The sequence below is a fragment of the Sorex araneus genome, chromosome 9 (genome assembly GCF_027595985.1).
Source record: "Sorex araneus isolate mSorAra2 chromosome 9, mSorAra2.pri, whole genome shotgun sequence".
Lineage (NCBI taxonomy): Eukaryota > Metazoa > Chordata > Mammalia > Eulipotyphla > Soricidae > Sorex > Sorex araneus.
The window spans coordinates 63,097,863-63,219,758 of NC_073310.1; the positions used below are offsets into that span (position 1 = coordinate 63,097,863).

General features: G+C 41.6%; 1 protein-coding gene across 1 annotated transcript; it reads left to right on the plus strand.

Annotated features, from left to right (window-relative positions):
* The first annotated feature begins 56,448 nt into the window (after positions 1-56,448).
* On the plus strand, positions 56,449-117,562 carry MINDY3 (MINDY lysine 48 deubiquitinase 3). Its single transcript, XM_004605337.2, has 15 exons — positions 56,449-56,788; positions 66,033-66,112; positions 68,308-68,368; positions 70,763-70,936; positions 74,007-74,058; positions 75,286-75,400; positions 78,889-78,962; positions 80,290-80,369; positions 87,044-87,114; positions 90,504-90,584; positions 104,271-104,343; positions 110,456-110,528; positions 113,112-113,199; positions 114,244-114,315; positions 116,641-117,562. Exons 1-15 carry the CDS (start codon positions 56,695-56,697, stop codon positions 116,788-116,790), a joined length of 1,338 nt encoding a protein of 445 aa, XP_004605394.1. The 5' UTR covers positions 56,449-56,694; the 3' UTR covers positions 116,791-117,562.
* The last annotated feature ends 4,334 nt before the right edge of the window (positions 117,563-121,896 follow it).

Sequence of the window (121,896 nt, forward strand, 5' to 3'; positions counted from 1 at the left end):
CTCCTGGCCCTCAAAAGTACCTGGCTTTATTTTTTTTTTAATAAATCAAACACAATTACAAAGTCAAGATTATACAGTGATGTTAAAAACCTAAGCTCTGCCTTCAACTCTCAAGCCTCTTATTAATACCCATGGCATGGCTTTCTCTGAGAGAAAGGGTTAGTGCACAGTCCTCAATCAGTGTTCTTTCATTCCCTTTCATTAGGCGCCATGTTTTCCTGACAAAGGATAACAAATGGACACTGTTGGTCCCTAATGTGCTTTTGACTACAGATCCTGCACCATTTCTCTGGGAAGCAATTGCAATTATTTGTCATTTTAATATGACTTGGCAAGGAGGTCTGAAAAACATGGCTATTATTCATCAATATGTATATTTGGTACTTATATTAATATTAGAATATCATTATTACTCGTCTCACATTGTAAGAGCAAGATAAAATTACACCATGTAAAAAATGCATTAAATTCTGTTCAGCTGCACTCATATAGCAAAAGTAAAGGTAATTTAAGAGCTTCAACCATTTATATGCTAAATGCTATCATTTATTACTATTAGTGGAGAAATCTCTTCACCTTTGCACTAATGGAAAATATATCAATATGTTTCCACTGTTAATTGGAAATAATATAGCTAATACTAAAATGCAAATCTTTTTAAATGCATCTTTCCATTCTTTTATGTCCTGAAATGTTCTAGTACCTAATCTTTCTATCATGTTGGCATAAGATAAATGTAATTGTGATGTCAGAGTATAAATCTTTAAATCTTGAATTCCTTCATAGAACTTTGCATTTATGGTTAGTTTTGTAACCTTTGAAATCTAAGCACTAGCTTTGTAAATAATGACTAATAATTCATCAGCCAACCTTCTCTCCGTGGGTATAGCTCAGATTCTGTCATAATTGTGATGAAGCAAGTTAAACTTCCATCCAGTTCTGGGCAGTTTTAAATTATTTGTGTGATTTTATTAAGCCTTCTTACTCATTCCAAACTAGAATTAAATAAAATTCAAGTGTGTTGCAAATAAATACAAACATGGTTTTTTAATTGCAGTAACATTAGTCTACATTGGTTTATAATATTTAAACAGTGTCTCACCTGAGCAACTGTACATATCACACCACATCTAACCACCAAAGGTTCTGTCTTTATTCTATTCTCACCAACCAATCAACCCCAATTATCTGTTCCGCCTCCCCTTTCTCATGCATAAACACCCTTCTGTGATGAAGGTCTCAGGACTTTTGTTCCATTTCTTCCTTAGATTGTCTTTCCTATAAGAGTTAAATCATATGGGCATGTTTTTTTTCTCTTCCTGATTCACTTCCTTTATTAGTCCCCTCAGATTCTATCCCTGTTGTTGCATATTGCAAGATTTCGCCTCTGTGTGACTGAGGGCAGCTTTTCCACTCCTGTATCACCAAGTTCTTGGGTCACTTCCTTATCTCACTTTGTGAATAGTGCTACAACATGCATGGGGGTGAACCCACCTCTTTGGATTTCATGTTTCCATTGTCTTTGGGTAAATACCCGAGTAGAATTACTGGCTTATGTGATATTTTTAATTTTGTTGAGAAACTTCCATACTGTTTTCCACAGAGGCCAACTTTTTAAAAATATATAACTATTTTCATTACCACCAATAATACGCAAGGGTTTCTTTCTCTCCACGTCCTGACCACCACTTATTAAACATTTATTTTCATTGCAATATAGCAAGCAAACAAAAAGAAGAGGCTAATTCACTAGAATCTGGGTCTCTGAATAATCACACATGCATGTATGTGCGCATTCACACACCCACACCCACCCCCCCACACACACACACCATTAAGAATGAGAAAAAGGCCAATCAAGCAGTTTTCACCCTTTTAACATGAATCAGAATTGCTTCCTAATAGCTGACAGTAAAATTAAACTTCTACGTGTTCAAAATTACTTACTAAGTGTCTTGTAAGAGAACAGGTACCTTTTTTGAATCATCTAAATCACTGATGTGCAAGAGAGTATACAAAGTTCTGGCTTCAACTCATAAAACTTAGAAAACTAGGGAGCTATACAATAGCCTTTTAGCTAAGAACAAAGCACAGGGCAATAATCAAGATAAAACACACTTGATTTTGTGAGTACGGTGGGATGGGCAGAATTAAAATGGGAAGAAGACAGAAGCTGATCAGGAAGCATGATCAAACTTTTACTTACAAGACAACTGAAATAAAACAAGGTGAGCCTCAGAGAAATACGTGGTTCAAGGTTATTCATTTCATTGCTGTCTATTAAAAGAAAGAATAGGTTAAACAAAATATAGATTACAAATGAATTATCCAAACTTATCTTTAAAAACTATAGATATGAAAGCATTTAAGTAATATCTTAAGAGTTTAATTTTTAATGTGGATATGTAAAATGCAATAAATAAAATTAAATTTTGAAAGAATGCATATGCATTAAAACATACACATACATGAAATAATATGCTACAAAATATTTACTAAGTGACAAGATTATGGGTGATTTTAATTTTCTTCTTTGTATACTTTTGTGTTATACTGGTTTCCTGCAATGAATGTATTGCTTTGTCAGAAAAAAGTCACTTAAGAGGCATACTAAAATATTAATTATAATATTACTTTTTAATGTGTAGAATTTAAAACTTTCATCTTTACAAGTCAGTACTGGATGAAATTATGGGTTTCTGTTGAATTTATTAGAGGGTTTAAATCTGTGCTAAGTAAACTTTTGGTCCTTCTTAATGTCATTTTAAATATTGACACTTTATATTTTACAAAATATCTATATGAAAGCCTAAGCATTGCAGGAGGTATATTAAAAACTTGCACTGATCCTAAAGAAATCACAGAATATCTAGGAAACAAAAACAATAATTATTTTTAAGGAAATCATTAAAAATGTAATCCGGATTTTAAGAAACTGGGCTACTCAATGACAGTTTTATTTGACTGCCAATTGGAAACACGGATTTTTGAAAATCATAAAAAATAATGGTTTTGCCTGAATACATCTTGAAAAGTCAATGAAACACAAATTACATTTTAAAAATGCATCAAGAAGTCCCCCGCGCCCAGTGTTGTTAGAACATCCGTCCTCTCTCGGCAGCCTATACTTTCAGCTTCTCTGCAGTGTGTCTGCCCAACCTCTTCCAATAATCTCCTTCTCTCAGCTCTTTCTCTATCACCCACAGGAATCCTCCCTTCCATCAATATACAGATAACTTGTGGCTTCGCCTGTATTGACCCAGTTCTCTTCCCCGTTCTCCATCCGCTCACTCGCCACCTGAGTTACTCATAAACTGTGAATGTTAATATCCACCTCAGAGTGGGTGCTGTGGAAAGCCTCCCTTGTTGTTCCAGAATCTCTGATGAATTTACAGGCTGTAACATCAATGTCTTTCTTTAAGGTCTTTCAACGTAGTAGTTGTCTGTATGTGCTTAAAATACCAATATGTGGGGCTGGAGCGATAGCACAGTGGGTAGGGCATTTGCCTTGCACGGGGTCGACCCAGGTTCGATTCCCAGCATCCCATATGGTCTCCTGAGCACCATCAGGAGTAATTCCTGAGTTCATGAGCCAGGTGTAACCACTGTGCATTTTCGGGTGTGACGCAAAGAAAGCCGAAAAAACACCAATATGTATGTATATAGCAGTTAACTACTGAAACAGGTCATATAAAACCAATGTTATAGATTAAGAATCTGGAAATAAAATTTGAAAGAGAGAAAAGGAGAACTAAATGTGTACAGATTTCTTTTTGCTTAACAATACCTAGGAAGCATGTGATAATTAGGAATATTTTTAATTATTAAAAGGAAATAAATGGGGAGGTTGTTTATAATAACCCAAGGATATGATCAATGAAATAACATATTAAGTTTAGAATGGAAATAAAGGGAACTCTAATAGGTTTGTCATCTTGAGCATTTCTTTTAAGGCTGAGTTCAAGGCAACAAAGGCATGAGACTGGTAAATGTATACTTAGTATTCCAAAGGAAGGCATCTTATGAATAATTATTGAAATGCTAGGTATTAGTAAATACATTAGTAAATGTATTGAAGTTTGTATATTTCATCTCAAGGGGATGGGGGAGCCAAAAATCTTATTGTCTTTCTCCTGACCAAACAGAATTAAGTTTTGCCTCTAATTTCTTATAAAAACATGTTTCTATCCAACAAGATAAACAACTAGCAAATCACAACAGAAGTGACAGAATACAAACAACAAAATAATTGAATGACAGTCATTGTAATCACTCATCAAAGAGCTCATTTGCTGCTATTAGAGGTCTCTTGAGAAACACAAACTTCAGTTTCATAAGGACAATGGCTAATTGAGGCAAACGTAAGAAAACTGTGACCATCATCTGTCTCTTAGAAGCTTCTAAATGTCACGTTACCAAATGCTAGATCTTCCCACTGAGGAGTTCTTTTAGAGTGAGTTTAAAGTTAAAGAGTTTCACTCTTTAACTAAGAGTGTCTGGCAACAGACTCCAATTAGCCTTATCCATGGTCTCTGCCTCTTGATGTTTTCACCAGGTATAAATTCCCCTCCTCTAGGGGCCAGGACGTATGACTTGCTTCTTATAGACAATTTGACAAAGGTGGTGAGTTACCACTCTTATGCTTGTGATCCACTTCATCAGTGTTCTAAAGCAGATTCACTCAAAAGACTCTTTTCATAGCTCATTTGAAGGAGATAATGTACCAATTTGGAAAGTCCTGGTTACAAGAGGTAGGAAACCTCTGAATGCTGAAGGGGACAAACAGACACAGCCCCACAGAAACAAGACCCTCAGTGATACAACCTGAAGGCAATGATTTCTGCCAGTAACCCTGGTGATCTTGAAAGGGCTCTTCCTCAGTCAAGTCTCCAGCTGGGAACACAGTCCTCCACCGTCTGTGTGAGACACTCAGGGGGTTTCCCGTTAAGTCACACCCAGGCTACTATCCCAAGAAACTGAGCTCTTATTTACATGTTTTTTGAAGTAGCTTCATCTGTAGTAATATTGTCATGCAGCTATCAAAAATGAACACCCTGTTTTCTTTGTGGGAAAAAATGTAGCTAATTGAAGCTCTTTAGATATCTTCTGTTCCCTGGGCTCCCCAATTTATTGAGGATGCTTCTGCTCCGGTCACAGTCCCGGGGCTCTAGAGTCGGTGTCTCTGCCAAGCATGTTGATGTTGGCACATAATTCGACTCTAGACAAGACCAAACATATTTACCCAATTCCTCGATGAAATTATGGTTCCATCTCCAGCCAAGAAAATAATTTGTTCGTCGTAAAGGCTGTTGGGTAGAGTCAACTAAATGATGTTAGAAAAGAACTCAGGCTAAATAAACTTAATAAAATAAATACGTAATATGGGAGCTTTGTCAAGCCTGAAATTTTGCATTGTACGTATTTGCCTTTTTCTTGTTTAAGTGACTTAGCAACTTTTACAAATAAATCTTGCTATCAGAAATTCCATCAAAGTAACTCTTCACTTGGTCACGTGACTCCCATTTCAGACTGCTCATTTTGAGCAGGTCAAAGGAGCAGAGCGACCAAAGAATTTTTATTTTCAGTTTTACTTATTTTGCTTAATTTTCTAAAGTTCAATACCATAAAAAGAATTTTACTACCTGAATGTCCTTTTCTCCTCTTTAATGAAATATGCAATTATCTTTTCTTAGTTTTACTGAAATTGTCTGTAATCTTATTGAAGTTCTTCAAGTCCCAAGTATCTTTTAGTTTAAAGAGTTCTTTTTTTTTTTTTTTTGCTTTTTGGGTCACACCCAGCGATGCTCAGGGGTTACTCCTGGCTCTGCACTCAGGAATTACTCCTGGCAGTGCTTGGGGGACCATATGGGATGCCGGGGATCGAACCCAGGTCGGCCACGTGCAAGGCAAACGCCCTACCCGCTGTGCTATCGCTCCGGCCCCTAAAGAGTTCTTCAATAAAAACATAACACTAATTCTGCACGTACTCTTTTGTCTCCCACTAATACTTCAAAAGTAAGTATTAAAGTTAGTATTTTATGTGTTTGGTAGGACAATGTGCATACTAATTTATTTGTTGTGCATGCATCTTTGGAGATCATATTAGATTAGAACAATTAGAGCCAAATATAAGTTCTGCCATTACAATGTAATGGTAAACCAATCAATCAGCAGGCATCAGATTTGGACGGGGTACATAGCATACTATAGCACACTGTATCTAAGAATACAAGTGTATTTGCATGTATCTCATTACAGAGAACAAAAATCTTAGCCTCAATTTGTTAGTAACAACGCAAATATAGAAGAAGTGTATAGGACCAATGTGATTAAAAGGTACTCTTATTTTTATATATTCGTATTACTTCATAAGCTCTTTCCTTCTTTTCATAGACCTTAAAACTAAATCAAACACTGCATCACTAAAGTGAACAATCATTTTAAAACAAAAGATGTAGTCAGTAAGCTCAAGAGGGAGATGCTATTCTTCGTTGGTATAGAAAATAGTATCCAGAGCCTGACTAAATTATTTTTCTCCCATCATCTTCTTCATGACCAGAGAGTACTAAGGGGTCTGGAGCATTTAAATATGGAGTGCTGTTTTTCCAGAACTTCTCTGAAGAACACTGATCAAGAATGATAGATTTCTGTGGTCGAATGAGGTAGGGAATTACCACCTGGTATTTCACAAGGTGTCAGTTCATGTTCTAAGATGTTGAAACAATCTGTAATGGACAACCTACCTTAATACTATTTTGGTTTTTCCTAAATAGTAAACAGTGTTTTTCCTAAATAGTGTGTTGAAACAATCTGTATTGGACAACCTACCTTAATACTATTTAGGTTTTTCCCGAATAGTAAACAGAGTTTTTCCTAAATAGTAAACAGTGTTTCCTAAACAGTGTTTCCAATTCCTGTTGAATATAGAACAATTGTGAAGATCCATGTAATAACATGCTTAAGAGCATTTCTATAGCGGGGCCAGAGGGATAGTATAGGGGGTAGGGTGCTTTCCTTACACTCAGCCAGTCCAGATTTAATTCCAAGAATCCCATATGATCCCCTGAGCAGCACCAGGAGTAATTCTTGAGTGGAGTTAGGAGTGAGTTCTGGGTATCACCAGGTGTGACCCCACAATAACAACTAAAAATGATTTTTGTAGAATAGTGCTCCATGAGACAGGTATCTATCATACACTACAGTGCTCTGACCAAGATTTAGGTTAAAATTAGTCAAATTAACTTCTCACTGCATAACCAGAATATTAGAAAGAAGAATGAGAAGGGGAAAGGAGGAGAAGCTGGATGAAGAGGAAGAAGGAGAAAGAAGAGGAAGTGGAAGAGGATAGAGCAAAAGAAAAATGAGAAGGGAAGAGTAGAAAATGAGTAAGGTGGAACAAAGTAGAAAATGAATAAGGTGACAGAAGATATAGAAAGAAGAAGAGGGAAAGTTAAAAAAAGAAGGTAAAAGAGGAACAAGAGAGAGGAATGAAGAGGTGGGGGAGGAAAGAAAGACAAAGAATGAAGAAGAGAAAGGAAGAAGAGGTTGAAGAAAAAGTAGGGAAAGAAGAGAGGAGGGGAGAAAGAGGAGAAAAGAGGGGGAGGAAGAAGGTAACAAAAAACCAAAAGAATTCAAAGAATGAAAACATTAAAAATGACTTTTAGGGTCTGGTGAGAACTGATAACTATATCATCAAGTCAAGGCATTTCCCAGCCTTAAATCCTGATATGGTCTATCTGGAAATTGGTACAATATGTCTTACCCTTTCCCACTATTTCCCACAGTTTAGACACTTAGAGACAAATCCACAGTGAAATCTAGCCACTGAGCCCTTTAATCCACAGTATCGTGCCTTGCAAGAGATTCTTTCTTCACTCTCATCCTCACTCTCATAGCCTCTTCCCCCCCCCCATTTTGGGTCACACCCAGTGATGCTCAGGGGCTACTCCTGGCTCTGCACTCAGGAATGAGTCCTGGCAGTGCTCAGGGGACCATATGGGATGCCAAGGATTGAACCTAGGTCGGCTGTGTTCAAGGGGAACGCCCCACTCTCATAACCTCTTGGTAGTAAAATCCACCTTCAAATCATATAGCCAAAGCAACATCCTGAAGGCAGTAAAGAAATCCGTCCTCAGCAATCCTGAAACCAAGGGAGCTATCCAGTGCTGCATCTAACAAATGGAAGAAAAATCTGACTGGAAGCTAAATAGATCAGGGCCGACAAGTTTCAACCCACTCTGCAATTGCAGGCATAAGAGAGATGAAATTGCCAAGCAATCTAGCAAAGAACAAGATGAAAAGGAATTCACCCAGGAGATCCATTTGCAAATGCTGACTTAGGAGAGATTCCTTCATCTAAGCATGAGATGGAGTTGAAGTAACATGGATGGGAGAGGTAATTGTTGGTTAAATGCTGCATAACAAAATAAAAAGAAGCTCTGTGTGCTTTTAAAATGAACTCAATATGGGATCCACAAGAGAACACTGCCTTGAAGTACAAAATTACTTGGTAACCCTCTATAATGCAGAGAGATAAATCCATTAAGAACCGGAAATTGAGACATCAGATTTGTCTGGGTATAAATCATAAAAAGATGCATAGGAAGGTGGAAACTGGCTTAAGTAAAATAAAAAGACAAATTAATACACGTAGAAAATAAAAGTAAAACCCAGGTTGCAGAAACTCAAAATAGTAATGTAGAAGACATTTACCCTAAATGTTAGGAGGTATGGAGAGTGACTATAATGAGTTTAAGAATGAAAATAGCAAAAATATTCATCCATAAATATTAGTAATTTGACTACACATAGAATTTAACTGGGGCCAGAGAGGTGGTATAGTGGGCAAGGTTGCATTCAGTCAACCCAGTTTGATATCCAGAATCATATATGGTCCCCCTGCAAAAGTACCAGAAGTGATCCCGAGCACAGAGCCAAGAGTAAGCCCAGAGCATGGCTAGGTGTGGCCCCAAAACAAAAATAAAATAAAAAGCAAAAACACTAATATGTGAAATTACAAAAATGAAACTTTACATATTTACAATATAGATTATGTACAAGGGGATGATTTCTTTAATATACTAGGCACTCAATAGTAAATAAGAAAAATAAGTAGAAAAACAGGCACATATTAGAGAACAAATATACAATTTTCTACAATAGAAATTTATTATACCATGAAGTAAATATATACTGAAGATTTGCATCACAGTAAGGCAAGAAATTTTAATTAGGATAGCAGTAAAAAATTTTCCACTGTATTATACTAGCATGGACATAAAGAATGATAATACCTCTGTTAGCAAGGAGGCTAGGAATTAACCATACTTAGACACATTGTGAACACAAAATTCAAGGTTTTCATGGTTATCATTGTAATCACTCTGTGTATAAGAACAATTCTTATCTCTGGTTTTAATTAGTTAAAATCAATGACTACGCCAAGCTCCAAAACTAATTTTATACCCAATTTTTTTCTTAAAACACAGCACATAATTTTAGTATAATAGTCTTATGTATCATGAAGTAGGTAATTAACTTATATTAGCCCTCAAACTTTGGTGTTTTTTTAACTCCTATTTAAATCACATAGTAATTTTTTTTCATGCTTTTTGGGTCACACCTGGTGATACACAGGGGTTACTCCTGGCTTTGCACTCAGGAACTTCTCCTAGCGGTGCTCGGGGGACCATATAGGATGCTAGGAATTGAACCCGCTAACGCTCTACCCGCTGTACTATCGCTCCAGCCCCAGTCACATAGTATTTTCAAGTAAAGATGAAATCATATTGCTTAACATTTTTATAACCTCAGAATATATTGAGACAAGTACTTATGCACAGGTGAGTCTACAAATGGTACTATTGGAAAACAACTTCACAATTGTGAGAAACTAGAATTCATAAATAACATTGTTCTATTATAATTTATTATAAACTTTAATATTTCAAATATTCAGTGTCTCTTAAACAAGAGAAACAAAATATCAAATATAAATACCACATCTCTATTCATTCATATTTTGTTGGACATGGAGTGTTTCCAAATCTTGGTATCATAAGTAGTAAATATAAGCATATATTTTTTTGAATTCATGACTTGTATTCTTAGGATTGATACCAAAGAGTGTAATTGCTGGATTTATTTTTAAAACTTTAAGAAACTTGGGGCTGGAGCAATAGCACAGAGGATAGGGCATTTGCCTTGCACGCGGCCAACCCAGGTTCGATTCCCAGCATCCCATATGGTTCCCTGAGTACCACAGGGGTAATTCCTGAGTGCAGAGCCAGGAGTAACCCCTGTGCATCACTGGGTGTGACCCAAAAAGCAAAAAAAAAAAACTTTAAGAAACTGCCATCCTGTTTTCCACTGAAGCTGGACCAGCTTATATTTCATCAACAGAACGAGTGAGGGATCCTTTTTCTCAAAAAATCTCACCATCATTTGTTGCTGGCCATTTTTATTGTACGTCATTCTCAAAGATAAAAGGTTTCACTGTTGTTCATTGCTTATGGTTTTCTAAAACCTCTCAATGATCCAAAGATAGTTTAAAGGATTTTCATGCTAGTAATATAGGTAAGAGAAAATTATAGAAATTAAGGCAGGAAAATACCTGTCTTTTAACACAAAAAGTGTCCAATTCTTACCATCTATTTATAAAAATGTGTTTTTAAAAAGAAGTTTTTATAAAAAAAGAAGCCTACCAAGATATATGTTTATATAGTCATATACATTTATATAAATATAAATATTTTTATATATGTAATTTAGTGTTTTGCCATTTGTTATCAATCACTTGCCAGAATAATAGAAGTGCCTGAAACTTAAATATTGTATAGATAGATCGAAGGTTGATACATGAAAGAAATAATGGATATAACCATGGTGAATGGAAGATGGATGGGTGGGTGGGTGAATGGATGGATGGATGGATTGGTGGTCAATGTAAAGAATGTATCTTAAAAACCACTACATCTTCATTCACACTAATCTTCTAATTGTGGCATCATAATCATTAAGCTACAGATCATTCTAAATGTCAACCCCCAAAAATGTAAGAAAAGGCAGAACATGATCATGTTCATATTGCTATAAAAATGAGTTTTACGGTTCCATATTCTGAAACAAAATAAAAATCATATCCTTGGGGGCTTGAGAGATAATACAAGGGCCAAGATGTGTGTTGTTGTTGTATGTAGCAAACCCCGGTTTGATCCCCAGCATCCCACTTGCTCTCTGAGTACCACTAGGAGCACTACCTGAGCACAGAGCCAGGAGCACAGAGCCAGGAGCACAGAGCCAGGAGTAACCCCTGACCACTGCCAGGTTTAGCTCTCCCCACCAAAAAAATGATTAATGATATCCGTAGGGCCAGAGAGCTAGCTCATGAATCAGTGTTTGATCCCGGGAACTGCTTCGCCCTCTGAAGACACCTGGTACGGCCCTGGTACATATCCCACTGCGGCTGAGCCCAAGCATAACCGTACTTGTGTCTCCAGAGTGATGCAAGGTTTGTCGTCCAGACCCTTGAGCTCTGCTAGAATGATCCCTTTAAAAATAGGTCCTCGAAATAGAAACTACTATGCTTTTCATTACCACATTGATGCCATTTGTGTTCATTAAAATACATTCAGCTGTGAGCCACCAGTGGTACATGCCCGTGTCAACGTGTTTAAACACACACACACACACACACACACACCATTTTTCTTACTTATAGAAAAACGCAAATAATTTTAAGCGTGAAAGCTTTAAAATTACCTAAGTGGAGTTCCAAATAGATTTACATAAATCTCTAAATCAATCTACATCTCACTTTGTAATGGATCTAAACGTAACATGACAGATTTCAACTATTTTGAAGACAGTTCCATATATCAAGGGAATATAAAGTTTGCTGTAGAAGAGTCAGTACTTTCTAAAATAAGCCATAAAAATAACACGGGTATTCCTTTGATCCTCACGAGTATACTTTATTTGTCCTTGAAAAAAATATATCCAATGTACCTTTCAGAATGATTTATTAGCTGTTATTGTTATGGTGTTCAATATTGTTCAATACTGAACTACTATACTGATTACCACTCTCCACTCTGCTTTCGTTCTATCATGTGCTTTTATTTACCTCCTGAGGCAAAAACATTTTAATTGGTTTAGAGAAGCTTGAACTCTCTTTTGTCAATGACAGATTTCATCAGAATAGAAGTAATCCAGAGCTGAACTCCCAGAGCAGAAAAACCATGATCCACTTTGGGTTTCCTAAGGCTTAAGACTTCAAAACCCAGCAGTTAAAATTTTTAAAAAAGAGGGAAAACAAAGCTCCTTTGTTATTTAAGAAACTTTATAATGAAATGCACCTATGTAAATATTTTCTACAAATACACAACGTAAATATACATACAAATGTATGCAACAGATATATATGGCACTGATTACTTTACATAAATGTCAGTAGGTAAGTCATATATTGAAATCCCTATGAAATTCTTAACATTGGCAGAGTCAGAGAAATAGTACAGCAAGTTAGGCACTTGCTTAGCACACTACCAACTCAGCTTCCATCCCCGACACCAGGTGAGCATTGCCAAGACTGATCCTTGAGCACAGAATCAAGATTGATCCCTGAGTATATCCAGGGATGTGTGCCCTCTCATTCCCCCCCCAAAAAAAGTTTTTAATATGGCAAAGCTAAATTGTTTCTAATTCAGAAAAAGTCGTTGTTTGGAGAAAAACTTAGCACTTCTATTTTGTTAATGGGCTTCTATCCAAATTATCCACACATTAAATTTATGGAACATTGCAGTGAGTTTTGAAGTAATTTACAGTTATACTAAATCTTGTTAAGTGCATTAACTTAGCAAATGGTGCATTATTTTAATAGGTCTATATTTCTTTAAGTATTCATTTCACGATGGTCTGTTATGTACGAACAATAGTATATGAAATAATTTGCTTGTTGCACAGAAATGGTATGTATTTAATAGGCTTTCGTTTCATACAGATTTCACTACTTGAAAAGCTAAAGCTCTGTGATTTATGCAGAGCCAAACATTAATTGTAATACAGAGGCAAAACAAATCCTAACCACAGCCAGAGATACCCACTTTTAGCTGTCACTTTCTTTAATTGTGATACAAGTACTTAACAGAAGATCCACCTTCTTAATAAATTTAAAGTGTACAGCACAGTTACAAAAAATAATAATAGCAAATGCTCTCATGATGATATGAAGAAATTGTTCACTGTTGGTCAAAAAACAAAATGGTATAGCCACAATAAAAAATGGAATGGAATTTATTCAACAAAATAAAAATAGAACAGCCATTATATGATTCTGCAGCCCTACTTCTGAGTATTCATATTAACCAGTAAAACTTAGGATCTCAAAGATGAAATAATACTTGTATTACTCACAGGAACCAAGACATATAAACAGCCTCAATGGTGGTTAATGGATTCTTTTGTTTTGTCTAGCAAGATGGTAACTGTCATTGGTCATAGGCATAGAATTGGTCGCTAGAGTTAAATTCACATTCTTTCAACATTTTCAGTGAAAATATGCACAGCCTTGGGGCCAGACAATAGTACAGTAGGTAATGCGGTTGCCTTGCATATGGCCAACCCGGATCCAATATGCCATATGGTCCCCTAAGCACTGCTAGGAGTAATTCCTGAGTGCAGAGCCAGGAGTAACCTCTGTGCATTGCTGGGTGTGACCAAAAAACCTAAAGAATAAAAAATGCACAGTCTTTCCTTTCATTAAGTTCTAGTTAAGTTGTTCATCTATAAATCCAGCAAGTAGTCTATCCATGGAGAGGAAAGTGGGTTATTTAAAATATTGATGGTATCTACAGTTCTTTGAGTAAATTCTCAATCCTGAGAATGAAATTGTTCATTAATTTTTATTGCTGAGTTAAATTGTGCATTAATTTTCATTGCTGTTTCCAATAAAGATGTGTCTTCTTAAATCTCTCATTCTATGTCAAGATGAGTAAAGGCCCTTGAGATCCATAGGGACTGACCTAAATGAACCTTCGCAAAATTAGAGACTTTTCCAGCGCAGAAAATTCATCCTCACAAGTAAATTCAATTCCTATCATCAGGTTGTGTTACACATAACACTGAATTGTTCCAGTGTGGTGGTGAAATTGTTCTCTTATAAAAGGCAAACTTGAGGAATCAGTAGAAATATAGAATCATCGCTGTAAGGCAATACAAAGGGTACAGAAAATCTATCTCAATCACAAAACATATTTCCAGTTTATTCATGAGTTATTTCAGTGCAGTGAATAAATGCATGTATCTAGACACTTCATTATTTGGATTAATAGTCATTGTTTTAAACTAACCAACAGATTCTCCTGTGAAGGTTACTTTTGGTAAACAGACCAATGAATTATTTATTACAGGGTGCTTGCCCTGCGGTCAGCTCCGTGCCTAGGCATCAGGAAGGATACAGACAAACGTTATATACCACTGATGTTTTTATGCAGTGGCTGATAATTTGGTTTGAAAAAAATAAGCTGATCCCATGAAACATCAAACAGAACCCCAAAAAGTCATTTTACCTCAACTTTTAAACTTTACCATCCCAACCAGTCATCAGAAATCTTTTTAGCAAGAGGGCAGCTAGGAAATATTTTAGACTTAGGGGAATATAGGGTCTCTATCAAGGTTACTCGGTTTTTTCTATTCTGGCAGAAAAGCAGTTACAATTGTAAGAAAATGAATGTCTGTATTCTAATAAATCTTTATTTATAACATAAGGGATGACTTAGCACTTATTTGCCATAGTTGTTTTTCTGACCTTATAGGTCCATTTAATCAATGTGCTTCCATTTCTGTGATGTGAATGAGATCTTATAATGATAGGATTTTTTTTCTCTATCCTCAACTTTGTTTATTTTTTATTTATTTATTTATTTATTTTTATTTTATTGAATCACCATGTGGAAAGTTACAAAGGATTTTTAATAAAACTATTTTATAAAAATCCTGATTTTCAGGTGTACAGCAAAATTATTTGAGACATATGTATATTATAATATCACAATAAGTTTAATTAACCTCCCTGATCACATGATTAAAAATAATTTTTCCTATGATGAGCACTTGTAGTACCTATTCTCTTAGCAAGTGCTTGCTAATTCTCTTAGCTATTAAAAATATGCCCGCACGACAGAGCCTGGCAAGCAACCCGTGGCGTACTCGATATGTAAAAACAGTAACAACAACAGTCCTCATTCCCCTGATCCTGAAAGAGCCCCCAATACGCCATCAGGCTATACTATAGCACACAACAGGGATGAATGGAGATGTTACTGGTGCCCACTCGAGCAAATCAATGAACAACGGGATGACAGTGATACAGTAATATAGTAATTAAAAATATACAGTACAGGGGCTGGAGCGATAGCACAGCGGGTAGGGCATTTGCCTTGCACGCGGCCGACCCGGGTTCAAATCCCAGCATCCCATATGGTCCCCTGAGCACCGCCAGGAGTAATTTCTGAGTGCAGAGCCAGGAGTAACCCCTGTGCATCGCCAGGTGTGACCCAAAAAAAAAAAAGCAAAAAAATATATATATACAGTACAGTTTTGTGAGCTAGAGCCACGTGGCAATACAGTTTCTCCAGGATTCTTTTTGTTTGAACTGGAGTGCTACCTTCTGGCAAACTGTACCTGTTGTGTACCTTTCATCAAAGCCTCCATTTACTCAGTTCTTTCTTATTAAAATTTATTTATGAAGACAGCATGATTTACAAAGGTATTCATAGTTGGGTTTTAGGCATATTATATTCCACCACCAGCCCCACTACCAATGCCAATATCCCTGCACCAATGTTCCCAAGTTCCCTCCCACTCCCGCCTACCCCCAACCTGCCTCCTTGACAGGCACATTTTTAAGTCTGGTTGGTGTAGTTTGGATATCATGCTTTTAAATTAAAATCTGCTCTATGTATCTATTAGTTTGGGTATACATATGTATATTATTTATAATTGTTACACATGAATTAGATCATGCAGTGTCTGTATGATTTCATTTAGCACAGTTCATTCAGATCCATCATTAGTTTCACAAATGGAATTTCCCCCCTCTCTTTTCATGGGTGCATAATATTTCAATGTCTGTACACACATATAAAGAAGGGATATAATAATATACAACATGTAAAGGGGCCGGAGCGATAGCACATCGGGGAGGGCGTTTGCCTTGCACGCGGCCGACCTGGGTTCGATCCCCGGCATCCCATATGGTCCCCCAAGCACTGCCAGGAGCAATTCCTGAGTGCAGAATCAGGAGTATCCCCTGAGCATCGCTGGGTGTGACCCAAAAAGCAAAAAAAAAAAAATACATGTAAAAAACATGCAATCTTATTTTCCTTTATCCATTGACGACTTCTTACTTTGTCTGTATTCCTAAGCTATTGGAAATAATGCTGCAGTGAACTAGGGTATAGATAGTAAGTTACTATTTTTATTTTCATTGGATAAATACCAAGAAGTAGAATTGCATTTCCTATGGTAATCTTATATTTCAGTTTTAGGATCTTGCATGCCTTTTTATAGAAGCTGAACTAGTTGTTGTCTCCACCAACAGTGCATCAAACCCAAGGATTATCTTTTCACCACATTCTCCTGACAGGTGTTACTGCTAGCTTTGTGGCAGCAGCCATTCTAAGATCTAAGGAGACATCTCATCATGATTTTTTTGTTCACATTTCCCTTTTTGTTTGCTTCCTTTATGTCTGATGATATTGAGCAAATTTTGTGTTCATATTGGCCATCTGGATGTTTTCTTAGGGAAACATCTATTGAGATCTTCTCCCTGTGTTCAGGCCACTGTACATGACACTGTAGTCAGCAGATGGTGCAAATGTCCTTCGAAATCAGGGTTTTCATGTCTTCCAGATCAATGCTTAAACGTAGGGTCAGTGGAACATGTGGAATCATTCTATCCAAAAAAATGTTTATCTAATCACTGAGAATGCATCTCAAGTTCAATGATACCCTGGGGAATAAATGAGGCATTATTCAAAAGTAGATTGTTCCACAAAACACAGTTGGTTGAGTATTTAACCAATTTAAGTTCTCTCCGAATTTAAGTTCTAGAAGATGTGGGATCTTGCCTATCAGATCATTGTACTTTTAGACCCGAAAGAATACATGCCACATAGCACACGCTCAGAAAACAGTATTAATATAAAGAGAGAGCACACTTGACCTGCCACAATTACCATGTAATTTGTGAAAATTTTCTTTTGAATATTTCCTTTGCTTAGCTTGGCATAGGTTTCCTGTTAAAATAGATTGATAAAAGTGGGTAGAGGTGCTTTTTTTATTTAACACATGGATGAAGCTTACATTGTGTACTGCCAGTTAACCAAAAAAAAAAGTGGAGAGGAGAGCTGGAAAGATGTGGGGTTTTAATTCAGTGTTATTTGAAATCACATGTTATTTGAAAAACAGTTTGCTGTGCACTGTTGGAAGACAGCCCTATGAAGTTCAAAGAGCTGAGTGTTCTAGCACCTGTTTCGGAGCTATATAACCTGTTTACACTTTTCATAATAAGATGAAACTCAATGTTTTCAGAAATCCAGTCCATGAGAGTTCTAAACATATCCCAAATTAAATCTTCAGTCCTAAAAATAAAGCTTGCAGTGCTTAGATGAAAGAAAATTAAAACATTTTATTTAAAAAATATGACACTGAAAATCATAATCCAAAGTAAGGATACCAGTGTGAATAAGAACATATTTTTCTATCTACAGGAGGCAAGATCAGATTTAAATTTATAGACTACAGAGATTCTTTGGCTCAAAAAATACTAGGAACAGATTTTTGTCATATATAAAAAAGACCAGATTCCAGGGGAGAAATCTAATAATAAGACCATATGGCTATCGTTTTATGGCTTGACATTGAGAAATCAGTCTTAAATAATGAAGACCACCTGAAGAAGTCTATTGGGTGAGAAACGGAAAGTCTATTCTCTGTGTACTCCAATGTAGAAACTAGGAATAAACCTCACTAATACTCCGATTGAAACAGAAAAGCACTGCTCTGAGATCACAGTTTTGTCACATTGGTACAATTTTTTGTACTGCCATAACCCTCTCCTGTTCTGGCTTTAGTTGTCCTTGAAAGGCAAGTTCATCAAGAGGGATGAAAACACTTAGGATAAGATCCAGAGAGTGGTGAGCAGTAAAAACCTATCTCTTCCCCAAAGCCATATTAGCCTCATGAATTCAAGGATTACTGAATTTTACTACTAACCACACATATGCTAATATCTGATCATACAAATAATAGGACTATGGACCTTGTACTCAAAAGGCGTATTTTGTAGTGACAGTAGCCTTGTTTTCAGGGCATTCAGCATAGGAGAATGGGATATTAAAACTTTGCAGAACTCAAGTTTTTAGTATCCATCTCTTTCTTAAGAGACACTTGAAAATAATCTGTTGATGCACAATTATTTGAATGTCAGTGTCCTCCCGAAATTCATATACTGAAACCCAGTCCCTATAAGGAGGAAGTGTTAGGAGCAGGGGGCTTGGGAAGTAGACAGTTTTGAGAGGGTGGGTAGCTCTTACAAGTCACCCTCATGAATGTGATAGTGCTCTTAGTAAAGTGAGCTTGAAAACTCTTGAGTTTCTTCCACCAGGGGGATATACAAAGAGAAGACAGCCACCCAGAGAAGAATCCCTAGTAAAGTGGGATCATATTGACATCTCGATCCAGGATTTCCCAGCCTCCCAGATATCAGCCTGGGATATTCTGGGATACCAGCTAAATAGATTAAGAACATTAATATGTTCAATGTGGGGATCATCTGGAGATTATGAAACAGTGTCAAAGAAAATGTCTATCAAGCCTCTTAGGAAGAGTCAGCCTCCATCTCATCCACTGACATCAGTATAATTCTGATCAAAAGTCACTGTCACTGTCACTCCGTTGCTCGAACGGGCACCAGAAATGTCTCCATTGTGACACTTGTTACTGTTTTTGGCATATTGAATACACCATTGGTAGCTTGCCAGGCTACTCTCGGTAGCTTGTCGGGCTCTCCAAGAGGGAAGGAGGAATCAATCCGGGTCATTCAAGGCAAATGCCCTACCCACTGTACTATCACTTTACCATTTTTATTTCATGAGCCATACCAACTTGGGTCATAGATCAGGTTTATACCATTGGTCATGGTTTGCTAACATCTAGTCTAGAACTCTATTATCAACAAACATATTCATTAAAATTAGGGTCAATAAAAGACATTTTCAGACAAGCAAGTATCGATAATGGAGTAAAAACACACCCAAATATTTTCTGATCACAATGGCAACTAAAGTAAAAGTAAATATAGAATAAAAGCAGAGAGAGACAATGGATTGGCATTATTAAAAATATAAAATAGAAAAGTATATATATAAAGTAGTACAATGTTCATCTGAAACATGGATCAGCAAATAAAACAAAATTTAGAAATATTTTAGGATTTGCAGGGCAGAAGATAATATCAAGCAGCTGTTCTCACCTAAGGATTTAAATAAGACAAAAAGCAAATTTAACATAAGAAATCAAACAAATGTGAGAGTTAAAAATCAATGAAGAAAATAATGAACTAAAAATAGGAAATATCAGCAAAGTAAAAACAATGTTCTTGGAAAAGATTTTTAAAAATTGATAAACTACCAACAAAATTGACTGGGGAGCGGGGGCGGAAATACAGAAAGCATAAATTGCTAACATCAGAAATAAAAAGAAAGAAACATACCAGATTATGCAAATATTTTAAAGAATTTACAGGTAAAGAAATAAGGGAAGATGATTGTAATGTGTTACAAATTAACCTGAACTCTAAATAGTATTAAAAACAAATTTCTTGGAATTAACTTAATGTAACTTGTGACAGATCTTGAATCACAAAATTTAAATTATTGCTGATAGCAATGAATTCAAATATAAACAGATCAAATTCATTATTTATCTTATTAAGATAGCTATAACCCTACTTGATCATTGAATTTAGCATAACTAAGCAAAATTAAGAGATTCTTTTTGAAGAAATTAGCAAACTGATGCTATAATTTAAACGAGATGTAAGGGACATAGACTAGTAAAAAAAATTTGAAAGTAGAAAAATTGAGGTGGAGGCTTTGCACTGCTTAATCTTAAAAGTTATTAATATAAATTGTTCTTTGTATTAATTAAGTAATATCACATATTGCCACAGAGTAGATAAGTAGATTCTTCAACCAGAATAAAGAACACAAATTATCTCATTGAGGGTTGCTGATTTCCTACAAAATTACCCATCATTTCAATGGGAAAATGACTTCACCAGAAGTGGTGCTATAACTGTCCCTCCATTCACAAAAATTAACTTAAAAATAAATCATAGACATTAAAATGTACTAGGACAAAGTATTAAATATGTTCAAAAGCAAGTATAGTCATATTTTTAGAAACACTAAGAAATTAAATAGATAGTCTGGGAATGTGGGAATGTAACTCAACAATAAAGCATTTGCTTTGTCTGGAAAAATGCATTCACAGTGTATTGTTTAATAGAAAACAACCCATATATGTATGTAAATATCTGGAATATAACTCACATTCAGAATATCTAAAAATTTTCTACAAGATCAACAATAAAATTAGAAACAAACTCAAAAATTTTAAAGGGCAAAAGATTCCAAGAGACATTTCATATACAAAAATAACATGCCAATGACCGAAAAGCACATGAAAAGATTCTCCAATCTTTAGTAATAAGGAGAATTCAAATGAAAAGACAATGAGCTACCATTACACACTCAGAATGACTCAGATTTCAAATACTGACAATACCCTCTGTTTGCAAGACTAGAAACAATTGCATCCTTGATGCATTGCCAGTGGGAGTGTAAATGGAACACCAAGTTGGTAATTTCCTATAAAGTTCAGCATTTAGTTATCCTGTATCCCAACAATTTTACTCCTACATATTTACGTCAAAAATATAAGAATCTGGGCAGTCTTATTCATAGTAGCCAAAATCCGGAAACCATTTTTCAAAAGAGAAAAGGAAAACATTGTGTTATAAAATAGTACTAGATTACTAATAATTAGCATAAAGAGCACTTATAACTAATCATTAGTACTAAGTCAGTAAAAAAATAAAATAAAATAAGCTATGGAAACTGATGTCAATAGGGGTGAATCTCAAAAATGAACGATGACAAAAGAAAAATATAAAAGAACAGATTTTTTTCTTTTTGGGTCACATCCAGCGATACACAGGGGTTATTCCTGGCTCATGCACTCAGGGGACTATACGGGATGCTGGGAATCGAACCCAGGTCAGCCGAGTGCAAGGCAAACGCCTGCTGTGCTATTGCTCCAGCCCCAAAAGAGCAGATTCTTATTGATTCCTTCATATGAAGCTCTGGACCAGTTAAAATTAACCTTCAGTGGTAGGAATAAGAACAAGATTTACTTTGGAGGTATATGGAGCTTTAGAGCTTATAATAATATTCTAGGTTCTGTTTTGGATTTACACTGTGTGACGTCATTGAAGTAAATGCCGAAAGTCTGTACCTTGACTAAGTTCATCTCAGATTACTTGGCCTCTGAGGAGGCTGGCAAAAGCATGCATAAAACCCTCTCTGGAGAAGAGAACCTCATCCAAGACCTCAAATTACCTCTATAAACAATTCCACCACTGCAGTATTGGGCGCAAAGTCAACAGTAGCTGAACACCAAAGGAGGCATGAACACAGGAAGGAAAATGCGTGTGGATGGTGCGCAGTGTAAGCGGTTCCTAGGGGCTCCAAGTATCATTGGTGAAACAAGCAGATTTTTTAATATCTACGAATCCGTGGATCCAACAGATGGTATTTCTGTTCATAAATAATCACTGGTGTAGAAAGAGACAAATGAGCAATGAGGCAAGACTCTGGAAATGCTTGCTCTGTTCCCAGAAGCTCATGGAGGCCTCCCCGCAAAGCCATGATGGGGACGGTCATGGAAAAGTGGCAAGGTCAAAGGTTGCTGGTGAAGATGGAGAAGGGATAGTTGTGGTCTACGCTCACTGATGAGTCTCATGAGATAGCCCACTCCTTGTGCTGTTTTCTGGAATCCAGAATCATTGACCCTCTTCAAATCTTGCAAGACCTCCAGGGCTTGAGAAGGAAGATTGAGAACTTCCTTGACCATTCAGAGAGAAACAAGACTAATGAGATGGCCTGACACCTCAAGCCGCTCAGGTGATAATATTTTGAGCATCCTGGGACATTCAGACCAAACCCAGCCCCATAGCTTCATTTATTAGAATTTCATAGCAATCTGTTTGACTCTTTCTAGAACTGTCCAATACCATGTTTCCCGATATTGATCACAGGCCAGTCTCAATAAATGTTTATTGCATAAATGCATGATCACAAGTGCTTTAAGCTTTTGGTGTATTGCTCACTAGCCTATTCTATGGTAATTCACTCGACTTTATTGGCATCAAGTAAATGTCAAAGACACTGGTCCCAAAACACTCTAATTAGGGAACAAAGTGAAACTCAGTTCAATGCAACAATCAATAATGATAGCTAATATTTCTGTAGCTCTATTCCCGAATTTTACATGGTTTAACTTTCAGGACACATTATTCTTACATTTAGTAGGTATTTGGAGAACCTCAGTTTTATACAAAACTAAAAGGCAAGAAGGAAGAAAAGGAGAGTGGGAGAGGAAGGAGGGGAGAGAGAGAAAGAGGAAGAAGAAAAAGGAGGAGGGAAAAGAAGGAAGAAACAAAGGGAAGAAGAAGCAAACTGAAACCTAGAAAGACTAATTTCCCCAGCTCCCTTGACTTAAGGAAGGGCCCAAGCTTAGAATCAAATGTAAAACATGTGCCAGTGCCCATTCTACTGCCCCTTCCTCTATTAATACAGGGGGAGGCTACTAAGGATTCATTCAGTCTTTCTGATGGGGATCCTTTCTAGTCCTCTGTCTCAAGTGTTGTCTGCCAGTGGCAAACTTCAAGTAATATATATATATCCATGTTGAGTTTTCTTGATGCACACCTGGAACTTATAAAATGTTTTAAAGCAATTGACTTCAAAATAAAATACACAGGTCTGACAATTCTGCTTTTAAAATATATGGTCGATGGGTGTGGCCCAAAACCAATAAAACAAAAATTTTTAAAACATGGATCAAGGTATAATTAATTCTTAATGAAGTCGGTCTTTAAAATTACAACTTAAAAAACCAGTTAACTTGGCCCAATTATCTTGCCCATAGTCATATTCTATTGGAAAAATGCTCATAAAGAAACTTTCATTTTCATCACAATTTTTTGGAACATACAGAAGAATTGATGTGTCGCTGCCTGAGTTAGTTGTTTCATAGTGAGCACTAATGTTTTCATTTTACCCAAAAGTGGGAGCTCAACCAAACTGACAATACTTTGTCTCTGTCTCAAGTCTTACTGAAAATTAGTGTGAATAACTTCTAGCCATGATTCATGAATTTTTCCAACAGGCAGATAACTTTCACATTGAAATACATTATGTTTTTGCAATTTTAGGACACAATATCTGCATAATATACACCTTACACACTCTCAGGTTCACAAAAGACCAAACAACTTTCTTTTCCTTTTTTTTTTATTTTATTGAATCACCGTGAGATAGTTATAAGCTTTCATGTTTGGGTTACAATCACACAATGATCAAACACCCATCCCTCCACCAGTGCACATTCCCCACCACCAATATTCCCAGTATAACCCCCCTTTCCCACCCTCCCCCTGCCTCCATGGCAGACAATATTCCCCATACTTTTGGGCATTATGGCTTGCAACACAAGACCAAACAACTTTCAACCACACATTCTTTTTGAGTCTTAGTGCTTCAACTAGGTGCTTTTCTCCTTTCAAAGCCATTGACATTTTTATCAGAATACCAAACTGTGTTTTCTATACATGCATATTTTTATAGACATCTATTTGCTGTATCAGCATGCCAATTTCAGATATCAAATATGTGCTTCATGTTTGTGGTTTGAGGAAATCAATATATATAAAATCGTCTCTTCTCACATTTATTTAAACATCAATATTTTTTGCCAGGTAGAAGAAAATTATTATCCACTTAAACCCAATACAAAGCAGAGAGAATTTTACAGTACTAAAGTACCATTTACTCAAATGTAAATTGAAGGACAGAGACTAATATGACAGAGTTTGACAAAATAGTTAAATGTTGCAGGCACTACAGTGAGCCTATTAGAGAAATCCTACTCTACATTATTATGACTTGGGCGAGGGTTAGGTTGCAGCTCAGTGGTACAACCCTTGCATTGCTTGCGTGTGTGTGAGGTGCTGGGTTCAACTGCAGAGTGTAAATGTGCATCAGTTTTTATATTTGTAAATTCATTTATGGGAGGATAAAAAAAGAATCTAAAAGTATTTAGTGACTGTTTTTCTCTTGATTCTATAAAGCCTCGAGAAATATATTTTATAACATATTTATTTGAAAGTTACAGACTACATATAAGCAGGTAGGATATAACAAAATCACCTCATTGCATTTGCAAGTGTTTTAATTCTTTAAACCTAATTTTTAGAGAAGATGAGAACTTATGAATTCTTTATTTTAATTGATTTTTAAAAGACTTATACCTTGAGAACTCTTTCCCCTTATGGTGGATACAAATCTAATCCTGACCAGAGGAAAATAGAACTGAGGTCAAAAGCTCTCCAATCCAGGAAGCTCATTTTCCCACATTCTGACTGTGAACTGCACAACTGAAGTCTCTTCGGAGTTCATCACCCGGATCAGTTGCTGAAATTCGGGATTGACTGCCTCGCACTTAAATAAAACCAAGCACGTGGACAACACTACAAAACTGGGCAATAATTTGTTCACTTTATGGTTTTCTCTCTGCTGTCTGCATGTTCCAGAAAGGAAGTCATTTCATTCTACTAAATAGTGATTCTCACGCCCCCTCTTTCCTTTCCCCCTCATCTTTTCCTGTGGGTACCATGGCATGTTAAGGCAATAGGGACCACAGCGAGACACTGTTCCCTGCTTTGCCTGGGTGTTAGCTGGTGAGTATCCCCGCAGGAGGTCAAAGGAGCAAGAGGGTGCAGTACTTAAAGACTACTCCTGGTCATGTGCATGCCCAGAAGGTCACACATGACCTCAAAATGATTTTCTTCTTTCAAATTTCAAGTCTGCCATTTCCTTTGGCTTCTAGGAGTCAGTTCCTCCCTGCTATGTTTAGCCAGAAGATAGTTCACAATATCTTGGGATGTCTCCAAATTCTAATCAACCCCCACTCTGTAGTCCCTTTAATGAAGCCATCCCCCATGAATTATCCTAATTCAGGAACACCATGGGATTCTTCTTGGAGCCCTCATAAAATTGACCACACAAGAAAATCCATTTGAGGCTTTGAAATGTCACACAATAGCATCTGGAAATTTCATTAAGTTCTTCTGTGAATCTGGGATATATAACCTCCGAAGAATTTACTAAGCCCCTTCCTTTCATCTTTTACTGGAAAATAAATATAAATACAAATCTCTAACTTCAAAGACTACCCTACATTATTTCTTGAGCACCTTTTAACATACCAGGTACTCATCAAAACCAAGCAGAGCCAACAGTTGATAAGAAACAGTTCCTACCTTTAATGAAGTCACAGGTATAAGGCAATTATTATCATTCCGTGTGACATATATGATGATGAATAAGGAAGGGGAATTTTAAAAAACTCAGCTTAGGAATACATGTAAAAGTTGCCTTCTCAAAAAAAAACCTTTTTTAACAGATGGAAGATATTAAATCCTTTCATGGCCGTAGAAAAGGAGCAGGTTCTTGGAAGAAATGTCAGAGTATTAAAATAGGATTATGAACAAAATTAAGCTATCATCTTGCATATCTCTTTAAATATGTATGTATATACATATATGTACTTAAATAGGAAATACCTTTGCTTGGATGATGCAAAGTAGAATATTTTGAATTCTTAAAAGCAGCTCCAGTGCCAGACTCCAGAAGGATGCCATCTCAACCTGTGGATTTATTACCATTCAGCCATCTGTGACCAATGGTCCCTACAGAATTGTTCCAAATTTATTCTCCAATGTTAAATTTATGATAAGAAAAAAACTGGCACCTTTCAGTAGGTGAACATCTGGATTCATTTTGAACAGGTAAGAACCAGATACCTGATATTTAAAATTTGTAATGACCATAATGAGTAATGTGGAAATATATTATTCCACTCTAATATAGTAGGGAGAACTAATTCAATAAATGGGAAGCTTACTTAAAGTAGTTGAAGTGGCAAGATGACTGCAAAAGTTGCAGAATGCAATTTTGAAGACTTTTTAAAAAATGAAACAGCATGTTGGGATGGGGGGAGAATGCTGGACTAAATATTTACAGTTCCCAATTTTATTCAAATGGAAAGAATAGTAAGTTTAAATTTTGCTTTGTATATAAATCAAGGCAGCATTGGTTTAATTGGTTACCAAGTTTTCAGATTGTAATTCCATTCCCTTCTAAACATGATACCACCACAAACTTAACAATATCCCTCAACGTGCGTCAGTGAGGCTACTCCCTACTGTGGTTTCCCTCTACCTTTCCTCTCGGCTACCTTCTGTGGTCTGAGTCCAAGAATTTGAATTCCTTTGATTGTATGGCCCTCCTGTGCTTTGCTTCTCCATACTCCACACATGGCTAAAAGCATCCAGTGTTTGTCTTTCTCTTTAAGTTGCTTGTTCCTCTATGGAAAATAGTCTGGGAATTTTTCAAAGTATTAAAAATAGATTTCCATATGATCCAGCAATTCTTCTCTTTGGTGTCTATGCAAAGAAGACAAATACACTCATTTGAAGAGAAACACGCACCTAAATTCAGTGCAGTGCCACATAGAACAGCCAAGGTTTGTAAACAACCCAAGTGGCCAACAACAGATGAATGGGTAAAGAAAATGTCCTCTGTGTGTCTGGGCATAATATGCAAACGTATTTTGTGAATATATACATATATATTCATGTATACATATTCATATATATACATACTCACAAACTTACACACACATATATAAGGATACAACAATTTTCAGATAAAACCCTGCCTTTGCAACAGCTTGGAAATGCAGGAGGTCATGCCAACAACAGTCGTTTTCAAAATGCTCTAAATGCATTTCAAACTCGAGTGTCTGCAAGTTAGATAACATGCATATGATAGGGCTGGCAAAGAGGTGGAGTGGACCTCATTCTCAGAGAGCAAAATCCAATTATAGAAAAGCCTTTAAATACAGCCTCCCTCGGATCAGGGAATTTGGAAAGTAAAAAGTTGTCAGATCACTGGGGTAAATCTCTAGCCAGTGCTCCAGGACACGGAGAATCTGCCCCACTCCCCACCTCTCCCGAGACTGCTCCCTGAAGTGGGGTCACGGCAGGAGGATTTCGAGTTGCGGATCATTCCACCTCCCTTCTGTCTCAGCACTGCCTGGGAAGGGGAGGGAGCTGAAGGTCCATCTGTCAGGTCCCAAGAATGACCTCTGAGGCGTGAGTGAGAGACTGAACACGTGTGTCCCTCCAAACGCCCGTGCTGAAAGGTGAGGCTTGTGGTGGGTAGAGTTGGGGCCCTTCTCAAGGGCAGCCCAGCTGCCGTCCCTGTGCCGAGGTGCCAACCAGATTTGGGACATCTAGGGACTTGGGGCTTCAGCAGAAATCTTGCTCAAAACTCCTGGCCTCCCGAACAGAGAGAAGTCCACGACTCTTGGCCCTAGTCCGCCTGGTTTCTGATGGTCTTCAAACAGGATGCTATAATCCCCCGGGGGTTCTTCTCATGGGAAAGCAGAGCGTTGAGGTTTAAAAAGGGGGCGTGGGTCCCCAAAAGAAGAAGCAATAGCATGACTAAAGACAACATCCCTTCTAAGTAAGTCAACGCCCATTGGCAGGAACCGCCCAGCAGGAGGGGCTGTGTAGGCACGTGCGCACATGTATTACCAGCACACCCGTCTAAAGCATTTCTGTTCGTTTCCTTAGTGAGAATTTGCCAAAGGTTCTTATTACGCAGAGGGTAGGAGTTTGTAAGATCTGCAGTAGACAGCACCATAATCTAGACCCTTCCAAGAGCCAGTGACCACAATTTTCAGCAATGCCTAGGATAGCTTTTATAATTTGCAACTAATGGATCAAGGATCTCTCTTACTTCTATTATAAATGATTTTAAAGGTCTAATCTCTGTAAATTGTGAGTGTTAATTGTTCAAGATGACTGGTTTCAAAGTTTTCACAGACGTATCAGTTTCTAATAAACTTTTTCAAATTGATTGTGCTTCTGTGATTGACAGTAATGTTAATGATGCTTTCCTGCGCACATAATTCCAATACCATGCCCATCAGCCATGCACCCACCTCTCTCCCCCAAGGGCCCCAATGCCCCTTTCTTTCCAACCCTGGCCCCCACCATCTCAGTTGTGTGGACCTGTTCTCCCTTCAACCCTTTGTTGCTCCTTTGCTGTGTTTCTTTAAGTCCCACATATGAGAGATTATGTCCATTTAATTTCATGTTTCTCAATGAGTATCACTTGAATTTCATCATAGGGTTGTCCAACATACAATTTTAATCAATTCAAGGGATGTTTTAGATAGTGCACATTGTCTGCATTTTGATAGAGAAAAATTATGAATATTCTATCTTTTCTAAGTGAGTAAATAAAAAAGCTTAAGACATTTGTAGAGAAATGTCTTGAGTTTGATTAAAAATAACCAGTGATATAGATGTTTTAGATAAAGTACACAAAATGTATTCACACGAAGTATATTACCGGTATTGAACTCTTTCTCTCCATTTTAAGGTTGTAGGAAAGAATACACCTGGTATTCTACACAATGGGTACTGTTGGAATTTTCTTTTCATAGCGTACATCTTGATTCAACTCATCATGCATCTTTTGAAATAATAATTGTTTTTTTTTCCGTTATGGGACCTACAATCTTTTTTCTGGATTTCTTAAGCACATAATGTTCCTTAACTTAAGAAGATATTTTAAGGCACTGAAATATCTTTCAAATGTTCCCTCCAATTTTTATTGTTAAATCCTAAAGTTTATCATTAGCATAAAATTCCTCCGTACAGTTGTTTTCTTTCTTAAAGTGAATAAAAAATTAACTGTCAACACCTAGTGATCTATTGCTCTTGATAATTTTGAGGAATTGCTTCATTCAGAATCAATAGTCTTTCATCCTATAGTAACTTAACTGCTACTGCAGCTTGACCTTTTGACTTATTGTACAACCTCTATGAAATGACAATTTAATTATGGACATCAAGACAAAAACTCTGCAACATGCTTAGGGTTAGGGTTATCACATTTATTCAATTTTTAGCAGTCCCGTTAAAATATACAGACTGGAGCAATAGCACAAAGGGTAGGGCATTTGCCTTGCACGTGGCCGACCTGGGTTCGATTCCTCCATCCCTCTCAGAGAGCCTGGCAAGCTACCAATAGTAACATGCCCACACAGCAGAGCCTGGCAAGCTACCCGTGGTGTATTCGATATGCCAAAAACAGTAACAACTCTCACAAGGGAGACATTACTGGTGCCCGCTTGAGCAAATCGATGAACAATGGGACTACAGTGCTACAGTTAAAATATGCATTCCAGATACAGTCATTTGATTTAAGTAGGTCCCAAATATTTCATGAGACATACTTACACTAAAAAAAAAACTTCATTGTTTATCTAAAATTCACATTTAAAATGGGCATCTTGCTTTTTATCTGGCAAGGCAATTATGATCCAATAGCATAAGAAAAAGAAAATCATCTTAAACATCAATAATGGTAAGTGCTTGCTATAAAGCAGGAGTTTAAGCATGCGCCTCAAAATGAGAGTTGGAGGAATAGGAAGGAGTCATTAAAGATATGTTTGTGAACTAAATGGCAGTGAAGTCATTTATGTTTAGACAATGATAACCAATGGCATCTTAGAAGAAGGTGAGCATAAACAAAGGTGAATGGGAGAAGAAGGAATACAAATATCCAAATACAGTCCAATGTGAACCGCAAAGAAGTTTGTATGGGAGATGTGTGGGAAAGATCACATAAGGAACGCATGGAGAAACTCTCCCCGGTTACAAATTATAAGTTAAAGCTATATAATGTTACATTTCTAGGATATTATCAATTCTAGGACATAATAGTTTAATAATACAATAAGTAGGTGTTGGTTATTTCTGCCTGGGGAAAAATGTTGCTCTTTATTTCCAGAGTTATAGCTCCTTCTGCTGGTCAGAAGCAGAAAAACCCTCTGTACGTACAATAAATAAAGCTAAACAAAGACTGGATGTTTCCTTATAATCAGCAATAAATTGGAATGGGAATATCTTCTTGTAGGCTAAAGCGGGAATTATATACTTTTTGGTTCCATAATCCTAACAGTTATCATGAGAGAAAATGCTCCAAAAGTTGGTGGTTAGTTTAAAGACTCCATGAAAATATCAGCTGGCTTAAATCAAGCTCATGAGCAATCAATTAAGTTCTTTCTCCCTTCCTCAGTTTCCTCTTTGTTCCTAATCTGGCCCCAAAACAAAAATAAACCACACACTTAATCTGTTGATAAAAACGTTTCCCCAGATAGCTAGCGAAGGGCTGTGTGTCATGAAGCCTCTCGGAGCTTTTAGAACTAGTCTTTCTTTCTCACGTCCTCTAAAACAGAACACCTCTCCCATTCCCCTCACCCCAACCCCAAGACTGGGCACCAGACGGCCCAGAGTGGTTCTTAATGCAACATTTTGGGGGACCCCATTCAGATGCAAACTTTCCGTCCTCACTCAGAATCCGAACTTTCCTGTCTCTGGCTTATGCTCATTAATTAGCGTCCCCAGTTCCACTGAGCCACTGGCTCATGGTCGTCAATTCAAACAATCCTCAAAGTGTTCTGGCTTGCAGGATTTCAAGTTCTCCGTGGGCTGGTCTGGGCTCGGGGCTCCCTCCCACCCCCATAACCCACGGGGTCCCTGGCTTCCCCATCCCGGACCCCATCCGTGCTTGTGGGAGGTGGGACCCTGCAAGCTTGGGAACAATTATTCAAATCTGTCCCATCACACCACGACATCAGCCCCGAGCTCGCCTTTCCTTCTCCTCTTCCTCTTCCTCCGGAAGCTACAGGGAAATAACCTCTGCAAGTCCATGCAGTGCACTCCCTTGCAGAAGGTTGGTGATGGGATCTTGCTCTTACTAGTTTTCTCCAGAAATAGTGTGACTGTGGGGCTGCCACCCCAGTCAGGTGTGTGTGTGTTAGAGGTGGGTCTTGGCTACCAAGCAAAAATGTCCAGAAACTTTATTCCCACCTTCCTCCTATCTGCATTGTGCAACCTACAATTTCTTATGCACCGAGGCTCTGAGTCAACACTGGATTTTTATCACCTTCATGAGCCATGAGCCCCATATGGCTGCTGAATGGTTCCAGTCCAAAGGCATCATGCACTTAACATTTTGATAATATTAAGTGAATGTTTGCAAGATGCGAAATGCAATTGTTTCTCAAAATACCTATTGCTCTGCCAAAGTACACGCGTAGTGCAGAGAATTGGAATTGGAGAGCACAGACATAGTAAAGGCGTTGATTTGCACATGGCCGATTGAGGTTCCAATTCCAGGCGCCACCAGTGGTCCTTGCCAGCACTACCAGGGACCACTCCTGATCACAGAGGCAAGAATAGCCCCAGAGCACTGCCCAGGGATCACTCCTGAGCACAGAGCCAGGAATAGCCCCAGTGCACTGCCCAGGTCTGACCCAAAGTCAAAGCCAGCAGCAACAGAAGTATCTATTGCTTCAATGAAAGCATGTCTGATTGACCGTAAAGTCACTACAGCAAGTCTCTCCCTGAATAATTCTTGATGCTTCTAAACCCACATACCCAGCTGACTGGGCTCATCTGGAAATCCCAACACGAACACATCTGAAACGCCAGATAAGAAGGAGCAGATATCTGCTTTGATACAGCAAATAGGATGTTGTCGAATTGTTTTAAAACAAAATTCAAAATGCCAGGCTTGTCTGACCCAGGACTGAACAGGGCTTCGGTGATTAGAAAACCAACATGCTCGCCTCAGCTGAGGCCCCCAAGAGACTCCGAGCTTCAGGCTATTCTGCTCCCTTCTTGGAACATAAAATTTTTTTGTCTGCAATTATGTCTCTGCTATTGTGAGCTAGCCTATCAAGCTGTTTCATGACGTGTGTTATACTCGGGACTGACTCTCAGCCAGAGCCTCACATCTTTCATGCAGTGAGGAGTACATCCAGTAACAGATTGTGACTCGATTTGAAATAACCAAACTTCCTTGGACTAAGCACTCTTAGTCCATGCTCATAATCCACACTCACATCTCCATTTCACACCATGACAAAGCACGTGGACGCCACGTGGTGGCCTTTACTCCCCTGCCACTCACCCTCACGCCGAGGGGAAGCTTAGAAGTCGAGGGCGGCATGATTGGTCTCACTGCTTCAGGCCTTCCAAGGCTGAGAGGAGTGCATCTCCCGGCCAGACTGTTCTCGGAAGCATCTGGAAGCACGCACTTCCAGAATCCATCAGGTTGTTGGCAGAATTCAGTTCCTTCGTGGCGGTGGAGCTGAGTTGTTTCTGTGCTGACTGTGGCTGGCAGCCGCTCGCAGCCTCCCGCCAGTTACGCACATTCCCTGGCATCTCCACTCCACCCCGGCAACTGAGCCTCCAAGTGTCCCCACGCCTTGGATCTCTCGTCCCCCTTTCCTCCTCGAGCCTGTGCAAATATTGAGAGATGAGTTGATGCCCACCTGGGTGGCTTCCCTGCCACTGCTGTAACGTCTCTGTGGGATGCGTCTCGGACTATTCAGAGGCTTTCCCACACTCACAGGAAGTGAGCCCTAGGGGGACTTATGCAGAAAGCAACAGTCATTGGGTCATTTTAGAACTGACCCAATACATATGGCAACTCTATTTTTTTAGTAGATATGTTTTTTGGGGGAAAAAAATATAAATGCTTGAGCTGGCCCTGGCCTGTAACTCGGAGGCCAGGCTGGACGCTTCTCGAATGGGGCTGAGGGTCCACCCTGGGCATCACCCCACATCACTGCCAAATAGAATCCCCGACTCCACCACCAAGTGTGTGTGCTGGCCCTACCTGTCCACCACCAGCACGACAAAGGAAGGGGCGGCAAGAGGGAGACTGAGCCTGCGTCTATAAATTTCACAGCCATGTATGCCACTCCCTGGGCCCCAGGCACTGTTCATGCCCGTGTCCTCAACAAGACCGACAGATGAATAAACCTCTCCTGTCATGAGCACCGTCAGAGAGAGTGGAGACATTTCTGGGGTATCCAGAAGAGGGGGGAGGAGGAGTGGTTTTTGCTACAAGATCTAAGGGGCGGGTAGCAAACCTCAGTCTGAGATCTGAGATGCCCAACAGACCACAGCAGGTCTGGGGCCTGCCCACCTGAGGAATTTTGGCTGGATTCTGTAATCATGGCAGAGCCCCTCCACCCTCCAGAGTTACTCAGCAAAAGAACATCATCCCCATTCTCCCAGGCTCAGACACAGAGAAGGCAGAAATCACAGCAATAAATGGGACAATAGCAGTGACAGCGTGGGCAGACTGACTCGCTATGATTGTTACTGCATTTACAAAGAAGTGAGCTTTAACAACCTAATGACCAAAAAAAAAAAAAAGTTAGTACAATTTTCCAAGGAACCTTTTTATCATGGAGGCACCAGGAACTTGTGACTCAGCTCTGCTGCTCCCCCATGCCTGTGCAGTGACACATTTCTGATTTCCCGTCAGCATCATGTCAGACTTCCAAATTTTCATCATCTGCCCACCCATCCTCTGCCAAGCTTTTTAACTACCCACAAAAAAAGAAAGAAAGAAAGAAAGAAAGAAAGAAAGAAAGAAAGAAAGAAAGAAAGAAAGAAAGAAAGAGAGAGAGAGAAGGAAAGAAAGAGAGAAAGAAAGAAGAGAGAAAAGAAAAAAGAAAGGTTTTTTATATATATAGACTGGAATTTAAGTTTTGCGCACACATTAAAAATAAATCTACACATTTTATACCTGCAGTTGCTTCTGAGAAAAGGTTACAGGGATCTCAAATTTTAATTAGTCAGATTCTTAAGTCTCTGAACTGATTTATGGGGGGAAAGCATTGGAGAATTTGTAGTTAGTACATGGCGGACATGAGTTATCACGAAGGTGTACACCAACCCCACATAGATTGTCCTGGTACTTGAAAAAGTAGCCAAGTTATGGAAACAGAATCATTTTTAAATGTCACCACTGGATCTCGGGTGCTGCTAAAGAACTGAGTCTGTAGAAAATCAAACTCCTGCCTCCTCGGATGACTCATCATTAAGATGATCCTTCTTGGTGAAATACGCTGCTTGCAAAATTAAAAGTGCAGCAAAGACTATCCCTTGCATATGGGATAAATAAAGGGAAATTGAGCAGATTTCTTCTTCCCTTGGCAGCTTCCCTCCCCGAAACTCGCTGACCACCCGGCTTGCGCTGGGGGTTCTCACTGAGGCCTCAGCTCAGCTGGTTGCCCCCATTCCCACCAGAGTGGAGTTTTGGTTTTGTGTTTGCTTTTTGGGTCACACCTGGTAGTGCTCAGGGGTTACTCCTGGCTCTGCACCCAGAAATTACCTCTGGAGGTGCTCAGGGGACCATATGGGACGCCAGGGATCAAACCCAAGTTGGAGTGTGCAAGGCTGTCCTATTGCTCAGGCACCAGAGGGGAGATTTTCCCGTCAATATCTCAGAAGTGGAAGAGCTAGAGAAGTCTGTGCATTCCCAGTGTTTGCCAGTCAACATGTGGACAGAGGGAGGTTGCAAAGATCCTTCCGCAGGTAACCATTTCAGAGGCCACGTGATGGACTCCCTGCAGGTATTAAGGCAGAAACTCTCTTTTATCTGAGCTAATGAGAAATTTAGGGGCTTCAAAATAATAGCTTCCAGAATTCTAAATTTCCCCCAAATATGTTCATTTCACCCCACTACAATGTATTTTCTAGTAACCTATGGTGTGTTGTGATTTTTCCAGGCATGAGAAATAGGATAGTGAATAAGCCACCTCATCTGACTCTATTTAAGAATGAAATATTGGGAAGTCCTGTCTATCAAATACCAGCCTGCCTCAGGGACATTTTCTGATATTTTTTTCCTCTCTATTTCCTTTCAGCTGTATTGAGATATGACTGACACAGACGCTGTGTAAGTTGAAGGTATATGACATTTTAGTTTAATATTTACATGCTGCAGAATGAGTTTTTTGCAGAGGATTAGCTAATACCTCTAACACATCATGTCACAAGATTCCCTTTTTGTGCTGAAACATTTACAAGCTATCTCTAAGGGACAGGGTGATGGCTCCCAGAACTGGCTCATGAGGAGCCCCAGGATTGGTCCCCAGCATCCTGCGGTCCCCCAAGCATCATAACAACATAACACTGTCATCCTGTTGCTCATCGATTTGCTCGAGTGGGCACCAGTAACGTCTCCATTGTGAGACTTGTTACTGTTTTTGGCATATCGAATACGCCACAGGGAGCTTGCCAGGCTCTGCCATGAGGGACGGAGGACACAAAAACCGGGTCGGCCTCCTGCAAGGTAAACGCCCTACCACTGTGCTATCGCTCCAGCCCTTATCCATAGCGTTAGCATTAGCCCCAGAGCATCACCAAAAGGGACTCCCTACAAAAGCAAAGAGAGAGTTCGCTGGGCTAGAGAGACTGTAGAGAGGTTAAGGCACTTCCTTGCTTGTGACCAACCACAGTTCAATCCCCAGCACCACTTATGGTCCCTGAAGTCCTGCCTGGAGTGATCCCTGAGCACAAAATCAGGAGTCCTGAACATCACCAGGTGTCACAACCAAATAAAAAAAAAAGGAGACCTATCTCTGTCTTAGATACCTTCAAGTAGCTAATACACCATCATAATTTGCTGCAAGCTCTTCACTATCCATTAGATTCCACTTCTGTGGTTTGAAAAACATCATTGAACACTTGGAAAGGTGTTGAGAGAGAAGCCACAAACGACCCAGATGGTCAAAAACAATCTTGAAAAAGACTAAACTTGAAGAAAGACATGTCATGTCAAGATTTCAAAACATACTACAGAGCCAAGTAGTTAGAATGATGTAGTAGTGCTTGAATGAAATACTGGCCTGTCAGTCAACGGGACGGGATGCATATTGATTCGAGCATCTGCTTTGTCCACGAGGAAGGCAGTCTTTGGCAGCTTGCTCCTGCTGGGAATGGTTAAGTCGAGGCTTATGTTTGCTAACAGTACTCTGGTCAGATTTCTCTATATATAGGAATTGTAGGGGAATAAAGTTAAAACAGGACTTTGTTAAGTAACTCGCTAATGGAAAAAAGTGTAGGTCTGATGATTATCATGAGGTAATAACAGAATAATACAGTGTGATTTAGAGTGAGAATAAAATTGTTATTTTTGATTTGTCTGTACCTCGTACAAAATGTCAACTTCATTACTACCACCAAGTGAAAAACGTAATCGCTCAGAAACTTTCTCTTACAGCTTGTGGTGGTAAATGCAGAAACTATTTACTGGAGCTAGAGTTTTACTCAATAGATAGGTTACTGTAGTTTGTACCTGACTAGAAAATAGCACTGTAGCACTGTCATCCCATTGTTCATCGATTTGCTCAAGCGGGCACCAGTAACATCTCCATTGTTAAACTTGTTACTGTTTTTGGCATATCAAATATGCCACGGGTAGCTTGCCAGGCTTTGCCATGCGGGCGGGATACTCTTGGTAGTTTGCCAGGCTCTCTGAGAGAGACAGAGGAATTGAACCTGGGTCAGCAGTGTGCAAGGCAAACACCCTTCCTGCTGTGCTATTGCTCCAGTCCAATAATGTAGCACTGTAGCACTACATACACACTGATACACACTGTAGCACTGTCTCACTGTCATCCCGTTGCTCATTGATTTGCTCAGGCAGGCACCAGGAACATCTCCATTGTAAGACTTGTTACTGTTTTTGGCTTATCTCATATGCCACAGGTAGCTTGCCAGGCTCTGGCGTGTGGGCAGGATACTATCTGTAGCTTGCCAGGCTCTGTGAGAGGGACGGAGGAATAAAACCTGGGTGGGCTGCATGCAAGGCAAATGCCCTACCAACTGTGCTACCACTCCAGTCCAGAAAACAACTTTTTTAATTTAAAAATAAAATTTTATTTTATTCTTAAAGGCTATTACTGGTTATCTCCAAATTCTAGTACTTGTTAACTTTCTGAATTCCAAAATAGACACCACTTCAATAATAAAATGAACCTTTGAATACACATATATGTTGAGAAAACCTATCCAATTACTTTTGACTTTCCAACCTAGAGTGGCAGAGGGGTCCTATATATCAGAAAAATTTCTGTCCTGCTTTGTGGATGCCAACTGACTCTAAGCTAATGGAACAAAGTGTAGCTTAGAATGACATGGTGGCGCTCTGAAATGAGACAGGTATTCCTGAAGTTGAAGAAAATACCATTTTTAATAGTTGGTCATAAAAATATTGTACCATATCTTACAGTACTCAACAGACTTTGGTGGGGGCAGCTTTGCTTACCCTGGGAAAGATAGAACAATAGACTCTTCCACAATTTTACAAGAGTACAGTAACAGGTGAACACAAGACAAAAGGCTCCTTCCAAATCCCCCATTTTCTCATATCATACAGATGGAATTTTCTTTAAAAAATTTTTAATTGAATCACAGTATGATACACAGTAACAAAGTTGTCCATGATTGGGTTTCAGTTATACGATGTTCCAACACCCCTCCCTTCACCAGTGTACATTTCCCACTATCAATGTCCCCAATTTAACCTCCTTCCACCAGCAACACACAGTCTGCCTCTACTCTATGGCAGACACTTTCTTCTCTATCTCTGTCTGTCTGTCTATCTCTCTCTCTCTATCTCTCTCACTCTTTCCTTTTGGTCATTATGGTTTTCATTGCAGGTATTATAGTGTAATCATGCATATCTCTTTAATACAGGCAGACTTTTCATAAAGTCATTAAATCTAGATAAGTGTAATGAATGGAAACATTTTGTTTCAAGTGCTATTTCCTTCACCCCAGCACTGAGGATATCAGGAAAAAGAAGGAGATTCTTTGAATGTATTTTCGAATTATGGAGCAAAAGTAAAAAAATCATAATGAGCGTGTTTAGGTAATCTAGAGAGAAGAAGGAGAAAGCATTTAGTATTAGGGATGTGGAAGAGAGACCAGAGATACAAAGAGAGACAGGGAGAGAGAACAGAGAAACTTTAAGGAATACAAGCCAAGTGTGCCACTATAAAAATGCAAGTTGCTTTTTGAATTTTGGGGGGGAGACTGTCACACTGCTGTTTATTTGAATGCAGAACAAGTAGGTAATTCATCTTTTATGAATATGTTTACGTATTTCTATAGATCAGTGAAACTTCTGTCCTGCCATGGTCACTTCCCTTTCCCAGTGATCACCTTTCCACGCCCTCTGGAGGTGATTTGCCTGACATAGAGTTCTCTTCCTGCTCATCTTTACTATCCTAAGGAGTGACATCAGATATTCTCAGCCCAAAGTGTCTCTAGAAACTTGGAACGAGATTACAGAATGGTAAGCAGTTTCTAGATAAGATGGACTATATAATATATGAAGTTGGGGTTTTCAGATAAACATAATTCACCAATGGATTATAGAATAAACATATCAGAAGAAAGAAACAGATGAGAAATAAAGAATGCTTATAGGGTTCTCCTAACGAACCACCCTTTATTTTTCTACTAGGAACTAGCAGTAGAGAGGCTGGAGCAATAGCACAGTAGGTAGGGCACTTGCCTTGCACGAGGCTGACCCGAGTTCGATTCCAGCATCCCATGTGGTCTCCCCTTAGCATTGCCAGGAGTAACTCCTGAGTGCAAAGCCAAAGAGTAACCCCTGTGCATCACCAGGTGTGACCCTCAAAAAAAGCAAAAAAAAAAAAAGGAATTAGCGGTAGAATTTTAGAGACACTTGTTAATTTTTATAATGATTTTTATAATGATTTTTTCATTATAAAAATTAATTCCCTTTTTTTTGCTTTGACTAGCTCCAGTGGATTTCTTTGCAATCAAATGTGCTTGTAATCTGCTTTTTTTTTCCCACTCGGTAATATGTCAAGAATATATTTGAATATTAATGAATGTTTATATCACCTAAATTAGTTGTTGCATAGTTTTGAATTAATAATGCCCACAATTCATTTCATTAACCATTCCTAATTTTACACTTCTTTTGCTGTTAAAAACAGTCCTGTCACATGTATCTTTGCATATGTATTGGATCATTTCCTTGTGGTTGTTTGTACTAACACATATGCTACACCAAGAGAGGGTGATTTTGAGACCTGTTGACAAATCATGGTCATAAAGTATGTAACAATTCATTGAAAATTACTGCATTTAAAATGACTGTTCACAGGCAAGAAGGTAAGTACCCTGTTTCAAGGGTACGTGAAACACCTTTGATCATCCAAAAAGAAGAATATTTATTTACATAATTTTATTTCTTTCTTCATTCTTTTTTAAATTTGTTTTACTCAGTTGTATAAGATTTTTTCCCATTTATTTGTAAGATCTATTAAATAAAAAAAATAGTGACACTTTGCTTTAGCATATGTGCTTCATACCTTTGTCTCTCTTTATATTTGAGGTTCAATTTTCTGCTGTAGATTTGTGGCCATTTTGTTTTAAGTTTTGATTTTATTATAGAGTGATCTTTATCATCAACGTTTTTACCTTTAAGCATGTTTATAAATCCCTCCCACACACCCTAAGCACTGACAGGCTTTTTGCCCAAAAGCAAAAAAACAAAACAATGAAATATAGAACAAAACAAAACAAAATTCTCCAGAGCCAGGAATTCAGCTCAGTGGTATAGCACATGCCTTATATGAATTCATTGATTCTCCATAGTCTCAAGTTTCTTACATTATGTAAATGTTTATTATTTATAATATGCTGCGTAGTATGTCTGTATGTAAAAATAATTTTCATAAAATATGTGCAAAAAAAGTTAAAAGACTTATTTTCAATGACATAAAGCATATTTTCTGAGATTAAGGAGCCTCAGAGAAAATTAAAGGGCACCTTCACTTAAAAATCATCTGAGGAGATAAAGAGCTAGTGTATATGCTTCACATAGAGAAGGCCCGGGTTCCATCCTGGCACCACAGGGTCCCCCCAAATGCTGCCAGGAAAGCCCCCAAGCAACACCAGGAATAGCCTCTGAGCACCACCAGATGCTTCCCCAAGTCCAAGGAGAAAAATAATTATTTGTTTTATACCATAATGGAGAATGACAAATGTCAAGTGTAGAATGGTAACTGCAAACAAATTGTGAAAGTTCGTGATGGCATGAGATGAGAATTGATTCCTAACAAAGTAAGGCTGAGATATGCCCTTTTGCTCCTTTCTGCCAAGCCGTAGGTCCCACTTCTGCTTGATCACCTCCACGGCAAAAGTAAGCACCAGATCTGAGCATAGGGAGAGTCTGTCCTGCCCGATTCTAACCCCAATATAGACAAAATCACATTTGTGCAACTCACAGAGAAGGTAAGATACATATCACCAATCATCACAATTTCATAAGAATGACATACTATCCCATACACTAAAAAATATCATTTATACTATCCCATACACTATCTTTGGCATCTACACATCACTTCCTGTCCTGTGCAAAAACTATAATCGAGGTTAAAATTTAATCCATTCAGATGCTATGTTGTAATTCCTTTTTAATTTTTTTAATTTTTTAAGGTTTTTTTTTATTGAATCACTGTTAAATAGACCTTTACAAAGCTGTTCATGATCAGGTTTCAGTCATGCAGTGGTCCTACACCCATCCCTGCACAGTGCATGGTTCCCAGCACCAGTGTCCCCAGGTTCCCTCCCATCACGCCCCCTGCCCAGGCTGCCTCTATGGCAGGCATCTCTCTCTCTATCTGTCTCCAGCTCTTGCTCTCGATCTCACTCTCTCTTTCTCCTCTCCCCCCTTTCTCCCTCTCCTTCTCCCTCTCCCTCTCCTTCCCTCCTTTTGGGCATTGTGGTTTGCAATACAGATACTGAAAGGTTATCACATATATCCCTTTACCTACTTTTAACACTCAGTTCCTGTCCAGTTGATCATTTCCAACTATTATTGTCTTACTGGTCCCTTCTCTATCTTACTTCTAACACACACACACACACACACACACACACACACACACACACTTGTGGTGGTAGATTTCAACCATTGACCAGTCCTCCCTACCTAGCCTCTGTTTTCCCCCCCCCGGCCTTGAATATTAGTGTGTATATGTATGTGTGTATGTGTATATATACATACACACATATAGACATATATACATACTTACGCTAATGTATATACATACATTAGCATATATGTATATATATGGGCTGGAGCAATAGCACAGCGGTAGGACTGTTCGCCTTTCACACGGCCGACCCGTGTTCGATTCCTTCACCCCTCTCAGAGAACCTGGCAAGCTACTGAGAGTATGGAACCCACACCGCAGAGCCTGGCAAGCTACCCATGGCATATTGGATATGCCAAAAATAGTAACAATAAGTCTCTCAATGAGAGATGTTACTGGTGCCCACTCGAACAAATCGATGAGCAACAGGGATGACGGTGACAGTGATGTATATACATATCATAAATGAATTCAGTCGTTCTATATCCCTCTCCTTCGGGCTCATTTCATTCAGCATGATGCTCTTCATGTCCATCCACGTATAAGCAATGTTCATGACTTCATTCTTACTCACAGCTGCATAGTATTCTATTCTGTAGATGTGCCATAGTTTCTTTATCCATTCATCTGTTTTCAGGCACTCGGGTTGCTTCCAGATTCTGGCTAGTTGTAATTCCATCATCAGGTCAGCAAGCACCCAGTGGACAGTCTACCATAGGCTACTTTCTATTCTGTCTTGCCACCTTGGCAGAGTCAGCCTGGATTTCTAATCAATCCCTGGATTTCTAATCAGTGACTTCTGAGAGTTGTGGGTTTGGGGTCTTATTTCTATATCTTCCTGTGGGCCTCACCATGTCACCTTCTGTGAATGCACAAGTGCCTGGTGACATTTGTGAGGACTCTTACTCTCTATGGCCCACACATTCTCTCTTTCCTTTCTTCATTCACTCAGAGCGCCACAACCATACTTGCATGCCTGTAAATATTCCAAACTGGTTCTCCTTAGGGCCTATTTGCTGTTGTTGTTTTTGTCCCTCGGCCTAATATTTCTCATACCTTTTTATGTGAGTGGTTGATTTTATTCAGTACATCATCGTTTTCTATGTCCAAAGAATAAAACCTAAGAAATATGATTCTAAGAATCTCCATTTATTGATAAAATGTGCCCCTTGAATTGATAATTGCATCATTTAACAGAGAGTCTCTGGCTTGTGGTTTTGCTCTCATGGGAATTAGATGTTGCCTGTTTGGAACTGAATTTTCCATCTGCTGACCTGCTTATCTAATTGATGTGATGACTCCCAGGCTGTTTGTTTCACTTCTTGCTGTTTGTGTTGCCCCTGTTTTCAGTATTGCCAAAGAACTGTATCGTTTGCAATTATCTTTTTTTCATCCAAATCAACAATGCAGAACTAATTAGCTTTGAAGAGCTAGCGGTTCCTGAAGTCACTGAAGAGAATCACAAGAAGCTGCAAACCAATCTCTCTGTCAGTGACTTCTTCCAACGTCTCATCACCACCTTCTGTGCTCTCGTGCTGCGACTTTGACAACCACTCTTGAGGAAGGAGTTTGGCCAGTTTATACAGTAAATGGAAGACAGAAATGGGAACAGGATGGAGCCCAGGGTGATCCCATGTCCCTGCTCTGTGTCCAGAACTTGCAAGATTACCCACCCCTGACCCGGCATGACCAGCGGCACCATGAAAGGGAGCCTGGGGTGTTTTTTCTGGGAACACTTAACTACAAAGAGCTCTCCTGGCAGGGCTATGACTGAGGCTATATTTAATAGCACTTGTAAGAGGAAAAAAAACCCTACAGACTTTGGGTGTGTCTTGCTTTTCTTGGTATAAAAGCAGGAGTGGGTCACTTTTGGTCTGGGGTTTTGTGTTTGCTGATACAGAGCAGAATTTTTTTAATTGTAGAGATTAAGATGAGAAAGTATAGTGGTCTAAATCAAAACAAGTATTGATCCTGCAGATATCGAAATGTATCATTTCCTATCATAAGCACTATTTTTGGGTAGGGATTGCTTTGTAGACAAAATTGTATCACTGTATCACTCTCATCCCATTGTTCATCGATTTACTTGAGCGGGTACCAGTAACGTCTCAATTACACTCAACCCTGAGATTTTAGCAGCCTCTCCTTACTCATCTTTCCCAACAAGTGGAGGCTCTTTCAGGGTCTGGAGAATGAGACTTATCGTTACTGTTTTTGGCATATCGAATACGCCACGGATAGCTTGCCAGGCTATGTTGTGCGGGCGAGATACTCTAGGTAGACAAAACAGACATGTAAATATGAGTGGCAGTTTCTTAATGTTTAATATTCCTTGGAAGATTCCAATCTATTTTCTGTGCTTAACATGAATTTAGCCCTTTAATTTTTTAAAAGAATTCCTAGAACCATTGTTACTTGGGCTATGAAAACAGCAACAGAAGAAGCCTCTTAGAGAGGAAAGATGTTTAAAGGAGCAATTACTCCAAAATGAATTTCCTGGGTCACAAAATTCAAACTCTAATACAATGGCACCACCTGGTGATGGAATGGCAGAATGAAAATCCCAGAACAGCATTATATTAAATATTCACTGGAACTTTAAATCCAGATACAACACATGGATCAATAATCACAGATTAGATGATGTTTATTAGTGAAATGGTTAGATTGCAATTGATACATTAATGGGGTCTTTGACTTTGGGAAATTATGTGGAATGACACAATATGTCTTTAAGGCCTAAGCATTGCCAAAATTTAAAAAAAATCTATAAAAGTTATTTGTCTTACATTTACTTAAAAGTAAATTGTAGGCGCTCTCCACCCAGATGAGACCCGGAACGGCCGCACACGAACGGCTCCTCTGCTCCTAAGTGACCATGATCCCGAGGCCTGCTGACTACTTTCGGCACCCAGCGGCTTCTTACAGAAATGCCTCTAGACTGAGCTGAGCTGTGACCCCGTGCCGCCCCGGGAGGGGAAAGGTTTTTCTCTCTTGGCCTTTTCTTTCCACTGTGGCCGCGTGGCGACCACCATCTTACAGAGCCCACTAACCGGAGGAATGAGCTTGCAGTGACACAACTTGTGGCAGAAATTTCTCTGGACTTAATTACTAAAATACCAGAAATCCAAAACCACACTGCTGCTGTTGCGGCCACGCGACCTCATATACTCTTCATTCTCGGCAATGGAAAACAAATTATCAAATGGTGCCTTTTCAGCAGGTTTGATTGTTGGGGGAAAATTCAAAATAATAATAGTGAGTTTTCTGTTGAAATCTTGAATGTAATCAAAGTATAGAGAGAGTAAAGTGAAGATCATTCGCCACACAGGTGAGGGGGCGGGTGGGATGGGAGGTATACTGGGGTTCTTGGTGGTGGAACATGTGCACTGGTGAAGGGATGGGGGTTTGATCATTGTATGACTGAAACTTAAACCTGAAAGCTTTGTAACTTTTTTCATGGTGATTCAATAAAAAAAAAAGAAAAGTAAGTTGTAGAACAAAAGTATATTTTTCATGTGCAATATTTGCATTAGGTGAGCAAGAGGGAACTAGTGGAACATTTGTTGGAGAAGGGGGTTTGTAGACCTCATTTTCTGCAATTGTGTTCAATTCAGTAAGCACATTTAAAAACAGCTTTTGCACATAAGGCTTGAACAGCTCCAAATCATTGTTCCTAGCACCAAACTACTGGTTCATCTGTCAAATATCATTGGGAGTGGCTCCTAGACCTCTGAACACTGCTTGGAAGACCCCCACCCCCGCCAAATAAATGAAAACTTATTACAAGGCAAACACTCTTAGATGCATACCGATTCTTGCAAGAAAGTAAAATAACCCCCATAGGTTAACTAGGTAAAGAACAAAAAAATCATGGACCTCTCTCTCCAGATAGTGCAATATTTAATGCACTTGCCTCACATGCTGCAGACCCTTTTTCAATCTTCAGCACCATATATGATCTCCTGAGCACTGCTCGGAGTCACTCCTGAACACAGAGCCAGGAGTATCTCCTGAGTACTACTGGGTATGGCCTAGCATCATCCCTAAGCTAAAAATGAACTCATATCCCCAAGCTGTCCTGGAGGAAGTGGATTATGTTGGAGATAGGTGTTGCTTTCAGGGTTCTTGGGTTTTAAGAGAGCTAACCAAGTGACACCCCAAACCTGTGTTGTGCCACGCATTGAAAGAGCTATTTGCATGATTGTACCATTATTGGGAAAATGTGGAATGGCACAAAAGTATTCCCATGGACTCAGAAAAAAAAAAGGAAACGGAAGCTTGACTACCTTGATCTGTCATTTAGATGGATGAATATCAAACATGAGAATCACTGAGAATGGAGTTTTTCTCGCAAAGGCTGAAAGTCTGTTTTCTCTAACCTATCTGGCTCAGAAATGTTTTGGTAAAGAACTGGAATACCTCAAATGGAGCAAATTCAAAATCTCTTTGGAGGATAATTATTCGATCTAGCTGGTAGAGCCATTCAAGTTTCCTACCTAGAGCCTATCAAGCTTCCCTGAAAATGAACTCATGATCACTGTCACTGTCATCCCATTGTTCATCGGATTTGCTCGAGCAAGCACCAGTAACGTCTCCATTGTGAGACTTGTTGTTACTGTCTTTGGCATATCGAATATGCCACGGGTAGCTCACCAGGTTCCACCATACAGGGGAGATACTCTCAGTAGCTTGCTGGGGTCTCTGAGAGGGACAGAGGAATCGAACCCAGGTGGCCGCATGCAAGGCAAATGCACTACCTGTTGTGCAATCGCTTTGACCATATATATATATATATATATATATATGTGTGTGTGCATATATATATGTATACATATATATATATATATATATAGTACTAACATGTTTTAGAGGGTGAGCCTTGTGTGCTTATAAAGCTCAACCTCTAAAACATGTTAGTAATCTCATATAGAAGGACTCAATGGCCCCTGGGTGAAATACAACAATCTTCACACACTTTCCTCTAAGGAATCTTTTTGGAGCATTTTCAGCGGTTTATTCATAACAAACAATACAAAATAAATTGTTTCAGTTCTGCTTTGGATCAGGGTTGGGGTTCAGGATGGAAACATCCCAAATATGGTAGTAGGAAGGTGTGTGATCAGAAATCATAAGATGGCCAGAGAAGTAGTTCAGCAATAAAGCCCAGGACTTGCTTGCATGAGATCTGTGTTCAATCTCCAGCGTTTATGAAAGGTAAATCACAAAACTAACAAGGAGACATTTTATTGTGGTTTGAGAACACAACCCTGAAAAACAATAAATTATTTTATAAATTTAAAAAATGCGAAAACTGAGAACAGGGGATGTGGCTCAGGGGTAGATCACTTGCCTTATGTAAGGTTCCGGGTTTGATATCTAGCACTGTGAGAAAAGGGGAAATGCACAATAATTGACATTTAAATTCTAATGCTTTGCTTAAAAGAAGGGAAATCAGAAGTAATCAGAGAACTAGATTGGTTCTAAATATTCTAGATAAAATAATTTCTAAATAAAATAGAATGTTTTATTTCACATATATAATGCAACAAAAAGTAGAAAATAACAAAGGCAAGTTTAGATAAGGAAAGTGGAGTAACTAGGTTCACCATATGCCTATTTGATTTTTCCGGTGAAGGACGATAAAGGAGATGATTGAAATAAATGATCAGAAAGGTGGACACTGACCATATTTTTCCATTGAGAAAACACTCAGTCCGAAAACACACAACATCAAATGGGATACACGGATGAGCTGTACCTGGATAACCCAGTGAAATAACAGAAGAGCAAAGGCAAAGGAGTGCTCAGAGATGCAAAGTGACAGACCCGTTTTCCTAAAATGAAAGGGCAGTTAGGTAAGACTTTCCCAAAGTAATAACGAATGGCAGTCTAAGGTTGAATGTCATTTTTAAGGAGCAAGAGAAATGGCCCTTGTTTTATTCAAGAGTTTTATTTTATTTAACAAATGTTTACATGGCACTTGGGAAGAGCCAGCTTGGGTTAAGGGTCTAATGTTAACTCATTAAATTGGATAATCGAATCCTTAGAACTCTAAAGAGATAGAAACCAACTATGGACTCTGGCTGCTTTGCTTTGGAAGGTGCTAATGTGAACCAGATCTCTGCCACTGAGGATCCTATTTCAGGTAAGATTGCTCTGGCTGTTAAGGAGGCAGCACTGAAAGACTGGGGGCAAAGGTCACTCATCCTTCAGCATTCTACCCGACAGAAGCCTGCTGGTGACCAGACACTAATTGATCCAAGATGGTGAAACTTCTACATCTGCCTCTGTTTCTCCATGCAACATGTGACTCTGAGTCAAGCAGTTTGAGATAGTTACTACGGGAGAAAATCACGTCAATTTTCTGGGACAAAATTCAAAGCAGAAAATTTCAGCCCATGAAAACAATTTTCGTCTCTGTTTTGCCCCTGCTGACTGCAGAAGATTCTTTCCGGGCTGTCTCACCCCATCCATTTTCTGAGCTTTACCCAAAAGAGTTCACCATTCTAGTACTACAGAATTAAGCAGATCCACTCCATGTTCGCTTATGAGAGCCTCAACTTGTCAAAGGGGCTCCAATTTGTGCCTCGGAATACAGCACAAGAAACAGTGGAGAGAACGTCTGAAATTTTTATTGATTGATTGATTGATTGATTGATTGGCTTTTGGGGCCATACCTGGCAATGCTCAGGGGATACTCCTGGCCATGCACTCAGGAATCACTCTGGCAGCACTCAGGGGACCATATAGGATGCTGAGGATCAAACCCAGGTCAGCTGCATGCAAGACAAATGTCCTCTCTGCTGTCCTATCTCTCCGGCCCCCATCTGAAACTATTATGGCAAACAAAAATGCAAAAGGAATCCACTAAGTCATCTGAACAACAAAGCATGGGATCGTCTATGAATAATGATAATTTCCCTCTGCAATATTCATCCTTTTAGTTTCTTCTCTTACCTTATTGCATAGGAGCACATTTATTACATTGGATGAAAATGATGGTAGTGGGCATCCTAATGTCGTTGTCAATTTAAAAGGGAAAATTCTCTACATTCTTTACTAAGTACCGATGTTATCAAAGTCCTGTTTTTTTAATGTTGAGGTACCTATAATGAAAGTTGTTTCACTCAGATTCCCTTCACCAAATTAGCCTATGTTCACATTCCCAACCAGCAGATATTTTGGACAGTTAAAGTGTACAGCTGCCCCTTTCTACAAAAAGTTATCCTGACGAAAATGAAGTCAAGGGAGACCATGACTGTCTGTTACCAGCTCAAATGGAGTTACAAATGTTGATCACTTTATAAACACCATCAAAGATAAAAAAAAAAAGACCCAATAAATCATACTGACTGATCAACTATCTAAGGCAACGGATGATGTTTAGAAATTGTCCTTTATGACAGTGCTGGAGGGTCACTTGCTCCCGGTGGTACTTGGAGGACTATGTGGTGCCAGAGAGCAAACCTAGTTTGCAACATGAAATGCTATGTGCCCGGTCCGTTGAGTTATCTCTCATTTTTATCTGGCATTTTTTTAAAGCATCCATTTCCTGCAGTGAGAAAACAAATAATATTGACAGCCAGAGACACACTATTTTTATGAGTGACATAGCTTCTAAGAAAGCTGAATTCTTGCCTTGGACAGAGCTTTGATAATTATGAATTGGGGCCCAAATATCTGGGGTAGAGATTCCTATTTCTTGGTTTTCTTAATGTACCCATCCATATGTAGCTGGAGTGTCCTGGGATGGTAGCTGGATTCCCACAGCTTCGCATACCCAAGAGACTAAGCAGAAACTGTGATCGTTTCAGTAACCTAGTGTTGACATTTCTATGCCATCACTCCTACTGTGCTATCACTTCAGGTCAGTAGCGATTACTCGAGGGCATGACTGTCCAGAGTGAAGGACCATTCATTGTCATTTTTATCATCTGGCTCCCAGAGCCCACTTTTGTCCTCAAATTGTTTCTCCTGCATGTAAAACATATTGATCTCCAACATGTAAGAGACCGACATGTAGGTCTCATACCAGACCAAGTATCACCTTTTATTTCATCTTATCCAAATTGGGCAAAATTCTGGAGGAGCTTTCTGTACCATGGTTTCTCAAGTCTCATGAAGCATGAGGCTAGTTATCTGGTCCAGGTCATGTCATCATGGCCAGCAGCATGAACAGACTCTTCCTTCCAGAAATGTTTCGACAGGTTTGTAGAAGTCCCAGGCCAATGGCGTTTCTAACCGTGACAATGGACACTTGAGCTATATGCCAATAGTTCCCTGATGATGGCTTAAGTCTTGGGACCGATTCATTTCCATTTTGGCTTCGCCCTCAAGGTCCTGGTTTTGCCTTCTTACTTATCCTTCCTTTACCACAAAAAGATATTTTTCTCTTCTTCATATATAAGTTTAAGGGTTTTGAGTCCCATCATTTGAAGGAGGGGTGCTCGTAAGCATTGCTCAGGGGGGCTGAGGACCAACCCCATGACCCTTTGCCTGGCTGTGCAGGCCTGATGGTTCAGTGCTCAGCCTCTCCACTCAGCAGTGCCACTCCCAGGGCTGTCAGGGACCAAAGCTGAGGTGCAGCACGTGCCAGCCATGTGCTCCAGCCCTTTCAATCATTTTCCTGGCCCCCTTTATTGTCTATTTCTTGCCGTTCACATTGGTGCTGCTTCTTTAGTGATTTTTTAAACTTCATGGCTCTTCTTTGAATTCTATTTGCATTGACTCCACTAGACAATAACCATAGTGCATATCTCTTCAAGATACAGTTTTCTGGTTGGACTTAGTATGAGGATGCAGAAGTGTAGCGCACCTTAGGAGCCCTAATGTTTCTGGTCGGGGAACAATGATGTCACTCATATCTTTAGAGAGTTATTTGGTTGGCTTTTTGGGGAAAGGTCTTTATAGTCTTGTTTTTCATTTCATCTTTAAACCATTTTCTCCTGACTTTCTCTTGTACTTAATTTCTGCCTGGAATCCTTCTCTTTTTATGCATAATTTTTATTATAACTAGGTAACATGGTCACAATAATGGTAACATTTGTGATATTGACATACAAAGTTACTGCACCTTCACCACCATGCAAATGTCCCAGACCTTCCGCCACTGTCCCTGCCTGTGTCACTTCTAGTCCCAATATTCCATCCTTCCCCAACTACCCACCGCTTGCTGATCTGAGTTTTGAAATCCAGGGTCAAAGGATTGTCCTCATTTGATACTATCTATTCCCTGGTTTTGTCTCTCTTTGTCCCACAGGTAAGTGATACTATGTTGTATTTGTCCACTGCCTTCTGACTTATTTTGCATGACAGGATTCCGTCCAGTTCCATCCATGTTGTATCGGACTGCAAGATACCCTTTTCTCTGACATTTTCACAGTACTCCATTGTATGTGCATATCACAAGTCTTTATCCACTCATTGGGCCTATCATCTGTTACTGGGCCTTTGCGTGGTTTCCACATCCTGGCTCTTGTACTAACTGCTGCAGTGAACACATTCGTGTCTGTATCTTCTGGAATTTATACTTTATGTCTTAAGGATAAATGTCAAAAAGTGAAACCACTGGGCACCCTATTTTCACTTTTTTAAATGATTAATTTTTCTTCATGTTAACATAATTTGTCCTGTGAAATTCTCCAACTAGTAAATCCCAGATCTCTGATGATTAAGAATTATTTCCTAAATATACTCCTCTCCTGGACTGGAGCAATAGCACAGCGAGTAGGGCGTTTGCCTTGCACACAGCCAAACCAGGTTCGATTCCTCCGCTCCTCTCGGAGAGCCCGGCAAGCTACCCAGAGTGACTCGCCCGCACAGCAGAGCCTGGCAAGCTACTCGTGGAGTATTCGATATGCCAAAAACAGTAACAAGAAGTCTCACAATGGAGATGTTACTGGTGCCTGTTTGAGCAAATCAAAGAGCAACGGGATGACAGTGACAGTGACAGTGACTCCTCTCCTCCTTTTGCTTTTGACTACAGTAGATAGGAGCCAGCCAGCACATTGAACACTGAGCCTGGAACCCTGCTAAGCAAATTTACTACTTCCCAGGAAAACAGTCTGTTTCCTACTGCTGTAGTGGATGGTCATCAGGGGGCTGCCCTCCTCTCTTGACTGCAGGAGTGCTTTTCCCTCACGCTCCAGTTTCTGGGAACTCTGTGGCTTCCACAACCAGTCTCTGCTGCTAGTTAAACGTGTGTTAACATTTCTCATAGGTCCTTCCACATCCACCACTTCTTGGTCTCAAAGCAAGTTCCAGATCTGTACAACCAATTATTCCAACTTGTAGCAGTTTAGAATAGCACTTCTCAGGGGACTCATCATGCACAAGTGCTTGGACTGTGAACTTCATTCTGGAGAGAGGAAGATGTGGAATCACAACAAATGTGGAGTTTGAGCAAGGTTTCTAGAAGCCCAGTGTCCTAGGTAATTCCAGGCATCTTTCCCGAACAAAGGTCAGTTACTGTTCCTTTTGCCCACTACCACCAGAAAAGAAGCAGATGTCTGAGCAGTCTATTTCATGCCTCCGACATGGCAAATCCCATCCTCACATCTAATGTCATTTCTGCTCATGCGACATGCAAGTGTCCAGTGGAGAATAGCCCAGAATATTCCTGGTGCAAATCTAGGCTTTGATGAAAATAATGCTGTCCTTTCCTCCACATAATCTTCAGATCCTGTGGATCCCACAATATTTACTTCTGGGGTTATTGGGGAGAGAAAGATGTTGGTGGGCCTCTAAGCAGCCAATATAGTAAAATTATAGCACAGAACAAAGGCCACATACATATCCCCAGCCTCAAGGTCAACCATGAAATGCCACCAATTATCTCAGCAATCTTTGAATTTGTCCTTGAGCTCTTTCATCCACCTGCATTTATCTTTCATCGTCTATCTTGGTTCTCCTTTCATGTGTTGGCTTGAAATCTTCTTATGACTCATGGAGGGACCCTTTTTGAAGTGGGAATCCTTTTCTTGACTACCCAGAGCAGCACCCTTCTCTCTAACTCTCCTCCAGGGCATCCAATGTAACCTGCCGTATAGTTTACTGCATCTTGTATGTGATCTACATCTTGATTATCCTTTTTTTTAACTTCTAGATGCCCATTCACAAAATAATAATGTCTTCACACAGCAGAAATTCCAAAACATTATTAGTGGGTGACTGAATGTATGTATGAGAAACTCCAGATATTAATTACTCGAGGAATATCTTTAACTCCTTTGTGCTCAAAACATAATTTTGCCCTTACCCCCTTTCCTATGAGACATAATATCCTCCTCCAAAATATGTATGTTCTAACTTGTAGAAATCATGAATAGAATCTGGGTGGACTATGGGAAAAGTGGAATCAAGGCTGCACGGTGAAATGAAGGGGCCTTGGCAGCTGATCTGAAAATAGCAATAGCCCAGGCTAGCTGGGAGGGATCAGGATAATGATAAAAAGTCCTTAAAGTTAGAAAAGGGAGACAGGGAAGAGGGCAGGGTCGTGTTATGGTAGAAGGATTCAACTAACTCTAGCAGATATAAAGACAAAAGAAGGGGGTGAGAAGCCAAATAAAAGCAGCCAGCCTGTAGCAGCTATCAAAGGCAGGGAAAACAATCATTCTCAAAACCTTAACAGTGCTTTCACTTAGTCTTGTGTGACCTATGTCAGAATTCTGCCCAAAGACATGTTAAGACAGTTATTTTGTGATGCTGGAGTGATAGTACATGAGAGAACGTGCTTGCTTTGCATGTGACTGACACCCAGCATTCCATATGGTCCCCGACTCATCTCCCCCACCCCCACCGCCCAGCCATCATCATCATCCCGTTGATCGTCGATTTTCTTGCGCAGTCTCAGTAACGTCTCCATTCGTCCTAGCCCTGAGATTTTAAAAAGCCTCTCTCTTTACTCGTCCTTCGCAACAGTGCCACGTTGGAGATTCTTTCAGGGTCAATGAGACCTATCATTGTTACTGGTTTTGGCATATGAATATGTCACGAGGAGCGGCAAAGATACATATATCTTATGTAAATCCTATTTTTTATTTCCCTTGGGTTTATATTCATAAGTAGGATTGCTTGATCATGTAGCAATCTAGTTTTATGTGTTGAATTCTTTATTTCGGAGCTACAACACACTGGTGCTCAGGGGCGACTCCAGGCTCTGTTCAGGTGGTTTGCTCTGGAGCATTCCTGGGAGACCACGCAGCTCTGGGGTTAAACTTGGGCCTCCTGCAGCAACCCTATGCTCAACCTATTAAGCTATCTCTCCAGTCCCTGGATCTAATATTTTTTAAGAATATTAGGAATATTTTAAGAATATTTTTTAGAATTTTTTAAGAATATTTTTTTAGAATTTTTAAAGAATATTAAGAATATTTTAAGAATATTTTTTTAAGAATCAACCTATTAAGCTATCTCTCCAGTCCCTGGATCTAATATTTTTTTAAGAATCTTTTTTAATCTTGGGATATAAAGTTAGAAAAGTGAAAGAAATTAGTGGAAGTTAGAAATTAGTGGAAGCACTAATTTACGTTCCTACCAACGGTGCACAGAAGAGTTCTCCTTTTTACCACCTCTTCACCAACACATCCTATTTCTTGTCTTCCTGGCAATAGATACTCTAGCAGGTGTGATGATAGGCAACGATATTGCACCACACAATATGAAAAATATCACTGCAATGGCAGAAAATATTATAGGTAAGCTACAATATGCAAACATATCAAAGTAACACTTTGCACTTCTTTAATTTACACAATGTTGCATGCAAATCTATTCAGTTAAAATTACATAGTTTCAAGAATTGATTATGTAGAGTCTCAGCCTAGTTTTATGAAAGTACCTTTATTTTAACTTAAAAGAGGTATTACTAATACAACTTACATCTGGCAGAAATTATTTGATGTTGTAGAGCTCTCTTTTAGGACTGAAAACCAATTATGCAACCTATGCACATCTTAATACACAGTATTTTAATTAAAACTAAAGAGGTACCTAAGGGGAAAATATGTAAAACATGAAACAATATAAACACTTCATAGAATCTTCATAATTTTCAAGTCATTAAAATAATCAGACATTATTATTCTGTGTTGGATAGGGATGCAACAAACCTGAATGCTTTCAATATTTATTATTTTTATAGATAATTACTGAGTAAGAACAATTTAAACGAACATTAAAATGAACATTAATTCTCTTATAGCGTAATTTCAAAATTCAAGTTAATTAATTAAGCAATAACACTAATTTAACAGTAATAAATTATTACTTGTTAAGATATTGTCTGCTAATTAACAAAATTTAAACACTGCAAATAAGGAATAAAACTTTGGTGGGTAAAGGACATACATGTCAACATCTACCCAAGACGTTGCCAGTTAATTGTAGTTAGAAACAAAGGGAACCATAGATCAAGAAGCAGTTCATTAAAAAAATAAATTTGAGAGTTGGAGTGATAATACAGCAGATAGGGTGTTTACTTTGCATATAGTCAACCGGGTTCAATCCCTGGCACTACATATGGTTCCCCGAGCCCCACCAGGGGTGATCCCTGGGCACAAAGCCAGGAGTAAGTCCTGATCACCATCAGGTGTGGCCCCAACACACACATACATTACACACACACACACAAACACACACACACACACCTCACAAAAACGAAAACTTTTGAAAGCATAGTTTTTTCTTCATAGATTTTTTTCTTCATAGCATATCTAATTTATAACTCATTTGTATATGTTAATGGAAAGAAAACAAATATGGCAAACTTATATAACTGTCATCAGGTTCTCTATGAACACAGACGCTTTCAGGAAGTGGAGAAATTATGTAAATTACCATTAAATTGCAAAATATTCTTAGCCCATAATTAGGGACCACTCAGTTCTATTTCGCTTGGTTCCATGCTTGCGGCCTGATAGAGAATTCTTAGATTCTAGTCAAAGCAAGTTTTATTTCCTTAAGTATTATTTATTTAGTTGTAACAACATCCAGGTTCCGTAGTAGATGTTAAGATAGATCCTTGGTTTTATCAAGACTATATTTCAAGAGAAGAGCAAATTCTTGCTAAAACAATAATTACAATAGTTGTCATAAACAAGTTACAAACAAGGTACTCTGAAATTTGAGACATTCCACTTATTTAGATTGCCATAACTGGAACAAGGTTTTACTACAAAGTGACATTTATGCTATACCTTAGCAAATGGGATTGCAAAAATAGGACCAAGGTTACTCCAAAGGGAATAAAAATCAGGGGGAAGGCTATAAATATCATTCAGGCAATTGTGAGCAATTCCATTGAAGTATATAACAAAACTTTCTTTGGTCGGAAACAAAGCACAATTTACTTTGCAATTTATTGCAACCTGGAGAAAAACATCAGATTTTGTCTCTTTGTCTGAAAACTCAAAAGTTTAGACAGAGTACGTTCGTTTGTTCGTTTGTTTGTTTTTAAAGCACAAATAGGAGCTTTCACGCAAATGATCTTTACCGAAATGCTAGTGTATGACTGACACCTGGACGTTGGAGAAGGGCCTGTCCTGGACACACGGGCGGCTTGGGTTATCCCCGAGTCAGCACCCTGACCGTGTGCTGCGCCCGGCAGGCCGCATTGCTAAGGCACCGTACAACACGCCCAGGGGCGTTGGGGGTGGTGTGCCCCGCATTTCTAAGGCACCGTACAACACGCCCAGGGGCGCTGGGGGTGGTGTGCCCCGCATTTCTAAGGCACCGTACAACACGCCCAGGGGCGTTGGGGTGGTGTGCCCGGACGTGGCTGCAAGGTGCAGAGGCTGCAGCTCTCCAGCTCCTGGAGCATCCCTGCGGCCCCGGCCGGCCCCCCGGCGAGACCCGGCCCGTTGTAGGCTGCAGTGTAGCCCTGAGAAACTAAGCAACAGGCGATTCAGTTCCTCCGGGGCTCTGGCCTCAGCACCCTGGGTGAGACCAGGCCAGCTGCGAGAGGAGCGGGCGCTCTAGGAGGGAAAAGCGTGCCACGCCCGTCTGGGGGGCGCAGGCTGGGCCCACCACAGCCACCGCCGCAGGTACGGGGCGGGAGGTACAGGCCGGCCAAGCCGGAGCCTCCAGCCCCTCGTCCAGGAGCTGCCCGCCCTTCACTTCCGCTTCCGGGGCGGGGTCTCCGCGCTCCTCCGGCGGCGGCGGCGGGGGCGGGAGCGCAGGAGGAGCCGGAAGTGGCCCAGGACTTCCGGGACGGGAAAGTCGGAGCTGCCGCCGGCCGTGGGCTTGACAGGCGCGGTCCCTGCAAGTAGCCGCCGTCCTCCCGGGGTGCTGCTTGCGTCTCCCCCGCAGCCCCCTCCGCCGCCGGCGCCCCGCAGGTCCTGCCTCCCGTCGCCGCCCCTTCCCCATGTTCCGGGGCCGGAGCCGCGGACGCCGAGACCCGCTCGCCGGTGCCCCATCATGTCCGAACTGACCAGAGAGCTGATGGAGCTGGTGTGGGGCACCCAGAGCAGCCCCGGCCTCTCGGACACCATCTTCTGCCGCTGGACGCAAGGTACCCGGCGGGGCCGCTGCTCCCCGACCCCGCGCGAGCCCGCGCTGACCCCCCGCTGGGCGGACACGCCCTGCCCGGCCCCTGGGGAGCGCGGGCGCGCCGGGCCCCGAGACCCCGAGACCCCGAGCGCCCCTGCCGCGCCGGGCGGGGGGGGGCGAGGGCGGGGCTGGGGCTGGGGCCCCCCCGCAGGTGTCCTCCCGGCCCCGCCCTGGGGACCCCTCTCCCCCAGGGCCCTCGCGCCCTCCGGCCTTTCCTTCCGCAAAGTAGTTTTCGGCTGTTTTGAAACGTCGCGGCGTGGGCCAGGCGTCGGCAGGCAGAGCCCCCCGGGGGCCGCGGCACCCCGCCCTGCAGACGGTAGGCAGGGGCCGGGGGCCCAGGCCCGGCGTCCCCGGCGTCGGACGGAAGTCCCGGGCCGCACCTGGTGGTACCCGGAGCGGTGATGCCCAGGGAACTTCGTGCGCGGGATCAGAACGCCGCCGCCGAGGCTCGCATTTCAGCGTTATGCGTGCGCGGTGGGGGAGCCGCGCCGGGCGCCTCCCACCCGTGCGAGGGGCAGTGGGCGCCCGTTCTGGGCTTGGATGTCACAGAAGCAACAGACACCTTGAGTTGGCGGTGAGTGACGGATTAGGGTGCGACTCAGTGACCTGAACTGCAGCCTTCCGAGTCGGGAGGCTAACTAGTGTCCGTGCGAAGCCCTGCAGGCCAGTCAGTATCAGCTATTACCAAGAAAATATCTTCTTTTCAAAGGATGGAGATGGGAGGTTTAGCAGAGGAATTCCAGTTCCCGACATATATATTTGTTTTGGAGCAAAAATTTCAGAGTGTAAGTAAATGCCTCCCCCCTGCCAGTTTTGTTTCTCTTTAGGAGCTGATGAAATTAGAACCATGATGTATTCTTACAGGCAGTTAGGTTATTTAGGCCATCACTTTTGTTTTGCTCATGAGAAAAATTAGTGGTGAAGGTTAAGTGACCCCACCGAAGTTACACACATGGATAGATGAATTCGAGTTCTCCCAACTCCTAATTTGGCTGTTTTTGTTATTCTCCTTTGTGTTTTCAAACTCAATGTGTGATTAACTCAGCTTTTTACAGATTCAGTTGTCAGATATAACTCATATCCCCCTGAAATCTTGGAACACCTGCATTTATGGATTTTAAAACTTAGCACCTTATTTATCCTAATAGTGAGCAGCCCTGAAATATACAAGTTTGTGATGACTTTGAAAGATTTTACTTCCCATGATATTACTTGACATTAACTATTTACAGTGAGAAATAAGGTAATATTGAACTTCAGTTACATTAATAGTGTGATGAAAATTCAAGGACCTTCAGTTCAGAGTAGATTTTGGACTAGGTACTTGGGTTCTTTTTTTTTTCTTTTTTAAAGTAAAACCATTTTATTTGGAGGTCTTTAGGAAGGGGAAAGAGGGAGAGAAAGTGAGAGAGAGCAGTGCGCTCAAGAGAGAACGCAGACTTCTCCACAGGAGAGAACTCGTTACGCAGACACCAGCATTAGATATGGACGCATGAAAGTCCACATCTCAAGGGGGGAGATTCGGGAGATACTTGTTTGAGTGACACATGTGCTCAGTCATGTGGCCACAAGCAGCACCTGGGCTCAGGCAGATTATATGCCAGTACTTGGGTTCTAAGTTCAGGTTGTGTAGCTTAATTAAAACTTCAGTTTTCTTCTACGTAAATACAGATGACGTTGGTGTCAACCATATATTTTGTTGCTGTGAGGAATAAAGGCATGGAAAGACATTTAGGCACTTGGAACAATAGCTGACACATTGCAAACACTCAGAAAATGGTAGCTTGCTTTAATGAGTGTTTCATTGCCAGCCAAGCCAAAGATGGTTCTCTGGGCCCTGCCAACTGCAAGAAATTATCATTTATTGAATGGATAATTATTCAGAGTAGAACTTAATAATGACATTGGCATGCCCTGCCACCTTTTCTTCGTACCGAAGGTCATCTGCAAGATTCGTTCCATAAGTACTATTTCAAGATAAAGAATCTTTCTTCTTGCCCTGCTCTTCAGAAAGTGCAGTTAAGAGTGTGGATATGGGATTCCTCAGGGCCTCACACTGATGATGTTTTTAAGAGGGAGCCCGATCTGTGTTTCTGAGCTCTCTGTGATGGGTTGTGCTGTAATAATTGCTGTCTGTGTTCCCGGGTACATTCTCAAAGGCAGAGTCATGGCCACGGATTGTCGAGGCAGCCTCTGGAGCGGGTGGGGAGAGGCACCGGCGCGGCCTTGCTGCACTCGCCCGACTGCCTCAGTGATGTGATGTCACCGTTGGCTGGAGTTCAGTCCCTTCACTGGGCTCTGAATGGACAGCTGGGATCTCTTTGGTCTTTTGAAAGCAAATTAGACCTACGGGATATTTGGGGTCGTTGTTTATAAAATGATGTTTAGGGATATTTCATTCATGAAGTTGTATTGATTGGTCATGTCAGATGGTTTTGATGTGTGAAAGCAGCATGTCACGTGAGACACGTCATTTAATTTCATCTTTCTGAATTTGGAAACTTTAGGTAGTATGCTCAAGCAGTTATCTCATTGGAATGGAGCATGACCCTTTTTGGGGGTCTGTTTTAAGATGACTCTTCTACAGTTTTTTTTTAAATGTACAAATGTAGGGTTTTTTTTGGGGGGGAAGGTGGGAGCATCCGCAAACAGCGCTCAGGGGGATCCGACTCATCCCTGCCACCTAGGCTGTCAGTTCCTTGTGGGGTTGTGCCCAATTGTGTTATGTCCGGGATGGCTTGGGCCACTCAATGGTGCCAGAGGCCTCCTTTTTTTATACACAGTGACACAGGGGATTATCTGGTGCCGGGAATAGAATCACGGTGGGCTACAGCCAAATACCTCAACTCTTGGTACTGACTTTCCTACCACTTTTGGTCAGTGTTTAACAATAAGTTAAGTAATTTAAAGGTTTGCAATTCCTTTTTCTATTTTTGCTTTCCGGGCTTCCTTCACCTGGCTGTGCTCAGGACTTGCTCCTGGCTTTGCACTCAGGGATGACTCTTGTTGGGGCTGTGGGGAGGAGGTGGGGGGGTGGCTTGTGAGGTACCAGGGATTGAATTCAGTTTGGCCACATACACGGCAAGTGCCGTACAAGCTGCAGTGACACTGCCCCTCCAAAGTTCTTTAGTTTTAAATTGAAAATTTATGTTTAACTCCTACCTCATTGTACTATGTGAAGAAAAGCGTGAGATAGGTACTTCCTGAGTTCATGAGCATGATTTAGCCTCCCTCCCTCCTTCCCACCAACTCGAACAGTCAGTGACCCAGAACTCTGCAGTTTACACTTGGTAAAATGGGAAGGAAGACAAAAAAATGAACTGAATGTAGCACTGGCATACATGGCACTAAGGAAACAGGGAGTCTTGTGAGGGGTGACCAGGGTAGGCCGCATTTTAAGATAAGTTTTGAGTTGATGCTTGACATTGCTGGGTTGTGCACAACATAGGGTTGTGCAGCCCTAGAAGATTTGGACCTGGCAGAGGGAATGGCCATCGTAAAGCATGTGGTGCAGAGTATGCCTGGAATGGAAAGGTTGGTTTAGCAGCAGAGGAAGCGATGGATGGGGATAAGGAGAGGACTAACAGAGAGGGAACGCTTTCTCCCCAGTCACGTCAGACCTCGTAGACCATTATGCAGATGGTTCTGGCTCTGAATGAAATATGTAGTCATCAGAAGGTTTGGAACATAAGAGCAATATGATATCACAAGGTTTTATTTCTTTTTGTTGTTGTGGGGGCCACTCCCAGTGGTGGGACTCAGGATCAAAAGGTGCCTCACACATGGAAGACGTGTGCTTACTACCCCTTGTGATATCACTGGTCCTGCATCACAAGTTTTTGTGGTGTGTTTTTGCTTGGTTTGGGGAACAGGAGATTGGGCCACACTCGGCAGTGCTCCAGGCCTACTCCTGGCTCTGTGCTAAGGGATCACACCCGGTGGTATTTGGGGAACCATACTTGGGTGTCAGGTATCAAACCAGGGTTGGCCGTTTACAAGGCAAACTCTCAGTCCCCATCCCAGTATCACACAGTTTTACACTGACTGCTGTGTTTGAGAATAAACTAGTGGATGTGTGAGGCAGGAAGATCCAAGTAGACCATTGCAATAATTCGAAGGAGAAATGATGGTGGTCTGGGCCAAGAGAGTGGTAATGAAGGTTGTAAGAAATGCTCAGGTCAACCACATCTCAGCAGAACCAAAGGAGTCGTCATCTAGCTTTGGGGACCGGACAGAGTACACGGGTTAAGGTGTATATGTCTAGCAAACCCCAGTTTTGTCCTGGCACTACATGGTCCCCAGAATGTGCAGGGTGTAACCCTGGAGATGCTCAGCACCACTGGATGTGGCCCCTAGGCCCTGAACTATCCTGGGGGTGGCCCTGCAGGCTCCTGAGCAGCCCAGGTATGTCTCTGGGCCTGCTGGAGTGCGTCGGGCCATTCCCCGCTCCATGGTGCTACATGTCAGTGCCACCAGTTCCTCAAGTTGGCTGAGAATCCCAGCAGGGGCCTCCCGGAGCTCCTGGCCACTGCTGGGTCAGTATGCTCAGGGAGGAAGGGAGAGCTGTAGTCAGTCGGAATCAGAGGTTTGAGTTCTCAGTCAAGATCATTTTTGTTATATAACTTTTGGGTCACACTCAGTGGTGCTCAGGGCTCTGTGCTTAGGGATCATTTTTGACGGGCTTGGGTGACCATGAGGGTTCAAACCCAGGTCAGCCGCATACACGGCAAGCACCCTACCTGCTATACTATTACTCTAGCCCTATAATTTTTTAAAATTGAATTACTGTGAGTTACAAACATAACTCATGATTGAGTTTCAGGCCTACAGTGTTCCAACTCCAGATCCTTCACCAGTGTGTTATATAATTTTTTAAAATGTGATTTAACAAATAAGTGAGGGATCAAAGCATAGAATATATTAATACATTTGGATTAAAGTTTGGAAGTGTGTTTAGGTGCTTAGTGTAGTGTAATTTACATTTTATTAAAGTAATACAACAGCATCACTCATTTTTCTTCCAAATAAACAATAAATTATCACTGTGGAGCATAATAATTTCAGAGATTTTTGTTGTTGATGGAAGATTTTTATTTCTTCTACATAGATTTTCCTTTCTCTGACCTACCTAGATGACCTACCTTATTATAACATCCAGTTTTTTAACTCATTTTTATTTGGGTTTTGTTTTGTTTGGGGACACACTTGGTGGTGTTCAAGGTTTACTTATGGATCTTCCCTGATGGGGCTCTGGTAACTATTACCCATTTTTATTTAATACACACAATCATGTATACCATAAACAGTTTTGTGTGTTTTAAAATTATGTGCCTTTGCTTTGGACCTGTATACAGAAAAATACATGTGTCATTGGTAAGCTGGGTGTTTTTTCTCCTAGCTTTTTCATCTCATTGAGGACTTTTTTTGATACAATACCAAAAATCAGCCCGCAGTGGTTTCTTGTCCTAGCGATTCTCTGCAATTTGGAATTTGAAACCACTTCAGTAAGCTTTCCGCACCCTCCATCTAGCATAGATTCCCTGGGTCTGTCTTTTACTCTCAGTGGATCTTTTCCCCATTTATCACTTGGGAATTCTTGGTCTACTGGAGTGAAGCATCACTTCCAAATATTAATTCGTTATGTAACATCAGAAGTTGCATTTACTGCCATCATCACTGATCTCAGAAGCAGCTCAAACATTCAGAAGCTGTCAGGCTCACAGTGGTTGGCATAAGTTTTCCGGATTTTAATTATTGCTTGAAAACTTATATTTTATTCACTGGTAAAAATACTGTCAGTTATTTCCCTGGAAGTACCAGGCTGACTTCATTCATGTCAGAGAGAATGTGTGCCAAGTACTCAAGTCTACATAATTATAATTCGTCCGCAGCTTCTCACAGTGGAAAGAGTGCCCAGTTAAAGAGAAAAAGACAGTTTGGCTCATGTCTAAAAAGCCGCACACGTGCCTTTCCTGCTATCACACTGGCGTCTCCTATCTCTCTAAAGTCACCCCAGACTTTTTTTTTTCTTTTAGTTTTTGGTCACACCCAGCTGCTGTACTCTCTCTCCATTCCTGGCCATTCTTACCGTTGTTTCTATTGTTGTGATTTTGATTTTTTGTTTGGGGGAGGCTTTTTGCAGGGGGTGTGTTTGAGAGTGACGTTTGCTGGTCCAGAGACCAGCTGCACAGCTGGATGTGGACAAACAGAGCCAGCTGTCCCACCTCTGCTTTCAGCCGTCAGTGTGAATGTCAGCCTGGTGTGGAAAGGTGGGTCCTGGCCTTATGTTAACCCTTGCCGGGCTCTGGGAACAGCGCTGCAGTATCTCCATGGCTCTTGACTCTGGACACCTTTTCTTACTAGCAAACAGCTCTGTCGCCTGGCCACTCCCTGCCAGCTCTCAAGGACTCATGGCTTTCCATTTTTTTTTTTTTTTTTTTTTTGCTTTTTGGGTTGCATCCAGTCATGCTCAGTTGTGCTTGGGGAATCATGTGGGATGCCGAGGATCAAACCCAGGTCAGCTGCATGCAAGGCAAACGCCCTCCCCACTGTACTATTGCTCCAGCCCCGTCTTTCCTTTTTTAATTTTTGAAGTCTGCACTCCTTTCTTGAAACTCTGGCCATTCAGCATATGAAGCCCTAGATCTACCCTATGAGCTATTCCCTTTCCCCCTTTATATGTATTATAGATAACGAGATAATGAAGCTCTTGTTAGCAAAGCTTACCTCTACTCTCTGTATTCTGAATCACATTTCACTCTTTCAAATTTGGCGTCTCTTCTGTCACTCTTGATTTCTGATTTTAGTACTCCCTGCGACATCCATGTTTTAATCTGTGTCTTCATTCTATGCAGCGGTGTTGAGGTGATCCATCACCCTTTGCCTGGTGAATTTTTTTGCATTTCCAGCTCCTAAATGTGTTTTTCTGCCTCTTCTAATCTTGGTTAATCTCCTTTGCTGAGTCAGCTTCTGCCGACTTTTTTTGTATTCCTGGCTTCATTATCTTTGTTCCGCGGTTCCTACTCAAGTTAACTGCCATCCATATTGCTCTCTTGGATCTTATCCTCCTAAGCTCCAGACTCCTACTTTCCTGCTTTTCCTGAGTATTGTCAGATGGCGAGCAAAGACTTTTGAAGCTGAATTTGGCATCTCCAGAAACAGACTTCATCATCTTCCCTACCGAACTTTCAAAAAGCTTTTCAAAAACCTGTGGTTACTGAGTAGGAACTATGAAACATGGAAAACTGATCAGAAGAACAGACAATTCAGATCTTTAATTCAAGACACAGAACACTGAATAAGCAGTGACAGATTATGATTAGGGTTGGTAGGGGGTTCTACTTAGGATATCTCTGAAGATGCACGATCATAACCAAATCGGGAATGAGAAGGATTTGGGTAAATGGAGTGAACAGCCCACCCCAGGTAAAGACCTTAGGGTCTTCTCCAGGCCTTCGGTCACTGTGGATGGTGAGGGTAAAAGGACATGAGGGCCACTGGGACAGACGGGTCCCACCTGCAGTGCCTTGTCTGCCCAGTGGTCTTCAGGTGCTGATCCTTCCCCCACACTTAACACCTGCGCATGCAACTATTACGAGATTGAAGAGCAACTTTGGGGCTGTGGAAAGGAGTTTGGGTTTCATCCCCATTGTAGCAAGAAGCCGTTGATTGTTTTAAGCAGGCTGGTTTTCTTTTCTTTTCTTTTTTTTTTTTTTTTGAAGCAGGGTAGTTTTCTTGAACTGAACTTGCTTAGAAAGATGTGAGAGGAGAGAAAGTGGAGAAATATGTGATCAAGACAACACAGTCTTCTCCAGAGAGGAAATAAAGAAACATTGAGACAAACAAGCTGAGTAACATGTTCTCTTGAACACGGGCTTGAAAAACAAGCCTGACTTCTACTTGGAAGCTATTCCTTTGGCACTCTGTGGAGAAGAGCTGGCGATTGGTGGGAAGGTGTGGGGAGATGGACCAATTTAGTCAGAAGTGCTTTGCGGTAGTCTGTGTGAGAGACACTGACGGGTGAGCGCAGACCAGGTAGATTGATGATGGAATAGAAATGGAGAGATGGGGCTGGAGCGATGGCACAGTGGGTCACACACTTGCCTCGCACACCATTCCACGTCCCACTCCCACAGTTCCTTCCGCTGCCCACTGACCTGCCTGCTGCTGCCAAACTCTTGTGCTGCGGCAATGGTGCCTTCTTGGAAGTCGTCCTCCCCTCTTGCATCTCTGGCCCGTTCTCATCCAAGGTCGGCGTCAAAGATGGACTTGACTCGGGCAGAGGAAGGTCCTTCCTGCCCACATCCACATTAGCGTCTTCATGTTTTTGTCACAACATGCACTTACTCCCAGGGAGAAGTAGTTATCTGCTTTGGGGGCCACACCCAGCAGTACTTTGGCCACTCCCAGCCCTGCGCGGGAGCAGGGTGGAGGGGTTTGCTCCCGGCAGTGCTCAGAGGGCCCCCCGTTGGTCCTGAGATGACCCCGGCCCTCCTGTGTGAGTGTGCAGAGCAGAGCATGGCCCTTTGCGGGAGTGATCAGTTTCTCTCTGCGTCCTCATGGTGCCATTGGCACCTTTGCACCAGGGACTGTGACATGCACGCATGTACCCTCAATGCTTGGCATGCCATCTCATGTCTGTTAAGTACTTACTAGAAGAGTGATGGAATTAATGACTCAGCAGACTTAATGTGATTAGACAGATTTCTAGCGTGTTGAAACGGAAAGGATCTCTGTGAAGAGAGGTCCCTGGGGATCTAGAGAGGGGAAATGGGTTCCTGAAGGTTCTCAGCGTCTCCTTAGCTGAGCCCAGGCTCCTGGGAGAGCTTTGCTAGCTGCTGTCAGTCTGAAACAGTTGGGCCATGGTCCGTTCACCGTCTCACCAGACGATGCCATTTGTTCCTAGCTCAAAGAGTGTGATCAGAGATCGAAATGAAAGCAGATGCCTATGGGAAAGGGCCCCTCGTAGTCCGAGTCATGTCTGTTATGAGGGCACCGCCTCAGCGCTGCAGCCCCCCCTTATAGGATTCTTCCATTTCCCTCCCCACAGGGGTTGTGTCCGATCCACTTGCAGGCATTTGGCTGTCGTGGCAAGGGCTCTTTCTCAGCAAAGCGCATCAAAACGATGACAGCCATCCACCCGCAGATGTGTTTGGCTGCCAACTTGGATCCCACTTTTAATCTTGGTGACTTGCTTTCGTTTGTAGGGTTTGTGTTCAGTGACTCGGAGGCATCGGCGCTCGAACAGTTTGAAGGTGGACCCTGTGCTGTCCTCGCACCCGTCCAGGTAACAGACTCCCTCCCCGACACCCCCCCAGAGGCCGTGTTCAGATCGTGCCGACTCGACTTCCTGTCGCTACTGTCTCTGCTCTGCCACCACCAGGCTTACTCAGCTGGGGTTTCTCGTCTGCTCCTGCAGTTGCAATAAATATCCCAAAGAAAAATGGAATCAGGACCACGCTAGTAGGTGGACTTTATTTTCCAAAAGATCAGAGGTTCTACCCAAGGTTCAGAAGCCCAGGAGCTCATGATTCTGTTGAGTAAGAACATTCTAGAGGGAGGCCTGTGCTTCACAGTAATGGTGCTCTTTTTATTTGGTCTATTAAAGTCATAGTTCCAACACGTTAAAGATGACTTCCCAATTTTATGGCCTAAAACTATAAAATTTTAATGTAAATTCACAGCTTATACTATTCTAGCATATAGCTTTGGCTTTTTGGAGTAATATTGGTAGTAACTCAAATAATTTTCAAAAAAAGTGCTTTCCTGTGCTCAAAAGACAGACTTAGTTTGATTTACATATATTTGAATCTTGGCATGCTATATTCTCACTAGGGATCAAAAAACTGCAAATAAAAATCAGTGGTATCTATCAAATCCTTTTTGTAATCCTTAAACATGAAATAATTGGCATAGAGCATAGTACATGGATGAGTAGATTGATTGTTATGTGGTAGAAGCTTATACTTTGATTTGAGGAACAAAGACTTTACATTATAATTGGAGCCTAAAAAGATGATTTGATGAGGTAGTTTTACTTATATGAATCTTATAGAAATAATCCCAAATAGATATGGAAGAGGTTGTATTCAGAAAGCTTGTATATTTTAGTAAAAGCTTAACAACCTAATATATAACCATGTATGTTAAATGTGGAACAATGGTGTTTTGAAGGCTTGATAGATAATTATTAAGAATAATTATGAATTCTGTGGGAAAAGAGAGAGCATTAATCAGTCCTATATCTAGTATGCTTCTCACATGTGATCAGGTGTAAATCAAGTGTGAAAGACTAAAGGAAGCCTATCAAAAAGAGGGTACAGGAATAGGGTACAATAATGGTGACACAGTGGCGACACCCTTCACCTTTCCAAAAGTGTATAATGTAGTTACACTATTTAACTATGATTGCTTTCATTTTAGGTAAAAATCAGAAGCACTTTATTGTTGTCTGTGTAAACTGTTTTATATTGATTTTATTATTTCATAAAAATACTTCTAAATGATTCCATAAGCCAGTGACCTATGCCAGTCGCTGTGCTAATTATATTACTTTGATATCTTACAGAATCCTAAATTTGTGCTGTGCATATGTATATTTTTTGTTTGTTTAGGGCCACACCAGTGATGCTCAGGGGTTACTCCTGGCTCTGCTCAGGAATTACCCCGGACAGGCTCTGGGGACCATATGGAGTGAGGGAATCCTTACAAGTAGGTCACATGTAAGGCAAGCACCCTACTCTCTGGTGTGATCTCTCCAGCCCTGCTGTGCTTATGTTGAGTGAGTCAAGTGTGGGCTGAATTCAGACCCAGCGCTGAAGGCCTCCCCTGCAGACACTGAGTCACTGCCCTCGTATTCTCTTCGTCTCGGATTGGCTGGGGAGAAATTCACGTCCAGAAGATGGAGCCCAAGGAGGGTACAAAAGAGCCCCGAAACCCCCTTTTAGAAGGCAGCATTGTACCACCACAAAGCACTTTGGGTCTAGCCACCAGTGTAGCCGAGTTTACCAGCAGGAGAAAAACAGGAAGCCATGGAGCTGGGAGCATGTGCAGACAGAGGGGGGGTCAGCGGCTGTGAAGACACTGGCTCTCCGGGCAGAGCAGCCAGAGGACTTGGTTGAGGTGGAGCTTTCACCCCAGGAACGGAAGGAAACATCGTCCTCTTCCCCGGGGTCCTTCTTGTCGTCCCTGGAGAAGTGGATTTCTTCCATTTCCCCAGGAAACACCTCTTACTCTTTATCAGTTCTTTTTTTGCCAGGGGATAATGGTTTTTGAAGAATTATTTTATGAATGTAAAAGCAAGTTTATGGTAGTGTATTCTGAGTAAATAACTTCACGGTTACTCTTGAATCTGAGGAAGAAAGCATTTGAAATGGTAAGGTCAGAAAAGGAATACAAATTATTTTACTTATCCTGAGTGAATAACAATTTGAGGTATGTTTACAATGTACTTTTAATAACTATCGCTTTCCTTGTATAAAGGCATTTCTTTTGAAGAAGCTCCTGTTTTCTTCTGAGAAGTCATCTTGGAGGGATTGCCCAGGTATGATGGCTGTCTTCCATGAGTTCTACCCCATTTTTCCTTTTATGGGTGATCCAGGTAGCATTTATTAGTAATAGTTTAATTATAATTATATCTTAAAACGACAGGTTCTTTTCAAAAGTTTGAGAACATTTTGTGAGTAGTGACTCCAAATTTTAAAGATAGGTCATTTCAAAATTGATTTTTCTAGCTGGGAAGTATAAGACAGGAGAATATAATTCAGGGGTAAAAAACCTTTTACCTCCTGCTAAAACATTGTGCAGCTCCCCGAATAATAATATACCATAAGGAATATGGCATTTATGTTTGTTTTGTCTTAGCTTTGCACAAGAACTCAGTTTATTGTGTTTTAGCCTCCTCTAGTATAATGCCTTAGACAATACAAAATACTGCACTTCTTTCCGAATTAAATTGCAAATGAAGCTGTCCTGCTTGCTGGTGTCTGGTTGTATCAGGGGGCTGAGTGGTGCAGCCCATGGTGACAAACACTCCAGTTCCACTTGACACGATTCCCTTCACTGGCCCAAATTTATGAGACCTTATAACAACTTCTGGAAGAAGGTAGAATGTTTTATAACAACAGCGTCCCTCACTCGGTACCTCTGTTGCAAACTACAACACCCAACAGGACAGAGAACAAAAGGAAATGCCCTGCCACAGAGGCAGGGTGGGGGTGGGGGTGGGAGTGGGGGGAGGGGTACTGGGAACATTGGTGGAGGAGAATGGGCACTGGTGGAGGGATGGTCATTGATCACTGTCTGACTGAAATGCAAACATGAAAGTTCATAAGTTTGTAACTACCACACGGTGATTCAATTATGAAAAATTTAAAAAAAAACAAAAACCAGCGTCCCTGCTAAACCACACCCATGGGATCTGCTAGTGATTTTTATAAAAGTAGAAGTGTTGCTGTCTTGCTTCTTATTAAGAAATAGCTAATGCTAGAAGTCCATTTTAGTGAGGATGAACTGCTGAAGGGTTACTATTAGCACAAACATCTTATTAATAAACTTGATGCATAGAATTGACTCTGAAGATGTTTGTGTTGCATTTTCTTTCTTTTTTTTTTTTTTTGCTTTTTTTTGGGTCACACATGGCGATGCACAGGGGTTACTCCTGGCTCTGCACTCAGGAATTACCCCTGGCGGTGCTCAGGGGACCATATGGGATGCTGGGATTCGAACCCGGGTTGGCCGCGTGCATGGCAAACGCCCTACCCGCTGTGCTATCACTCCAGCCCAGTGTTGCATTTTCTTTTCTTTTTTTTTTCTCTTTTTGCTTTTTGGGTCACACCCAGCGATGCTCAGGGGTCACTCCTGGCTCTACACTCAGGAATTACCCCTGGCCGTGCTCAGGGGACCATATGGAATGCTGGGAATCGAACCCGGGTCGGGTCAGCCGCATGCAAGGCAAATGCCCTACCCGCTGTGCTATCTCTCCAGCCCCTGTGTTGCATTTTTGTAGCTAACATCCACATGGCAAATGCAGTGGTGATTAGAAAGTGAATGGTCCAGTCCCTGCCTTCAGCGGATTTGTGATCTGTTGGGAGAAAAAAACCTCTTTGCGGGTTCTATATCAACCTCCTTTGATAGGGACTATATGTAATACATTAAGTCTGATATATAATATGTCGTGTATAAGTTACATATAGCATGTTATGTATTACATGTTATATAATGCTATATATAATGCTATATATTTAATATAGTTTAGCCCTATGCAAATTCAGAAAGGGAGATTGCTTTAGGAGACGAATACAGCTTGAAAGGGGTTAAGATTTGGGAGGAAATTGCATATTTGTGCTGTTTTCTGTATCCGCCAGCTCCCGGGCGCTGCGGCCCCGTGTCCAGGAGCTTCTGATTCATAGCTCCTGTGTGGTGCGGCAGAGCTGCAGCCGTCTCTGCTGGTGTATGGGCCGTGCTATTCTCGGTGCCTAGGTGTGCTAGCTCATTCCCCTGCCCCCCGGGGACAGTGAGATCAGAGACACAAGACGGATTCTGAAGGGAAGGGCAGTAAATAGTCTCAGCGGCCTTCCTTGCCCACCTCTGATGCAGCAAACTGCGCTTGGTCACCAGGTGTGCAGTCTGACCGGGGTGGGGGGCTCCGAGCAGACGCACCCAAGCAGACCTTTCCCTGCCTGATGCTTCTGCATTCCCCACAGTTCCTTTTCTAATTAATGGCTGCATTTAAGAAGTGGCAGCTTTTTCACCCTCCAGCACCTTATTTTTCAAAGGTAACATTGGACATGTGTTTTTCGATGGGTCTTTTTTCTGCCACTTACAAGGCTTGATTTCACATCAGTAAATGAGCACAGGCTTGATACTCCTATTCACGACAAAACTGCCCCCCACCCAACACCCCCATGGTAACGTCCCCCTCTTTGGTTATTTTCAGAGGAGGAGCGGAAGGAACTCCTGTGTCATACGTTATGTGACATTTTAGAAAGTGCTTGTTGTGACAACTCGGGACCCTACTGCTTGGTGTCGTGGCCCCGCGGAAAGACAGCTGACGGCAGCGCCAGTGGTTCGGGGGGGCCCGCGGAGCCCAGCTGCCAAGTGGAACATTCTTGTAAGATACATTTTTATGTCCTGAAGTTGCACTCTGGGCCTTTGTTTGAATGACTCTGTTGAAAAACTTGAAGGGACGTAAACTCAGTTTCTGGAACAGTTTCCTTTTAACAACAAGGATGAGTTCAGGAAACCTTAATTTCTTTTCTATTTCCAATTTCATTATTACAGTTGCTCAAGGATGCAGCATTTACACTTGCTTTCATTTTAAGGGGGAAAGTGGAAATGCAGCTCAAACTCTTAACATTTTTACTGCAGCTTCATGATAGTCTCTTGAGCTTTGCCACTCTCATTAGAAAGTTTAAAGAATTTATTTTAATGCTCTGTGGCTTCAGAAGCTTCATGTTTTATTTGGTATTGGAAAAGGTTGGCAGAGATGACAGAAATTTTCTGAAATGCTTTCTGTTGCTTTCTAGAGTAACAATGAAGAGGGACACTTTTCTCTAAAATGGTTTTTGTTTTTCTCCTGAATATTTGAACATTGCTGGTATTTGAATTATTTGAAAGAAGTTTTCCTTGTAGGCTTAAATTGCACCTTCATTGAAGATTTATTTTTTAATAAAACATTCTCATTCATAAAAATTACATATTTTGTGATTGTTAGCCTTTGAAAATTGTGATGTAACTGACCTGAAAACTGCCACAATGAGCTAGAAAAATGGAAACTTCTAGTAGTGACAAAGCCAGATAAAAAAATTGCTTTTTTGTTTTTGTTTTCAGGAATCACCTGACAGGTGTCTAATAGGTGGCATTTGATAACTGGCAACCCCTGGTACTTCTACCAATAACTGATTTCTTCTGTTGCATTTCATTAATGACCATCTCTATGGAAATTGTTCTTAAGAAAATTGGATAACTTATTTTCAGAAAATAAATCACAGTTGCTTGTGATGGATATATGTGTCTGTGTGTAGGACTTGTTTGAGACCCTTTTGTCTTCATAGGCTGAAACATTTCTATGATACCAGGGACTTTGCTCTTTAGCTCCTAATTACAGCAGCAAAGGTTCATACTAAGTTTGCAAGCCAAAATTTAAAACAATATTAAGTTAAATGATGATTTCCTTACAGATATAACCCTTCAAAATAGAAGTCAATGTATTTTAAGAAAACAAAGTGGAAATAGTCATAAGGACAATTGGCTTTATGATTTGCTCTTGAACTCCTAATTGCTAGGAGTTGAATAAAACTAGGAGTTTCATTTAAAATATTTGGAGAGGAAGAGATAAAAATTATTTTCAAGGATATGTAGTTGAAGCCAGTCTGTATACTACTGTGTAAGAAAGGAGCGAAAAATCCTTTGCAGCATTAAAAAATCACTTGACAGTATACTCTGTGCCTTCTAAAAATATGCATTTCTGAAGTGAGATTTGCTGTAGATTAAATGACTATAATTAATTAACTTTGAGACTTTAGGAATGAATTTAGCTGGGCATGTTATATTGAGATTTCTCTCCAAAAACTACATTTCAGAAAGTTTTACTTATTTAGCCTCATTTTAAAATACGAAAGTAAACATATTTCAGATGTTTTTAATATTGCATAACTTTTAGAAGTTTTACCTGAAAAATTGAGACAATACCTTGGATATTGACAGATGAGCTCATTTATATTAAAATTTTTATTCCATTGTAACAATCTATTTTACCTTTTCTTTCCTTATTCCCAGTTATGTTCTTGTGGTTTTTATTTTTTTCCACCATCCTGCCTGCTGAGCCTTTTATTTTGCTTGCCTCTTTTTCTGAATTACTCTGTCTACTCTCAAAATGTAGATCCAGTAAAAATATTAGATAAGGACTGCAGAGTAATCAGTACAATTTACAAAAGGTTAGATAGACTCTTCACTTTATCTTGAAATTTTACATGTGGAGCAACCCCCACCCCACCCCTTGTCAGTATGACCCTCTGTACAAGCATTAATTTCATTGGCTTGTGTGGTGTGTGTCGTTTTGGCTTGTTGGTGATGCACAGTGTTCGCATAGTGAACGCTCAGGTTCAGCTTCAGTTTGTTTCCCACACAGATCACGAGATCATTTAAGTCTGTTTGAATTTCTAGACATTCTAGTAATTAACTTAAAAATAAAAAACTAAGCATTGAAAAAGCTAACATGATCTGACATTTGGAATTGTAGATAGAAAAATTTTGTTTCAAAGTGCATACATTTTCAAAAGAGAATACCTTTGAAAGTCCTTATTACAGGTTTTGACCATTGTCCATTTGACAAATCAGAAGGGGCATTTTAATCCGTCTCCCGTGGTCCTTGAAGTCTTTCCCTATCTTGGAGTCAGGATCTCCCTGGGCTGCCGCTCGCTAGACTGACTGCCCCAGGCTCTGGGAAGATTCTCCTCGTACTCTGAGTGCTCTCCTGCACCCGGGATGGTGGCACTGACTGGAGGAGGGAGCGAGGCGAGACCTGCTTCCATGTGGCAGGGGGCCTGGCCCGTCTCCGAGTGCTGAGCACACGCTCCCTTTGAGGACTGTGGTCTTTGACTTTCTTTGATTTTAAAAACTTTTTAAATTATGCCATCGTAATACTTGTCAATGTTACTGGAAACCGAATAATTGTATAAATAAACGAGGAAACAAACTTAAGGCTGTGGTTGAACCTGTGTTTTCAAAGTGCTATGCCATCTTATACACCTTTGTTTACTAGTTGAGCATTAAAGCAAAAGACCTTTCTATTCAAAGAAGCTAAGCTACGATGAGTTTATTTGGATCTATGACTTGAAAGACTCCCAAAAGTGCAGCACATGTTACTGACATGTGAAGCACTGTGACTTAATGATTCCTCATATTTGTAAAGCTCCTAACCTAAGTAAACCAGAAAGAAATGTTTGTCTTAAATCACCCTTTTACATTCTCAGTATTATGCCCATTTTAGTTATTTTCACGGTAACTAAGATGCTGAAATAGAATTGTATGTTATAGTAAAATTAAAATAAACTGAGAATTTTAAGGGAGTAAGAACATAGGGAAACGTTTGATTGCTCGAAAGTATTTACAGTCTGCTGTGTGTATCTTGTGTCATTTATTTGCCATGTGTAGTGCTGAAAAGTGTCTTTTATGTATAGCTGCCTTGGCTGTCGAAGAGCTTGGCTTTGAGCGATTTCATGCATTAATTCAGTAAGTAACATCAGAACATTTAAAATACTTAACATTGTGGACACATTGCCATTTTTAGCTTGTTGATAATGTGATAAGGACCTTAAAATTTACATGTTAGAGCTTTATTTGTTTTGCGGTTAAACAGTAGTTTGTAAGTGTGTTGTTAAAATCATCGGATTCCTAAATTTAATGCCAAAATGCACTTTTTTAAATAAAGGCGTCTAAGTCATGGCTATGAGAAAAATCATTCAGCTGCTTGTTCCCTGAGTGCATATACAGATTTTTTTTTAGTAGAATAAATGTCAGGTTATTTATTTGTCAAAATAATGCTTTCTGTAAATGTTAAGAGCCATATTTTCATGAGAGAGTAAGAACAACATTATTAAAAAGATAAGGAGAGCTGCTGATAGACACATTGGTGGCATTTGAAATATGTATTATACTAATTTCTTTTAAAAGAAAACACAAATGTACATTTTAGTTTGGGTATTGGGATACTTGTCAAATAGTTTTCATATTTTAAAAAGCCAAGTTTCCTTTGGTTTTCAACAGCTCTTAGAAGAAAGTGACTTCATTTTTCAAATGATAGTGGAATTGTGGAGAGAATTTGTTGGTGCCTGGCCAGAGGAGTACAGAAGTAAGGCACTTGCCTCGTTGCAGCCGGCCCTGGGTCAGTGCCCTCACCACATACGGTCCCCTGATAACCACCAGGGCTAGCTCCTGAGCCTGCAGTCCTGAGTATTTAAGAAAACAAAGTGGAACTAGTCGTAAGGACAATTGACTTTATGATTTGCTCTTGAACTCCTAATTGCTAGGAGTTGAATAAAACTAAGAGTTTCATTTAAAATATTTGGAGAGGAAGAGATAAAAAAAGAATTTATTGAGCAGATGCTTTACCTAAAAGGTAAGAGATTCCCTGCCACGCAGGGGCCATATTTTACATAGAGTCACAGTAAGACCAGGGCTGTTGCTTGGCTGTAGAGCAATTGTCTTGCATGTGTGAAGCCTTGGGTTCAATCCCTGGCACCACCAAAAAATTACTTTTTATGTATATAGTTGATGGCTGTTTGCAATTAACTATTGCTCTTAATGGCTACATTTGTGTTAGAAGATTTGAGACATTTGAAAAATGTTCTGTTAGTAAGTAGATGTTTTAATATACAGGATAATTTTTAAAAATTTCTCATTTATGAATGCAGAGTCAATTTCATCATGGCACTAATATTTCATTTTTTTTCCCCCCAGAAAAAGATCATTCAGAAGTTTGTCAGAATTAAAAGATGCTGTATTGGATCAGTATTCAGTGTGGGGAAACAAATTCGGAGTATTGCTTTTTCTCTATTCTGTGTTACTGACCAAGGTGTGTGTCCGAAGATGCTGCCTCTGGCCCTGCTAGAGTCTGGCACTGTTTCTCCTGCTGTGGTGGGGGACTTTATTCTGATGTCGTTTCTGAATCTGAGAACAGTCATCTCATATGATGATACTAAGGAAATCAGCTTCTCTTTCCCCCTCACTTATTTATTTGAACACTGTCACATTTACTTTCTCCCCTTCACTCTCTGGACACCAGAAGTTACCAGTATTTTCTGATGACGAAGTGCTCCCTATTCCGAATGTTATCTTGGTCCTTATCTTATATAGCAGTTGAACCATTAGCCCCCTTCTTACAAGCTTTTGAACTTCTATTCCTTATCTAAAAAAATCATTATACACATTCTCCTTCGATGACGTCTCAGTTCTTCCCTTTTTATTTTGATAACTTCTTTTCCACCTTTTTCTGTTATCACATGTTCCTCATGTCGCCTGAAAGCTTTTATTTGTTTGTTTTCTTTTGGGATCACACCTAGCGATGCTCAGGGGTTACTCCTGGCTCTGCAGTCAGTAATCATTCCTGGCATGCTCAGGGGACCATATGGGATGCCGGCGATCGGACCCGGGCTGGCTGTGTGCAAGGCAAACGTCCTACCCACTGTACTATCACTTTGGCCCCCCGAAAGCTATTATATTGCAGAAATTTCAGTCCCTACATCCATTGTGCTTGTGTGTTTAGGGATGCTCTGTATTCTCTCAGCTTGCCTTACTGTGGTTAGTTCTACCACTTACACTTCCACTCCAACCTTTTTCCCCAAGCACTGTCCTCATCCATCTCGGTTTTGTATCCTACTAGATTTACCATGTTTGAAATCACATTTTGTTCATTTGACAAATATTTATTGAGCATTGCCAGGCTCTCAGTGCCAGCAATTAGACCTATAGTTCACTTTTTTTTTTTGCTTGTTTATTTAGTAATAATTCCTCTTTGGTGTTGTGAAAAATGGACACATTGATTACTTCCAATTTGGCAGTGTATTGTGGTTTGTTTCTTACACAAAGCATTGTGGAAAACTTTGGAGATGTTTATTGGGTGAAATCAAGGGTAGACCTGGGTTATAGAATTGGTGCCACTTGATGGATCTGGGTTCTTGAGGAGCAAGGGAAAGTTTTCTAGATGACTGTGTGAAAAGATTCCCCAAGCAATGGGAAGAGAAAGTATAAAGACATATTGGTTTGGGGTCTTAGCATTTTAGAGGCATTATAAGTAGTTTCATATTAACACTGTGTGATGCACCACAATGGCAATTGTAAAAGATCAGTCTGGCTACACACACACACACACACACACACACACACACACACACACACATGTATGGAGACCTTAGGATAGGATAGCCTTTGTATACTGTGTAAAAACTGCTTTAAATACTGTCTTGCAAAGAAAAATATATGTTGAGTGGGAAAATAATCTTAATATTGATGGAAGAGTGCTTAAACTGGGGTGGACGGTGCTAGATGGGGAGTATGAGCTGAGGGTCAGGCGGACTAGAAAAGTGATGATTCAGATGATTCAGTGAACAGCAGCTGGGGCAGTGATGGAGAAGATCAAGAACATGTTTGAGTGATATTTTACATTCAGAAATTTTTTAAAATTAGCGTATGTAAGAGAAAGAATAAAAGTGCATTGGTAGGATAAACAGCAGCGATGACAATCAGGAAGGGGAATAGCTCACCAGATTTTCTTGCCTATACGTAATCTCCCAGTTATGCATGCTTAAGGCACTGGTGGAGGTGGGTTGGATGGCACCCCGCTGGTGCTCAGGACCTGCTCCCAACTCTGCCTGGGTGACCTTGCAGAGCCGAGGACAGAACTAGGGTCGGCCACCTGCAAGGCAAGCGCCTTAAGCCCTGGACAGTCCCCCCATGCCTCGTGCTCGGAACTCTTCCTATCTCCAGTCTTGCTTTTCATTTTTATTTTTGTTTTGGGGGCCACACCCTGCAGAGTTCAGAAGCTCCAGACTCTGTGCTCAGGGTCACTCTTGGTGGTGTTCACGGGACCATGCAGTGCTAGGGATGGGAACTGGCACCAAGTACCCAAATAGGGAGCCTGGTCTCCTGCACACGAAGCATGCCGCAGCCCATTGAGCTATCTCCGAGGCCCCCCGCCAGCTTCTGTCCTTGACAGCCAGTGAGGCATTGTGTCCCGTTATCCTTTGAGCTGGTCTTTGAAACAACCCTTTGATGATCACGGCTCTCAGTCAGTTCATTCCCGTTTCATCGGTGCCTACTTCATATTGTTAATAAGGCAGGCAGGGGCAGGAGCTCATGCCTTGTTTGTCTCTCCCTGCAGTCATTTATTTTAAAAACTTATCTCTCATCTTTTGAAATGGCCCATAACTCAGTAACTCCAATAGTTCAAGTTAGATGCGTAGCGCAGCGAGTGGCCGCTAACCTTTGTCATTTTGGAATTGATGACATTGAAAAATGACTGAGCTGTATACTGGTCCAGTATCTAGATTTTTGGTGACTTGAATGCCTTCTGGGAGCATTAGATTAGATTGAAAATGGGAGCATTTGAAAGATTATATTAATCATAGAAAATCAATGAGCCAATTGGTTTTCATAACCTTCAAGTTTACATATTCTTAGTACATCCTTGAAAGAGCAGCACCTAAGTACACAATTTAAAATAAATCTTTATCATTGTATGTGTATTTCGATCCCTCAGCACTCAGCTATGTTCCTGAGTGTTCAATAACACTGTTCCAGTAAGTTTTAAGAAAATGCAGTTGCCTTAGCAAGCATATTAGGTTTGATTTTATAGTAGCATAAAATAAAATGAATGTTAACTGTAAATTTAATCTTCCTCTTGCAATGTGGACATTTTATCTGCAGACCCTTTTATTCAGAATTAGCCTTATTACCCACGAGTCTCTTGGTGTTCTTTATTTAGAAGCCCCCCAATGAAAATCAGAGATATTCTTAGAGCGTGATGACCACTCTCATCTCTGCACCTGCTCTTCACATCTTGCTCAGTTAAACACTGTTGATAATTTTGCTTATTTGGGATTATTTAAAAGTTGTTGATAAATTCTTAGAAACAGAATTTTAAGCAAGATGACCAAGACAGAATCAATTTGGCCATATGCTAATTGAGAGGATCAAAAGTTAATAAGTTACCATGGTTTCTGGTTACAAAAGATATCACCAAACTTCTAGATACCGGAAGCACACTCTGAAGCCATCTCTTTTGCATTCTCCCATTCCTTTTTCACCTGACTGCTGCTAGTCTGAGGCGCAGGGGGCAGAGACTCGGGCCCTAATCCCAGGGCCCCGGGTGGACTCCACTGGTCGCAGCCAGGAGCCAAGGTTTTTTCTCACAAACATTGTAGCAAAAAATAACATTGAATCAGTGTTATTTGAGAACCTCCTGTAATTGTGATCTGTTGACTTGTACTGAGAGTGAAATTTTTCTATCACAACTTTTATTTTTAGTTTTGAAAAGGTAAGCTAATGAATTCTTGGTTTCTTTAGGGCATAGAAAACATAAAAAATGAAATTGAGGATTCAAGTGAGCCCTTGATAGACCCTGTATATGGACATGGCAGGTAATTAAAATTCCTTATATTTCCGTGAGCTTCGGTTTTCAGTAACTTAAGAGGGAACCCCATTTGTGGCGTATTGAGTATGAATTTTGGCAGTCTGGTACTGAATGCATAGCTTGTTTTTTGGCATGAATGATAACTTCCACTTTAGTTTTATTTGTAGATTGTATTCATGGAGCAAAAATATTTTTTGGTTTTAAAATGAAAGCAGAAATATTTTAACAGATTATGCTGGATATTCAGCAAACAGAATTTTCTAACGTGTGCTGTCTTCCTCATTTGACTGAGAAATCAGCGTGTGCTTAGTTGTGTTTTCCTGCTTGGGAGGGAAAAATGCCTATTTTTCTTTGAGACTACTTTCCTCTCAAGCTTTTTAGAAGTGGTTTCTACTAAGATCATTGGCATACTGATAAGCATGTCAATCTCTAGATCTTTCTGCTGTGCCAGTTAAAATTCGTAGATCTCGGGGCCAGAGCCATAGGACAGTGGGGACGGTGTTTACCCGGCGTGGGACAGACCCAGGATGGTCCCATAAGCAGCCAGGAGTGATTCTTAAGCACAGAATCTGGGGTCAGCCCTGAGCACTGCTGGGTGTGGCCCCCATGAAATAACAATCCCTCCCCGAAAACTTGTAGATCAGGGCTAGAGCAATAGCACAGCATGTGGGGCATTTGCCTTGCACACAGCCTACCCGAGTTCAATTCCCAGCATCCCATATGGTCCCCTGAGCACCACCAGGGGTAATTATTGAGTGCAGAGCCAGGAGTAACCCCTGTGCATCGCTGGATGTGACCCAAAAAGCTATATATATATATATATATATATATATATATATATATATTGAGAGAGAGAGTAGATCTTCCATCAAACACAAAATAACTATTTATGCATTTTGAAAAATGACTTCATACATGAAGTAAATTGTCCACTGAAGCATTCTTTAGTCCTCGGGTGAAGTTGTTAAATGTGTGAGAATGTGGAGTCACAGCCCCCGCTTGCTGCCTTCAGTGACCCAGTTAGCGGGGCATTAGTTCAGAAGCGTTGGGTGGTGGGTGGGGAGAAAAGCATCAGGCTTTTCTTCGCTTGGTTTTTTACTGTCACTGTCATCCCGTTGCTCATCAATTTTGTTTGAGAGGGCACCGGTAATGTCTCTCATTGTGAGACTTATTGTTACTGTTTTTTGGCATATCCAATACACCACAGGTAGCTTGCCAGGCTCTGCCGGGTTTTTTATACAACCTAATTTAATGTGGAAAAGTCATTATGTTTTCCCAAAGAGATCGATGAACCTTATTTCTGTTTTAATTATTTTTCGATGTTTTATTAACAGCCAAAGTTTAATTAACCTCCTGCTGACGGGCCATGCCGTCTCCAACGTTTGGGATGGTGACAGAGAATGCTCAGGAATGAGTGAGTACCTTCTTCGTTGTCTTCGCTTAGGATTAATATTTTACTGGGACACAGTGGGATATGTAATGACTCTGCATCTCTCTGTTGGCTCCATATCCTTAGGGGATACGTACTTTGTAATAGAACAGTTCTTTCCCTGTTCTTAAAACGGAAAATGGGTGGGTTCAAATGCATGCTGTTTGACTTTAGTCATGTCTGAAAGTGGGGTAGTAACGTTTTGTGTAAAACTTGAGCATTGCAAGCATTTTGAGTTTATTCTAAGAAGCCTAAAAGTCTGTTTTCACAAACATAATAACCTCTTAATATCTGTGTTTCAGACCATAGTGCCCAGAAAGGGGGGACGTGTGGGGGGGGAGAGAAAGGAGAGAGACAGAGACATAGAGGGAGGGAGAGAGACGGAGAGATGGGTGAGGGAGAGGGGGGAGAGAGAGAGAGAGAGAGAGAGAGAGAGAGAGAGAGAGAGAGAGAGAGAGAGAGAGAGAGAGAGAAACAGAGAAACCCAATCATGAACAGCTTTGTGACTGTGTATCTCAACGTGATTCAATTAAAAAAATAAAAAATTATAAAATAAAATTCTGTCTCCAGGAGCCTTGGGAAGCAGCCGAGTCCCTCCGGGCAGTGGCGTGCTGTCCTTACTGCAGTGTCGCTCTCGGGGCTTAGAAATACATCCATGCGCAGGGCTGGGTAGCACAGAATCTCCTGGTGCTGTGCCCAATGTGACTGGAAACATTTCCCCTGGCCACAGTGCTCTGCGGCCAGGGCCTCGGACCAGGGGCTCTCGCCTTGCCCCTGTGAGGGAAGAGTAGCTACTCGGAGGAAGGCCACAGAGTTGGGCAGACACACGCCACCTTGAAGACAAGACGTTTTATTTCAGTTAGCAGAGTTTAAGAAGAGCGTCGTCAAAGGCAACTGGACAGAGAAATAACAGACATAGAACACGAGCATGAATCTGTAGAATCCGTTAGAATGAAGCAGGTCAAAAACGATTGTAAATTGTCTAGACAGATGTGAGAGACACAGTGATAGACTTGGCATAGGAAGGAGAAAGAAACTAGTATTTATGTGCTTTGTGCTAAGCAATATAATTTGAGGTGTTTGTTTTTTTCCTTTAACCTCAGATTATAGTAACAAAAGATGAAGCACAGATAATTCAGTGATATTTTTTCTCCACCATCAGAAAGCAAAGGCATAAACTGCTTCTACCTACACTCAGCGGTGGACGCCGCCACTTTTCCTTCGTGCCACAGTTCCCTGCTTCCTCAATGATAGACTGCAGGAATGTACTGTCTGTTGGATTCCGCAGTGAATCAGGCATTTGAACTTGAGGTTCAATAACTAGTAGGTTCTGAAACAAGTCGTACTGAATAAATAAACAGAGAAGAAAAACATTACAACTGACCAAAAGTCACTGTTTTGGCAGAGGGAGAGCAAGCTTTGTCCTCAGATAGTTAATTTCCTTTAGAAAGCAGTTACGGGAGCCAGAGAGATGGTACAGTGGGCCAAGCACTTGCCTTGCATGCAGCCAGAACAGGCTTGATCCCCAGACCCCAGAGGGTCCCCCAAGCACCACCTGGAGTGATGCTAACCATCGCCAAGAGTCAGCCCCCAAGCGCTGGTGGTTGTGGCTCCAAGACAGCAGCACAGCAGTGACAGCTGTTGGTGGCTGATGATTACTAAAGCCTTTAATATCCACTTCTTAAATAATGCCAAGTCCTGTAGTGTTGGTACCAGGTGGATGAATATATGGATCCCCCCCCCCCCCCCCCCGCTTTTTCTCATTTTATTCTTAAACACCCTGAAGGTCATTCTCTGTAGATGTGGGAAATGAGGCAGCGTCTCTGGAGTGTCTGGTTTCACCTCACGGGGCTTAGTGAGTTGCCAGTGAACTGCAGCTTTCTGATTCCAGAGCCGATAAACTCCTCGTTCTGAGACACTGCTTGGATACGGGTCCGTTCTTCAGTGCTGGAATGAATGTGTGAGATGACCTGAAAGGCTGCCTTGCACTCACAGCAGCCTGGCCGCTGTTTCCTCATTTACAGAGGGCAGAGAAGGAGAGTTTAACCCCAAATTTCTTGTCTGTTTTATGGAGAGCTGAGTGACCCTTCTGACTCTCTTGAGGAGAATGAGGGTTTAGGAAAGTCTGTGAACGTAGCAGTCAGTAGGGTCTTCAAGAACCGTCGGGATTAGGAGCCGGGGGTAGGGAGCAAATGTTCTCCTCAAGTGTTGTGTTGTGTCGTACTACATTTTGGGGCCACACTCCTGTGCCTAGGGCCTAGGCATGGAAGAAATGCTTTTGTTTCTAGTTCCTGGGACTTCTTGCTCCGAGACCTGCTCCTCTCCCGGGAGGCCCGCCAGTCTTCCTCCGCTTCCTGGGCTCCCGGGGACGCCCGCATCCGCACTAGGCCACACAGTGGTTCCTGGCTTTTTTTTTTTTTTTTTTTTTTTTTTGGAGGGCTTAACTTTCTTTTCTTTCATTTTTCCTACGGAAAACATTTACGATGAGATCTGCCCTAAGAACAGAATTCTGGGCGGAAGATGCAGCCTTGCCCAAGGGAACCTCCGTGTCCAGCAGCTTCCGGCTCCTTCGGTGCCGCCTCCGCTTCCCCCAGTGTGACCGTTCACATCCCGGTGTCTGGGATAATGTCGCCCTCGCCTGTGCGACTGATAGATTTAACTTAACACAGGCTGCGCGGCCATTCGGGTGCACCTGTGGTAGGAAATCGCTGTCTTAAGCCCGAGTAAGTTAGAGAGTGACAGAAAGAGAGGGAGGAGAGGGAGAGAGGAGAGAGAAAGGGACAGAGAGAGGGAGGGAGAGGGAGGGGAGAAAGACAGGAGGGGGAGAGCTAGGAGGGAGGGCTGGGGGGAGGGAGGGGGAGAGGAGGGGGAGAGCTAGGAGGGAGGGCTGGGGGGAGGGAGGGGAGGGAGGGAGAGAGGAGGGGGAGTGCTAGGAGGGAGGGCTCGGGGGAGGGAGGGAGAGAGGAGGGGGGGCTGGGGGGAGGGAGGGGAGGGAGGGAGAGAGGAGGGGGAGAGCTAGGAGGGAGGGCTGGGGGGAGGGAGGGAGAGAGGAGGGGGAGAGCTGGGAGGGAGGGCTGGGGGGAGGGAGGGGAGGGAGGGAGAGAGGAGGGGGAGTGCTAGGAGGGAGGGCTGGGGGAGGGGAGGGAGGGAGAGAGGAGGGGGAGAGCTGGGAGGGAGGGGAGGGAGGGAGGGGAGACCCTTCGGTCATGGCTGTCCCCTGGGTGTAAGTGACGCTCTCCCTGCGGTCCCTTCTTCGACCCTGCCTGCCTGCCTGTGTCGTGCTTGGCGGAGTCAGAGCCTTTGCCCAGCTCTCAGCTCATTCTAGTCGAGCTGGCGTTGTCGGGTTCCTCTTCTATTCTGAGTCCACGCGGCTTGCAGAGGTCCCCGGGCGGACCTTCTTCGTGCTCCTTCAGGCCTCTGAGGCCCAGCACTGAGCTTACATTCTTCCTTCCGGTACTCGGCACTGAATATGCCGCCTGGTTTCCTGGCTTCTGCTTCAGGGGCAAATTTGAAAGGCCCAGGGGGCACTTTTGTAGAGACTGCCGGCAGTGGGGTGTGGTCGTTGGAGCAAAGGAGATTCCTGGCTCCCGCAGGATTGCTCCGGGCAGCGCAAGGCCCAGCTCCCGCCCCTCAGCGGCTCCCCGAGCACTCGTAGGCCCAAGCAGCACCGCAGTTTCGGACCCTCACATTGAACTGTTCTCAGTCACAAGAGTGGCTGTCACCCCTCGGCCCTCAGTGCTGCTTAGGAGGCCTCCCCACCAGAAATCAGAAATATGAGTGTGAGTGTGTGTGTGTGTGTGTGTGTGTGAGAGAGAGAGAGAGAGAGAGTGAGTGTGTGAGTGTGAGAGAGTGTGTGTGTGAGTGTGAGAGAAAGTGTGTGTGTGAGTGTGTTTGAGTGTGTGTGTGTGAGTGTGTTTGAGTGTGTGAGTGTGTTTGAGTGTGTGTGTTCAGTCCCACTGACTAAAGCAGCTATGTGTTGATAGGACTGCACATGTAATCATGGTTAAACTTAAATGCAAAGCTAAGGAAATGAAGTTCAACAGATATTTTTTAAATGTCACTTAAAATTTATTCAACTAAATAGATTTGGAAACACATAAATGAATTCTGTGAGTCGTAATATATAAGAATGTAATTACAAAAATGCAACTCACTTTGATTACAACTCTTAATTTGAACTCACTTTAATTGCAACTTTGACATTCTTAATGATGTACTTTATCAAGATAAAAAATTTACATATATGGATCCTATAAGGAAATAATAACTTTTAATATTACCAGCTAAATTATCTTTACTACTACACATGTGATTACTGACCTAATATGAATAACTCAGCAATTATGAACTGCTAGTTTGTTTTATCTGGAAGTTTATTAGTTGTAGCACTATAGCATTGTAGCACTGTCGTCCTGTTGTTTATCAATTTGCTCAAGCAGGCACCAGTAACGTCTCCATTGTAAAACTTCTTGTTAACTATTTTTGGCATATTGAATACACCATGGGTAGCTTGCCAGGCTCTCCGAGAGGGACGGAGGAATCGAACCTGGGTTAAGTGCGTGCAAGGCAAACACCTTACCCACTCTGCTACCACTCCAGTCCGGAAGTATATTAGTATAAATATTAAACATTTGTTTAAAAGTCCAAGGAAGTAGATAATGCAGTTCCTAATCTTAACACTAGGTGGCGGTAACTGATTTTAGAAATCAGAGTATTTTAGAAATCAGGCGAGGCCTTGAGACCCGCTGGGCAGTCACACCCATGGGCCCTTGCATTGCCCCGCTGACCGAGAGTCACTGATGAGTTGACCCTCAAGCCCCCCCCCTCCCCCCCCGCAAAAGACAAAAGACTGAATTTCAAACTGAGTGAAAAAGTACAAACTTACGTATATGTATTTTGTGTTTACTTTGAATTTATAAAAAAAAAAATCCCTAAGCCACCAATGCTTGGCTGACCTCATCCAAATATGGTCCTTAAGGATACATAGTGAGATATTTGTGACCTCAGTGAGACTGGGCGGCTGTTCTTACATGAACTAAGGAAAGCATCTTAATAGCAAAATGGGCCAAACACGGCCAGATGGTAAAAAGCTTACAGAGGGCTAAGCATTGTGTTTACAGCAGACATCTTCTTTACCAGAAATAAATGCATTTTTGAAATTTTGGATGACCAGGTTGTTGTTATTCCAGTTGATATATATTCGCCATGAAATTGACCGTCACTGTTGCGTCTCCACGGTGAATAATCTCGTCTTTCCGTTCTTCGTGCTGTGCTTGCTCTGTGCACCCACATCTTCCCAGCCGCAGTGCTCCCGAGTTACTTTGCAGTGGTGTGTCTGTCTCTGCTCTGGCACCCCAAGGGGACCTTAGTGCCAGTTTCCTAAAACACAACTCGGCGCTCTCCTCACACCGCTCAGAACATGAGTCTTAATTCTTGACTGGAGCAAGTCACACGTTTCCCCAAGCTCGAACCCTCCGAGGAACTTTGCTGTTTCACGACTTTCCTGCAGCAGCCCTTGAGCCTGCTTTGCTGTTCTTCTACCTTGAAGAGTTTTGGTTTTGTTTCCTCTTCTTTCTTGTCTGAGAAAAATATCCTTATGTGCTTCTTTTTTTTTTAAAACCTTTAAATTCTTTTTTTTTTCTTGGAATGAATCACTGCTAGATACAGTTACAGACTTAGAAACTTTTGTGATTACGTTTTAGTCAAACAATGATCGAATACCCATCCCTCCACCAGTGCCCGTTTTCCACCACCAGTGTTCCCACCCTCAGATACTGACACAGCAAGCATCTCTTCCGTCTCTTGTATCATAAGATATGGCATGCATATGTATACGGGTCAACAGAGAGCGCTCTTGTTTTCACGGTTTCCTTTACAAACTTTCAGCTCCTGTATGGCAGTAAACCATACATGTTTTCTATTTGGCTTTATTTCCAAGGTTTAGGAATATTGCCAGTATCTAATTTTAGGAGAGGAAAGTGGTATCGGGTCATCATTTGAAAAGAATTCTGCAAGTAGCTTAAACAGTGATTAAATTTTCAAATTCTGGTTAGCATAGCCATTTGCTTTTCTAAATCAAAATCATTTCACGTTGAATGAGTATCAGAGTTTTGTTTTATTTTCAAATTTCCAGAGAGTCCTTGGGTCTTTTGCCTTCATTAAGGAATTGCCATTGTAGGGCTGGAGAGATAGTAGTTTGCCTTGCACATGACCAACCTGGGTTCAATCCGTGGCATCCATATGGTCCTCTGTATACTGCCAGGTGTAATTCTTGAGTGCAAGGCCAGGAGTAATCTCTGAGCATCACAGGATGAGGCCTAAAACTGAAATATGTATACACACAAAATATTTTTTTAAAAGAATTTGTCATTGAATATAAAGTCTTATGAATACGTATAATGTATATCTGAGGTAACAATTACCAACCACAAATCTAAAAATGGTATTTTCTGATGAAAGTACTATAATGATAATTTCATGTAAACTCATAACTATAAATATATGCAAGGCTCTTACAATGTAGTTTGGGGTTGAAAAATGGTTTTCATGTACAATATCTTTATGTGTCCAGAGATAGTGAGTGCATGGGTGCATTTATATGTGTGTATAAGTACTTTCCAGACTTACATGTGCTAATACTCTGCTAACTTTCTTTAAAGAACTTCTTGGAATACACGAACAGGCATCTGTCGGATTCCTAACATTGATGGAAGCTTTAAGATACTGTAAAGTAAGTTGATTTTTCTGATTCTTGAGATGTTTTTCGTTTCCATGTCTCCTGTTGTGGACAGTGCTTTTCTCCCGAGGCATCATATTTTAGCTTCCTACAATTGATAGCTACTGCAAGTATTTTTCTCTTTGTCCCTAAACTGACATTCTTACCAAGGTTAGAATTAAACAGCTGGTCATGCAACATTACCTGCTTGTAAGTTATTTTCTTTCTGACGGTGGGTGAACCCAGTTCACCCACTGGGTTCAAATTATTTTGAGGGGCTGGAGCGATAGCACAGCGGGTAGGGCGTTTGCCTTACACGTGGCCGACCCGGGTTCTAATCCCAGCATCCCATATGGTCCCCTGAGCACCGCCAGGGGTAATTCCTGAGTGAAGAGCCATGAGTAACTCCTGTGCATCGCTGGGTGTGACCCAAAAACCAAAAAAAAAAAAAAAACAACAAAAAAAAACAAATTATTTTGAACCCAGTACAAAATAATTCATAGAACAGAGAAGCCTGTTCTTGAATATAAATATCTTTCTAATAAATTGAGAGAAAAGGAGGTACCGCTTCTTCCTTGCTAACTTCATTGCCTCACCCATACAACTGGGAATACTTTATAAGCTCCTTGGTACAAGGGGAGAGATTAGGAGTCTGTTGTACATATGGCCTGAAACAACTTTGGGAAATTTAAATAGTTTCAAATGGGATTTAAATCATTAATCATGTGCACCTAATAAGATATCTTGATTTGGAGAGAGAAGCCAGTCTAATTTTCCTTTCCAGATTAAGTTGGTGATTGTAAAGCGGAGATTGATTTTTTTTTAAGTCACAGTAGGATCTCACCCTCTCTCATGACTATATTTAGATTTGATTGAAAATGGATTTGATAATTGTTTTCATCCTGTCCACATCATAGTAATGATCATACTGTTAAAAAAACTGCCACTTCCTATTTTCACTGTCTTTAATTTTACCAGGAAAGCTGAGAACCAGAGAATCAATATGTGTCCCCTCCCCCAACACACATAATTCCCGTACCCTAAAAGTGAACATATGTGCACACAAGGACACTACAGGCATTGGATTCATTCATGCCTTTGATCGTGGCGACCTTTTTCATGATGTACGCATTATTTCAAAACATTATGTTGTACATGTGAGACTTGTACACTTTTTATCTCAAAAATATTTCAGGAAAGCTGTTAAAAATAAAAGTGTGTGTGTGTTGCAGGAGAACTAGTGTGGAGTTCAAACATGAGAAATGTTCACCTTGGGGCCTGTGGGGCAGCGGATCGGGGTCCTGCCTGGCCTCCCGTTGCCACCCCACAGCTGCCGGGCACCCAGAGCCCTCTTGCCCACGGGGTCATCTTGCTGTCCTCTCTGCCCTGAGCAGCACCCGCGCCCTGGGTAGCTCCTCGCCTGCCCAGGCCCTCCTTCCACCTGAGACCCAGAGTCGTCTCCTTCACTCACCCCCTTTTACATCATCGCCGAAGGACAGTGACTGTGGCGAAGTTTGAGTGCTGTCACATTTTCTGTTTTTCATTTTTCTGTTGTCTGTCCTGATAGAATAGACCGGAAGCAGGCACCGGTCTTGCAGGACACAGGTCAGGTGGCCCATAAACAAGCGCGCCAGAGTCGTGAGCATTTCTGAACGTGCCTTTGTCACCGTTGCGTGGAAGGGAAGACTGTTTCCCCACCGGTGAGCAAAGGCGGTGGCTTCTCGCTGTGTTTTCCTTTTGCGTTGCAGCAGTATTCTCCACTAGAGACTCAAACACTTTCCTCTGTGGATTACGCCACACTGGTAGGCAAAAGCTGAGCTCCTGGTTACTTTCAGACTCACTTGGTGGCTTACCCAGCAGGGCCACTCGGGGGCCCTCCTGGAATCAGGGCCACAGCAGGCGGTGGCTTCGGGGGCAGCTTATGAATGAGAATTGGTGTGGAGTTGGCTCCTTTGCTTGAGCTCCCTGTGGACTGGCTAAGTGTGGGTCCAGCGGGCTGCAGGCGGATGCTTTCTCTGCCTGGCTTCCGTGGGGAGGGCTGCGAAGGGTGGGCGGGGCTGCGAAGGGTGGGCGGGGCTGTAGGCTCCAGCTCTTTGGAAGGGAATTTCTGACCCACCTCCAGAGATGAAGCAAGACAGTGTAAGGAAAAGGGGAAAAAGCAACCCACAGAATTGAATGTAACTCTTGATATTTTCCTCAAAATATGGATATACATTTACCATGCATTAGTTTAAGGACGTAACCATATTAGCTAGCTGTAAATTTGAGCATTTACCTATTCTGTGCTCAAATAACAAATTACCCTTTGGTAGCGAAAGCAACATTTTTCGTATAATATTGAAAATATGTGCTCACTACTACAAATGAAATTATTTCCTTTTCATATTTATTTTATGTATGTTATTTACATATATATTACATATGTAGTTCTGCATATTTGGGGGCTAAGCTTGTGATGTCAGTTTGTTAAGTCTGTGTCGTTGTTCTGATGCAAAGGTACATTGTAAGCTTAGCCCTGACAATTTTTCTGACATTTTTACTTTTCACTCAGCAGTTGGTCTTAGTGATAAAATCTTGGCAGTCAAGTTTTTCTCCAGATTAATATGAATTGAGCACACGGTGCATATCAACATAAATGAATTTTTGCTTTTGTTCTCTTGTCACCAAGCCATCCTTTTCAGCACCTGCATTGACACGTCGCCATCACTGGCTTACCCAGCCCATCCCCCCGCTAGCAGAGCAGCTGGGGGTGCTAATGCTCCACCGCCACTAGCGGACCCAACTCAGCTCTCTTAGGTTTTGACACTGTAGTTTTACGGAATAAATATATAATCTTTAAAGACTGTAAGTATAATTTTTAAGTATATATATTTTAAGTAGACTGTGTCATAAAACCTTGAACATAAAGTGTCACTGAAGGATTCTTTATATTCTTAAATATTTCAGTTGTGCATCTTCCTGGAGAGAATTTATCATATTGTCCTAGGTTTTTTGAAGACAGGAACTTTAAGACATTTTTCCTTTATTAAGTCATGCATCACTAATGTATTAATTTATCAAACGTACAGTTTTGAAGCATGAGGTGGCAAGCTGAAATTCTAGAAGTTCTCATTCTCACTATAAGCTTGAGGAAATCTGAGAGTGATTCTTGGGGCTGAACTCATGATTTCTATTTGTGTTAAGTCTGTATTCTAATGTAAAGGTACAATGTAAGCTTAGTCCTGTCATTTTTTATAACATTCTCATTTTTCATTCAGCATTTGGGCTTTGTGATAAAATCTTCCTGGCCAGTTCATCTCTATTAAGTGAATTGGACACACAGTCATGCCCCAAATAGTCATGGACAAAAATACTTAACAGTTAATATAACATTTTCATTGTTTATCTTGCTACATTTGTTCTAGGTTGGTTCTTACTTGAAATCTCCAAAATACCCTATTTGGATTGTTGGCAGTGAAACTCACCTCACCGTATTTTTTGCCAAGGTATGCTTAATAAGCAGGATTTTTTTTTTAAGTATGACATCAGGCAAACAAGTAATATAAGTCCATATTTAGTTTGGATCTTTGTGCAAACTTCAGTGTTTTTCCAGTAACAAACAGACTGTTCCAAAATCTAAAATATTAATACCGAAGGACATACTGTTATGCTGCTTTAATTTTGGAATCATTTCAATAAAATGTTATGGTGTAGTTATAACTCCTTTCCATTTTCTGACTTTAGGACTTTGACATTCTTTTTTTTTCTATAAGTCACTGGATTAAAGTAAAATAATTAAACATAAAGATTTTTAATTGCTCTTTCATAAGATGGATAAAATTCTGACTTTTATGTTATAAAATAATTTTAGTTACAATATTTCCTAGGAAAGCATTTTAAAATCTAATAATAGGTCACCAGTATTGAAGGGCTCTTCTGAAATGGAAGGAAAATCTTACACTTTTACTGTATGCAATATATGCAGGTTGCAATATTGAAGTAGATGAAATGTGTTTGGGTATATTTATTTTGAAATTCTCAGAACTATTTCTAAACACTGTTCACTTGACTACTTCTCATCTCAGCTTTGTAGCTGAGGCCTTTGGCATTGTCCAGCCTTTACCGAACCCCAGCGTTACCATTTCCCAGCAATGCTAGGAGCCCTTCCTGTCTTCTGGATAGGGATTGGTAACATTCCGTAGGTCATATCATTGTTGCCAGTCTGTATTAAAAAATATTTGTTGGCCTCTGGTACAAGTTAAGTGCCCTGTTGTTCTATCACCATCGCTGTCATTTTTGTTATTTTAATAATATTTATCAAACATCTCTGGTATGCCTAGAGTTATTAGCTGTTGGACAGAAAGGGGAAACCTTGTCATTGCAGTTTTGAATTTTTTTCATTCTAGTGAACTTTTTCCTGATTATGCTGAGCTATTTTAGCTTTGTACTTGTTAAAGTATTTTATTCCTCTCTGTAAGAAGTAGGATTTGTATAAATTGTACCTAAAATTGGATTGCCAGTTGTGGATCCATTTAGTTATTTATTACTGTTTACTTTTATTGTGTTGGCAAAAGCCCAGCCAGTAAATTTAGAGCAGGATAAATCAAAACCTTTTCTCCAATGGAGAAAACTATGACATTCAACTTTAAAAGTTAAGCCTTACTGACACATTACATTTAGTCTAAAACTTTTATTGTTTACTTCCCTCATAGAGAGGAAGACTTCAGAAGCAGAATGGGAACTAAAGAAACTGAAATACTAATTCCTGAAGTGAGAATTTCAGTATTTCACTAAATTTGTATCTAGTGTTAGAAATTTTCAGAAAGGAATTAATGATTAAAAGGAAAAATTATTCACAAAAATGATTTCAAGTCAGTTTTTTAAAATTTCTCTCACTAATATTCAACTTAATGAAAACGAATGAATTATAAGAAACTGTAATTTAAAATTAAAAATACAAGATGAAATCATTAAAATACTAGATTTTATGATTGATATTTAAGTTGATTTTATTTAAGACCACAAAAGAGATTTCTGTAATCATTGTTTTAGTGTGAGTTGATCTGTGTGAATTTTCAGACATTTTTTTTTCCCAGTGCAAACATCCTGAGTAAAAGAATGGGCATGAATTGCACCCATCTTTGAAATTCTTTTTACCTGCCTGTCCTGCCCTCCTCCCCTCGCACCTGATCTGCTAGACTGTTGTGCTTATTATACACTGGAGGATTCGAACTGCCCTTTCCCCTTCCTGCCTGCGCTTTGCATGAACGTCACCGAGCTCTGTCCAGGGGTGGGTCTCTCTGCGTCCGACTCTGTCTCCACCCCCATCTTTCCTCTCTCTCTCTCCTACCCCACCTCCCAACTCCCCCAGTTTCAATGTTTCAGTCCCATCCTCTGAGACATTGAAAAAGATAGGAGAATTACCTGGGAAAGTGCAGCCCCCTTCAACACCAGTTCTACACCAGCGGCCTCCCTGTGTGCCAGGCCGTGTCGGCCTTCCAGCCCACCTCACTGACTTGCACTACCTGAGGCCGCTCGAAGACTCTGCGCAGACTTAGTGAGCTGCCTGCAGTTTCCTCGGGAGAGTTGAGGTTTGGGGTCTCATCGTGAGGAGCAGCTCACAGCTCCCGAGCCCGTGCAGTGGTGAGGGGACCCTCCTAGAAGCATCGTGCTTCATTTTCTGAGCGTGGTGGCTGATTTCATGGGTAACCTCACCAGACATTTTCTTGACAGTGAGGAGTTGCTGTGTGCAGCCCCCTTCGCCCTCTGATGGTTCTGAAAGGCCTCTGTGTGCCGTTAGCTCCAACCCCCCCCCCCCCCCCCCGTGATAAAGCAGTTACCCTTTCAGGTAGGGGCACACAGAAACGCATTCCTGTTTGAATGCAGAACAGACAAAGAATCTGAATGTAACGCGAAGGAGAAGCAGAACTGAACTGCTCCTGCATGGGCTGACTCTTCGACAGTGGTGTCCGTTACCGGGAGTCTTGGTGAAATTATTTCTACAGAGAGGCCGCCTTTGTTTTGCTCTCCAGTGTAACCTTAGGAAGGCTGGTGCAGTTAAGTGTGAGACGCCTTTATGGAGGTGTTTAGAAGTTGCCAAGGTCTCACTTTACCATCAGCTCTTTCCTCTGCGTGTAATAAACACACTGGAAAGCAAAGTAGTAAAGTGAGGCTTTATAGACTTAGCTATGAAGAAGATTCTCCTTCCGGGACCCTTGATTATTGAGTGAAAGAGGACTTGGACTTCAATTAAGTTCACCGATGGGTGTTTTGGAATAGAGCTTTTCAGTCATGGCATCTATTTCTCTTCCATAAATCTGAGAGCTGCATGGTCGGGTTGGGTTTCTTGGCTTATCTTTTCCCGAATGGAAATGGGTTTAAGGACCATGCTATTTCATTGTGTGTTTTAAATCATAGTCCAACAAGAGACTTTCAGTACCTCCTAGCGGAGCAGCAACTTCAGATAAAGGTGATTGGGTGAACTTAATGCTCTGTTACTTGAACAACTTAGAGAGTGTGGGCAGAAGTCTACCCAGACTAACAGTTTTCAGGTATTTTCAGCATCTTGAAATCTGCATTTTCAGCCGCAGGCTGTGCCCTACCTCCTTCCCACACCGTGGGACTAAGCCCCTTCAGCTCTCTAAGGTTGATAACACCATCATAAAACTCAAGATGATTTGGACCAGCAATAAAAATATTTTATCTTCTTTGGGGGGGGGACGGGGCAGGGGTGAGTTTGGGGTCACACCCAGAGGTGGTCTGGGCTCCTCCCAGCTCTGTGCTTCGGGGCTGCCTCGGGAATGCGTGGGGGAGCCTGTGCTCATGTCTGCAGTGGGCGTGTCACAAGCCTTGACCTGGCCGCTCTCTCCTTCCCACTTCCTTCTGAATTTATTTTTTAAAAATTTTGGGCCACACCCAGTGATGCTCAGAGGTCACTCCTGGCTTTCTATGCTCAGGAATCACTCCTGGCAGTGCTCAGCGGACCATATGGAATGCTGGGGATCAAACCCTGATTGGCCGAATGCAAGGCAAACGCCCTCCCCCTGTTCTGTCTCTCGAGCCCGCTCTTCTCTTTTGCACCAACTCTTGCCTGCTACTCTCAGTGCCTTTGGACAGCTGTTTGAATCCCTGGTTTTAGTCTTTTTTTTTTTTTTTTCTTTTTCAGTTATCTTGCCATGTGCGCGATCCTAACCTGTTTACTGATGGAGTCCCTTTGAGTCTGTTTCTTAACATGTTTGTCGTAGCAGAGCTGAAATAACTGTCTGAACAGGATAAAATCATACCCGTAGGAGTTCGGGGAGGCATTAAATCAGGAGCTGAGTCCATGGATGTTTATCAGAATAGTGTTGGTTACTGTTCCTCTAGAACTGAGTTCGCAAACTGTAAGAAGCAGCGGACAGAGCCGGTAACAGAAACAAGGCGAAGGCCTCAAGTGTTTTGTGTGTGACAGCAGGTACTACAAGTTGGATTTTATTTCGTGTCCTTTTATGTTATACCTCTTCCTGGAATGGGTCGTCAGTTATATCTCCACATTTATGGCAGAGCCTTGACCCCATTGTTTTCCCTTTTTCTGCTTTTGAGTGTGTTGGGGACCAGACCGGGGCCTCCATTGGAATGCAGCATGTCGCTGACCACTGAGCTACATTCCTGGCCCCTGGCTGTTTGTTGCTTGGCTTAATTCTCTAATTCCTTGTCACTTTTGCTCTTCCAGTTTCCCTGCTTCTGTGATACTGGTTCTGCCTAGTTAATCTGCTTTCTCGTAGTTCCAAACAGTGCAAACATCAGGCATCTGAGCGGTAAAGATGAGTACTATTGTAGACTCTTAATTTACCGAGGAGCTTCTCCGTGCCAGGTACTACGCTAAGCACCTGACACGCATTCCTCAATTTCTTAGAGACACCCTCTGAGTATCGAGCCTGCTCGGCAGAGCCTGGCAAGCTACCCGTGCGTATTGGATATGCCAAAAACAGCAACATTAAGTCTCTCAATGAGAGACGTTACTGGTGCCCGCTCGAACAAATCTGATGAGCAGCGGGATGACAGCGACAGTGACTGTCTGAGGTAAAGCACTGCTTTCAACCCTAGTTACAGTGTAGGATAGACTAGAAAATGGAGGAGGGAGAGGTGGATTAGAACTGGTAACTAAATAAGGGATGTGGGAAATGTTAGATTCGTCTGAAATGAAGTCTGTGTTTATGATTCGGGGAAGATTAATTAGAAAGGATGAGATGGCAGCTGTGCAGAGTTATATTCTGCAGATACACCCAGAAAACAGTGTGCGTGAACCACACCAGTTGGTCTGTGAGATTAAAGCGAAGGTTGGCATCAGCTGGGATGATGATGCATTTCCAGACCGCCTTCACCACACTAGCTTGGTTTTGCTTTTTGTTGGTGTTTGTTTGGGGGCCACACCCTGTGATCCTCAGAGGTAACTCCTGGTTCCGCACTCAAGAATCACTCCTGGCCGTGTAGGAGGTGGAGGGGGCGGAGGGAACCATGGGATGTCAGGGATCTACCCCAGATCAACCGCATGCAAGGCAACCGCTGTCCTATTTCTCTGGCCCCTTCTTCTCTATACTGTCCCTACATTTGCATGCTTACCTTGGAGTAGGACAGGCTAAGCACCAGTGAGGGTGGCCCCAACCTCCTCAGGCACCCCCTTCAAAAAAAGTACTCAGTAATGAGTAAAAACTACTCAGTAAAGTCATGATATTTTAGATTATTAGAAATTGGCTGCGGCCATCTTCACAGTGGTATCCTGTGAAGCTGTAGAGAAGGAAACAGGTAGGATTTGGGAGGTGGGCTGGGGCGAGGGCTACTTTTACTCTTCATTCCTCCCACTCCAGAAAGCGTACATTACCAGGGCTGGGTGAACTACAGTTCCCATCTTCTCGGCATTTGTATTTGTGTGAAACATATGACGTCCATATATGTGGAAATTCTCTATTTTATGGCATTTGATCACGGTCTGGGCAGCATGAGGAGAGAGAGGAGACGCAGAACAAGTATGAAGCAGAGGACGGATCTAACACAAGAGAAATAAAACCAGAGGCAGGACCTTCGGCTTTGATCTCGTTCGCCAGCTTCCTGACCAACCATAAATTTCATCCGTGTCCATAGCAATATGCAAGAAGGGGTATTCAGGTCAGTCCATCCCCAGTGGGAGAAAAGTTCACCACTAAGGTTGTATAGAATTTGAGTATGTGACAGAGATTCTAAGGGAGCCTAACAGACTTATTATGCTGAAATTATTCTGTTGAAACTACTAATTTTCTTCTCTTTTTTGGCTCTACTGGGGTCTGCCGCTCTCACCAAGCCTCCCTCCCCAGCACACACCAGGCCTTACTTCCCTCTTACTTCATGTGTGCTACAGCTGTGTTCTCTGCGCCTCCCTCCCTCAGAGGTCTGGCCGGAAGGAGCAGCCGTTCTTCTGTCAGGGATGGGCAGCTTTTCTGGCAGAGGCAGAGGACAGAAGACCTTGACAGAACCACAGACTGGCACCTGCAGCCGCTTCCTACAGCCCGTGTCACTTCTGAGCAAAACCAGGCGCCTTCCGTACCCCATTATCCGGGCTAGTGACTAATAGGCCCACCTCACCAGAAGGTCCCTCAGGCCCCGCAGGAACCAGGTACGATGCAGATACAACTCCCTCCAAGGGAGGAAAGTAATACCGGCTGCCTCGACCTTGTAATACTTTTGTGTCCTGGTTATTTAAGGAGTTGAATTCAAATGGCTGGAAGAACCTTTTTTAAAGATAAGGAGGAGGGGCTGGAGCGATAGCACAGCGGGTAGGGCGTTTGCCTTGCACGCGGCCAACCCGGGTTCGAATCCCAGCATCCCATATGGTCCCCTGAGCACCGCCAGGGGTGATTCCTGAGTGCATGAGCCAGGAGTGACCCCTGTGCATCACCAGGTGTGACCCAAAAAGCAAAAAAAAAAAAAAAAAAAGATAAGGAGGATACCTTTTTTTTAGATATCCCACTGATTGCTTTTAACCCACTAATTGTATAATATTAACTTCTGCCATTAAAAAAAGTGAAAAGTGAAATGACTTTTTTTGAATTTGGGAGGTGCCCATATGCCCAGAGAGCTAAGAGCTTAATGCTGACTATTTTCTTGAAGAGATACGATTGCTAAAAGACTAACAATTTTTTGGTTTTTGTTTGGTTTGGGATTTTTGGTTTTGGTTTTTGTTTTTTTTTTAGGGGGTTCTGCTCAGTTCTTTATATAAGTAGAAGATCACAGAAGGTGGTTTGTGAAACTGTTCTCTAAAGATGTGTCTTATAAAGTGACATCCTCGGTTCCTTAAAAAAGTCATTATACAAAGGCCCTAGGCTATCAAGGATCAGTTCTCTGTTCAAAATATTGAGAAAGGGCCAGAGCTATAGTACAGTGGATAGGGCATTTGCCTTGTATGTGGCTGACCCAGTTCAATCCCCAGCATCCCAAATGGCCCCCTGAGTACTGCCAGGAATGATTCTTGACTGCAGAGCCAGAAGTAACCCCTGAGCATTGCCAAGTACGACCCAAAAGCCAAAAGTGTGTGTGTGTGTGTGTGGAGAGAGAGAGAGGCTGAAAGGACTGATTATGGAAGTGATTTGTGGCATTAAGAAGGCAGGGGCTCAGCAGTGGTATAGCGGGCACCTGGCCAACCCAGGTTCAGTCCTTAGCACTGACTAAGCCCCGATCACCTGGGGGTATGCCCCCTCCACCAGAAGGAAAAAAAAATAGAATGGCCATGTGTTAATAATTGTTATTAGTACTTATATAAAATTACTAGTAGTGATCCCAGTAAATTGTATCTATTGCATATCCAGCGGAGATTCTCCCATGTGTATCTCTACTTGTCCATTTCCTCCCCAGAGAAAGATCTTGCTGGGTTGCTTGTTTTCTACCCTCTTCTTTCGCATGTGCCACAAATCTGCTCTCGGGAGGCTGTTGGCCAGCCCAGAGCCTGGGGCTTTGGCACATTGTTTAGGAAATGATGGAAGACCAAGAAAAGAGCCAGTTTTCCTACTGGCTTTATTGATGGGATTAACTGGATTCTGTTTCTGATATTGGTTCTGAAGAACATTCTATTCTTGAGAGCGTTTTTAATTGTCTTAAAATCCGTTTCATAACAGTTCCCAAATTTCCATAGTTAGGGAGGGAAGAGATAGAAAGTGATTTCGGGGGAACGAGGAGCAAACAGCTTCACAGACAGGCCAGTGGAGGAAATCCAGTCTGGAAGCCAGTTCCACAAGAATCGTTGAAGACGCTTCTTGAAAAGATCCGACAGACTTGGCAGCACTTTGCCCCTGAGTATGACATCCACTCGGTGATGCTTGTGGTGCCCTCGCCAGGATTAAGGAACGTGTGCTTATTCCTAGCTCGCCGGGGAACTGATACTTCATCTATAATAAATTGATATGTCTTGTATATCAAATGTTCTATGTCTTTTCAGGTCATGTTTTGTATTGGTAGCAATTATTACATTCTTTTATTAATTAAAGAAGATACTTAGGCATATTCTATGATATAAAATTGGCTGCCATAAAGCCTCTGTTTCCTCTGGGATAAAATACACTTTCATACTTTCAGAGGCGCTTTCAGATTTTCCCTTTAAATTCTCGAATTCTCCTTTTTTATTAAATTGTATATTTGTAAGATTTATCTATTTTAAAATGTACTAGTACATAATTGGGAACACTTTTTAAATTTATACACTTACAAAGAGAAATATACTGTTTTTGAAAAAAGATTTTTTTAACTTGTCATTGATTCACAATCTCTGGAATTTCAAGATTTTTACTTTAAGTGTCTGTATATATGTAGGTTTTACCACCTCCGCAATATTTTTGTTTTAAAGATCGGTCTCATGTGTGGGAAATAAAGAAACATAGTAAGGAAGCAACAAGTAGCCGGTCATCAGAACTGAACGTTTTCATTATAGAACTGAGCTTCCCGGGGCGACGGGTTTTGGGGAGGGCGCTGGGACACTGGCAGAGGGACGTGGGCACCGGTGATGTGTGTGGTGTTGGGGTGATAGCGTGTAGGAGAGATATAATTGACAGTATCTTAAGTGCAGATACCTCAGTAAATGGTAAAAACAGGTGGTGGGGGGCGGCGTAGGAAACCTTATAAAGATAACTTAGAAGGACTCGCCCGTAGGCTGCAGCATAGTTCACAGGAGCGCGATCCTTTCTGAAGTCGGGGGTGTGGTGCTCGGGTTCCTCAGCACAGAGAGCTGCAGAGAGTGAGCAAGGGCAGCCGTGAGGAGGCAGGAGAGGCCCCTGCAGCAATGAGCGGCCTCCCCTAGCCGAGGAACTGATGCTCAGTAGGTGTTGGGAAGGCCAGCTCACGTTACCCCTTGGGGAGGTTTGTGGTGCAGGGAATCCTTACACCGGTAGCACGGGCAGGACCACGACAATCGGATCCGTGTCCCCTGGCTGTAGGATATCAGATAGTCCCACTGCAGCGTGGCGTGGCCCCCAGCCTCTTTCTCACTCGTAGTACTTGACCAATTAAGGAAATCTGGGTGAAGCTAGATAACTTTAAAAGCTGTTTTGTTTCATAATCCCTGGTCCCTGTTGACCAGTAAAGTAACTGAGTAGAAATTGTTCGCTTTTAACACTCCTCTGATCAAAAGTATCTGATTCTACTGGAGTGATGTTAGACGGAAAGTTTTAGAGCAGAAATCCTTTCTGTGGCAAATGAGCGTGTCGCTAACTCAAATGATATTTTAAGATTGAAGTCAGTTTAGGAGTTTATCCTAGTGGGATTGCAAATGCCCTTTAATTGCAGTAGATTTGAATTGGCTTCTGAGTACTACAACCAGTGAGAAAGCAAATGCTGAAAAGCAGACCTGCCGATTCAGAGACATTGGACGCCATCATTTGAATCTGTTTATAATTCAGCTGGGGAGAGGGGCTGCTAACGTTTGTTTGAATTTATCTTGGAAGGTAATTTTCTAAGATAATTTAAGTGATATTCGTGGAAGTAAGCCTGTAGTACCAGTCCTGTTTCTCTTTCCTTAGATTGTAACCTTAGTATACAAACTATCTTTCTCTATCACCTAATAGTTTGATAGTGTTCATGACCTTATGGATGTGAATCTTTTCCATTTTTTTCTGTTCTGGTATAATTACATCTTAAACCAGTGGTATATTTTTCTCACATATATGTATATTTCTACATGAAATCAGGTAAGTTACAAAATCACCTCTAATCCTCATAGATATGAGAAAAATATATGGAATAATCTAAAAGCTATTGTTATGTTATCTTGGAAATAAGAAATCTCTTTATATGTTCTTCACACAATTATAAGAACTCAGTTTGACTTCATCTTCTCTAGTTTGTCATTGGCCTTATTTGCAGTTAGACAAATGTCAGTTTTATCTTTCTCACTAAAATGATTTTCTTCAGATTTTATAAAGCACTGAAATTGTGTACTTGCTATTCAGATTTCCTATAGAACATGAAATATATCTACTACTAATGCATTAACAAATTTGTTACTGGATTATTCTGCACTAGATCTTTCCATTAGGAATCTTGTCCAGGAATGTAAATTCGAAATATAAATTAGTAAAAAGTGTTAGAATTTGTCATTTTAAATAAATTAAAAGAACTTCAGCATGAGACACTTTAATGGGAATAGACGGTGTTTTTGTAACTCTCCTGATTTCATGTATAAACATTTAAACTTTATATAAATTTAAGCAAGCTTTAAACTAAGAAATCTTTTTTTACAACAGTTTGAAAAAAGCATTGTAAACACTTAAGCAAGCCAATCATCTGTTTAGAAAACTCTACTGGTTTTGATTTGTGGACAGAAACTTTTGGAATTTACTGTAATTTTGTATTTTACTTTTTTTTGTTTTCCTCCTGCCTTATATAAATACATCTTAAAACCAGTGCAATTAGAAAGAGTTAACCCTAGAGAGTTAGCAGACTGTCGCCGAGAGCAGTGAACCAAAACATGAGTCTTCTCTCCATCGGTCACTGAACTGAATAAACTTGGTATTACTAAGTCCCATCTTATGGTGGGTTTTTACATTAAAGCTGCCCAGTGGGACTGGAGAGATAGCACAGTGGGTAGGGCATTTGCCTTGCACGCGGCCGACCCGGGTTCAATTCCCAGCATCCCATGTGGTCCCCTGAGCCCCGCCAGGGGTAATTCCTGAGTGCAGAGCCAGGAGTAACCCCTGTGCATCGCCGGGTGTGACCCAAAACCAAAAACAAAACAAAACAAAAAAGCTGCCCAGTGCCACTGAGTTGTTCTTGTTGTTTTTTCTAGAAGGAAAAGAGGAATTTGTTTAGTTAATTCACATTTGGGGCTTTGTATTGATTTGACAGAGTTGGAGACACTTGCTTCACACTTCCCGTGCCCTGCTTCAGTTCTTCTTGGAAGATGCCTTTCCAGGAATCTTTCTTATCCTTTTCAGTTTGACCTTGACGCTTTTCTTTCCCAGTGCCCGCGCGCTCATAACCTGTTTCTGCTGGCCTGTGCGAAGCTTCATGTGCTCCCCCCCTTGTTTAGCCGGTACCTCCGAACGCAGAACGAACCAGTCGTTCACCTGGCTTCCTTCCCTTCTTGACCCCGGTTCCTTCTCCTTCAGTCCTGTTCAGTTCTTTCAGGAGGAGCTTTAGAAATGCTCTTCCAAGTAGGGCAGACGAGCAGACAGAACAGATAACTGAGAGTCCTGGTGTGGTGCGGGTCATAGAATCACAGCGGCTTTGAGAGTTAGGCCAGAGGGAAGCTTGCCCCGTGTTACACACAAAACAGCACAAAACAGTCCCAGAAATGCTGGGAAAGGAGGCCTCAGTGGTTTTTATCAGGAGACAGGGAATAATACCATATTGTAGATTATATATTTTTAAATTACCTCCTATCAAATAAAACATATGTGAGGACTTGTTGCCATATTTTAATTCTCAGACCTCTGCCTCGTGTTCACTGAATATCACGTTCGGGAGTTCGGCTGTCTGGCCTCAGGGCTGCAGAAACCTCTGTGCTGTCCGTGAAGCCTGTCCCTGCGTGTTCGAGCAGGGGAGCACAGGGTGATTAGAAGAAAGGCTAGCGTATCGCTCATCAGATATTGTTTTCACAGGGAAACGATTTTATTTATTCATTTATTTATTTATTTTTGCGATCAATGCCCCCCAACCCCCAATTTATTTTAAAACATTTGAGACGGGACCAGAGAGAGAGAATACTGGGGTTTCGACATCTGGCTTACATGTGAAAGACCCCAGTTCGATCCCTGGCACCGCACAGGGTCCCCGGAGCACTGCTGGGTGCAGTCACAAGACTCAAAATGCAAACCAACATTCAGAATGGGAGGAGGGCACCCCCGCAGACTTCCTGTCTGCTGAGATTCGTCTGGTGAGCACTGGACAAAGACAGCAAGGCTGTGCTGGGGAAGAGCTGGCTGGAGCCCCTACTCCTGTGCTCGCGGACTGGGATTTCTTTCCTTTCTCTCTTGCTCTCGGAGCCACTGCAGGCTGTATTCAGGACAGCTTTCTGGCGCTGTTCAGCGATCACTCCAGCTGTGTTCCTGGGCCTGCACGCGGTACCAGGGATTGGACCTAGATCAGCCATGTGCAAGACAGGGGCCCACCCACTGTCTCTCTGGCTTTGAGTATTAGGATTCCTTAGAAATTTACAGTTTGTGTCATTAAGAGCTTTGTGAAGACCCAGGTTCAACTCCTGGCTCCTAATAAGGTCCCCTTAGCACCGCCAGAAGTAAGCCCTGAGTACCGCTGGGCGTGATCCAAAAGTCAAAACCAAAAAAAAAAAAAGCATCATCAAGATAATGATGCTTTGTGTGTGTGTGTGTGTGTGTGTGTGTGTCTGTGTGTGTGTGTGTGCTTAGTGCTTTGATAATAATATGGTTTGCTGCATAAAGAAATGAGTTGTGATACAGTATTTCTTCCATGAGAAAAAGAAACATTTTCTTTCTTTTTTTTTTTTATTAGTGAATCACCCTGAGACAAAGTTACAGACTTACAGGTTTTCATGCTTAAGTTTCAGTCATACAATGATCGAGTGCCCATCTCTCCACCAGTGCCCATTTTCCACCATTAATGGTCCCAGCATCCCTCCCACCACCCCCACCCTGTCCCCTTTACCCCACCCTGTCTCTGTGGCAGGGCATTCCCATTTGCTTGCTCTCTCTTTTTGGGTGCTGTGGTTTGCTACAGAGGTATTAAGTAGGCATCTTGTTTGGTCTATAGTCTATTTTCAGCCCGTATCTCCCATCCCTAGTGGGCCCGCCTAGCACCTCTTGCTTGGTGACCCCTTCTCTATCAGAGCTGCTTCTTCACCTAGTATGTGAGGTCAGCTTCCAAGCTGTGGAGTACTACTCTTGATACTTATCTCTACTACTCTTGAGTGTTAGTCTCCCATTCTCTTACTTTATATTCCACAAATGAGTGCAGTCTTTCTATGTCTGTCCCTCTCTTTCTGACTCATTTCACTTAACATGATACTTTCCATGTTGATGCACCTATATGCAAATTTCATGACTTCATCTTTTGTAACAGCTGCATAATATTCCATTGTATAGATGTACCGAAGTTTCTTTAACCAGTCATCTGTTCTCGGGCACTCGGTTTTACTGGTGTTCCCTTTAAGAAAATTTGGCATTCTGGATGCATCACTCTCGATTGTTGATCCATGACTGAGTATTGATATGAATGCTTACTAAAGTAATCTCAAGTGATCTGCTATCTAGTTCTACCTAGCGTATGTCTGGTGTGCTAATGTTTGGATATTTGAATATATTATAAATTGTATTGGGTGATAATATAAAGTGAGTATATATAAGTATATGTATATTTGTATGTATGTGTGTATATGTGTGTAATATATACTCACATATATGTGTGATTTTTGCTTTTGTTTTTCTAGTATATTGTTTTGCATATTTAACAGTAGATGTTTCAAATGTTCTTATATAAAATTTTCTAAGTATTCCAACAACAGGTCTCTTCAAGTTTTCTTTTCCATTTCTCAAATGTAAAGTTAATTCCTAGAGACTTGTGTAAGTCAACACCAGTGATATATGTGTGAATCACAGGTTTCTGTTTGCCGTTGTCACCATTTACTCATTTGGCTCTGATATATGTTGTTTCCTTTTTTGTTGTTGTTGTTGTTTAATGTCACTAGACTGTCACTGCCTCATCGCTTCCTCCTGTTCTTCTAGGATATGGCTTTAGTTGCCCCGGAGGCGCCTTCAGAGCAGGCCAGGAGAGTGTTTCAGACCTATGATCCGGAAGGTAAAAACGTTGCTGGCATCTTCTCCTCTTCCATATCTTCACAGCTTTTATATCTTCATAGTTTTGTGCAAAAAGTGATCATATTATTGTGTCAAATGTTAATTTACATTTCTCAACTGTTTGACACGTAAGTGCTCCTTAAGTTGTAACATGGTATGAGGATTCATGCTTCTTTGATAACTTGGGTCTTGAATCAGAATAATCTCTTAAATGAGGAAATACCACCTTCTAAACAGGCCCTTGGAAAAGTAAGTCATTTTCTTATTCACTCGAATGTTAAACATCTTCCAGAATTTTTCCAATATAGTTAGTTTAACTTCTAGGATGACAGTGTTAGTCTGATACTGTATCACTGTCATCCCGTTGCTCATCGATTTGCTCGAGTGGACACCAGGAATGTCTCCATTGTGAGACTTGTTACTGTTTTTGGCATATCAAATATGCCACGGGTAGCTTGCCAGGCTCTGCCGTGCAGGCGGGATACTCTCGGTAGCTTGCCGGGCTCTCTGAGAGGGGCAGAGGAATCCAACCCGGGTCAGCCACGTGCAAGGCAAACGCCCTACCCACTGTGCTATGCTCCAGCCCAGTCTGATAGATATACCAAAATAATTATTAAAGTATAAAATCACCAACACTTCTAATATGTCACAACATTTTATTGTGGTGAGACCAAGATCTAGTCTCTTTGTATTCAGTGGAACCCGAAATGCGGAGGCTTGGGGAGGGAGGAGAGTAAGGGGAGAATGGTGGAGGGATCCTAGACCACTGGCAGAGGCGTCTTGTGGAGCGGGGAGGGAAGTGCTAAAGCCAGCTGCTTCCCCCCAGCCACCATGGCACCCAGGAAAGTGTCTGGGGAAGTTTGGACTAAGGGGACTCTCTCTGAGCCCCTGCACGACGCAGCCCAGCAGCCCCATGAGGCTGTGGCCAAACTGCATCTGGGTTCCACATGCTCTGCCCAGCTTGGGCAGTGACCCTGCTAGCCTGGGCCACAGCCCCCAGGCTGGAGCAAGGAACCGCTCTCTAGGGAAGGACAGCCCTTCCCGACTCTCGGCAGGCTTTTCAGGTCCCACGCTGCCCCCTCTAGAACAGGATGTCAGGACTAGACGGGGGGTGAAGGAATAGGGCTTCAGGTGGAGACTATGAGGAAGGGAAGAATAACAGGCTTGAGGGAAAGCCAGGCTTCTCCGAAAGGGAGAGAGCCGAGAGGACACATCTGGGGGGAAGCGTGGCCGCTGCCTCCCCTCCCTCCCAGCACGGGCCAGCTCCCCCCTTGCTCTCGCAGACTCGGTGTTGCAGGTTTTCTTTCTCGATAGAGCCCAGTGCTGTGTGTGGTGCTGTCGGGGAGAGCTGGAACTCACGGGGGCACCTTCCGGTCTTGACCACAGCCCCAAGTGATGGCTGGAGCTTCTCTCTGCAGGACGCCGGCCGCCTCTGCTTCTGTGACTCAGTCAGTGTCTGAGCAGCCGCAGTTCCTGCGTCCACAGAGCAGGCCCTGCCCGCTGGTTTCTGACCACTCACGTGGAAGTGACAGTGACTTCTTTCAAATTGCATCTTGTTCTGTTGCTTTCTAAGAACTCGCTGCCAGCCTCCGAGGGATGGGTGAGCAGCTGTGAAACCGTCATCTCATTTGTCTTGTAAACTATGACACTGCAGTGAAAACATGAATTTCTCAACAACAGGAAAAAAAAAAAAAAGACTTAGTCTCAGCAGCACAGAACTTTCTAATGCTGTTTTGCTGGCTATCATTACGTGGCTGTGCTTTGAGTCTCCAGCATAGAGTTATTAACTAATTACTGGTTTTATAACATAAATATCATCTCCCCTATTTCCCCACAATTCTGCTCTTGTTTTAACAAGCTGGAATAAGAATGGCAAAAATAGATAACAGTGCTTTTTTTCCTGATCTTAAGGAGAAACAATTGTAGTATTTCTCCTTTAGGTATGTTAGCCGTGGGTTTTGTCACCTCTGATCTTTGTTGTAGTGAAGTATTTTGTCACTGTACTAAATTTGTTGATATATTATTTCATAAAAAAGTACTTTTTGTATTTTGTTAATGCTTTTTTTTAAACATGCATTGAGGTGATTGTATTTTTTTTTTAACTTTATGACCTGGTGTATCTCATTGATTTGTGTATGTTGAACCATCTTTGCATTCCAACAGTGAATCCCATTTGATTATGGTATATGATCCTTGGAATATGCTGGGGAATTTGGTTTGCTAATATTCTGTTGAAAATTCTTAATACCTTTATTCATTCAAGTTATTGGTCTGTGATTTTCTAGTGTCCTTATCTGATACCAGTGTAGCGCTGGCCACTGTGTAGATTTTGAGAAGCAGTGTTATCTGTTCTCTCTCACTGTCAGAAGAATTCACCAGAGCAGGTTTCTGTATTGGTAGTTTGTTTAGTCAAATAACCGATTGCTGATTTGTTTAGCTATTGCTACTTATTCTTGACTCCGTCCTGGTAGGTTATATAGTTTAGGAATTTGTTCATGTGTAGGTTCAATTTCTAAGCATATAACTTTGGATACTTTTTTGTATTTGTGTTTGCAGATATAATATCACTTTCCTTTTATTTGTGCACTCCTTTTTCATTAATATATAAAGGTCTGTTCATTTTTCAAAAAACGACCTCCTAATTTCATTGATCTTTGGGTTTTCCCAACCCTTTACTTCTGCTCTGATTCTTTTTTTTCTGTCTTATGAGAATTATGAAATTGAAATTCAGTTGTTAGAGATTTGAGATCCTTAGATCTTAATGCACACTTATGGATATATACTCTGGATATATGTATCCATAGCACATTTGCAGCATCACATAAGTTTTATAAATTTTCAGTCTGGAGTTTGCTAAGACCTGTTTTGTGACCTATTGTGTGATGAGTCTTTCCTGGACAGTGTTGCTTTGTGGCGAGTGTCTGGTCTGCTGCCGTAGAGAGTATTAGCCCACTGGGTGCAGCCCCCACTGATGCACTGCTGGTTCTCTCCCTTCATGTCTGTGAGGAGTAGGTGCGTGTATGTTCGCAGTCCTTAGACCTGCGAATTGAGTTTCTCTTCGACAGCTTTCTTTGTTTCTGTTGTAGGCCTTGGTTTACTCTGGCTCACAGCTAACCCCGGCTCTCTTGGGTTCCATTTGCACGGATATCTGTACCCTTTGTTTTTCATCCTGTGAGGGTTCTTAAAGGTTGAGTCTGGGGCTGGAGAGATAGCACAGTGGGTAGGGCGTTTGCCTTGCATGCAGCCAACCCGGGTTCAAATCCCAGCATCCCATATGGTCCCCTGAGTGCAGAGCCAAGAGTAACCCCTGTGCATCGCCAGGTGTGACCCAAAAAGAAAAAAAAAAAAAGGTTGAGTCTGTTGTAAGTAGTTCTGTGTGTGGGTTTAGTTGTGTGTGTGTTTTTTTAATCCATTCAGCCACTGTCTTCCAACAGAAGAATTTCAATAATTTAACTTGGATTGATTGTTCCTCAGTGAGAACTAATCACCATTTTATTGTTTTCCAACTTTTGAGTTTAAGTCATTTCTCTGTTATCTGTTCTTGTGAGCTGTTGATTTTTATAGTGGTATGCTTTGATTTTTTTTTTTCCCTCTGTATGTTAGTTTTTTATTCTGTGGTTACCTTGAACTTTTCATACTTTATCTTAGTTATGGGGCCAGAGAGAGTATAGCAGATAGGGCACTTGTTTTATCCATAGTTGATCTGGGCTCAATCCCCCCACCCCATATGGTTCCCTGAACACTGTCAGGACGTAACCCTGAGCACAGCCAGTGTGCCCCCCACACAAAATATATGTATGTGTGTGTATATCTTTGTTATAGTTGGTTGTTGTGTAAGCGAGTAATAAGAGCTTTATTGTGCAAGAAACAGTGAAGCCCATGTCTTTGCTTTCTTCCAGTTTATGTTATATGACAGCCATAATGCTGTCTAGCTATTTTTCATACTTGGACCTCAGCCAGTATCTAGAATTCAAAGTGACTTTAGTACTAGTACGTTGCAGTATTGTTTAGCATTTGATATTGTCTTCATCAAGTAGAATTTCTTCCTTTCCTCCATTCCTCCTTCCAATATTTTTTTTTCTTTTTGGGTCACACCCAGCGATGCTTAGGGGTTACTCCTGGCTCTGCGCTCAGGAATTACTCCTGGCAGTGCTCAGGGGATGCTGGGAATGGAGTTAGCCCCATTGCAAGGCAAATGCCCTCCCCACTGTACTGTTACTCCAGATGCCCAATATCTTATTTCCCTTTATATCAGGGTTTGTACAAATGTTGTTTTAAGCTACAGTCATTAAAGATGTTGTGACGAGTCAGCTTTTACCTGTTACATCTTTTGATTTGGGTTCATACCCAACAGCGCTCCCAGCACAGTTCAGACTCTTCAAGTTGGCTTTCAGATAGCTTGAATACTTTCTTAGAAAGTTTGAATATTTTCACAGTATGAAGTTTTTTATTTTCCATGCCTCAGATCAGTGCTAGTTTGAGAAAATTGGAATTACCCTAAACCTTCACTTAGAAAGTGTACATTTGTGCTAATTGCACATTTTTTATAAAAGGGTTACGTGGTTACTTATTGAATAAGTTTATGCATGTTTTTCACTTCAGTCATTCCCTACTCATGCTGAAAATTACATACTCTAAATTATTCTTAGCCTTTTAGTCAAGACCAGGCTATCTCTAAACAGACAGGCCCATCAGTACTTTTGAGGTAGTTCCTACATCATAATTTCTTTATTGACTTTCTGATATAGTGGACCTGTCACAGCCTGAAAGTGACACTATCCTTTATTTTCTATAGTTTGGTGTAAAAGCTTAGCTTTTGGACATCTTGTTCTTCGTGACAAGATGTTTTTAAATTACCTACTCTCTGAGAAAGATACTGTGTTAGAAGTTGGTTTAAAGCTGAGACAATCTTCAAGAATGAGTAAACAGAGAGAGGACTTCAGACACTGTACATTTAAGGGAATGAATTACTTGCTTGTTTAAAACTACACTGATTTCAGACTTCTCGGAAGGGGGTTGTTTGTTTTTTTCTTTGTTGTTGTTGTACCATGTTCTGTTGCATCATCAGGGTTTGGACCATTTTTCATCTAGTCCTCCCAAAAAAGGAAATTTCTTTTATATACTAGTCCATTCAAATTTGGTTCTGCTCTGCATTTTAATTCTGAGAGGTTCTGTTCCATTTTTAAAATATGTGACTTTTATTTCAATCACCAAGTCTATTTTAAGGGAAAGAGAGTATCTTTTTTTTCCTACCATATTTATATTGTTAGTTGTCTAAATAACAGTGGATCAGTTAACCTTGTTTCAAAAAGTTAAGTATGACATTGAGACCAAAGCAACTGGATGCTAAAGAATTTTTCACATTGAATTTCTTCAAGGGAACATGAAGGTTCGCATTGTTTACTGAAAGTTGTATCTGATGACTAAATAAGAAGCAGAACTCATAGATTTATAAACCAGTTTGTTTTGGTTTGGTTTGGTTTTGGTGGGGGGGCTACACCTAGCAGTGCCCAGGGCTTTCTTCTGGCTCTGCACTCAGGGTCACTCCTGGCAGGCTCGAGGAACCCTGTGTGGGCTGGGAATGGAGCCGAGGTTGGTTGCGTGCCAGGCAGACGCAGTACCCGCTGGACTCTTGCTCAGACCCTAATAGAAGTACTTTGGTTTGCGTTTTCCTTGGAGTTGTTGCTAAATGTCATTAATTTAATTTTTCATTAGAAACTACCACTGAAAATACATCTTTTATGTGGCCAAGAAAACTAGTAAGGGGGCTGGAGCGATAGCACAGCAGGTAGGGCGTTTGCCTTGCACGCAGCCAACCAGGGTTCAATTCCCAGCATCCCATATGGTCCCCCGAGCACTGCCAGGAGTAATTCCTGAGTGCAAAGCCGGGAGTAACCCCTGAGCATCGCCGGGTGTGACCCAAAAAGCAAAAAAAAAAAAAAAAAGAAAGAAAGAAAAAAAAACTAGTAAGACTTTAGTTTAAACATAACATAAATTTAAATATATACTGTTTCTTAAATTTTGGTATTTATTTTATCTGAGATTCTTATCAGAATCTGATCAGCCATAATAGTTCTTGAAGTAAATTCTTACTCCAGATTTGTTTTTTCCAGATAATGGGTTCATACCTGATTCACTTCTAGAAGATGTGATGAAAGCATTGGACCTTGTTTCAGATCCTGAATAGTAAGCACAATAGGAATTATGATTTAGCAGATTGAAAACATTATGTACACTCATTTGGTCTTTTTAAACCTCGAAGCCATCATGTAAGAAACATCACACTTTATAGAAAACAACAGTGTAAGGGAAAGAGGCATCAGAGTTTTTATTGTTGATTTGCTTCCTTTGGGGGCCATACCCAGTGGTCCAGGGATTGAGCCGGGTCTCCCATGGACCACAAGCTCAGTCCTCTGAGTCACCTCCCTGACCCAAGACCATGAGTTTTAAGGTAGAAACATGACATATTAATTAAAATGACTTTTCTTTTCTCATTTTGCCTTTTGTTGCCCTTCTCAAAAGTGCTAAAAATGTTTTCTAGAATTTGCTCATGTTCCTACTCACTGTAAAGCCTTTACGATTTTTCAGAACTTTTGCACATCATTAGTATCAAGTGAAGGAAGTGATAGATCTTTATTTGCTGTCATAAGTCTTATAGACATTTGACCACAGACTTTCAACATTTTTAAGTAATTAAGGTAACTGATCTGAAACCTTTGTGAGTCAGTTCAGTGTATAATAGGATATAGTTTTCTTAAATTGCCTAACACTTTCATTGTCTCCGTCCTCACTGCTCTAGTTTATACGTTACTACATCTACAGTGTCTTTCATGTCTTTGGAATCTTTTTATTCATGAGAAAAAAGTCTCTCATTAAGTAGAAACATCAATTAATCAAGTGTAGAAATAAAGATCACCTGTACCAACTTTTCCTTCTGCACAATTATTTTTCCTTCTGAAAGGTTCTCCAACAATGAGCAAACTTTGCTTGCAAAACATTTAAGGAAAGAAATCAACAGCAGCAACATAAAACATTGGCAAACACAGTTTTGAGATCTTGATTCTATTCTGTTTATACTGTGATTATTCACCAAAGCCTTCAGATCCGTTACCTTAATTTTTAGAAATGTTCAAAGGAGAAACATAACTGGACCAGTAAATGGCATAATGTTACGGTTTAATAGCAGTGACCATCGCGTTTCAAGTGGAGGCCATTCTTGCTTTACATTGCTCTAACTTGGAGGGGAGATTTGAGTCCAGGCCATGCTGGACCCTGGTGCTTCTCTAACAGGTGTAGGAAAGGAGAAAAGTTAATTTTTCTTCAAATTCTTACATAAATCCCACATACCACCTACCTTTTTCCTTCTTTAATCACAATACACATTGTGAACTCTAAAGTTAGTACAGTTAAGTTAGGTGATTTTTCTAGAGGTTGTTCTAAAACATCAGACTGTCAGGGACGGGGCAGTCATCCAGTCTTGCGTGTGGCTCACCCGGGTCGATCACTGACCACCTGTCCGGTCGCCTGAGCCCTGCCAGGTGTGGCCCCAAACCAAACTAAACTGGGGAACTGTTTTATCCACCAGACACCCTGGGTTTGGTGTGTGATGAGTGCATGTTGGTGTGTGATGAGTGCATGTTGGTGTGTGATGAGTGCATGTTGAGGATGAATAAAGTATATTAAATAGGATCTTTCCCTCACAGCCTCTTACCTTACTTAGGCCCTCTCAAGTGCCATGTTCTTTGCATATTGTATGATAAGGTGTATTTAATGTGGCACGTAGAGTTTAGAAGATAAGCCTTTTTCAGAAAATTTTTACTCTCAGTGTTTTCTTTTACAAAAGTCTTCAAACAGCATCCGCTCCCCTGAGCCTTTTTCCTACGTGAACGCCCCGCCTTCCAGCAGCCTTGGCAACACCGAGAGGCTCTGCCAAGCTTGTTCGCTTCAGGGGGAGCGTGGACACCCGCCCGCACCAGTGGCTGGAGTTCAGTCCGCACGCCAGTGCTTTGGAAATCCTCCACCCTCTCGCACCTTACAGTTCCATTGTCTTAAGAATTATAAGCCTCCATCTTCATTCTTAAAATATTTGAGATTTTAAAAAAATTGTTAGCTGATAATTCTGCCGTCTTCATTGTTACTTTTCTCCTTGGGCTCAGAATTTTGAAACTGCAGACGGGGGGAGGCAGTGAAGTGTCCAGTGGGGAAGGTGCTTGCCTTGCATGCAGCCAACCTGTTTTGATCTCTGGCACCGTGGTAAGACCCTCAAGCGCTGCCAGGAATGAGCCCTGAGTTCAGACAGGTGGGGGCCCCCCAGATCGGCAGGGCCCACCCTAGAGACATGTCGCCAGTCATGCTGGATGGTCAGTGCCGAGCCCAGTGATGCTTCAAAATTAACTGAAAATTAGATGCCTCGTTGGACTGTTAAATTGAGGCATATTTATAAGCAAAGAGAATTTGCCTGTGGGAGGCCAGAGCCTGTGTCTATAAGCCTAGGTTTTTAAACCACTTTACCTAATAAGGAGCAATATTCCAAAGTTGTCGTCATAATTTAAGTTCTAAATAGTAACAGATTACTCTGGTTTAAAAATAGCCAGGTTTTGGAAATTAAGTGTCATTCCTGTGTATTTGTCATCAAGGGTCTAAAAAGAACAGCTCTTAGAATTTTTGGCAATCAAATGTGTTAGAGTACCAGTAATTTAATCGTGAAAGGAGAAAAATAAACATTTTTTTTCTTTTGGTATCCACTCTTTTTTTTTTTCCTCTCCATAGTATAAATCTCATGAAGAATAAATTAGATCCTGAAGGACTAGGTATCATATTACTGGCGCCATTTCTTCAAGAGTTTTTTCCTGACCAGGTAATATCCTTGAGGATACATATGTGTTGCTCTGCTCTGTTGAGTTGATCATATGATTATTTGAGTATGTTTTCTGCTCATGTTATATATTCTAACACGCAAGAAACTGGGAAAGCACTATTGATGTGTGGATTATTTCCCATACAAAGAGGGTTAAAGTATGTGTGTTCACAAGACTACACCAGTGTGTATATCATTGCTAAACACGTAGGGTCAGGGGGTCAAAGTTCAGGAGAGGTATTGGAGCAGATAACCCTTTTCCAGTTGGGTAACTCTTGTTAAAAGACACGTGGGAGTCTTTCTAAATCCCAGGAAAGAAACCATGGGTGTGCCTCCCAGTGAGCGTGACTCCCAGGTTCGGAGGAGAGGCTGCTGTTTCCCGAGGGGGCGAGGTGGGTGTGCATCCTCCCTTGGGTCGGTAAATAGGAGTCTACGCCCGGCTCCTTGCTCCAAGTTTGGTGCATTGTTGGCGACCAAGTCCACCAGCTTGTTCCTGGCTTTCCTACTTACATGCTGGACTCTTCTACCAAACTAAAGTGTGTGTCACCGTCCAGTGGTCACTTGATCAGCTGCCAGCATGGTGTAAAGCTCATTTAAAAAGAAAAATTATTGAAGAACTGTGATTTGCGAAGTTACTGATGGTTGAGTTTTAGGCATGTAATACTTCAACAGGAACTCAATAAAGCTCGTTTTTTAACGTAAGTAATCATTCTGCTCCCCCTGCCTGAGGACAGAAACGTAGCCAGAAAGTTTGACACCAGTTCCATTCTTCCTCACTACCAGGCTTCCTCGAAGTACTGAGTTTGGCTTGGTTGGCAGTTGGCAATCAAATATGTTAGAGTACCAGTAATTTAAGAGAAAAATAAACTTTTTTTTTTTTTGCACTTAGGCTGTCTGCTAACCAGTGACTTTCATCTGTTTCTTGCCCAGTTAAAGAATAAATATTTGCAAAACGCATTTTAGTTCTGACTGCTAATTGCAAATTGCCTAATATAGAGACATAATTAAGGTCTTAATAACTATAATACCTAATATTTACAATAGGGTTCCAAGGGTCCAGAGTCTTTCACTGTCTACCACTACAACGGACTGAAGCAATCAAATTATAATGAAAAGGTAGGAGAATTCACATTGTTATTTTTCTTGTCCTGGGCTGACAAATGAGTACAAGACATTGTTTGATTTCTATAAAATTGCTGCCGAAGGAGAATATTCTAGAATTTCTCCACTGTCGCAATGCATTTGATTTGACAAATACATTATTGGGTGAGGTAACTTGAAATTGGAGCAGTACAGGTAACTGCAGCCATGTTGCAGCTATTCCTCGGCTCACACTCTTGTTTAGTCTGGTAAAAAATATTGATTCACTCAGATGGAGAAAGGTAACAATAGATTTTTGAGGAAAAAGTACTTTTAAAGGATTTAAATTGATAACTGTGAGAGCTGGTATTTAATTAGCTTTTATCAGGAATCCTATTAGATCATCATTGTCTCCAAGGGCCAGACCAGCTCATGAAGTCAGCATGGCCTGGGAGTCCCTGTCCTACCAAGGAGGCCTCAGGCACAAAGGTCAGCAGTTTGGCCAAAGCCGGTCAGCCAGCAAGTGGCCCTTTGCCGCACCCCTGGGTGAGGACGGGGCAGGGTCGAATGCCCTGACAGCCTCGCTGGCTTGGGCTGACCTCCGGCGTCACTGCTCTGCCTGTAAGCTGAGCGCTGACTGGGCTTGTGTACGCAGTGTCCACTGTGGCGTGTGAGCTCAGTAACCCAGAGAGATGGTAGCAGTTCCAGGAGTCCTGGCCTGCCCTGCTGCTCCGGAATCACCAGGCTGGCTTCTGACGTATCCAGATTGAGGGAGCTGCAGAAAATAGATCATAATGCCCGTGAAATGCCAAACGAGTGGAGTGCAGACTAGACTTTTTTGATAAAATTAAGTCCCAAGCACGTTTCACAAAACTCAGCTGCCGTCCCCTCCCGTCTGCTAATGAGTGAGTGTGGCCGGCTGGCCCCGCCGCATCAGTGCTCCCGGGGCAGAATGATTCTTTCTTTCCTCTTTAGAGCAGGGCCAGTAGGTTACAGAGTTAGGAGCTTCTGGTCTAGACCGAGGCTCTGCGTCAGCGGAGGCACTTGACTCACGGCCCCGCGCAGAGGACCGGCAGCTCTTACCCCGTTTTCTGGAGGAGAGACCGGGGATGGGTCAGCTCCTCAAGCTGTTGGCTGGAGTTGTGAGGGACCCGTTGCCGGCCCTTGGTCCACCGGCCTTGCTGTCCTTGCTGTGTGACGGAGTGAGCCCTCAAACCCTGCTCCCGGCGTGCCCAGGGAAAGACCAGCACTCACAGGACCAGTGCCTGAGGCAGGGCTCTGCGTGCCGCCCGGCCGCAGGTGTGGCTGGAGTCCCTAGGGACCGCGCTGGCCCAAGGGGCGGCCGAGAGCAGGTCGCCGCCAGAAGCCAGTGGGAAGCAGTAGCAGCCTGCCCTGTTGTTGAGGGCAACAGCTGACGGGGGGATTTGTGGACCCTTTTTCAGAAAAGGGAACTTTTCTTTTTTTGAGAGGAAAAGCACAAATTGCAGTTTTTAGCGTTTCCCAGAAGAGGTCAGTGAAGCAAAATTATCTAACTTTGTAATAAAACAACAATCCCCATATTTGATGTTCTTTGGATTCCCCCATTGATATTCAAGAGGTTTTTTGGTCAAATAGCTTCTGGCTCCTACTGGAAGCACATCGTAACATCATTACAATCATGTTTAGCTACTGGGGGCATAAAATTAAGCGTTACAGACTCTGAGAGAAGGCAGACAATGTCTGCTGTTTCTGAATGATGCAGCTGGAATTTTTCCAGGTACAGAACGAACTGGAATGGTTTTATGTAGCCCTGATGAGGGATTTTGTATCTTCACTGACAGATCAGAATACCTCTTTTTTTTTTTTCTGGTAATCAGCCACCAGTCAGGGTAAGCCCTGCAACCTAGCCCTGCCTGGCAACCGTTCTCTGAGTGTGGTCTTTGTCCGGACAGCGATTGCCATGATGTTCATGCAGTGCAGGGTACATTCTCAAGTACTATATTTCAGAAATACTTAGTGCAGTAAAGAGCCTCACTGGCATGCAACCTATTTATGTCTAGAAAAAGTATATATATACATACATATATATATATATACACACACACATATATATATATATATCTGGATTTCACAAGCTAAAATGACCATTCTGCTGCCTCATTCTTAAACCAATAGTAGTAGCTACAGGAATGTTCTATGGATCTGGGAACTCAGCTTTCTGCAATCATGACTTTACGATGAAAATTCAGCTCATTAACATAATATAAACGTGCATGACCAGATTGCTTTCATATTTATCTTCACGGCAAGCACGTTGCAGGCTATGCCAGGTAAGAATTTGCTTAAGAAATTGACCTTGGTGGTTTTATTGTGTCCCAACAGGTAATGTATGTGGAGGGGACCGCAGTGGTTATGGGTTTTGAAGATCCCATGCTCCAAACAGATGACACACCTATTAAACGCTGTCTCCAAACCAAATGGCCATATATTGAGTTACTCTGGACCACAGAACGCTCTCCTTCACTAAACTGATGTGCCCAAGAATTGACAAGACGGATGTAATAGCAGATGTTGAACTAGGGATGCAAGACTGGCGGTTGGCTAAATTAAGTTCTACACTGGTATCATTGACTAATTGTAAATAAAAACACATTTTCGGTGTTTGAGATGTTTAAATTATTTCTTTGAAAGCTTTATGTTAAAAGTTACCCTATTTAACTATGTGAAATTTATTAGCAAAATTAAGCTTTAATCAAATGTTTGTTACTTTTGCAGTCAGGCAATTGGTCACTTATAAAATTATAAGCATAATATAATAGCATTTGTATATTGAGAATTAGAACCACTCTTTATTAACTTCTACTTTGGGTTTTATTTCCATTCAGCCACACTTTGTTGTTGATTCTGTCTTGCAAAAATATATCAGCTTTCACATTGAATTTCAGAGAAGTTTTTTTTTTTTTCCTGAAATGTTTCTATATTAACAAATTACCAACCTGGATCCTCTGCAATTGGCTTCAGCTCTGGCATGTCTGTAAAGTGGGAGCTGTAGAGGAGCACTGGCCTTTGTTCAGATGTGAGGGTGTGTTTTTCAAAAATGATCAGGAAGACTCTGTTTGCTCGTCTTAACACTGTTAACGTTCGCTGTATTGCCGAGTTTGTCCCAGCGGCCCTGGAAGCCAGCTCTTCTTGTGTGTATTTATAAATGTGATAAATGCATGAAGACATCTGTTATTACATTAGTATATCGCATTATTTATTATGATCTGAGTGATGGCCTAAATAAACTTTTTCTTTATCTGTACTCTTGCATTGTTTTACCTCAGTGGCTCAAAAGGTTTAACATTGTTTCTCCCAGCGATCCAGAAAGCAGTGGTGCCTAGCACAGTTGAAAGTGGGAACCCCCAGTAGCCCCGAGAAATTCTTTCTCTCCCCCGTGGTGCCAAGCTGACTGCTGTGCAGAAGGAGAGCGGAACATGCCAAGCTTCCCCTGTGCACTGTCACTCTCTACAGGCAGTAGCCACTCCGGGGAGCGGGTGTGGGCCTGGGAAAGAAGGCACTGTCCTCCGTGTAACTTCCGTGTCCTGTTCAGAAGTGGCCTCATGCTGCAGATTTATGTCTATACAGTGTCAGTATTCTGGTTAATCTTGGCTCCTTCCGTTCAGGACGTGACTGCCATAAGGATCATGAAAAGACAGAGACCCTCTGACACTGGCAGGTGAAGCGGCAAATTCACCTTCCGCCGGTTACATAGCCATCATGAATTTCCAGCCTTCCTTGCGAATATTCCCTTTATTGGACTCAGACAGCGCTGTTGGTGTGGGGCCCTCCCCACTACCGCCAGAGAAACAGGTATTACTCAGCGCAGCATAAGCACCATTTTGAAGTGCAGCTAATCTACACCCAAAGCTTGCGTAGTGTTAAATGTGAACATCCATGACCGTGACCTTGAGGTGTAGCTCAGGATTCCAGAGTTAGCTAGAAACCCTGACACACCGAAGCGTGTGGGAAACTGCGGTTGGCCAGTTCTCAGCGAGAGATGAGACATGAATCCCAGATGGTCACAGCCAATGGAGTTTGACACGGCACTTGCCCACCACAAACCAGCTGGAGGTGGCCAAAAAGTAAAAGGTCACCAAGGTCACCAAGAAGTTAGCTAGACCACCAACAATTGGGCAACTTGCAGAAATCGGGGAAAAAAGGGTTGAGAACAAAGAAGGGGGCTCGCTCTCCTACTAGAGGGGACGGTACTGGGTTCAGTACAGCTTTCTCAGCTTTCTGAACTCAACTCTTGCTTGACTTGTGCTAAATAAAACTTTGTACTACAAAGCTCATTGCTTTGTGTGGTCTTTCATATACTGGACCCTAACACTTGGGTCCAAAACCTGGGCCAGGACTGGAGGTGTTAATATGCCCCTACCTGGGACTTTACCTTTAGTCTGAAATGACAGGTATAGCAGAATACCCAACAACAACAAAAACCGTAATGGGAATTAGCGTTTTTACAAACCAGCAGTGAAATGGCACAAAACTGGAAGGGGGGTTGGTAAGTAAAGTAAGCAGGAAATACCTTTAAGCATTGTCACTATCACTATCATCCCGATGTTCATCGATTTGCTCGAGCGGGCACCAGTAACATCTCCATTGTGAGACTTGTTGTTACTGTTTTTGGCATATCGAATACGCCGAGGGTAGCTTGCCAGGCTCTGCCATGCAGGCCAGATACTCTTGGTAGCTTGCCGGGCTCTCCAAGAGGGACAGAGGAATCCAACCCGGGTTGACAAGACAAACGCCCGACCCGCTATGCTATCGAAAAGTTGGGATATGCAAAACTAAGGTTTTTACCTCAAGAATTACCACTGTAGCACTATCGTCCTGTTGTTCATCAGTTTGCTCTAGCGGGCACCAGTAACATCTCCATTGTGAGACTTGTTACTGTTTTTGGCGTATTAAATACACCACGGGGAGCTTGCCAGACTCTGCTGATCAAGAATTAAAGAAGAGTAAATAATGTTCAAAGATAGTCACATACGAAGGAATAAATTTGTTCTCCTGCAAAAATTTAAATTAGTGAAGAGCTGTGGGGGAGAGGCTTACTCCTGGGGACCTTATAGGGTGCTGGGAATCAAAACAAGCACCCTACTCACTGCACTATCATCCCAACCCCTGGAGAGCTTGTTTTAACTAAACTTCCCAGTTTTCAAGTGTTAGACAATGGTTTCGTATACAAAAGAATTTGAATAAAACAGCCTTTTAAATAAGTGATTTCAAGAGTATTAACTTTAGGAACTGTCATTGACAAGTAAATCAAATATCCTCAAAATATTACAGAAATTTAAATTGAAACAGAATAGCACTTCACACCCATTGGGATATTTCTTGTTTCTTGTTGGGGGGAACCATATGCAGTGCCAGGATTCGAACCGCTGCCCTGGGCACAGCTGCATGCTTGGTGAATACTTTACCCTTTGCGCTCTCCAGTGCCGCAGAGGATGTCTAACCAGAAAGATCCACAAATAACCGATATTGAAAAAAAGATGTGAAGAAGCTAGTGGCCTCATATTATTGGGGGGGGGGGGGTATAATACAATGAAGTAAGGCAGTGCCTCAGATAAAGAGGCATGACCCAGCAGTTCCACTCCTAAGGGGTGTGTGTGTATGTGTGTAGACACACACACAAGTAATTTCAGGGTACACACATACACACACACATTCTTTTGACTATCCACAGTGATTTCACTGGAAACATCGTAGATGTCCATCAACTGATGGGTGGATAAGAAATGTAGCATATACACAGATAGCGTATATTTGGCACTAGAAAAGAATGAATTACTGCTTACTACCATGTGGATAAATCTCGGGAACATTGTGCTAATTAAAGAAGGCTGTCCCGGAGGACCACATACTGTATGAGTACACTTACGGAATGCCCCAAATAGGCCAATCACAGTGACAAGGGGATTAGCAGTCACAAGGGGCTGAGACAAGGATGGAGTGCAAGACTGAGAAAAGATTATTGATACATATGGAGTTTCTTGGGAGGTGGCGGGTGGTGGTGATGAAAATATTCTAGGATAGATAGTGATCATGCTCATACAACTCTGAAACCACAAAAACCCTCAACTATGATGATTTTAAAAAGCAGAAATCAAGAAAACAGAAACCAGGGCAAAAAGTCAACACCACCGAAAGCTGGTTCTCTGGGGGGAAAAAAACTCATAAATTTATAAATTGCCTACTAAGACCTACCAAGGAAAAAGGGACACATGGCAGAAATGAGAACATTCTTTTATAGAGTTTAAAACACATTAGAGGGGCTAGAAAGAGAGTACGGCAAGTAGGGTGCTTCCTTGGAATGCACTGACCCAGGTTCGATCCCAAGTTCAACAATATGGTCCCCCCAAGTCCACTAGAAGTAATTCTGAGCATAGAGCCAAGAATAAGCCCTGAGCACAACTAGGTGTGACCCTCCAAACAACAACTTCCCCCCATACACACAAAAAAATAATTGGAATGCATTCGAATTAAGTCATTGACTGAATAGGCAAGTATAAATTTAATAATTTTATGTAAGGTAGTAAAAACAGACCTACAATATATAAGAGATAGAAGTTGAGGATACTGCTACAGGAAATCTTAGACCACAGAGCAGAGAAGGGAAAATACATCAGCTTGAAAAGACGACAATGAATATATTCCACCAAGTTATCCAATTAAAATAAAGAATGGTTGGGTGGCTAGGGAAAAACAAAGTACAGCCTAAGTGCTGCCTCGCAGAGCCTCACGTCAAATATAAGAACACGCACTGAAAGGATGAATGGATGAGCACTGCGCACAAGCAGAAGCCAAGAGAAACGGGATGGCACCTCAAATCAAATGGATTATAGACAGCCGTGGTATGGGACAAGGTGTGACTGACAAAAATCTTAGCAAGAGGCAAGAATATAAATATCCACTCAATTGGGAACACCTCAGAATGTAACAGCTAGCAGGAGGGGCTTGAACAGTAGTATGGTGGGTAGAGCACTTGCCTTGCATATGACTGACCCGGGTCTGATCGGTGGCCTCCCATACGGTCCCCTGAGCCCACTAGAAGTCATCCCTGAGCTCAGAGCTGAAGAGAAAGCCCGGAGCATCACCTGGTGTGGAAAAAAAAGGTAACACAAATAGTGGGACCCAGAGAGAGAGAAAGAGAATAAGAGTATTTATTCCCGCATTTTCATTTTTTATTTTTTATTAGTGAATCACCATGGGTACAGTTACAAATTTACAAACTTGCATGTTTGCATTACAGTCATACAACGATCATTTCCCCATCCCTCCGCCAGTGCCCATTCCCTTCCACCAATGTTCCCAGCATCCCTCCCACCACCTCACCCACCTATGCGGCAGGGCATTCCCTTCTATTCTCTCTCTTTTGGGCTGTTGTAGTTTGCAGTAGAGGTATTGAGTGGCCATCATGTTCGGTCTATAGTCTACCTTCAGCTCAAATCTTTCAACCTGAATGGGTCCTCCCAACATCCTCTACTTGGTGGTCCCTTCTCTACCTGAGCTGCCTTTTCCCCCAGCATCATGTGAGGCCGGTTTCCAAGCCAAGGAGCAGACCTCTACTACTCTTGTATTCCCTCACTTTCA

What these genes read in the sequence shown, in the direction of transcription:
- MINDY3 (XM_004605337.2), top strand. Translation starts at nt 56,695, where the DNA reads ATGTCCGAACTGACCAGAGAGCTGATGGAGCTGGTGTGGGGCACCCAG. An exon ending in ATTCTGTGTTACTGACCAAG is followed by an intron (nt 75,401 to 78,888) that starts GTGTGTGTCCGA and finishes TGGTTTCTTTAG; the next exon opens with GGCATAGAAAACATAAAAAA. An exon ending in AATCAAATTATAATGAAAAG is followed by an intron (nt 114,316 to 116,640) that starts GTAGGAGAATTC and finishes GTGTCCCAACAG; the next exon opens with GTAATGTATGTGGAGGGGAC.